The sequence below is a fragment of the Miniopterus schreibersii genome (assembly GCF_964146895.1).
Source record: "Miniopterus schreibersii genome assembly, chromosome: 1".
NCBI classification, from domain to species: domain Eukaryota; kingdom Metazoa; phylum Chordata; class Mammalia; order Chiroptera; family Miniopteridae; genus Miniopterus; species Miniopterus schreibersii.
Window position 1 is genome coordinate 191,029,331 of NC_138101.1, and position 144,179 is coordinate 191,173,509.

Below are 144,179 nucleotides of genomic sequence, written 5' to 3' on the forward strand. Positions count from 1 at the left end.
ATAAAGGAATTCTGCAACAATTAAACTAGATGTGTGTGAAATTAGATGTAAATTACGTGTCTGTTAAAGCCCCTAGCCTGGGACCCAGTACAGTCAAAAGGCTCAATGCATGTTGGTTTCTTTCTTCCTTTTATTTTCTATGTGAAAGAAGCCAGATCAACCTGCCCCTTTTCTTGCTGGCTGTTGCAATTTCACGAGCTTGTCATGCTAAACACCAAAGTGCCACCTGCTGAAGCTTCGTACACCCCAGGGAAAAGAATGGAGTCATAAGCAGTTTCCTTGATAAATTACCCTGGGTGTTGCCTTCAAAAGCTGTTTGCTGGTGATATAATCATGCCTAAGAACAGACTCGCTCTCAGCTACCATTCTCGGAGGCAACTTATTTCCTAGAGAAAATTGGAAAAGGGAAACATGTGTCTCGCCTTTACACAATTCCTCATGGAAAACAGTCTCCTTTCCTGTTGTTTTTAATTTTTAACAAAACATGGCTTTGAACACAACGATCAGAAGTTGTAACTCAGATGGGCTAGTCTCAGAGCATCGAGGCCGAAAGAATTTGTGCCGCCGCTAAAAGAGACTTCAAAGCAGCTCCCACTCTCTGCGTGAATTTCCACACCCCTCGTGAATCGCAGCAAACTTGTTTCGATCCCCCCTTTCCTTCCCCCTCCCCCTTCCTTCTCGGGTTGCAGCTGCTCCCACATCTGCACAGGTGAGATGGGAAATACCTGGGTTTTACTGGTTTTAAAGGCCACGGGAGATCCTGAACCATAGGTGGCTTAGCTTCCACTTCCCCGCCGGGAGACTCGGGAGGCTATGTACCGACCCTCAGCCTGCTCCCGCATCTGCAGAACGAGCCTGGCAGCGGCTGCGGGAACAGATGTACTAATAAGACGTCTCTGTGAAGCGCTTCCTCCCTTGCGCTCGCTAACCGGGGCTCATTACTGTCTGCACAGAGCGTCTGAGCGCTGTGACTGTAAGCAGCGCCGTGTCATCCACCGAGAGCTATCGGTGATTGAGAGCTCGTGCTGTTCCAAGCGCGCCTGAGTGTTCTCTCCATGTTTCCCTGTTATCCCTGCCACAGTTCTAAGAGAGGACGTTTTATAATCCCCGCCTTGCAGACGAGGGGACGGGCCCAACCTAACCCACTGACTCCACGGGTGAGCAGCAGGGCTGGGACTAGAGCACTTGACCACGAGTCTGGACTCTTCGCCTTTCCAATACTGCTGGGGTCTCATAGTCCCGAGAGACTCGCAGAGACACTAACAACCAACGGGGAAGGCAAAAGTGTTCTGACAGTAATAACAGGCTATCTTTTCCTTTATTTTTACAGTTTTTTGCTCTGATTTTCAGGGAAATTAGATCCTCTCCTTGGACAATTTGGCCACACTTCCATACATTTTCAATAAATATTCATTTTACATAAACAGAAAAAAGAAGAAACATACAAATTATTTTGTGTATTACAATGTAATACAACTATGTAAAACCCAAACACTAAGAAAGAGCATGCGGGGGGAGGGGGGGAAAACTGAAAGAAAATACTCCAAAACGTTGATAATAATCATTTTTAAAAGTGATGCCCACCCTACTTTCTATCTTTCTATATTTTCCAAATTGTATACATTTTCCTATGCATCAGTTTTATGAAGGAGAAAGTATTTCATAAAATGCATTTATACATTTTATCAGTTCATTGCACAGAAACCTGCATTTTTCTTCTTGTCTGAACTATACAGTGGAGGCCAATTGTGCTTGTTTAAATACTTCAAAGTTCCCTTAAACACAGAAAAAGTTAACATTTTTCCTATTTAAATTCAACAACCTATTCTCTTCCACTTTTCACATGTGCTAGTTTAAGCCTGACATTTAGAAAGTGCCTAAAGCCATTCCAGGGAGTGGAATCCTGCCAAAAAATAAAACTTTATTTTCCATCTAGTTGTGTGCCATTGAACGGTTTTGCCCCCTCTTGCCCAGGTGTTCTACAAAATTCTCGCATATGTTTACTAACCGTGACCATTGTGCTAAAAACTATACAAACATCAAACTGAAAAGAGGGACAAATAAACTTTATTAAGTGTCATTCTGTAGCAGACCTAAAAGCTGGCCAACTCATTGCAGTTAGAAAGCTTTAAACAATCATTTCCTAAAATGTGCCAAGCATGGTGTTGGATACTTTCTCAGACAGTTAATATTCTGAAAAGCCTATTGTATTAGGGTACTCCAGTGAAGCAGAAACAATAGGAGATAGATAGATGATTGATGATAGATTAGACAGATAGGCAGATAGACAGAGATGATAGAGATGATAGATAGATAGATGATAGATAGATAGATAGATAGATAGATAGATAGATAGATAGATAGATAGATAGATAGATAGATAATGATAGATAGATGAAAGATAGATAGATAGATAGATAGATAGATAGATAGATAGATAGATAGATAGATAGATAGATAGATGATAGATAGATAGAGATAGATAGATAGATAGATGATAGATAGATAGATAGATAGATAGATAGATAGATAGATAGATAGATAGATAGATAGATAGATAGATAGATGATAGACAGATAAATAGAGATGATAGATATTTTAAGGAATTGGCTCATGCAACCATGAAGGTACAAGTCCAAAATCTACAGGGTAGACCAGCAGGCTGGAGACCCAGGGAAGAGTTGCAGTCCATTTCAAAGGCCATTTACTGGCAGAATTCTGCCTCTTTCAGCACAGATTAGTCTTCTTTCTATTAATTTCAACTGATTGAATGAGGACCACCCACATTAGAGAAGGTAATCTGTTTTACTCAAAATCCACTGATTTGAATGTTAATCTCATCAAAAAATACCTTCCTATAAACATCCAGAGTAATGTATGACCAAATATCTAGGCATCATGGTCCAGCCAACTTGACTCATAAAATCCACCATCACCAACCTGTGATGCCAACAAAGGTTATGAAATGAGCCTAAACCATTTCCAACTCCCCTTACTAAATGCTCATATAGTTGCCATTTATTAATATTTTCAAAACCCTTGTGTAATATTTTTTTATTTCTAGGAATAAAAATTGTTGAATGTAAAAGTTAAACATGAAAAGAAAGCTGTCAACACTGAAATACAGAAAAATCTCATTAATTAGATGGATTCTGCCCAAGATCACTCAGGGAGAAAAAAAGTCCTGAATTATTGGATATTCAAAGATATGCAAGCTCATTAGGTACAGCTATATATTTTAGCCAAAACAGAATCACTACGAATTAGCAAGTCAGTTTCCTTCCAGATCTGCTTTAATAATCAGATTTAAATGATTAGCATACAGCACATTGATTATTGATATGGAAATAGGTACCAAATGAACCTGCAAATAATGTATTCTCAGGGGAGGCCAAGGGTATGTCAAGCAGCTTAGTTTTTGTTATTAATGAATGCAATTTTTCAAGCATGTGTGTGACTTAGAATAGATTCTACATTAGTGAGGTTCAAATTATTAATGTTCTTCTAAGAACAGGAAAGGCAGGTTTGTTTAACAATTTCACCAGGCTGTGGACTTCTTTTCTGTTTTAAGACACAATATCCCCATTAGTGCAATTCCAGAGACGACGCCAGAAAATGTCCCTCTGTCGTCCACAGTGAGGGATGCTCCTCTTAGTGTGGTCAATAGAATTCTTGAGGGCAGGAATATTTCAGAAGGACATATAAGCAAATGTCCAGTGAGGGACCCGAATAAATGCTCGCTCTCTCACAGTCTGTGGCTCGCGTAAGACCAAGCCGAGAAACAATTTGCAGGGCGATTCAAGTGCAAGACTTTCGTGATAGGCTTGGGATGAGCAGGACAAATTAAGGCGGTTTATCAAGTAGGGAGTAAAGAGTTATTCTAACAATAAAACCAGGTGGATGGAGTCTCCTTCCAAAGTTTTCTTTCTAAAGTTCCAAAGTTCTTGCACAAACATAACTTTGTACACGTGTACTATGAGGTACCCCCATTTTACTACCAGGGAGAGAGTTAAACAACAAAAACAAAATTGTTTAAATCTTCTAGTGTGTCTTTATACACGACATGTGCAGTCGTCCCTCTCTGCATCACTATGCTGAATGCTTGTCCATGATAGTTAATCATTGTCCATTCGAGACTTTTTAAAAATGCGTCAAGTACATAACATATAAAATAATCACTATAGTTAGCCACGCTGTTCTCAATTTCAGCTAATCCAGTCCTTTCTGCCCTGAGCTGCGTGGATTAATGATTCACCCAGAACATGCTGCAGAGGGGTTGGATTCCATTTGTTATGAAAAGTTGCTGGGTGAACGGGGGCTGTGGTTTGAAGCCTTTGCAACGATTCTGCTTCCGAGTGGAATGCAGAGCTAAACAGCTTTGAATATATTGCACAGACATTTATATGTGTTCAGAAAGACTCCCCGAATTCCAAAATGGGCATTTCCTGGGCACTGTCCCCCCCAGGGGATGAGCAGAAAGAGGGCTGGGGGCTCGAACACTTGCTTTGACACTGAGCAGATTCGGTCACTTAGGCAATTGGAGCCTCAGTTTCACTACTAGTAAAATGGGGATAATTCCACATGCCTTGCAGCCATTCTAGAGACAATGCACACACAGAGGGCCGAGCACAGCGCCTGTCACCCATGAGCACTCCATAAAGGGTGCCTTAGAGAAGGAAAAGACGGGGTGTAGAATTCAGGTAGTTTGGGAGAACAGCTATAGGAAGGGATATCAAAAGGAAGATAAATCATTTATTTCTCCTATTGATGCCGCATTTTTATAAGAAGTCTGACACGTGTACTTTGGTTGTCAATAAAGAGAAGAAATACAGATATTCAAACTGGCCGCCTGTGAAGTCAGCTCAGCTCAGCTCAGTCCCTGAAGACCATGCTGACAGTCAGGCCCAGGCTCCTCAGGGGTCTTTCTGTTCCAGGAGCAGAGAAGATGCACATGTCCTCGCAGGTGGGGGCCAGAGCGGCCTCGGAAAGCCCTCGCTCATACGGGCTCCCAATGCCAGTGCCCCTTCCACTGGTCTTCCAGGGCGCTGGCCTTCCCGCTTACCTCCCTCCTCCCCACTGTGGCCACTACAAACCCCGGGCAGCCTATTGCCACATAACATTAAAAGGCTTCCTCCAAAGGGCTGGGAACATCAAAGACCACCCAGCTGCGGGCTTTCGCCAATTGTTTGGACGCAGCTGCCCATCGACTTTTGACTTAGGAACTAAAAGAACCTTCTGGCAAAGCGAACCCCCGGGAGGGAAGCGCCTTGCCCGCCCTCCAGTGCTGGGCTGCTGTGGTGCAGAGGTGGATCTGAAATCCCTCTGAGGTATTCATGGCGCCTACGCTGTGTGATACCTTCAAAGAATGCAATGACCAAAGGCCACAAGGTTTCCTCAGAAACGCACCGTGGACGCGACAAATACATACGCAAACTTGACGTTTATTGGCTTCCCCAGAGGCTCATGGTATATGAAAGGCAGGCCCCTTGAATTTTAAACAGTATCCTACTGACATAGTTTGGGTTATTGTTTAAAGGTCCTTTTATCTCTACACTATCTCCACCCCCAATACAAGTGAAATAAAAGAAATGGGTGTTGAGGGACTACACACAGGGACACTGGCAGCTGCCTGAGGTTGGGGGAGGCGCACACCCATTTCCTCCCCAGGAGTCCGACCTCCCGTCTTGTAAGAAGGAGCCCATCGCACTAAAGGTTTAATGGCGCCCGGTTCGGCTGGGGGTGACCGTAAGAAACCGCATGAGCCAGCACACAAAGGCTCTCCCTTGTTACAGGTGAGGACTGCGATGTGAATGACTGACACCACTGCAGGGCACAGAGTCAGGTTTTCGCACCGGAACCTCCTGCTCCAACAGATAACATAAAATCCCCCAGGAGAAGCGCCAAGCTGATCATTGACATGTTTCTTGTGACATCTTGAACAAATACGCTGCGACCCACCAAGGGAGCCGTCTCTCATCTTCAAATGGCCGAGCTTTCCACGGCAGCACGTAAGAGACGCTATTTCTAATTATAACCAGATTGTCGCCCCCCCCACCACGACCTGGAATCTGGTAATAATGCTAATGTTCTTCTATAAAACAACGGTTTCATAAAATGATCAGAGGCTGGCCCAGTGTCCTAAACACTTACCTACCCCCTTACAGTGTTGGATTAGATTAAAGTGCCATGGGGACCTAACTGATGTAATGTTTCAAAATCATAATGTGGGGGGAGGGACTTTAGGGCTGGCTAATGGAGAGGGCCCAACAACGCAATAAAAGCTGGCTCGAGCGCCGGGTCTGTGATGCTTGATTTATTGCTTTAATATAATACGGTAAAGGCCATGCTTGAATATAGAGCAGTATTTTATTTATCTGATAGTCGTGAGCCTAACGATGGGTGTTTAACAACGGCTTTATACTGGAGACGGTGGCAGAGACGGATGAGGCCGGTTCCAAGATGCTCCCCAGAAAGGTAACGGAGCAGCAGGGAGAGGCTGAGAGGCTGTGTTTCACGGGTGCCTGAGGGCCCCTCTGAAAAATACGATTGCTCACCTCTCCAGCATGGCTCTGAGTCTTAAGAGCCTCCCCCAGCCCCGCAAAGCTCAGCAAATTGGACACAAGATGAAGACCCTGGTGAGCAATCACAGCCCACAGGCCTGACCCTGAACTTACGGTGCAGGGTCCTCCCTGAAAGCCAGCAGGGGAAGAGGGCCACAGGGAGGTGGGGAGAAAGCAGCACCCCGTGTTCCTCTTCTCCCTGCAAGCCCAGCTCGGCCCCATTGGAATCTGCTGCAGAAAATGCCGTGAGCCGTGGGGCCAACGTCTCATGTTCCAGGGAGCTTTCGAGGCGTCCACAACTGGAGAGGGAGAAGTGGGTTTGGTACGTTGGCTGATATCCTTCTGTCTTTCTTTTTTTAAATATATCTTTTATTGATTTCAGAGCGAGGAAAGGAGAGGGAGAGAGAGACAGAAACATCAATGATGAGAGAGTCACTGGGGATCAAGCCCGCAACCCAGGCATGTGCCCTGACCAGGAATCGAACCCTGATCTCCTGGATCCTAGGTCGATGCTCAACCTCTGAGCCGCGCCCGGCCGGGTGACATCCTTCTTTCTTAAAAAAATCCAAGCCCACCACCCATGAGCTATTTCCAGCAGTTGCCCATCCAACTGTCCAACGGCCAGTCCGTCTCGGCCGCGGGGCACAGTGGCCAAGAGGGGCTCCGGGCTCAAATCCTGTTCGACGCCTACTAGTCTCCTGACCTCACGCTGATGAGCAGAAACTCTTCGCCTTCACAATGGGGTAAGACCACCGGCCACACGGAGGGGTGAGTGAAATACCCTAGACAGCCAGCGATGCAGAGCAAGAGTGGTCTGGGGGGAAATCAAAACAACACTTCCCTTTAAAATGTATCCGTGGGGGGATTTTTTTCTTTGCCTTTGGCGGGAGAAAGTCTGGAGCGTGGCCCACAACATATAGGCCTTAAATAATGAAAAGTCCTCCAACTGCATCTCAGATAGTCTCGATTCAGAAAGTGGAAGGTCTAGCTTGAGACAATAATCACATTCGATTCATCTTTGAATTCCCCCCCCCCCCAAGCCAGTGTCCACTCCGCAGAGAGCCCCGTCTTCCATAGGGTCCTCCGGGCCGGTCTCCTTTTCAATGACCCCAACCCAATATTCTGACCCGGCCACACCTCTGGTCCACCATCCTGCACCTACTTCCTCCCCCCTCCCCTCGCCCTCTCCTCCCCCCTCTCCCCGCCCACTGTCCCACGTCAGCCCCAGTCTCACCGTGGCCCCCAACGCCAGCCAAACAACCCACTCTCCCAGGGGTCTTACGGAAGCCCCTCATTGCAGGGGAGAAGAGGGAGGAATTTGGTGTCAGTGTCAGTGTCTTCAAAGAAATCCTCTTCACAAATGCACTCTTTCTGCCCTTAATATCCTGCAGGTGGCTTTTCCTGCTCCTTTGAAAATCTGCATTTGCTCTGGCATCTCACTTTGGAATTTATACCTGTAGCATCCTTGTGCCTCTCCTGACATTTCCAGTTTACTTCCTATCACATGTGTGCAAAGTGGCTGGCACATGCCTGGCACACAGTAAGTACTTAATCAATGCATCTACCCATAAAAATAATGTGGATCATGGATTACAGCGCTTGGAAAGCACAGCACCATCAAGTTTGAAACACTGAGCAGGGCACGTCTCCACTCGACTGCGATCCTTTAGTGGCATCTCACTGCACATAGGATAAAAACCTCTCCTGTCTCTCACCCTCCAGCCCCTGCCTGTCTCCCAAAGGTCATCTCCTACCGTTTGCCTCTTCCTGAATTGCCTCCAGTCACACTGGGCTTTTTATGCCACTGTCTCCCCAACACCTGAAGCTCTTTCTCATCTCAGGGCATTGCCCTCCTGCTCCCACCTGCCTAAAAACTCCTCTCAGATCTCTGTTCTCACTCAGATCCCAGCCCAAAGAGGCCCACCCCGACCACCCAACTGGAGTAGATTTCTCTGTCTCACCCTAATCCCATTCTTACGAGAAACATTTTCTTCATGGCATTTACTACAATCTGAAACCATCTTCTTAACTTTGCTCTTTGCTAATATTGTGCACTGAATGTTAGTGTTCCCCCAAAATTTATATGTTTAAGCCCCAACCACCAATGTGATGGTATTTGAAATTGGGGTCTTTGGGAAGGAATTAGATTTAGATGAGCTCTTGAGGGTGGGGCCCCTATAATGAGATTAGTGCCCTTAAAAAAATAGGAAGCAACACCATATCCCTCTCTCTCTCCTTCTCTCGCTCTCTTGCTCTCGCTTTCTGCTATGTGAGAACACAGCGAGAAGGCAGCCATCTACAAGCCAGCAAGAGAGCCCTCACCAGAACCCAGCTACCAGACTGACACCCTGATCTCAGACCTGCAGCCTCCAGGACTGTGAGGAATGTCTCCTGTTCAGCCCACCCACCATGCTATTTAATTACAGCAGCCCCAGCCGATTAAGACAGATTAGCATCCGTCTCTTTTCCTCCCTCAAACAATGAGTGGCTCCCTTATAATTTCCATCTAAAGAAAAACATCGCCCTCTTCCCAAATGCACGGTGATCTCCCAAGCCCATTAGAGATGATAAGGTGATAACAACACAATTAACACGTACTGAACACTTATGTGAGAGGCAAGCGGCTTCATGGGCAATAACCGGTTTAACAAAACCGTTTACGGCAGGTATCATTACTATGCTCCTTATCTCCTGAGGAAGCTAAACCACAAAAAGTTTAAATAAACCTGATCAGGGTTACACAGCCAGTAAAGGGTGGAGTCAGAATTTGAACACAGACCATCTGGCCTCAGGAAACGGGCTGCTTCCCACCAGGCAGTTTACCATCTTGTATTTCCGTGAGCAGAGTGGAGGTCTGCCAAGGGGGAAACGGGCATGGTCACCTCTCACCACTCCACCCGCTCTCTGCCTTTCCAAACTCCGAGCACAGCTACAGATTTAAGACCAAATTTTTACACAAGTGCACGGAGTAGTCATAAATTTATAGGTTTAAGACCAAGTTTTTGCCATTCAAATTCTTTTTAGCTTAATCATCGTTTTATGATGTTTCTCTGAAACCGTTTCTATCCATATCTGCTTGGTACTAGCTTAAAACTAGTACAACAGACTACAAAACTATAAAATCTGTTAATTGCTTACTTGTAGTGTCACCTGCCTGCATGTTGCTCACTTATGGGACAGGTGTGACTTCTAGATCAAGTCAATAAGAACTTTTCTCACTCTCTTTTCTTTTTTCTTTCTCTTTTCTCTTTTTTTTCTTAATTTCTTTTTTTTTTTTTCTGAGAGAAAGCAGAGCAGAACTACAGGTGTCAGGCGCCAAAACACTTATTTCTGGACAAAATACCGCAGACTGGGTGCTTATAAAAAACAGAAATTTATTTCTCATGGATCTGGAGGCTGGAAAATTCAAGATCAAGGTGGCAGCATGGTCACCTTCTGGTGAGGGGCCCTTTTCTGGTTCACGGCTGGCTCCTCCTCACTGAATCCTCACAGGGTGGAGGAAAATAGGAACCTCTGTAGAGTCTCTTTTCTTAGGCCCTGATCCCATCCATAAGGGCTCTACCCTCACGACTTAAGCATCTCCCAAAGACCCCACCTACTAATAACACCCTGACTTTTGGGGGTTAGAATTTCAACATATGGACTTTGAGGGGACACATTCAAACCATAGCAACCATAAAGCTTTTCACTGTGTAATTTCAATAAATGTAATCCTCACAACAACTCCCTTTTTATGGATGAACAAATAGGTTTAAAGCGGTTAAGTAATTTGTCCAAAGTCATACGCTAATTAAGTAGCCAAATGGGAATTCAAACCCTGTTTGAGTCCAAAAATAAGCACATGGAATTTAACATATAAAAATGGGTAAAAGTTAAGTTTTTGCCTGGCTGGTGTGGCTCAGTTGGTTGGGCGTCATCCTGTGCACCGAAGGGTTGCCGGTTCAGTTCCCAGTCAGGGCACATGCCTGGTTACAGGGCATGTCCCCGGGCGGGGTGTGCGCGGAGGGAGCAGTGATGCTTGTCTCCATTTCTCCCTCCCTCTCTCTCTCTCTCTCTTCTCCTTCTAAGTATATCCTCGGGTCAGTTTTTTTTAAAAACTTACTTTTTTCTCTCAGTGGATTCCCTTATATTTAAGTGAGGTCTACCATAACGTGTCTGTTAGCAGGTGCTAAGAGAAGGCCACACAAAAGAGCCAGATAAAAGCCCAGAATCATCAATGCCTAAGACCAACTCGCTTGCCTGAAAACACTGGGTATTTGGAGTCGTAACTATAACGTAATCTTGTTTTATAGAATGTACCGTTTAGTTGTATTCAATATTTCTTAGCATTGCAAACTGAAAACAAATACAGAGTGACTTCTGAGTTTGCCATTTGCATATAAGTGCCTGTTATTATTATCAGGTGCCAGGCCAGGACAGCACTGAATTCTCACAACTGCACTACAAAGCCCGTGATTTTTATTTTTCCTATTTTACAAAGGGGACCCTGAGGCTCGGAGAATTTAAATAACTTGCCTGAAGCCACCCGACTCATGCACTGCAGAGCCACAAGTGGAACCAATGGTGATCTGACCCCCAAATTCCTGCTGTTTTCTGTAACTCCACTGAGAGGGAAGAAAACTTTCAAACTGCATTCACCTTGCCCCGAAATACTGCCACCAGAAGAACATTCCACCCCATCCTCAGTCCCCTATTACTCATTTCAGGGGCAGCGTAACACCAGCTCTGGGGAGAGATGGGGAGGAGAGGCCACAGCAAAGTGAGAGAGCTGCTTGATTCTCTGCTTGGGGGGCTCCGCAAAGAACATGGGCCCCTGGGTGTGAGACGCCCTGAGCCGGACATTTCACTTCATTGAGGCCACGTCTGCTTGCGGGCAACCCCGACCCCAACCCCTTTCCGGGGATCTCGCTCTGCGGTCACAGAGAGCAAGGCTGCTCTGTCTCCAGCCCGTGGACCTCGCAAGCCTCTCGAAGTCTTCGTTTGTTCCTGAGTCGAGCATCGTCTCCCTCAGTCGCCCTGGACGGGGCAGGTTTCTGTGTTAGGACCTGCGGGAGTCAGAGGCAGCTCCCTAGGTCATCTCAGCAGGGCGGAAGCCTCGAGACGTGGAGAGAGGCTGGGTAGAGACTTTCATTTCGTTTCTTTTTGCCTTCGTGGCTATTAAGACAGCGCAATGCAATATTTAGCTCTTCCAGGTACCGCTTCCAGCTCTGGGCCAAGGGAGCGACAACGTGAGTAACACAGGGCAGTGCCTGCACCCCTCAGCCAGCCCGTGGGCAGGGCCAGGAGGCTCCTTCAGCGGGGTGGGGGGTCCCTTTGTTTCCTCCCCTGGTAGAAATGTTCCTACCTCATCCGAGGCATTGCAGGGGGGTCCCCTCTGTACCTGGAGAGAAGTAAGCAAGCGTAATGTCTGGGCAAGGACCTCCTTGACCCAGGAATGCCATAGATATCCCACGGGAAAGGGCCCTGAGCACGCAGACAGTGGCCACGCTTAGCTAACCTAATCTGTGCTGCTGAGAAAGGAAAAGTTAACCCTTCAGGGTGAGCCCCAGCGAGGTCTGCAGACCCCAAAGAAAAATTGACCCGTGAACTTCTGTAGCGGTTTTTGTTTTTACCACCTTGGTTTTCCTCTAGAAAATTCCATTTAGGGTGGCCTAATTCACAAAGCAGTAAAACGGAGGTGTTTCAGAAAGCGAATGACTTAGGGTGCAGGCTCCTCTAAGGAAGATGACCCTGCAGAAAGACTCACCTCCTCCCCCCACCCAAATCCCCTGCGACACATTTGTGCTAAAAGAAAAGAGCATATGCTTCATCTGGAATTTACCAAGAGACGACCTCTTTAAACACATATTGACCCAGGGTGGAAAGCACCACATTGCAAGCTCTGCGGTTGGGTGAGTAGAGTCAGGAATCCCGGGTTCGAGTCCCGCCTCTGCTTATTTTCACAGGCCCCCACCGCCTGGGCCTCAGTTGCCTCGCCTGTGAAATGGTTCTTCCCCAGCACTGACTGCTGCCTGCCAGGAGGCGGCGGTGGTTCTCTCTCCCCGCCTTGCATGTCCATCCCCCCTCCTCAGACTTGCTCATCCTGGGCCCTGACCCTCTGGATCAGGGTGTGAGGAAGGGAGAGAAGAAAAGGGGCCTCGTCTCGGGTGACCTAGCATGGGACCCCAGCCTCCCCCTGGGGCTCTCCCCGAGCCTCTGAGACAGGCCCTGCCTCTCCCCATAGCTGAGGGCGTCTCTCCTGCCGTTCTGGCAACGGGAAAACGCCTGCTTCCAGCTGACGCTATGGGTCCTTCTTAGCCCCTGAAAATCCAGACCCTGTCCCTCTCCAGCGGGGGACACCTCGCCCCTGCTGGGGGCCACCTGGGCCAGGACCTCAGGCAGCCCCCCAAGCCCACTCAGGAGCATGGTCTCCATCTGCTCCCCAGGACCCACTGCCTTTGCCTAGAGAAACGCTTCGAGGGCAGCCGACCCGAGGCAGCAGCAACCCCTCCTGCCCTCCAGCCCCTCAGCAGCAGCCGGCGGGTCTCTCCCCCTCGGGATTTGGGGGGCGGGTCAAGCTCCAGCCCATGGTGTCCTCCAAATTGCCAGCGACTCACGGTACGCGCTCTGAACGGGCTCCTGACAGGCCTCTCTCGGGCCTGAGGCATCCCGCCCTCTCCTATGGAAGCAGCTCCCCCCACCACCGACTCTGCCCACAGTCCCCTCCCCGCCTCCCACCCTTCTGCCCATCTTTCCGCCACCCCGGCGGGTGAGTGGGCAGGAGCTGGGCAGAGCCCGGGCCTTTTCACCTTCTGCAAGTCGTGCTGTGGTTTCGCACCTCACCGTGGGCCGGAGCCTCCGTTAACCTAAAGCGCGGCTGAGACTGGGGCTGGTACACCTTCCTCTTGCTGCGCCTTCACGATAATAGTGCCCATGGTCACGGCGGCAGCCAGTCTGGACCCGTCGCTGAGATGTGCCGGGCACTGTGCTAAGTGCTCTGTGGGTGTCCTCTCACTGAATCCACACTGCAACCCCCGGGGAACCTGCGACGCTCGCCTCACCTGACAAACGAAGAAACTGAGGCTCAGAGAGAGCCTGTGGCCTGGCGGGGATCACAGTGTGCATAAGGGGCAAGGGTGGGATTAAAAAGCAGGTGGCTCTGGCCCTGGCTTGCGTGGCTCAGTAGGTTGGGCTTGTCCCATGCACAGAAAGGTCTCAGTTCAATTCCTGGTCAGGGCACATGCCCAGGTTGCGGGATCCATCCCTGGCAGGCAGCATGTAGGAGGCAGCCGATCAAGTGATATTTTGCTCTCACATCGATGTTTCTCTCTCTCCCTCTCCCTTCTTCTCTCTCGAAAAATCAATGAAAAAAATCTTTAGAACAAAATACCAAGCAGGTGGCTGTGATGCAGAGGCCAGGGCTCCCACCTCCGGCCTTCCCCCAGAATGCTCCTACAGCCATCACATCAGCCACGTACTTGACCGTCCGTGAGAAAGCCTTTTGTAAAACGATAAAGTATTCTTCAATTATTCATAGTGTTATTGTAGTAGTAAAAACATAATAATTTTATTATTCCATCCTATTGGTATGGCTTTAGGCTGCTTCTGTAAGATACATGAAACACTCCAGAATGATTTAAACTGAGGCTGGGGATTGGGAGGTGATAGAGTGTTACAGGGGCCATTAAAATGTCTTAAACATTAAGGTGCCTAAAAATGGAATATTTAACTGTGCTAAGATCGCCAAATTAAATTGGCTGTTTTCCCAAGCATGGTCTCCAGTAATTGCCACTTGATTGAACAGTGAACCAAAGGGACTGAGAGGCAGGCAACTCAAACGATGGTCAACTTCCGCCCCCCGGCCCCCCGTTAGGTACACGTAGCTTTACTGATCGCTCAGAAAGCAGAATACTAGGCTTTGCTTTGGGTTTATACAAACACCAGAAATATTTGCAAAGGTTTCCCCACCATTTAAAAGGAGTTAAAAAGAAGCCTTACCATTAAAACATTAAGGATGGAAAGGGTAATAATGTTAGCAGCTGGCAGGTGCTGAATGAGTCACTGCTCTGTGCCGGGCATGGGCCAGGGAGCTTCAGGAGAGTGGCTTCCTTCAACTTCTCAACAGGTCTCGGAAGTCAAACCACGAGGATTCCGCAGCTATAGCAGGGACTTAGGAGAGTCACTGTGATGGGCAGAATAACCCCGTCCCCCAAAGATGTCCACATCCTAACCCCTGGAACCTGCTAGTATGTTACTTACATGGCCAAAAAAAAAAAAAGACTTTGCAGATGAAATGGGGTTCAGGATCTTGACATGGGGAAATGATACTAAATCATCCAGGTGATAATCACAAGGATCCCTAAAAACCACAGTGGAAGCACTAGGGCATATGAAAGATCAAAGAGGGAGGCAGAAGGTCAAAGTCAAATTCAAAGAGACCTTTGAAGATACGACATTGCTGGCTTCGAAAATGGAAGAAGGGGCCGCCAGCAAAGGAATGCAGGCAGCTTCTACAAGCTGGAAAAGGCGAGAAACTGACTCCCCCGGAACCCCCGCCAGAATCCCAGCCCTGCCGACACACTGATTTCAGCCCAGCAGGATCCGAGGCTTCTCCCTAGTGAGGCGGCGCAATTTCCACAGCACCATCCCGCCTCTCTATTGCCTTTCATTTTATTATTCTTAGGGTTTCAATCCGTCTGAACCTTTTTGTCCTTCAAACACTTCTAAATTTAATTTCTCTTCCTGTGTCCACCCCACTCGGTCCATAAAGGTCACAGTTTCTATACACCACTAAGTCTTCTTGTCCAGATTCTCTTATGAGACCCTTTAGCCCAGGAAGTTAGGTCATCTGGTTGCCCAACAGCAAAGGGCATCTCTCAGGACAATGCCGTCAGCAGATAAAACACCAAAGACATAAAGAGATGGAAGACCCAGCCGCTCCCACCACCTCACCAAACTGCTGAGCCCCCGACCCTGCCATGTTTTGTTTCCGGGCCACTGTTGCTTGGAGAAGCAGTTCCCAGTAGCTTATGAGTTCTTGGGGTGTTTGCAAATAAACTCAGGGCCCCGCAGGCTAAGAACCTGCCTCGGGACCTCACTTCCACCTTACGGTATTTTCTGCATTTACCCAACCACCTCGGAAAGTGGTTCTCCTTAAAATCAGGGGATGCAGAATGAAAAACCCATCAGGACTTAAGGACCGTACGTCAGCATCTTACTGCTTAAAGGGACTTGGCTTTTTCAGCACTTCTGCAATTGTGCAAACTGGAAGCGGCTCAAAAAGGTAGAGGGAGAGTTTGATTTTTTTTTTTTTTCTTAACTGCCACAAACCATCCATTGCAGTTAAATTATTGATAGGGAGAAGGGAAAGGGAATGAAGAGCCATGAGTGAGGAGGGCTGGAGAATATTAAAAAAGACAACCTCTCAGTCCTATAAAACACAATTAACTGAATTTCACCGAGGCTTCTATAAAAAAGTACACAAAGAATCAATATTAGGCATAAAACCCAAAAGTGGGTTGTTACCTCTCAGCCAGAGAAAGCATCTCATTAGGCCGACGGAGTGTGCGCTCCGCCGGGAAGCTTCCTTCCCCCTACGCCCTCCTGTGCTTCCTAGAGTCTCAGCTGGAAAGGCAATCACCGAAGTCACCTAGCAGATGCCAAAAGGCGCCGCCCCGTTCTAAACATATTTGTGTCTTTATGGTTAAATCCAAGGCCCTAGGAACCCGGCACCTGCCCTCGGTCCTGACTCACCTTTTGCCTCATTTTGCTGTTCGCACTTTTTGCAGTTTTCCTTCCCTGTGCGTCTGCTCGTTTTTATTGTTGGAAACAGACAGCCCGTTCCAGGGGGTCAGGACAACAGCTTTCCCTTGGACACTGTAACACTCCACCAGCTGTGGCACCTGCAAGGTCCCCGTTGCCCGGGCGAGAATGAGCGTCCCTCTCAAGTCCCGGAAGCCTTTTCCGGGCCCACCCGAGTGCGGCGCGGTCTTTTCACATCGCGCTTTGGAAAGGCCTGCTGCTTGCTTTATACTCCGCCCAGTAACAAAGCTGGTGAGGGGCATGGTCCTGCCAATAACACACCGACAAGGCAGGCCCTCCCGGTCCACCGCTTCCTAAAACAGGGCAGGGCAGGGGCGCAGATACCCCAGGGGCAGAACGTGAAGGTCAGGGGCACACAGTTGAAGCACCATCTGAAAACCTCCAGCCATAAATTACTGAACTGGAAAGAGCCTCAGTACCAAAGTCAGGGCGCCTGGTAAATAGTAAAATAGCAATTCAGCGGGCACTCCATGTGCGCTAGACATGTGCTGTCACTCTCCTGAATTCTCGTCGTAGGCTTGGGGGCGGGGGCAGATGGCCGCATTTTCGGGCATAGGGTTGTTAAATGCACATGTGAAACATTTGAATGCGCTTTATCAACCATCAAGTGCTTTTAAAAGGAAAGAATTATTTTGCTTAGCACAGTGGCATTCTATTTGTTGACCAGCCTGTGTGTGTGTGCATTTATTTAGTAACCGAGTTAACCAGACCGTCGGCACACTTCTAGCTGACTTTGTCCTGGCCATGCGGATGCGTCTTAAAGATGACAGATGGTGACGACAGCGGACAGCTGCGGCATGGCCCTGGTCCCCGATGAGCACGTCTGGCACTGGTCTGCTCCTAGTAATCCTTCAGTTTGGAAAGTCACCTCTGGTACTCTGAGGTCCAAACCCTTTTCCTGATCACCACGCTATTTCCAAAAGAACTTTCCGTCATCAACGGAATAAAGATCTAAATCTTAAAAGGACTTACAAGCAAGCAGTTACTTCGTACTAAAGCCTGTGCTTTACATATGTGTCCCGGTATATTCCGCAAGCATGGGAGCCTCCCGGACAGTCTTGTTCTGCGTTGCCCACAGCTCACACACAGCCTGGCACGCAGTGCAAGCATAACGATTTAATGTATCATGTCCACGACATATCAAAAATCAGGTTTCAGCTCATATTAACTCACGGTGAACGACAGGCAAACGACTACCTCACACGGCTGCGTGAACATCACGCCAGGCCAGTAATTAGCAGGATCACAGCTGTGTGGCTAATGCTGCAGACTCAAGCCATTTAATAAACAAACATCCGAGTCCTTTGAAAAATGTAGTTTTAGCCAGGCATCGCTGAAATTAGCCAAGAAAGGTGGTGATATCCAGCCAAGGACTTTTAGCCATAACATTAAACCTGCTTAAATCTCACACACGGTATATAAGTAATGATAGTAAGAATCAGAGTAAGAATGCTCAGACGATACTTTACATAATAATAGTAAGAATTATATATATTATATAAATTAGAATGCTTTAACAGCATATTCATACCCATAAAACCTTTGGAGTTCCAACCTCCGTTCAGTATTTTTAAAAATCCCTTTTTACGCCAAAGCCAGCCAACAGGTACTTTCACCGTGGTCATGCTGCCATCTGGTGGACACCACGGGGAACTGAAGCTCTGTCTCCTGGAAATTGTCTAGAAAGGATCAGAAGTCCTACCATTCAAGGCAGCCACGTGTGTTTTTTGTTTGTTTGTTTTTTTAGGAGACCAATTTTTGGAATTCCTCTCTAGGTTTCTCTGTGTGCATAACGGAATATTTTTACACTATCCTTTTCTCCTTCCTTAGCCAAAAAATATTTTCAAATGTGTCAGGCACACTGCCCTCGGTGAGCCAGGACAGGACTTCTCTTTATCTCTTTGTCTAAAAATGAGAAGCTTCTAACAAGAGGAAACACGTCCTCCCGGAAAGGCTGCCGTCAGGCTGGCAGCTGCCTGCTTCTGTTTAGCTCCATGGTGTGTCTTCCAGAAGCCGGACCGCGAACAGAAACACTGACAGGTCCCGTCCCCTTGCGGCTGCTGTTGTCCTGAGACGTTTACGAACACTCTGTGTGACCAGCAGGCTATCGATTTGGAAGGGGGCCCTTCACTTTCACCCCCTGACATGCACGCTGCAGAACTGAGGTCACGCCAGGGAGTGAGCCGGTTCCTACCTCCGAGCCTCGCGCCCTCCACATGGGCCCTGGCGTTAGGTGATGTTGAAAACGCCTCCTCCCCGCAGCACATTCAGACGCAGCTCTTTCTGGGAGTTGAACCAGCCCATGGGCCAGGCCAGGACTATGCCTGGATTACAGACCTCAAGCAATCCCAGGATTTCCCCGCCTCTCGCTCCCCTCCCCGGGGATCGCCTGCCCTCACTGTGACCTGGAAAGATTTGGAGAGAAGCGATGCTGCTCTTGGCTCAGGGGATGGAGCCGACACGCGGGATTCGCGTTTGTATCCGAGCCACATTCCCTCCAGCGAGTGGATCCTAACGTCGCGTGCACATTGGAACATGTGGGGAGCCTTGGCCCAGGGTTAGTTAGTACGGGGTGCTTCTGGGACCTGGGGTGCTCTTCAAGCTCCCCTGGTGATTGTAACTCGCAAGCAAGCCACTGCTCTAAAGGAAATAAAACGCGGAGCCCTGGATAAAGAGCGTGAGCCTTTCCGGGCCAGGGCAGGAGGCCCAGGCACGTGTGGGGCCACCTCGCTCAGGCCCCTCCCCTCCCCTTACCTGGAGGACGCCTCGCCCCCTCTGGCCTCCCCAAAGCCCACCCTCAAACCCTGAGGCTGGCTCCTATGTACACGCCTGCGCCGCCCTAAGGCCTTCTGTGCCAACCGAGGGTGAGTAAAAGCTAAGGGAGCATTAAATTCGCCTTGCTCGGGGCTTTTTGAGACTATGGATGGTTTGAAGAGAAACCGGACGGTAGAGACGGTCTATTCCAATTGCTTGATTTGACGGGCAAAGATGGGAGCCAGGAAAGGGCAAGAGCCGGAGATGGGCTCTAAGCCCTCGGCCCAGCCCAGACCCCTTGCTCCCACTTTTAAGTGCATTATTCCGTGACCTTCACACAACCCAGCAAGGGAGTCCTTTGACACCTACGTCGAGATTTCATGAGATTAAGTGAACACAGGGAACTTTGGACCTGGCCTCGAACCTGGGCTCATCCAGTTCCTGTGCCGTGCGCAGCCCGGCCGAGCTCAGGGGTGGCCCAGGACCTGAGGCCACCGGTCCCCCTCCAGGCTGCCTCGCCGCCCCCTGCTGCCCACCCCACCCGCCTGCGTCATTTTTATAAAGCGACTCACCTGCCGGCTCTCCTTAGGAACCCATCTCACTTTGCTCATCTCCAGATTCCTGCAGCGGCTTATTTCCTGAGCCAAAATGAAATAATATAACCTGACAACAGGACAGGTTTTGGAGAATCGGGGTAAGTTGGGAAAATGTAGAAGGTATGGTTTTTCTCTAGGGGCTTCACATGCACAGTGGTTTCTATGTGTCTATGTCATGCTCATTGAAAAAAAGCGTAAACTTTAAAGTATAAAGAAGAAAATAAAACCCTCTATTCTGACCTCCCAAAAATAACCACCATTTTTATTTTGATATTTTTCATTCCTTTATTTTCAGCTGCTTTTATGAGTACTTTATTTTCTTTGCAAACCTGGAACATAATATAAATACTATTTTATATACTGCCTTTTAAAAACTTAATATGAGCAGTTTTCCCTGTCATTAAATATTCCTGCAAGCATGTTTTTTTAAGGCTTCAGTTCCACAGTATGGGTGTCTGTTTTTAGTTTCTTTATCCATTTTACTATCACTGATCAATAGTTTCCCATCTTTCACTGTTATAAAGAGCTATATGATAGACATCCTTACACACACACATTTGTACCTATAGCTATATGTTTAAACATATATAAATATGTGTAATATTTATAAACATATAACATACATGATATATTGTTTTATATGTTGCTTATTATAAAATAACATAATAATAAATATATACATATGTGTATTTGTGCATATACATATTTGTGTGTGTGTGTGTATATATGTGTATATAGGGTGACATTATAATATATATGTATTCACCAATGTGATAAGCCAAAAAATGCTGGTTTTATTATTTTAATTAATCTATACATTTTCGTAACACTGCATGTGAACTGAGGGGTGCGAGTCCGAAACAGTAACCATGAAAACCGTTTGGCTGGCCTGGTCGCCGCTTGGGAATGGGGCCGCGCCGGCCTCCCTTACCACCAAGTGCTGGCACGCCCGCTCCCCGTGGGCCTCCAGGGCTTCCAGGGGGCCACAGACGGAGAGCAGATTACCTGCACGCGTGCTGCTGTGTTCTTACGTGACACTTGAAGGGGCGCTCGGAGGACACAGGCCACTGTGGCTGAGCCCTGGCCACCACCTTACCTGTCTGCTCTGCGGTCCCCTAACGTACTCAGCGGCAAAGGCAAGCTGCTGCTTTCCCCCGGCCCGCAGAGCTGGCCGTTGCTGGCCTTGGGCTGTTAACACGACTCCCGGAGACGCCCACATGGGTGTGCCTTAGGGTTCCGCAGCTCTCAGGCCTGGGACCTGCGCAACTTGTGCCACCTCTCGAGGCCTCAGTTTCTCCATCTGTGCATCTGGGATATTACAGGGTTCATAGAGTAGATAGTACTTCATAGGATTAAATGAGCTCACAGTTAGGAAGCAGCGGAAGCACAGGTTGACTTCTAGCTCTTGCCTCCCAAGCTCCCTGCTGGAAGGTACTTCTGCGCCTGTCCCTGGTCCTTCCCTTCCCTGCTGAACTGGGTGGTCAATCCAGAGGCAGCCTCCAGGTTCCCTCTGCCTTTCTCCAAACAGCCTGAGTCCGTCTCTGCAGCTGGCCCGGTGATGTCCTCTCCCTTGTCCAGAAGCAAGGGGAGCCCTGACCCTCTGTCCCCAAATGCTCCAGCTACAAAGCCCCTTCCCAGCCCATGCACAACGACCCACCTCTTCCGATTGTCAAAACCTAGAATCCCCGAATCCTCCTGCAAGATAGCCATCTCTGCAACGAATGTAAAAATCAAGCAGTCAAAATGACTAAAAACAGGGACTGTTAACTCCACAACACAACCTCAACCAAATGTTATATGGCCGCTAAGAATTACAATCCCAGAGATCATGCAAAAATATCTACTGTTCGTGTTGTGATGATGCAGACTGTAGAGTCATGCGATAAACACTGATCGCAATGACATCAGAAGGCACCTGGACATGGGCGAGGGAACCCACAGAGATGGAAGTCATCGTTTCGTAGGATTTAAAGGTGATGAATGAATTATTTTTAAATTTTTAAAACTTCCTTTTCATTGTGATCATATGTACTTACAACAAATAAAATTCAGCCTAACAAGCAGGAGGAGCAGCACTTATTTAAAATTCCCATCGTAAGTGATTGAAATGAACAGAACTGCTGACTCTAGAAGTATTAGTGTTGCGTTAAATGCTACAGGAGTATCCTAATACTAGCAGTCATTTACGGAGTGCTTAGTCCATGCGGACTTCAGCTAAGTGCTTGTGCGTGCATTACTCATCTAACCTGAGTAACAGTACTCACGGGATTAGCTAACCTAGTTCTACAGGTACGAAGCCCGCAGCCCAAAGAGGGGAAGTGTCCTGCCCAGGATCGGAGAGCAAGGGGCAGAGGTCTGTTCGGCCCTCAGAACCCAACATGCGTGCTGTGCACTCGCATTGCATAACTCCCCTCTGACCCAGCCTCGCACCGAAGGAGCATTAGCAACATGAAAGTTTGGTGGCGTTTCCTGCCTCGTTCGGCAGTGCGGGCATGCCCAAACACTTCATTTGGGTCATTTATACGGGCGGAAAGCACTTAAACACAGATTACGCTTTTCACTTGGCCTATCTGTAGAATGCACTTAACGGGCTACAGGTAAACTATGTCATATTTATTAAAATGGACTTTTATAGCTTCCTGAAAAGCTGTGATGACTTCACTGTGAATTTTAAATTTGCACTGCCCTTACTTTCACTCTGAAGATACAATTTATGTGATGCCCTGCGAATCCATTTCTTGTCAGATTAGCACTTGATGACTGGAGCTCGGTGGCTGACGCGTAGGAATGGTGCTGTGTGCTCCACGGAAGGGGGACACCCAGGGAGCACTGGGGAGGCTGCGCAGAAACTCTGCAAAGCCACTGAGGACTTCAGGAAAACACCGCCCTCACGTTTTGCCATTTGGACATGAGTAGCTTACACAAAAGTCTAGTTCATCTTATGCAACTGGTGTCCTGAAGCCCTCCATAAACCAAGTTGCTTTTAAGCAATTATGCTTTTAAGGCCCTGAATAAAAGTGGACAGGGCCCTACATCTCAAGCCACTGTCGCAAATCACACCCTCACCCCAACAATGCTGTCTGCTAAAATTAAGTTAAAGTGCCTTTGATGAAAGAGGAGATGGAAAGTTGTCAGAAGATGATAACTAGAGAGGAAGAGAAAGGTAGAGGAACAATCTAGAACATTTGCTTTGTTGAGAATAGAGGGCAGTTATGGTCAGACTGTAAGGAATAAGCCTCGGGAGTTATTTTACTGAGAGTTAGTGGAACCCCACAGCACACTGAGAACATTCCCCTGACATCACCGAACCACCTATAATCTAGGCAAGATCGACTGTAACTCCCATTTCATTTCAGCCAACCGCAGGATTTTGGGGTATCCATGTCTTTCCATCACCTTTCATTCAGAGTCCTGCTTCTGCTGAATTTGCTGAATTTCTGGATTCTGGCCTTAACCAAACCCTGCTCTGCACAATGGTAACCCTTGCAGGGCAATGTCAATTCCCCCCATCTGCACAAATCACTGTGCCTATTTCCCTCTCCCACACGCGTTTACCTACACAATCCACCCATCCACACACGCCCAGGCACACGCACGCACACAAGCACACCCCTTAGAAAAGGCGTACACCTGCGTGCACAGCACACTTGACTAAAGGTTTCAGCACACTCGGGGAGACGGGAGAGTTACTTCACCCACATGCAGCCCTTCGTTCTGAGCACTCGTCATCTCGGGGTATGAGATTCCCCTGAGCCCCTTACCAACAGGGCGCTGTGATGGTTACCTTCCTGTGTCAACCTGACAGGGCCACAGATGCCCAGCTATCTAGTTAAACATCATTTTGAGGTGTATCTGTGAGTGGGTTTCCCAAAGAGGTTAGCATTTGAATTGGTGGACTGAGTCAAGCAGACGGCATCACCCGATCTGTTGAGGGCCCGAATTCACTCAGCCTGACTGGTTGAGCTGGGACGTTGGTCTTTCGTTTGCTGCTCCTGGTTCTCAGGCCTTCCAGCTTGCAGACAGCAGATCGTGAGATTCCTCTGCCTCCGTAATTATGTGAGCCAAAGCCTTAAAATCCATCTCTTTCTGCATATACACCCACGCCTATTGGTTCTGTCTCTCTGGAGAACCCTAACTAATAGAATAGAGGTGCTTCCCACGTGGCTGGTCTCTGGTGCCCTCTCCAGTCCCTTCCTCTCTTCTCCTCCCCACGTCTTACTATCAGTGCACGGCACTTGCGAAATTCCTTGAGTTGTCTTGACTCCCCGGTGACTCGTCAAGATACTGTCCTCAAATAGCTCCCTTCCTGGGAATATTCCTGGCAGCAGGTGTTAAAATAACACGATCCTCCACCTACATGCTTCTTTCCTCTCTGCCTTCTTTTTTTGTGACTTGCTACCTGGTGCCCAGGACACTACACAAACATGGTATTATGGATTTGATAAAGCCTAGTAACAAAAAGAATCTTTACGTAAGTCTAGGACCATTGCATCTTTCTGGGCACACCACTAACCTAAAGGACGCAGCTGGCCTGACCTGTTAAACACAGGGCGTACCTGTATAGTCCCTGGCTTGGGACCCAAACTATCCAGAGGTCCCCTCAAGTCCATGGCTGTCAGCTTTATTCAGGGACAGCTGGTCATCCATCAACCACAAGACTTGAAGCCTAGAAGACAGATGTTCAGTAATCCAAGAAGACCGTTGCAGGGAGGAACCCAGTGCATGAGTCGGTGTCAAAACAGAGGCCTGCCCAAGACTCTGCTTACTGGGAACTACAGAGAGCCAGGCCAAGCAGGAGGGACTTCAAGATCATTCAGGAGTGTGGGCGTGGAGGGGATGGCCGGAGAGTCGCTTCCAAACCTCAGTCGGTCCAGCCAAATACCCAAACTGAACAGAGTCGGGGGAAATGGAACAAAGGCACGACCAGATGTGAGCTCAGAGTGCCAGGTGTCATCTTTGCTGTGACAGAAAAAAAGAGAGAGGAAGCAGGGGACCAATTTCCTGGATCCATGACCTTAAACATGGGGCCAATTTTGGGTCAAAGACACTCAAAATGATGCACACAAAAAGCCTGCCTCCACACCCACCATTTCTGCGCTGGTCTTTGCCCCTCTGCTAGACCTCTCGAGCCTCAGGCTGTTCTCGCTCACCTCCCTGCCCACCCTCCTCCTCACCCCACGTCTGCCCTTACACACCCACTCACCCACTCGGGAAAGGCCATTCCTCTTGCTTCTGCCTCCCCGTGAAAGCCAGAAGCTTCCCAAGCCTGTCCGGGGCAGCTGCATTTCTACCCTGGGAGAGGAAAACTGCCTTGGCGAGGAGAGTGCACCCCCCCCCGGGGAACAGGGAAAGGGGTCTGGTGGTATGTGATGTGCCTGTAGTTTTGTCAGAAAATTTCCCCCTTTGTTCCAGAAATCATTCTCTGACTCTGCTGGCTTCCTTTTTAAGTACAAACGGAACTGTTTCACTGAGGATTATGAGCAATTTGGGAGGGACAACTTCCCTGCCAAGTCGCCAAGTCACAAAGAAAATGCGACTTGTCTGGTGGTAGAGGGATCAGGAGAGTGATGGCAGGGAGCCCCCAGGGGGATGAAGCACCGGGGCCAAGAGGAAGGACAGAGGGCTCTCCTGCTGGGCTCCAGCGGCCACCAAGGAAGCCCGACGCCGACATCCTCAGGCCGCGCTGGAGCCGCCCCGCCAACCGCATGCGGCCCGGCATCCCGCTCTCTGCCCCTGAGCCACTCTCCCTTGCCCCTCGGCTCCCACGCTGGTCACTCGTTCTGTTTATCCCACTGAATTCTCCTTCCCCCTAATCTCCGAACACCAGCAGAGCCCAGGGCCTACTCCTCGGGCCCGTTTCCTACATCAGTTCTCACCCCCAGCTGATCTCATCCCTACTGAAGGACCGTCCACATGCCGAGGGCTCGAACTTGTAACACCAGATATCGCCACTCAGGCTCAGACCCATATATCCGAGTGTCTGTTCAGTGTCTCTACCAGGATGTCTGAGAAGCAGCTCAAACATAGCACGTCCCAAACAGAACTTTCGGTCTCCTGCCCCAAACCCACTCCTCTCTCTCATTCATCTCAGCAGATGGGAAAGTCATTCCTCCAGCTGCTCAGAGTAAAATCATAGAGGCATCCTTGACCTTCCCTCTTTTATATGGACCATCACCAAAGCCCAGACAGGCCTTCTAGATCTATCTAGAACGCACAGATGGCACCACCATCCCCTAGCGTCTGGACCATAGCAGTACCCTCCCAACCGGTCTCCAGGTCTCCACCCCGAGTGCGCCCCTGGAGCTGGGAGTCGGATTAGACCATTTCCCTATTTGGACCGTCCAAGGGTTTCCAATCTCACTCATCGTAAGTTCCTACATGATTGGTCCCCTGCTGTTTCTCATGTCTTATTTTTATTCTTAGCACTTAGTCATACCTGCCTTTTTATATCTCTGTTTTATTGTCCAGAACAGGAGTCATCAAATGACAACACCCAGGCCAGCCATCTGTTTTGTAAATAAAGTTCTACTGGCGATAGCCACATCCATTCATTTCTATCTTGTCTGTGGCGGCTTTAGTGTGGAAATGGCAGAGTTGAGAAGCATCCAAGAGACCTGTGCACTGCAAAGCCTAAAATGTTTACTATCTGACCATTTATAGAAAAGAATTTTGCTGATTCCTGCTCTAAGAATGTAAATTCCATGGAAACGTGAACTTTGTAAATCTTTAATACCTATCTGTTAAATAAATAACAAACAGGGATAAGTACAAAGTAGTGACCTGGTTTCTAATAAAGATATCATCATATGACATCCAAATGACAATCCTGCAAAAGACAATAATTATAATAATTGGATCACTGATAATAGATCCAAAATTTGCTTTTTGCTGCTGCAAATGGTTTCTGCCTCCTAAGAGAAGAGTCTTAAATTGTTTTTCAGTGAAGACTATATTTTGGTTTAGGAAAATATTTATTTGGCAGATTCCCACCGGTCACCCTGCGGAAGACCTATGTGCTCTGGAGTCACCTGGATGTTGATATTCCAGAATGTTCCATTTAATAATGCAAACAAGGTGTGTCCTTCAGCAGATGTGTGGGCTTTACATTAAGGTAAGGCAAACAAACAACTCCTCTTCTATTCAGATGGCAAGATAAGTCTGCCCTGGACCGTGAGAGAGGGAAGTGCTTGGGGCCTTCCCAGGGCAGGGTGAGGAGCTGCCCCCTTGCACGGTGGCCGGCCAGGAGGTAGGCAGGGAAGCGGCCCTGAGAGAGACTGCCTAAGAACAGGTCCTGGCCCGGTTGTTTGCGGGTACTGACAAGTAGTAGTAGTTTTAAGTTATCCTCTGTGGTTTCTGGGTCTCTTGTATGCTCCCGGGAATGAGAGGAAGAGCTTGGCCAGGCTAACAAGGAAGAGCAAAGGGGAGAGGACAGTCCTTGCTCCTCTGAAGCCAAAATGAGATGCCAGAGAGGGACACCAGCACAGGCGGCCATGCCCCTGGGAGAGCCACCCTTTGAGGGTCACCAGAAGCCAGGGCAGCCGTGTGAGCACATCACTGGGGGCTGGAGGACAACAGAGAGAACTGGGTACATCCTCCTGAGCACCGCTGAGAAACGGACCCTCAGGCAACTCCCAGAATTCCCCTGGGGAGGGGACTCCTCCGCTCAAGACAGTGCAGAACATTACAATGTGGATTTTTAAAAGGGAAACGTGATCTTATTTTGAATCACAGCCTAGTGAGACCAGGACATTTAGCTTACAATAATATTAGCAATTTAAAGAACATTATTTCAATGACCACCATCGAGTATTCATGAAATCATTCCTTTAATAAATACTGACTGAGTGGCTACCATGTGCCCGTCACTGGGCTGGTAGTGGAAAGAGAATGGTGAGCCCTACAGACATGGCTCAGTTCTTGGAAGCTTATGGTCTAGTGGAGGAGGCAGACAATAAACAGAAATTAAACAAATGTTTATGCACTTGTTATAAATTCTACACAGGAGAAGCACAAGGAGGAGACGGATGGATGGATGGATGGATGGATGGATGGATGGATGGATGGATGGATGGATTTTCTGACATGCCCTCATTCCAATTTTCATCGAGTCCATTATGATTTCCTGGTCATAGGTCATGCTTCCTTCACAGCTAGTTGGCCGGGTAACTCAATCTTACACTTCTAACGGATCTCTCATCTTTAAAGGTCAAAGAAAAGGACCCTGCTCATTGCAGGGCCACAAGTCCTGTTCCACACACCCACTATGCCACATACCTACAGGAAGGAGAGAGCTTTCTCTTCACAACCTCACTTGCCAGACCAGGTGACTTCCTAAAAATGGGAAGCAAGCCTCCCAGCAGCCTCCACGGTGGCGCAGTGCTCTGGACCCATCAATTGTTTACAAATGTAGCCAAGGTAGCGGATTCACCGGTGGTCTTAGACATTGGTGCTGTAAATAAGGAACGGATTTACTCTCACCAGCAACTGCCCTGTCCCAAAGAACCTGCTCTGCAAACACTTCCCTGCTGGAGAGAAGGGGATTTTAGTAATATACCAACTCGGTTCCACTACTTTTTGGTTACTTGCAATAATTAGAGCAGTATAGTTCCAATTCTTAAAGACCCGTTCTTCATTTTAACTCTTCTAACTCGCCTGTCCTCAGTACCAGCCACACTGTACGTTCGACATTTATCGAGTCCCAGAGTAGGACGGGCACTTGGGAATCACACATGGACAGCACCTCTCCCCACCCCGTGGCCCAACCCTTGAGTGACAATCTCGGGAAGGAAGCAAATATAAAAACAAACCCCCTCACCACAGGGGAGGGAAGCAGCTACAGAAGCAGACGACCCCCAACCCCTCCCCCAGAGAACCAGAAACGTTCTCAGAGGAAGAACATTTGTCCTGATTTTTGAAGCATAACAAGATCCAAAGGAAAATGTTAGAGGAAAAACATCATCAGCTTTTCAAGGAAGATTATTATGCGGGGAGGGGGGGTGTCTGCTCTATTTTTACACCCCTAAGTACCCAAGAATTCATGAAACCCCCTATCACTGACAATAAATTAATACCGCTTCCCAAAATGGTCCATGACAGTACCCCTTATCTATCTGAAGGGCTTTGAATTGGGTAAGAGCTAAGACTTCCTCAAAGGTAATTCTGACCTAGAATTAGGATAAACTGGTGGAAGTCCTAGAAAGGCAGATCCGGAGCTCAAAGCAACTAATTTCTAATGATTATAACTCTCCTACAGTGAAGACCTCTCTGGAGAGGAGAGGGACAGCTGCCACTCGAGGGGTCAGGCAGGAGCTAAGAGCAGCAGGAGGGGGGCTCCCCTATCCTCCAGCCTCCGAAGCACTTTCCAGACAACTTCCAAATTGGCCAGTTCCATCTTGAAGAGGAGCCACTCATTTGGATGCCTCATTTCCCACATGTTTATTAAACAAGCCTCCTCAGAGGCCGCAGGTCATCTGAACAGGAAACATCTGCCGTTTATGAAAAGAGCTCGTCCGCCAACTCGTTCGTTCGCTCTGAGCCCGCGGTCAGAGGCCTGGAATCCTGCTCTGGGAATTTGGGGACGAGGGGAGAGGGCTGCTGTCGAAAACATGAAAATTATAAGCTTCTTATTTTTATGCTCCTAGTGATAAAGAGAGACACTTGCTTTCCTCAAAACCACTTTTTTTTTTAACTTTCCACTGCGGTTGCCATGGTGATCTGCGCTGGTGTCAGACTCCTGCTTGGAGACCCGGCTCCCTGCGGGGGCCCAGTGTTCCCAGGCAGGGCGGCCACTCCCAGCTTCTCTCTGGGGACCTTGGGGCCCTGTCTGCCAGCAGTGAGTTACGTCTTATTTTAGTCAAAATCATAAAGGGAAGTTTAAACTCTCCTTTTGTTTTTTTAATAACTTTTTAAGAATGCTACATGGCACATTATAAACACACACATACACGCAAATAAAAGACAGTGCCAATTACATAAAATGACCTGAAATCCCGTTCTAAGGGGACTCTTCTAATATCTTGAACACGCTCTGGAAAATTCTGTTGTTGCCTCTGTCATTTATGTGTGTGTGCTCCCATACACGCTGCTTTTAATACAAAATAGATCATAATGTACTTGATCTTTTAAACCTTCAGCACTGGAAATGTCATGCCACGGTCATTGATCTTGAGCAACAAACATAATAACATCCAATATTCACTGAGAGCTAAAAAGGAGGCGTCATATTAACTCATTTAATTCTCATAAAACCCTAGCCAAGAAGGTTATTATCTGTTATTATGCCAACTTTGCTGTTATTATCTCTATTCTACACATGGCAAAACAAATTACATTCCAAGGTCACAGGGCTAGGAAGTGGCACCATCAGGGTTCAAGCTCAGGCTCCGTGGTTCCAAAGCCTGTGCACGGCGTACCCCAGGGCGCCGTCCCTGAGCAGCGCTGCTCTTTCTCAAAGGCCCTGTGGTATCTTGTGGCGTAAACGTACCATCGTTTATTTCCTCGGTCTCCGTTTGGTGGGCATTTAGATGGTTTGCAGTACTTTGCCATGAAGAGCAGTACTCTGGTGCTTGGATATGCCTCAGGTTGACTTCCTGAGCTCATCTCATTTTGGGGCAGATGCTCCCAGCAGCGGGGTGGCTGAGTCAGGGCGTCTACTCTGCCCTCTACAAAGGCCTTCTGACTTTCATTTTAATGAAAGTTTTTCATTATAATAAGGTTGAACAGACTTTCATTTTTAATGACCTCTTGATTTTCTTTTGAGTGACCAGTCTTTTTCCATTGCCTGTTTTTAAAATTAGGACACTTATTTTTTCCTGGTTAGCATCTCTTTATGTACATTCCAGGGCGCATCACTGTGGGCAGTAGGTTGGCTCCTTCAGCACCTGCCCTAATCTCCTCCTGTTCCAGGAGAGCTAAGACCCACACTTGCCAGACTCCCATGCAGCTAAGATTTCTAATGTGATGTACTTCCTCCACTGGAGCACGCTGGCAGGGCCTTGGGTGAGAAACTGAGTCAGCACCCCAGGCACATGTGGCATTCGCATTTGCTGCTGTGGGGTCACTGGGCTCTGTGAGACTCACGGGCCATTGGTTCCGGCTGCAGCTTCCTGTCCTTGGCGCACAGCTGTGACCCTGGGACCCAACGGCCAGCAGAGGAGACAGCAGCTTCCTCAGCAGCTTCCTGGGTGAAGCCCAGCAGCAGGTGCCCTGGCAGACCAGCTCTGGGATCTCCCCCTTCAGCCCTTCCAAGGATTAAGTCACCACTTAATTCCTTGTATTAAATCCCTTCCTATTTAACGAGCCACAGCGGGTTCTGTAATCTGCAGCTGAACCCTGAACACTAAATGTTGAACAATGCTAAACACTTCTTAGAATATTTTTCCAAGTTAGCCATTTGACTTTCAATGTTGTTTCCGCTGTTCCCCTGCCATTAAAATTTTTAGAGTCATATTTTCATAGCATCCCTGGGATTCCAAACCCCAGGTCTGTCACTCGCTGGCAGTGTGACCTTGGGCAAGTCACTTCCCTGTGCTTTTTCTCATCTGTAAAATGGGAATAATAGTATCTCTCTTTCAGAGTTTTGGGAGGACTGAATTATTTACCTGGACTTCAGGAAGCGCTGTTCAGTTGGTGCTCTCAACCTCTTGTTCCATCTCTCAAATCCCAGTGGTTTTGCTGTGGGAATCCTGTCCATTTCTACCTTGAAAACCACCTGGTTCTAGTATTTCACCACGAAGCATAATGAAAACAACTCATGGAAATTTCCCTAATATGATCTATTACTATTTTACTGTTTCGTTTGCCCAGAACATATATTGTTTTATGAAATGCCTTTGCCACGTCCAGTGAAATCAGCCTACGCTGTCCCCTCCCTCCTTTACCCACCGACACGGAGAATTACATTAGATTTCCACCACTGACCCCTCTGGTTGGTTACAGTGAACCTCCCTTGGCCACGGTGCTATCCTTTTCTGCGTTGCTGGATTCTGTTTGCTTACACTTCACGTAGGATTTTCACATTGATGTTCTTAGGAAGGATTAGACTGCTTGGCTGTTTTTAAGTGCTGCCCTCACCTTTTTTATACCAATGTTGTTGGTGCTTCATAAGGATAGTTCAGAAGCTTTACCTCTTTTTTCTCTGTTCTAGACACTTTTCAACAGCCTAAGGACCATCCAATCCACAATAACTTAGAATTACCCAACTGGAAACTGTTTGTGCCTGATGTTTAATGACAAATGGCTCAATTCCTTCCATGATAACCGGTCACTGTCTTTGTCTTTTTTCAGTTCCTCTTGAATCCATTAAAGCCTTTTTCTTAGAAAAGCATTTATTTAGCCTAATGTTTCCATTTGCTAGAAGATAATCCGCACTCAGATTTACTGGTTATAGGAAAACCATAGAACTTTCCTAGTTCATACTTGTTTGCTTTTTATTATTTCTTTCATTAGGCTTATTTGGAATTTCTAATGAGAAGTAAAAGTAGTCCAGTGCTATACACATCTCATTCTGCTTCTCACGGAGGCCTTCCCCTCCCTCCCCGCACCTACCCCAATCAAACGAGTCCTAGAAATGCCATTCATTCCATACACGCACGGCCCCCTGCCCCCACCCTGCTGCCTGAGTCACACAGGAGGGGGAAAAGCAACGAAAATCAATGGTTGCTGGGGAGGAGCCTCGGGAGGCGGCAAGAATGACTCTCAACCCTGACTACACACCAAATCACCTGCGATGCTCTAAATTAAGTGCCAATGCCCAGACCACCCCCCCCCCCAAAAAAAACCCACAATTCAATCAGATCCTTTAGGGTAGAACCTGGGCGTCTGAATGTAGGTCTCCTCAGATGATTCTAATGAGCACCCACAGTTCAGAACAAGGCTCTAGAAACACGGAGGATGGGGGGAAGGAACCTTCAAAGGAACGTGGCCACGTGGCCTCTAACCCACAGCCAACACTCAGGCCTGAGCCCCAGGCCAGGTCAGCTTCAGGGATTCTGTTCCCCACACAACGGCTCAGATCTCTCTGCAGGGGGATGAGAGACAGGATCCCATGCTCACCATCTAAACAGGCTTCAGGCACCAGAAATTCCTCCAGGCAAAAAAAACCACACATACACAAAAATACAAAAATTCTCTCCCCTCGAGGCAGAGGAGCAATGCCTGGGGCGTAGAAACCAGCTGGTTCCTGTAGCTCAGTGCTCCCCTCAGCTCCCACAGCTCACCATCTCCTCTGAAAAAGACTTGGCATCACGGGAAGAAGTGCTGGAGTAAGATCCCAAGGTCTCTCATTCATGATCTCGATGCAGGAACTCCACAGGGTAGCATTTTCCAGCTGAACGTGTGGCTCAGCAGAAAGTCTCTGGACATCTTGAACGAGACAGGGTGGAAACTCTCTGGCGCCCTGCTCCCCAACGACCTCAGCCCACCCCCACGGCACCCAGTCATCCCTGGCCAGCCCAACAGGTTAGTTTTTCCAAGTCTTCCACTTTTTGTAAGGCTGAGAAACTCATCTTTCATGCTGGAGAGCATGCCAGCTAGTCAGGCTTTTAAAATTCACCTTCTTGCGCCTAAGGGCAGCTTTATACATTCCATATGATAACCAACAGCAACCCCCAAAGCTCCAGCCTCCCCAGCAGCTCAGGACGGAGTCAGACAGACTAGGCCATGTCCCGACACTCACTGTGTTTGTGTCCTTGGGCACGTTTTCAAGTTTGTTTCAAATACTACCTACCTCGTGGGCTTGTTAGGAAGACGGCATGAGATAACTCATGAACAGTGCCCAGCACAGGGCCTGCCACCTGGCAAACGCTCCGTCCACTCGCCCAGCAGCCATTCACTCCTTGGACTGTGTGATGCACCGAGAGCTCCACGAGGCCCGGGCGCGGGGGCCGCGTCGGCTCCATCCCGCTGCCACGAGCTTCCAGGCTAATTCGCAATAGAAGCCGCTGGTATTACTTCAAGATGCTGGGCGCGCGAATGATCCTTTCGCGGCTAAAAATAAACAGTGTGAGTGGCACAGCAAGAATCCGCAGCCTTTTACTTGGGCTCTCTGGCTCCCTAATGGCAGGTATCTGAACAGTTAGAGAAACACCGCAACCCTGAAGGGCTGGGTAACTCTGACTCTGATGAAAGTTGAAATGACAGAGATTAAGGGGGTGTGGACACAGGCTGCTCCCGAGTCTTCCCAGTGCATTCAGCGTCTGCTGAAGTCACCTCACCTCCGTGGGTTTTCGTTTCTTCCTTTGCAAAATGAAGACGCCCAGCCAGATTACATCTAGGAACATTTCCCAGTAATGTTCAGCATGGGGGGGGTTCCCCTAAACAAACCATGATGATCAGGTCTGTGGCTTTAATAGAGTACTGAAAGTAACTAAGCAAAGTGCCTCTCCATAGATTGAGATTTTAAATAATTTTAAAATGGGCACCCTGTGGCTGAAGCTGTCAGTTGTCAGCTCCAACATTCACTATCCCCTTTGACCTTAGTAACTTAACCCGTTTTATTTGAAGTGTCTGGGAGCCCAGCTAAAAGACCTTATTTCTCAGCTTCTCCGGTGACTCTGGAGAGGATTTTACTAAATTCCAGTCAATGACATATATGTTGGTATTTCCAGCGTACCTTCTTAAATGGGGAGGGTCAGGTACCTCTTCCCCCCATGAACAGAAATTTTAAAATTTGGATATGTGGGAGATAAAATGCTACTGAACCATGCAAAGGAGGGATTCTCAAAAGTCAGTTTTTTAAATAAACTGGTGACTTAAGCATCACCATGACCCAGCAAGTCATGTGCCCTCTCTTTAGAGGGTTAAATTAGTAGTCTTTATATCATTTACACTTCTCGGGGGAAAGTCATCCTAGTTAGACTAATTGTAAGTTTTTCACTCAACAGTCACTTACAATGTTTATGTCATTGAAGATTTCCCACGCACTCTTCTATCCTCTGTGAGAAACAGCTCAATTCCCATGTTCTAAGTTATGTTTTTATTAGAAAATGTAATGCAATACTCCAAAGAGCAGATTTTATCTGCTTTCATTTAGGAATTCCAAGATGCACTTCCAGGGTAAAGGCATCTATTAGTCAGGGTTCCCCAGAGAAACAGGACCACCAGGATGTACACACACACACAGAGATTTCAAGGAACTGGCTCGTGCAATTGTGGAAACTTAGCAAGTTCAAATCTGCAGGGCAGGCCGGCAGCTAGAGGCCCAGGCAAGAGGTGCAGTTTGAGTCCAGAGGCAGTCGGCCAGCAGAATCCTTGCTTCTTCCAGGAAAGTCAGTTTTGGGTGTTTTCTTGTTTTGCTTTGTTTTGTTTCATTTTAATTAAGTCCTTTAACTGACTGGATGAGGCCCACCCACATTATAGAGGGTAATCTGCTTTACACAAAGTTTCCTGATTTAAATACTAACCTTTTCTAAAATAAAATAGAATAAAACTTCACAGAAACATCTAGAATAATGTTTAACCACATATCAGAGTACCACGGCCTAGTCAACACATAAAATTAACCATCAGAGCATCTTAGTCTTATTTGCAAATCTTAATTGCTTACAAAAATAACCACAGTCTGTGTGAACTGGTCACAGAGGGTGTGCGGGAAGAGACCTCTGGAGGCTCTGTGGCTGGACCTACAGAGGAGAACTACACCTGAGAAACTGAACTTCAATTCGCCAGCCTTGCAGGAAATTCTCAAACTGTTTGGGATTGTTACCAGTTGCACCTAGGGAATAGCCAAGTACATATCTAGAGTCTCCAAAGCAACTGGAAAGAGGCAAGAGGGTAGAGACACCCTGAGTCCACCCCTCTGTAAACAGCCTGACTCTATTCCCACCCTCACCACACAGCATCACCAGGAGCTGAGAAACCCTGTGAACCTCCGGGGCCAGAGACCGTGCAAGCCCACCTGGGAGGACAACACTGCGTCCCCCATACTGAAGAGCCATCAGCACATAGGTTCCTATTATTCAGTACCGTTTACTTACAGGAGATCGTATCCTCTGCCTGTGTCTAGCAGGGTCTTCCAGGTGAGTGGCTGACAGCCTGTTGTTACCAAACAGAGCAGTAAATCCACTGCAGCAAAATCGCAGATGCCCAAGTGCACATGATTCCCAAAGCACATGGTACCTCTGTGCATATAAAATCTCTCATATGGGCTTAAAAACACTCCCCATGTTTTGCTAAATACATGCCACACAACTCAAAAACATTAATCAGAGCAATCTGTTGAACAGATGCAGAAAGTAGTAAACTGTCTTTTCAGTGTAATCTTCAGATCACTTCATTCTATAATGTCTCCATCTCCCCGTGAATGTAAAAACTATAAACATCCTGTTGGAACAAAATCACTTCAAATGTCTTGCTCAGCAGTCCCCCATAATCCCTCAAAGTGTCTGCTTTTTTCTTAGTTGAGTAATAATCATCAATTCTATGGAGCATCAAGTTCGGTTTTATTGGAGAAAGAAGGAGAGGGGGGGAGGAAGGAAGGAGGTGGAAATGGGGAGAGGGGGTGGGAAGGAGGGAAAGGGGAGAGGGAGGAGCAATGGGGGAGGAGGGGAGGGGCTAGAGGAAGAAGAGGAGGGGGGGAGGGGAGGGGAGGGAGAAAAGGCATCTTAGAACACCTTCAACTTATCCATGAGCTTTAATTACTCGAAAGAGCTATTTTCAGAGTAGAATATAACAAAATGATAACACTTCTGACATACAAGGAACACCAGGCTTTCTTTCAAGTCAAAGTAACATATTAACAAGACAAAAGAAAAACCAAGTGTTAGGAAGAACCCACTTACGAGTAAAAACTGCAGAACTCTAGTTTCTAAATCTTACCTTGAGTCCAGTCTAACTTATCCCAATGCCTTGGCCCCATGATAGGTGAAAATACTACCAGCGGCTCGGAGAGTGATAAAGAGGGTCTTTTTCAAGCAGGTCACATGCAGAAGAATGGGATCTAGGCTCATCTACATCACTTAAGATGCAGTAAAATATCAGTTGCAAAATGACCGCCCTTGATGAGGCCATTTAGCCAGAGTAAAAATGTCCAAGGCATTGCACGGTGGTTTTCCAGGGTGGGAGACAATGAGGACGACCAACCGCGCTGATTTAGAAAAAATTACCCCTCACGTAAGCAAGATTTGAGTTAAATGAAGCAGAATTTCACAGCGCGAGCTGGGAGGAGCCTCGGTGAGCAGCCTCACTACTTGTCTTTAGAGGCAGCAGCTTCATGAAGTGCAGGGGCCCTTGTGATCCAGCCACAGTCAGATGAGGAAGCAGCGGAGCTGGCGTCCAACCCAGGCGTGAGGGCCCAGGCTCAGTACTCCTACCACGGGGCCCCTCCAGGCGTCACTTTTAGGTGTGTGCTGTGGTCTGAATGTTTGTGTCCCTCGTGTTGAAATCCTAACGCTCGGGGTGAGGCATTAGGACGTGGGACCTCTGGAAGGGTGGACCCCCGCGAATGGTGAAGGGGGTTGGTGCTTTCATAAAAGAGGAACCAGAGAGCTGCCTAGCACCTCCCACCCCGTGGGGTCTCGGCGAGGACGCTCGCTGTTTATGAGCGGCCCAGTCTGTGGCATGCTGTAATGGGCAGCGTGTGAAGGAACTCTGGCGGTTTAGAGTGTTTTCATCCGGAGGCTTGGCTTGGTCGGCTTCAAGAAATACAATTCATGATCACCAGTAGCCATATACCTCTAGAGCAAACGTCACACTTAATGATACTTAATAGTGAAAGATATTTTGCTGCTAAGATCAGGAACAGGGCGAAGACATCTGCTCTGACCACTTCTTACATCGTACTGGAAATCCCAACTAGTGCAACAAAGCAACATCGGAAATAAAGCAGACACAAGGAAAGGAAGAACTAAAACTATCTGTACCCACAGATGGCATTATTTTGTATGTAGAAATCCTAAAGAATTTACAAAAAAAAAAAAGGCTAGTAAAACTAATGTGAGTTTAGCAATATCATAAAATAATAGGTCAGCATAAGAAAAGCAACTGTATTTTGATGTATACACAACAAATAATTGAAAAATGAAATAAGAAAATACCATTTACAATAGTATTAAACTGTACACTAAAAGCTACATAAGTTGCTGAAATTATGGAAAGCCAAAAAATGTGGAAATGCAACAGACTCATAGATTGAAGGTTCAATATTATTAAGATAACCATTCTCCCTAAAATGATCTGTGATTTCATTATAATCCAATCAAAATTCCAGAAAGCCCTTTGCAGAAATATATAAGGTGAGTCTAAAATTTATATGAAAAATGTGAAAAGACCTAGGTTAGCCAAAACAGTTTTGAAGAACAGAGTTGGAGGATTTAAATGGAGTTCAAAATTTACTACAGAGCTACAGTAATGAAGGCAGGGTGGTGTTTGTCTACAGATCTATAGATCAATAGAACAAAATATAGAGTTTATTTCTGGACATACACATTTATAGTCAATTGACTTTTGACAAAGGATGGTCTTTTCAATAAACAATGCTAGAAAATCTGAATATCCAAAAAGGGAAAAAAATGAACCTCAGCCCTCTCATTATATACAAAAAAATAATGCACAATGGATCACAGACATGGATGTAAAAGCTAAGGAACATAACACTTCTAGAAGAACTAAAAGGAAAAAAACCCTTGTAAACGTGGGATAGACAAAAGCTTCTTAGGACACAAAAAAGACACCTACCATAAAAGAAAAAAGTCCTAAATTAGACTCCCAAATTAAAATCGTGACTTCAAAAGATATGGACTTAGAACAATTCATAAAATATACACCTGATATATTTTTTTTTAAAAGAAAAGAAACTTGCATCTGGAATATATAAACAGCTCTTACAACTCAATAAGATAGACAACCCAATTTTTAAAATGAGAAAAAGACTTGAACAGAGATTTCACAAAAGAAAATATATGAATGACAATTAAGCCCATGAAAAGATGCTCAACATCTAATGCACCTACCACACACCCACAAGAGAGGGTTAAAATTATAAACACCAACAATATGAAGCACTGACAAAAATGTGGAGCAACTGACACTCTCACACATTGCCGATGGGAGTGTAAAACCCTGCAATCATTTCGGAAGACAGATGGCCAACTTCTCATAAAGTTAAACCTACACTTCCCATAAGACTCAGCAATTAAGAAATGAAAACTCAGTCCATACGGAGACTTGTCCACGAATGTTCACAGAAGATCATTAGTAAAACCAAAAACTGGGAGCACTGCCTGTGGTCTAGCCAGACAAGGGAACGCTCTCTGAAATAAGGGGCAAACCACTGAGACACACAGCAACGTCATCAAATCTCAAGAGCATTACGCTGAATGAGATAAGCCATTCACAAGGGAGTGCACAGCGCATGGTGCCGCTTTACAGTGTCTGGGAACAAAGCAAGCGCATCAGGGGTGACGGAAATCAGATGGACGCTGCCCGAGGTGGGGAGGAGAGGGAAGAGCTGCACAGGCGCAGGAGAGCCTCCCGGAGTGAGGGAAATGTCTGGAATTTTGTTTAGGGTGCTGGTTACATGGATGCGTCCTTTTATCAAGACCCACTGAACGGTATACTTACAATGAGAACAGTTTATTATATGTAAATTATACCTCGGGTAAAGTTAATTTTTAAAAAATATGTGGGGACCGAAATGGAAATCACTTAGACTTGGTTTTAATTTAAAATTTATATATAACTTTTTCTCTGTAATGTGATTTATTCTAATATTGTTTCTTGTGTTTTACAGTTAATACAAAATTTCATGTCAGTTTAGCCTATATGACACCATTACAAATTCCAAAATTGAAAAATCAGTTCATTGAAGCTTTACACTTTCATTATAAAGAATTCCAGAATTTACTTTACCCACATGAATAACTGAGTTGTTTCTAGGAGGTACACTAATTCTTAAATATAAATCATACTGCATGGCAAATATGCTCACCCCATACTTAAACATAGTGCATTGGTAGTTTAATGAAATAAATGCATCCAACCACACAAAATATTAGAGGATGATCCAATGCTATGAACTAGCAAACAGCTAAGTGTTCCCCTTCTTCTGCATGCAAGCAGGTAAAAGAATTCATTAGCTCCTTTAGTCTGTTACCAGTGACACATGAGAAGACAAACCAGGAAAAGCACAATGAAAGGAGACAAGAAAATCTCCTTCAGTTTCATCTTAGACCCACTTACAGCATTGGCTATAGGGTGTTTTCTCCCTCCTTCCAACCACCTGGGAAAACTTGTAAACAGAGTTATAAGGGTTATACGACTAAAAGTTGGATCCGAAAGAATAAAAAACACAGATAACCCAATTAATCTATTATTTATTATTGCAGAAATAGCTTTAGAGGTAGTTTGTTAATGATACATTTTTCAAATCATCCCACTCATCACATCTATAATTCAAAAGCATCATCATAAAACAGGAAAGAAAAAATACTGTTTTAGAGTAACACGTTGAAGTGGTCTTCACAGAGCAGCCTCTCCAGTGTTCTTCAGCTTCCCAGTGCGACAGCTTTATCTTGAGACAAGGGCATCAGCTCACTTAGACACACATGAGCGTCAATAAATACATCTCTGTGGCAATCAAGTTACTGCCACCTGCATGATCACTTGCAAATAAGAAGACAGGAGTGACCTCAGCATCTACACCAAGGCCTCTAGGTCTGGACCACCCAAAGCACTCCTAAGGGTGGGACCAAGGTACTGTTTCAAGTGTAGGGTACACACCAGGTGATGCGAAAGAGTCATCTGTTTCTCCCCTTGGAATTAGTTCTAAAAAAAATCTTCCACATGATCAAGTAAAAAATATCTTTCCTCTTCATTTACTCTTATTTTCAGCCTCCAAAGGCTCATATACCAATCCATCGAAACAAGAACTGGCTCTGAACCAAAACCAAAAAGAAAGAAATAAAGAATCCAAAGAGTGTTGTGCGGTGCTCTGTGAATTTTAGGGTGTAGAATTGACGTAAAAGTTGTCAAACTGCGCAAAATCAAAGGAGTAAGTTCCAATGGCAGCCCAGCCATTCTTGGGGAAGTTGACCGGGATCTCTGACCAGACAGGCTTGCCATTCAACAAGCCAAAGGAGAGCTGACCCTGGGGAGAGAAAGGCATCCCTTGGAGACACATGGAAACAACTCTCTGGAGTCTGTTTCTTAATAACATGCGGCCCAAATATCTGCTTAGTGGAGCAAATAGCCTCCTCACCTAAGACTTACTCAGGAAAGCAATTCCACAGGTTAGAACAAAAGTTTGAAATACAGGAACAATGTCCCCAGTTTCTGAGGCACAAGGAATATCTCAGTATCTCCTTGGACTTCACTAAAGTGTTGTAAAACCAACAGAAATGTGAAACTTTTCAAAACATTACTATAGCATTTTAGACAAGAGCCCACTAAAATAAAAAATGCTTATTTACAAGTGGCTCACGTGCACAGGCCGGGGCTCACAACCACCAGTTCTTCAGACGTGGCTGCTGGAGCCAGAATGTCCACGTATTTCAGCCCTTTCTGCCCCATGTACAGAATATCACTTTGAAGCCATATAAAGATCCCAGCCTTACGTCAGAAAAATAGTAACCACAGGCGATGATGGGGGGGGGGGGGTAAGGAGGGACGTGTCCATAGAAATGACTTAGTGGTCACTGACAGAGAAAGACAAAGCAATGTCCTCTCCATATGGCTGCCATTCCTCCTTAGCTAAGCACCTGGCACACAGTGAGGAGACACTAGCTTGCTCTTATTATCACTATCATAGCACATTCATGAGCATACATTCACAGCATGCAATTACAGCTAAACATTTCTAATGAGCTCATTTCAAAGAACTTGAAGATCCCAAGCATGAGGCAAGAACTAAAATTAAATCTGTTTTTAAGTTGTATAATGCAATGGACTTCAATTTAGTTCTTTCATTTTACATATGGAGATACTCAGACTTGAGATTAAAAATCAAAGTCAAGATTTACCAGCAGAGCTAGGAATTGAATCCTAGCTGTCAGCATCCACCCCTATTACTACTGCACACGCACAGCTACCTCAGCTCCAAAAGTGCCCAATGAACATCTTCTGCCACTTAGGGACAGTGAATATTAACGCTGAGCCCAGGGACTCACATACACAAAAAATATTAAGCACAACGCCTGTCTAGCAGTCCCTCATCTCCTCCCCTCCGCCGGCCCCTCACTCCCCAGGCATTAGCCAACCCAGCCTGGCTGCTCCTCCACAAGGCCAGTCCCGGGGCACCCTCCGCTCAAACAGCACCCACTCCAAGGTCTTGCCTGGCCTCTCTATCTAGGAAATCTCAGCAAGGGAGCTACTTTATATCATTATCCCTATTTTTCCTTCATAATTTTATTTATTGATTTATCTAAAAGTTCACTGTCTGAAGAACAGGAGTCAGCCAGCTATGGCCCACAGGCTAGCCACCTATTTTTACAAATGAAATTTTACTAGAGCTCAGCTACACCCATTCATTGACCTACTGTGCGGCTCACTGCAAAAGCAGAGTTGAGCTGTTGCAGCGCAGACCACACGGCTCACAAAGGAGAAAACATTTGCTATCTGGCCCTTTGCAGAGAAGTTCGCCAGCCCCTGTCCTAGAAGAATAGAGGCTCTACGAGAGCAGGAACTGGTCTGTCTCGTTCCTTGCTGTATCCCTAGAAAAGTGCATATAGTGAATGCTTAGTAAAAATGTGTCAAGTGAAAGAATAAAAAACATTTAACCCTAAAGCAACCTTACAGAAGTTATCTCCATTTTACAGATTTAAAAAAGCAGCTCAGAAAGGCGAGATAGCTTGCTGGAAGTCTCGGTGTGCATCAGCAAGGTAATAGGAGTGCTGGCCTGTCTGGTTCCACACACGCCTGCTCCTAAGAATGTTAACTGGGCTCATTCAGTGCTTCCCACATGTCAGGTAATGCACCAAGGTTTCATGTATATCGTCCCACTCCATCTTCATAGGAAGGCGGTGCGCTCACGATATGGATGGGGAGACAGAAGACAAGCAACATAAAGTACTTGCAAATGAACATAACAGACCTCGAAGTCCCTTGTTCTAAACACGACACACAGTGCTGAGGGTAAAGCACCCAGCAGTGCTGAGAAGAAATCGAAAGTGGCCAAATTAAAATGAGGAAAATCCTCATATGGGCCATAATCTGGAAACAGACGTCAGAGAAGACGTGGTTCTATTTTGTTACACAGCAAACATCTATGCACCAAATGCTGTTTAATGCACTTGGAATTTGGATGCACAAGAAAGACACAGTCCCTGATCTTCTGGAGCTTACATTCCGGTGGAAAGACAAGGAAGGACACACACACACACACACACACACACACACACACAAGCTAAGCGTGAGTGGCAGGTGCAGAGGTGAGACAGGTTGATGTGGTGTGCATGCCAGAGAAACTCCTCTCGTCTGCAGAGTAGGAGAACTTTCAGAGCTGAGACTCGAGGAAGGAGCAGAATGCCCAGAGCAGATGGAACCAAAAAAAAATGGGGCTGGTGGAGGTGGGTGGGGGATAAGTCAGCAAAATCCCCATCCATCCAGCAGCAAGACCAGAGCTAATTTCTAAAAGCAATAAATCACACCATATTAAAGAGATGCCAGAAGCAACAATGACAATCGTCACAGTGGCTGCATCAGAGGAACGGGACACAGATGGGGTGAGGAGGAAGGAACAAGGGAGGGAGGCAGGAGGCAGCTGTTTTCAGAAGCCCTTCTGATTTTTGAATCCTGTGATGCAAAGTACCTAAAAAAGGTCAAAGAAATTAATTTTTTAAAGCCCCTCATGAATTCAAAAAATGTATAAAATTATGAAAAATAAGCCTAACAAGAAATGTGTAAGAGCTACAAAAATAAAACTGACGGACAGGGTGGGAGATCTTAATAAATGCTGAGACGCAGCATGTTCTTGTTCCCACGGTCCCAACAGGGGAACACATTATTCTTAATTTAAAAAAAAAAAAGCCACTTTTGCCCAAATCGATATCTAAATTCAGTGTAATACTGGCAGTGTTCTTCATGGTATTGCAAAAATGATTTAAAAATTCAAGTAGAGCCCAGCCAGTGTGACTCAGCAGTTGAGCATCGACCTATGATCCAGGAGATCTCTGTTCGATTCCTGATCAGGGCACATGCCCAGGTTGCCGGCTCCATCCCCAGCAGGGGGCATGCAGGAGGCAGCCGATCAGTGACTCGCTCATCATTGATATTTCTTTCTCTCTCTCTGCCCCCCCATTCCTCTCTCTGAAATCAATAAATTTTTTTTTTAATTCAAATAGAGTAGTATATATACTAGAATAGCAAAGATAATCTTGCAAAAGAACGTGGGACATGCCCACTGGATGTCCACTCATCCACTCTCTGAGTGTGTGTGCCAGGTGCTCTCCTAGGTGCTGAGAGCCAGCAGTGACAGAAACAGGAAGGAAGAGGCCTGTTTGCAGGAGCTATGTTCCAGTGCAGGGAATGGGACTAACACATAAACTATCAACAGAATATGCACGATGTCAGGAGGTAATAAGAGCTCTGAAGAAAAACAGAGCAAGGGAAGAGGGAACGCTATTTTATATAAGGTGGTTGGGAAGGAGCTCTGATGGCAGTAAAAGAGTAAACCACATGATCAAAGACTTAGAAAGTAAACACAATTTAAAGTGTGACACTGGATAAAGGACAAACAAAGCGATATAGAGAACAGAGAAACAAGCCCATGCATGTGTGATGATTTATAACATCAAAAAAGTGGCCTTTAAATCATGAGCCAAAGGACAATCTGTGTAATAAATGATGATAGCTATCCATTTGTTTTTAAAAAAATTATATTGGGCTCTTCACCTTACAATTCACAAATAAATTCCAGGTGGGTTAAAGACTTAAACATAAAACACATCCTAAACTTTGTTTGGGGGAAAAAAATGTTCCTAACCCAAAGAAAGGGAAGGCCTCCTTAAGCAAAACATAGAACAAATGAAGAAAAAGTGAAATACTTGACAATACCAAAATTTTACATTTCTAGTCATGAAACATACCATAAGCAAAACTAAAATACAAATCATAAGAAAACAGAAGAAAATATATGTAATACATATAACAAACAATGGGGCACTACCCAGAATATATAATAAATTCATACGGCCAATACACATAAAATGTACACCCTCCCTAAATATCAAGGAAATATAAAATCGTGTCTATCTGTTTGGAAAAAAATCTTTAAAACTCAATAACATCAAATATTATTATAACTGCTACAAAAGTTGATGTCGTTCAGCTAGTAATAGGGCAGGATCTGTTAAAATTTTAAATGCCATTCTCCTTCCAATATCCACTTAAACAAGTAATAGAATGTGTGCACCCAAGAGGCACATAAAGATCTTCTCCCTCATCTGCAGTAAAGGCATCCCCTTTCCATAAAAGGAAAGAACTGGGAACAAAGCTATGTCCATCAAGTGTGGTATAGTTAAATATGCTATGATGGTCAATACATACGGATACTGCCTGAAAAATCAGTCCTGTCATTTTTGGTGGTTGAGTCAGGGGGTAGAACAAATTCAAAAAGTTATCTGAATTCCAGAAGAATGTCTCCTTAGGAGCATGTCAATCAACAACGCATGGTCAATCAATGAATCTGACAAATATTCTTAGACACTCGTGGTACTATGATTAACCTGGTATCTGCTCTGACACACACATTCATGGAAACCGACCTCTAAAGTAGGGTGCTTACAGCCGAAAACCAAATTATATTCAACCATCAAAAATAAATTTAGTGACTTTGCTTACACCTATAAGCTCCAATTATAATCTTCATTCAAGCAAACTTGGAAAAGCAGTTCAATTATTGGGCTGATAAAGTCAACAGCTAATGGAGGACCCTGACACACACTATCATTCTAGGGAGTGGTGGTTTGCTGGTATGATGGCAGATTTTCTGCCTACTTCCATTATTTATCACACTCCCCAGCCTCCATCTGTTAAGAGAAATGGTAAAAAGGGACAGGGAAAGAACGTCTTACCTCCAGACATTCTGATCAGCAATACTTACCTTAATAGTTAAAGTGAGTGTATACCATTCTTGTGCCTTAACTTCAATTTGTCCTAAAGCATATATGAGCCATCCAGCTGCAACAGAGAAAGATTATCTGAATCACAAAATCACATACCCCACTGGGGTCTCTCAGGTGGCATCTGCATGTAGTAAAATCGACCTTAATAAAGATCCACATTTCCAGATCTACAACTGACTTAAAACAAAACATCCTTCATTCATGCACGCGTTCAACAAGCACATATTGAGATCCCACTCTGGACCACACACTATATGTGAGCTCACAAGAGAATCAGAGACATGAACTTACAAACCAACCACAGTATAATGCATTAGCTTCTATAGTTCCGGAGTGTAATTTTACCTGACTGGACTGAATGTGGGGGATAAACAGGGGAATTTAAAAAACTACCGTAAGATTTCTAGCTGGTGTAATTGATTACATGGCACCAGCAATCACTGAAAATCAGAGCGAGAAAATAATGAGTTCATCTGGGGATGTATTATGCTTGAGTGCCTGAGAAACATGCAGGATGAGGTGCCAAGGGGGCAATTTAAAATACAGCAGTGCAGCCTGAAGACGCAGATTTAAATTCTTAGTTCCAGTTCTGCCACTAACTCATTTTGAGACCTTGGGCGAATCAGTTAACCTATCTGGCTCTGATTTGGATTGGAAAATGTGAGGTACCTTCTAGATCAGTCATGCTTATGACTATGCAATTTCTACTCTAGTGTCCTTACTACCCACTTCCTCTTTCATTTTTATTTTACTTATGGAGCCCTTTTCACCTTAGGAAGAGACAAAGAGCAGCAGACTATAGGCGAGAAGATTTTTGTTAACACAGGAGGAAAGTCAGGAGACAGAACCAAGAAGAGTCACCACCATAAGGTCTAGTTTCAAGAGAGCAGTGTATGTCCAAAAACCAAAGGGGATTGCATGGAATTCAACTTGAACTTAGCCTAAGCACCCATTCTAGATAAGACACTATCCTACATAAAACAGGGGCTGTTAAGACAAATGAAGGGAGTCAAGCTGTTTTCAAGTTATTAACTAAATTAGGAAATAGGATTACTCCATTTTAAGCACAGCAACCCCTCTCCTTGCATTCCCACGAGCATAGCGGCCACAGTCTTATAGTCTTGCTCTTATTTACAATGTCTCCTGAGCACTCTCTCCCTACTACCACCCTCACCCCAGTCCATGCAAATCCCACCCTGACAGCCAGCTCTCCTCTGTAATACCCGAAAAAGCTTCATGCAATGTTCTCTTTTACTGAGTTGCCTCTCTCGCGTGTGCCATAGAGTAAATCACTTACCTAGATCACCTGTAACTCTGTAGGTTCCATTTGCAAAAATCCAGAAGAAAATTCCTCTGGCACTTCTAATCAAGATGCCACCTTTATTTACTCTTCCGGCAATGAACACGCCTCCCTTCCCAGGGGTCTCCATGTAGACATCACACGAGATAGTCATGTTGGTCCTGCAGAATGAAACGGCTGGTTAGACTTTTAATCATGCCATTCCCAGAGGTCTCCATGTAGACATCACACGTGATAATCCTGTTGGCCCTGCAGAATGAAACGGCTGGTTAGACTTTTAATGATGCCATTCCCAGGGGCCTCCATGTAGACATCACACGTGATAGTCCTATTGGGCCTGCAGAATGAAACGGCTGGTTAGGTTTTAATCATGCCCTTCCCTGTGTAGCATGAGGCGTCCTTTCACAGCCACATCCTTCCAAACTCCTAACTGAGGTGACTGTGTGATCTGCTAAGTCTATGCTTGTAGCAGGAATGGGCTTCGAGGGTCTTCATTGATGACGGTTTTAAGTTTACATGAATAAGTCATTTCATTGCCTCTTTTAATGAGTTACTAGAAAAGAATACTTACTGTTACTAAGTTTCTTAAGAATATATTTCTTGTCTCTCTGTAATAAAACAACTTCTCATCCTAAGAATATATAATATTAAAAGAAGCCATTTTTTCTAGGAATGCATAAAAGGTAAGTTTCCACACAATTCTGAACAAAAAAAAGGTTAATTACATTTCCACCAGCAAAAATAAGCAGCAAGGGCAATGGTAGGAGTCTCTGGGAAAGCGTAAACGACTTGAGGGTGAAGTTTTACATTAAACCCTGATAAGACCTAAAAAACTCCAGAAAAAAATCTAAAAGAAAACCATTTCTCTGCAAAGACAGAGCCAACTCCATGATTCTACAGCAGGGATTTTCAAACTTGAGCAGCACCTGGAGGGCTTGTTCAATCCAGCAGGTCAAGGGCAGGCCCTTGAATCTGCTGTCTAACAGATTCCCAGGTAATGCTGAGGCTGCTAGCCTGGGAATTCCAGCTTGACAACCTCTGTTTACGCACAGGCAGTAAAACCCTGGTCCTGGGATCACTGATGGACAGAAGTTTATCACAGGAGGGGACAGATCCAGCCAACCAGGAGCCACCAGGGGTCAGACACGAGCTCCCCTCCAGGCCTTTTATAAATGTTACTAGATGCCCATGCAGTGAGAGGACCACCTCAAAACAACAGGATCTCTAAAAACAATCTCCCTGCCACCCAAAATCTAACTGCGAATGAGAATGAAAGCCTTGACACAGCCAAGTCATAAAGTGAGCAATTTATCTAGAATAAAAACTAAGGGTGCCCAAAAATACACTGGAAATAGGGGAAAACTGGATCTAGAATTATGTGGCTTTTACATTTCTCAGAGTTTCTTCTTATCAGTAAAATCTTCACAGCGGAATTTAACTATGGAAATGAAAATATTAAAAAATGAAGCACCTACAACAGGTATAGACAGTAAGGGAAACCCACAGGTAATCTAATCAGAGCTGGGCTACTCTCAGGAAAATCGAACGCTAAGGAACGAAGGCTGGGTCTCTCTCGTATGCCCCCCACCACAGTGAGTATCACCAGCACGAAGCCACTGAGGACCACACGTTCCTACAGCCCCACCCCTTGCCTGGTTAGCAGAGTTTGAAAATGCTAGACACTGTCAGCACCATAAATCACTCTGTTTAGAGTTAGAGTGAGAGAAGATCGAACGTTTTCCTTTCTTTTACATCCCATTCCTCAATAAGTGAGTCCTGCCCCAGGACTTCCAGGCAATTTCACAGATAATGAACGAAGCAGAATAACTGTGGTTTAGTTCCATAGCCACAATCTCTCAGTGGTGCTGAGAGAACTGAAACCAGCCCACAAAGGAAGCAAATTTAATCAAAGGGATGAAGAGTTCGGATGTGTGCAGCAAAAGGCAACTGTGACGGTCTTCAGATCCCAACCAAAGCTAACAAAGTGGGAAATCTTAAGTACCTTTGTGGTCTACTCCAGGACTGCGCTGGTCCTTCACTACGCGTAAGCATGAGAGAGGAAGCTCTACTGCAAACAGTTCTATGAGCCGAGGGCCCTGTGCACACATTGAGAGCCGAGTCGCTAACACTGAACTACAGTGGAAGCTCACTAATGTTCCCTTTCCCACTCTTAGGAACAGTGATGAAAACGAGGCTGTGAGGTGTGGTCCAAAGAGCACGGGCTACAGAACCAGAGAGATGTGGCCTCTCAGCCTGGTCCTAGAATTTACAAGTGTGGGATCATGGGTAAATCTTACCCCAAAGCCTCAGTTTCCCAATCTGTAAGCTGGGAGGATGATACCTCTGCCATAAGGTGGGTGTGGGAAACTCATACCAGTGTTTAATATCCCCTGCTGTCAGGGTCCCAGAAACTCTGGAGAGCTAACAGTTTCTCAAGACACATGGAGCTTGGGTCTAGAATTGTGATTTACAACAGAAAAGAGGCCATACAGAGGGGTAAAGGCTTTCTGCAGCATTCCAGATACACAATTTAGGTTCTTTTCAGAATTATATTCCTGGCCCTGTCCAATTCTGAACTACAGTCATGACTATTTGGTGGCTTGGCATTAATAGCTAGTATCACTAAACCTGGAAGGCTTGTGTTTATGTTTCACCGTGAAATTATACTAGCTAAAAGAAAAAACAGAAGGAAAAACCCCACCTACAACAGGCATAATCGCCAATACACTGGAATTCCATAGCTGACTTAAAGAGGGAAGGGGAAGTTTTGGTTTGGTCGTTATATTTTACGTAAAGAGTAAGTACAACTTGTCTCTTTACCAGATGCCTAAAGAAAAGAGTTGAATTCACTATACAACTAAAAGCTAATGTTGCTCTTTACCATTGCCACCTACTGTCACCTGGTAAACAGATGCTCCGCAAAGGCTAAAATGGTGTAATTCTAGTGTAAATCCAGCAGGTGGCAACACCAGATCAACAAACCAAAAAAAACACAACACTCAAATTATCAGGAAGTCTGTAAATATTAAATTGTTACTGGGTCCGAAAGTCCTCAATTTTAGTTAAAATCGTCGGCTGCTGCAATAATCACTATTAAACAGCAAATCTGAGGGAAGGAAGCTGACGCAGCAAAGCAATCTTCTTAGTGGCCGCCCTGATATTCATTCAGCTCCTGTCACGCACTATTAGGTTCTTGCACAAGGAGGACTGCAGAAAAGGCTTTGTTTCAGAATGTACCCCACAACATGACAAGGTTATTTCAGTTGGATTCACACTAAGAAATACGTACCAGTTGTAATCTCCGATAATGCTGATGGTGTTGGACGCATCCGCAGCCCACGTAATGGGCCGCTGATTGAGAACCTGGCGTAGCGTGAAGCGATGCTCCCCATGGTCTTCAGTATTCATGTAGTATTCAAACACGCCAGTCTGATCAGCAAAATTCGGAGCTTCACTAAACAGTGGGTAGTCTGTTCAGAATATAATGAATTCTATTTAATATCAAATCCTTACAGAAGATTTTCTGAGATTTTACGGCACATTTTAAAACACTGTTGAAAAGTGTCAAACAAGCAAATGAGACTTTATAACCAAAGTTTAGGGTTTAGGTTAATAAAGAGATACTGATTTTTACATCTTCATTATTTAATGCCAATATGATCAGTTTGACATACACACTTTACATATTTAATCCTCGCAACTGCTTAAGAGGGAAGATCATGAATTCTGGAGTAAGGCAGACCTGGGTTCAAATTCTAGCTTGTTCTGGCCCCCTGGGCAAGTTGCTTAACTTCCCTGTTTCCCAAGTGTCCTCATTTCCAAGTGGGGAGGGGACAAGAGAACAAATGGAAGACTGTGTATAAAGTGTGCACCTAAGCCAGCCCCAGCAAGGGCTCAACAAGAGAGAGATACTTTTGTTATTTCTAATACCTGTCAGGCAAGGTTCTAAGTCTCTGCTCACAGTCATCAGCTGACAGAACATTAGAAAAGGTTCCCTATGCCAAATACAGAATTTAGAAATTACAAATTTTCTTCGATTTCTAAAATGGAACAAAAATCAGTTTTGAGCCCTAATATCGGTCTCCTCTTAGTCTTGTTAAATTATAGGTCAATCCCTTCCTAGTTTGATTACATTATAGTCTTACAGTGGCACTAGACAAGCAATTTTAGTCATAATATCTTACAGCAATTTCTCACTTCATGATTTTCCAAGTGTTTTCACAGTCTCCACATCATTTGAGATATTAAGAACCCTATAAAGTAGTTCTAAAGGCTGGCCCATCATTTTTAATTTCAGCTTTTAGTTTATTTTATGGTTTATTGTTACATTTTAGATCTGAAGCTTTAGAATTGTCTTTTGTCTTCAGGTCACAGAATAAATTAGTTGTGGGGTCAACACAGGTTCCCGTCTCCCACACAGACTCCCCCTGGCTGAAGGCAAGAAGAGTTACTGTTGCCAACAGAGGGATGAGCCACAGACTGCTAAGATACTTGAGGCCATTTCAGAGACTTGCAAGAAAATAGCACCAAGCTCCTGTCAGGGAGGGTCACTGTTGTTTTTCACACAGATGATTGAGAGGACTCAGTACACAGTCCAAAGGGCCTTGGATTCCAGTCAACCAGGGGTCATTTCCTGGGTAAGGGGCTGAGACCCTGCGGCAGGGACTCCCTGGCAGGGGTGGTAGGAGTCTCTGTCCACAGTGGCACCAGCAGCCCTACAGCAACAGGAGGTTCGAGCCTCTCTCCCACAGCCAGTCTCGCTCCTGCTTCTCCCCAACAGCTACAGACTGCAGGAGCAGAGAACAGAGCCACCTGACCTGTCTGTGAGGTGCATAATGCTAGACCAAGTTCTGTCGATTACTGAGTGATCTAGGAATACACTGACAATGACCATGCCTTCTAACTTTGCGGTTTCCCTCGGTTACCCATAATCAAAAGCTTTCCTAACAGCGTTAGGACAGATCTTCCCAGAAAACCAGGAGAGCACACATATAAAACTCCCAGGCACACAAGAGGGCGGCTAATGAGTTGGATTAACTAAGGAAAGCACAACTGCCCATAAGCACTCAGTCCACTAGCACTACGGGAAGACAAATCCTACACAAATGGACAACGGCTTTCATGAGATATGGATAAAGGGGCAGTAGCACTGCTATAAATCTTACATTTCACCAAAACCCGTGAGAACTCTAACCTTCGTCCTGCCAATGACCTCAATGTTTTTGCTGGCACTGAAAAATACAGGGTCCTCAAGTTGAGGTTCACCTTGAAGTAACATAAAAATTAGGTCTCGTTTACCAGGTAGAGCTTTACAGCTAAATGAATGTACTTTCCACAGCCGCTCCGCCAGGCACTGGTTTCACAGGTGGACTCTCTCCGCGGCTGCCAAAAATAGAAACCAAGTGGGGCGGCAGTGAAGGCCGCTTACCGACATCGAAGTCATCCGTATAGACGGCTGGGAAGGGCTGGGACTTGGGGGACGGCGGGTAGCTGCCTTTGCGGCCGGTGGTGAGGGTGGTGATGGTGAACAGCTCATCCTCCTGCAGCTCCACAGCGAAGCTGCCGCTGCTTTCGGGGAGCTGAAAGGGAAACGCCATGGTCGAGGCCAGGGGCTCTGGCTCGTCTCATTAGGGCAAAACAGCTTTGTTAAAAATAAGCTTAGATAAGCCAAACTCATTTCTGTTAGAACTTCCTAACCACTTGTAAAGGCCCTCAGGAAATTGTTTAAGTTATTTTGAAGACTTTATGAGATTATACTTTATAGAAAGCATTTTTAAAAGAATTTCACTACATGGAGGGAAGGGAGACTAGATGATCCCCAAATCTACCTCTACTAGTCTATTCTTGTCCATTAGACTATAAGCTCCTTAACGCGTGTATATATTCAATACACATAACTAGGAGACCTGCTGATTCACTTTTTAGGACTTTACTAATTTTTTACTAAGGTAGGAAAATCCATAAAATCTCACTGTTGACTCAGGTAGTAGTCACAGAAAACCTTTTACTGTTAAGAAAAAGAAGTCCAGCTCATTCTATGGTCAATGTATAGTCCCATTAGCCAGTTAGGTTTATAATACATTTATGATCTTAGCAACTTAATCTCTTTAAGCCACAGTTTCCTCATCTACAAACTGAGGAAAAAATACACATGCTTCATAGCGCTGCTGTGAGGATTAAGAGAGAGAATATTTCTGAAGTGCTCCTAGCCCAGTGTGGGACCTACAAGAAACACCTCCTGTCATACCTGTTCTGTACTAAACGAAGACCTCAGAAGACACTGGAGTCCGGTGCGTAATGAATGCAGGCATTCGATCTATGCCTATTTTATGAAACTTAACCAGCTTTCTTTCTACTTTGGATTAAAGGGGTTTGTATTCTATCTTTGCTTTAAAAATAAATTGTTGGTCAGATCTATGAAATATCTAACACCATATTCTGGCTTGGAAATAACCCTAAATGGTATTATTTTTCCTATGGGGAAAATCAATTTTATTATGCAATTTCTAGCAATTCAATGCACAAAAAATACAGACTGTTCTTTTTCCCCGTTATTAATATTAATGAATGTTCTACCATTGAGAATGACTAGTGGGTTCACAGGGTATGACTAATTGGCAGAAAAAGGAGCAGATTCGTGTCAATTAGTGTGCTTGCTTAGTCCAACCCATTCTCTGAAATGTTTCCTGAGAAATCACCATGTACTCAGCACTATGGTAGGCACCTGGGATAAAAAGCTAAATAAGGCAGGGCCCCATCCTCAAGGGATCCAGTACACGGGGAAAGTGTTTAACTGACAAGCACATGTCCTAGGGGGCAATGAGCTAAGGCTGGTGGGAAAGCCCCTGAAGAAGTGACCTTGAGCTGAGTCTTGAAGGACAACAAGACATGTGGGAGGCATTCTAGAAGGAATAAAAAGCATGTGCAAAGTCACAAAAGGAATTAAACTGGCAGACCATGCTCTGAAAAATGCACAAAGTTTACACTGTGGGGCCAGTTTCACAGGACATGTGTCGAGAAAAGAAAGCAGTCTTTTTGCTCTTGTGGGGCATCAAGGGCCACGGGCTGCACAAAGGGACATAAACTTGTAGGAAAATTAACTGAGGCACTCTGAGCGAGAGATTTAAAAAATCAGATCTGCGTTTTAGACATATCACTGTAAATGCAGTGTGATGGGGCCTGGAGAGAGTCAGATTGGTGGCTGGAGAAACTGGAGGTGGTTTACGTAGGGGAGAGAGAGACTGAGGAACTGAAAGAGATGGAGCAGCAGGCACGGGGAATGAGGACTGGGTACGAGAAAGGTGTGGATGATAGACTCGGCTCTTCTTGATCACAGGTGGCACAGGAAGCATGAGCAGGAAAGACAATTTCAAATGAGACTCAGATTTCTGACTCGAGCAGCCAAGTGACGGTGGCACCATTCCCCAAGACAAACCAAATACCTATTATGCTTCAGCCATAACATCAGTGATAAAATTAAAAATTCTTAATTCATTAATCCAATTTCTGTTCCCTTTTACTGTTGAAATGCTCAAAATACGTATAGGGATTTATTTTAAAACTACCCATAGAGAATCCAGTTGTCTAAAGAGAAATTTGTCCGATGATGTGCCAAGCTTGGTGTGCCACACCTGGAGCTCTGTTATTTCACTCTGAGGAGAAAACACACAGAAAAGCACAGCTGAGTGGTGCATCATACCCTGTTGAGGATTTCCAAAATCAGCGCCAGCAAGAACGAGCCAGTGCCCACGCGCACTCTTGCTCCACCAAAAGGCCCGCCTCAAATTTTAAACAGTAACATTTTGAAAGTAGAAAGGCATTATTCAAGCAAATATTTTATTTCCTACAAATCTACAGATTGTTTTTGCAAATGTTTAACTATGTTAGGGCCTTGGATTCAAATATATTCATTATTATACTTATGTGGAAAAGTTTTTAAGAATGTTCTGGTATTAAAAAACTATTCTTATGAGATTAGTAGTCAGAAAGGGCATTCCCAGCATTTTCTGTATTCAAATCTAGCAATAGGTAGAAATTGCTAGAGTCTGATGTGTTTTGTTCTTGGTTTTTTTGTACAGAGTTCTGTAAAGAGCAATGCCTGAAGCTTCCCTAGACTTATGCTTCTACTAGTAAGAACGACTTTCCTGCAACTCACTTTTGTTAAGTGTCATTCAAAGCCAGAGTTTTACCTCCTGGTGGCTCCTATCAGTGTTTCACTGAAACCAGTCAACAGATAGAAGACACCAGGGCATTTTATCCATTCACATGCAAACTCTTTCTTTTTGTTTAACTTTTAGTAAACTTTATTGTAAAGAACAAAAAACCCACCTTATTTTATAATGATTTTTCTCACCCACAAGAACACGGGTGGCAACCAGTGAAGTTTTTATAAAAATATTTTCTTTAGGGCTCTAATGACTGTAATATACGAATTCGCTTGAGAACTGCTAGCCTGTGATAAAATATATAAATTCTCAAAATCAAAATCAAAACCAAAATAAAAGTCCCACACATTTACTTACAAAAGAACCTTCAAGGACAAAGGTAGCAACTTGGTGTGACACGTTGAAATAAGGAAGCAACGGCCGAATACACTTAGAATGTTTATGGCTCTGAGGAGAAAAAAAAATCACATAAATTATCCGAATGATATACAAGCCATCTTAGGAAAAAAATTAAACATTTAATGCCCCAAGATTAAGAGAAATTGTACACATTAGGAGACAGCTATGAGTTTATTTTAAATTTTTAAAGACTTTTTTTTAATATGACCTTTACTGAATGTCCAGTGCATATAACTAGTCAAAGTAAAGTTCACTGGCATTTTGACTGAATCAAACTTTGAATTCATAGCTCAATTCCAGTCCTTTGACAGCACGCACATTAGTTTTTATGTTGTAACTATTTTCCAAGTAAAATATATCAAAAAAGCAAATGCTTGGAATGTTTTTACTGAAAAGGTATCACATCTAAATATAACCTTCAAATAAGAGCCAAATGGGCTCGACCCCATTAGGATTTTACCGAGTGTCCTGATCAACCTGAAGCACCTTAGATGGACACTGTAGCCTTGTCCCCTGCAGACTACCATGTTTGCCATCAAGTAGCATTGCCCTTCCAGCTCCTTCTTGCCAATCCTGTTGCTCTATAGTATAAACAGCAGAGCAGGAGTCAAGCCCATGCACAGAGAGGGCTGCATGTCACTCCTCTGGCTGCCTTGTTCTCTGAGGGGGTTTCAGGGGTAACACGTGGGTGCCTGAGCTGTTTGTACCTTTTCTGAACAAAGTATAGGTAGGAAGCTGCCTGGCACAGGATCAGAGACTGTCTGCCCCCTGACTGAGCAGCCACACAGAGGTGAGGAAAGCCCCTCACAGTGGGAAACCCTTCACCCCTCTCCCCTAGCCCGCCTCAGTGCCTGAGATGCCACTGTCTGCATCCCCCTCTGGGTAAGACAGAGAGTCCTTATTGCACTGCAGATATGTCTGTGTGTCTCATGAAGCCATTGTCTGTATCTTTCCCTAAAGTCATTTATTTCCCCAAATGTTCCCTTTCTCCCTCCCCCATTACTTATTAAGCTAGGTATAAATCCAAATTCTAACCACCCCTTTAAGTTATTCACCACAGAGTCTCTCCCACACGTACGTGCATTAATAAATTCCGTTTTCCTTTCTCAGGCTATTGTCTTTTGTCAGCTTAATTTGTGAAGCCCCAGCTCCTGAACCTAAAAGGGTATAGGAAAAAGTTTCTTCCTCCCCTATGTACTGCTCATTATATGTATAATCTTCAAAAACTGGTTTAAAAAAACAAAGTGAGTTAATCACCCCCCACCACCACCCCCTGCCCCACAAAACAACAACAAAGAATTACCATAGTTTCAATGATGATGGTGAGGTTACCTAAGCCATCAGTCAGAGCTACGTAGCTTCCTCCTTTCTCTAAATGGCCAACTGTCTTCAGGTAGTACCAACCTGGCCGGGTAAACTGAGTAGTATGAGCTACAGAAAAGCAGAGAACGACCCAACTAAGATAAAAATGGTAACGACAGGGTTTCTTCTAAAATAAAAAATAAAAAAATCTGTATACTGACTTGAGTCTGATTAACTCTAACAAGCTATTTTGTGTTTTGGAAGAAAATACTTGCCAACCCCATGTTCCAACTTTGGAATAATTAATCCAGTTAAACGGTATAACTGTGGGAAGATTCTTAAAATCACTAGTAAAAATAAATGAACCCCATTCTGTCAGGTCAAGAATAATAATTGTCTTTTTCCAAGAGTAAGATAAAGTTATTCCCTCCCAAACCTGATTCATCTCTATTTAACCCATCCTAATACAACTACAAAAATAAGGTTTAAAAAGTCAATAATACATGTCAAAAACTAAGCTTTATGGTTTCAAATAAGTTTATTTCCACAATATATATTTATTGGGCACCTCCAATGCTGGCCCTGAAAATGTACTGAGCAATACTCTACATGCCAACCCCACATCCAAAAAACCCAATTTCAACATTTAAGGAGTTAACCAACTAGGACATAACGATTACTTTTAATTAAAGTTACTCGAGAACCAGCAGTACAAAAAGGACCTCTGACTCTCTATGCCCCGGAAAGCAGGAAATAAATCTCCCAGGTGAAAGGTACCCTCCCTCCCTGCACCAGGAGGCAGGGAGACAGCCTGCTGGCCAGAGACAGGAAACTCAGAGCAAAGTAAGCTGTGGATACAAACTGCTCCTTTCTTCACTAAATAGTGCCCAAGCCTATTTTATTGTCTTGTCAGTTCCTCACAAATTTATTGTTTCTTGTCTAAAGGTTTATCAACAGCCTGCTCTGATGACGTCTTAGGTCCCATATCTCTGAGACCTCCACATGTACAAACTTGAATTTGGTTTTCTTTCCTCCTGATAATCCGTCTTGAGTCTATTTAATTATTAGGCAGCCAAAAGAACCAAGAGAATTAGGGGGAAATTTCCACCCACCCTGACAATCCCCTCTAAGTATTTTCTGCTTTGGCCTTAGAAAGGAATTTGGGGAGTGAGAGATGGTATGGGAACCACACCTGTTACCCAGATAGGAGATTCTACCACATAGTGCCCACTCCATGGCTCCTGGGCAGTCATCAGTCCACTCCGCCCATACGGCAGCTGTTCATAGTAACTGGCCACCACATTCCAAGCGATTGTTCTGAAAGATTTGTTTGAAAAAGAGAAATACCAAAACAGCTTGTGATAAAAATGTAAATGTCTAGAAGCCTACAGAGTAAAAAGACCTACACATAATTTACATAAATATATGTAAATAATGGAAAAATGACCACTCAAAACAAGAAAATGTAAGTTGACTAAATAAAGTTCATCCACATTTTGAAAAATCCAGTGTTGGATGCATCTAAATATTGTGAATGGTGAGTTGCATAATAAAAAATTCAAATGAATATAAGGTGCACAATTTTTGCTGAGCCATATGTAACCAGAACTTGGATCGTGACCCACCAGTGCCAGAAATAGAGGCTTTATCGATACCTGCTTTATCCATGTCCACGATAGTCAGCCTTCCTAATGCCCCAGCTTCATGATGTAATTTTATGAACTTGACTCTGAGCAACTGCAACGTTTTAAAACTGAGAACTTTGACAGTCTGACTGCCTGGGTGCAAGTCATGGTTCCACCACTGACCCTCTCTGACCTCAGTTCCTTGTCTGCAAAATGGGGCTAAGAAGTGCACCTGGCCCGAGGCCAGTGTGAGAATTCCGTGTGTGAAGTGGACAGAACGGGCCTGGGCTGTTGCACTGCTACGATTCTGCTTCATCTACAAGTACTAACGGGGGCAGCCTGCTGGTCTGCATTTTTGGTCCATTCTCTCAGATGTCCACAGAGGGTGCTGACCCCTAAGATTACGACTCTGTGGTTCTCAGGAAAATCCAAGGGCAAAAGGGAAGCTCTGGATCCTAGTACTGCTGGGTTCCTCGCAGCTAAAAACAAAAACAAAACCCATAATAAAATGATAGACTGACGTTCTTAGAAAGTCAGTCTTCTAATTCTGTCTAATTCTGCCAAAGTACAAACAATAGTCCCAATTTTCAAAAATCCTTACTGCCAGTGAGAATGTTAAGAGCTCTCATGATTTACCCGTGGATTACAAAATGCATGGTGTCTTCTCCAGCTAGTGCTAGAAATATGAATTAAACCACCTGGAGAGCACTTTGTAACATACACAAATGCCTTGAAAACCTATATGCCTCTGACCCAGACATTGACTCCATTTCCAAGAATACACCCCGAGGAAATAATCACAGGTGTCTATAGAGATATCTGTACAGGACTGATCAGTTCAGTGTGTATAGTATATTTTCTGCATCAGTGTTTCCCAAAGCTGTGTGGCATCAGAACCACCTGGGGCACTGACCAGACCACCAGAGTCCCAGGAGCCTTCCCTGGAGATGGGGGTTCAGCAGGCCTGGCAGCTGCCAAGGAATCGACATAACCAAGTGTCTCAGGTGCTTCCTGAGACAAGGTGAGGGTGGGAAGTTCTGCTTTATGTAAAAGAACATACATAAACCTTAAAAACGAGGAAGTCAAAGTATACTTAAATAGGAGGAAAAGTTCCTAAGGCCTTGTTAAGTGAAAAGCAGCTTATTTCCTGAACATTATACAGTATAGTCTCAATTCTGTATTAAAATTTTACAGATATAATGTAAATGGAAAGACATATGCCACATTTTTTAAGAAGAGTTACCTCTGGATGGTAAAAATATGAGTGATGTTGTTTCCTACTTGGTGTTTATGTGCAGTTACTAATTCTCTGCCATGAGCATCCTTGACTCCTAATACCCAATTAAGTCATTAGAACAAACATCTCCAAGAGAAGCATCTTTTCTTTCAAAAAGAGAAGAAAAAGAACAAAGGCGGCTGTCAGAACAACGTGCTGGCTCACATTAGCATCATAAAAGCACGTATTGGCTGGCTTTTATTCTGTTTGTTTTTTTAGAAAGCTAATTTGAATCTAATTACAATTAAAGCTTCTCAAAGCATTTAAGAAATGCCTCCCTGATAAATAAAAAAGAGTTGTGTTCTCTCTTCGGAACCTCTGTTTTGGAAACAGCCAGTTACTCAAATTAAGTGACTCGGATCAGGCAGATTGGGAGGTGGATGGTCCACAAGACAACTTGCCTAGTCTTGTGGTAAGAAATGGGGAAGGAAGGAAACTGTTCCGGATTAAAAGAGACTTTAGGGTCATGACATCTAAATGCCACGCATGGTGCTTGACAGGCTCTCCTTTTTTTTTTTTAAAAAAAAAAAAAAAAGGCTATAAATGACAGTTTTGAAGACAATTAGGAAAATCTGAATATGGACTGGGCATGAGAAATACTTTTTTAAATGTTCTTATGCTCATATATATCAAAATGATATTGTGATCATGTAGGAAAATATCCTTAATTTTGGAGCCACATGCTAAAATATTTAGGGTAAAGTGTCATGACATCTGCAATTTTACATATATATGGGTGTGGGTGTGTATATATGTGTGTATATATATATACAGCTTGTTCAAAATCAAAGAAGTGCATGAATTTTACTGTATATAAATCATATCTCAATAAGCCTGACTCTTTATTCAGTAAAGACAATGTTCAAATACAAAAAAATAAATGGATGTGGCTCAGGTATACTTATAGGTGTAGATGAAGCTAATAAGGCAAAATGTTTACAGTCACTGAATCTAGGTTGTGAGAATATGGGAGTCCATTGTACATTTTTCTTCTTGCTGTGTTTTAGAAAATTTTCAAGGTAAAAGCATTTAAAAGTTTTTAATAACTTACGCAGTCATGTAGCCATTGATATAGTTCTGATTCAGTATGCGACCCCAGCAGCCAGCACCCACGTCATCATTTAAAGTGCTAAAATCCTCGGAAGACCAAAGCTGCTTCTTAGTCAGCTTTGCATCATTGACTGTACGGGTCCCAGGATAGTGAGCTCTAGGAAAGAAAGGGGGGAGGAAAAGGGAAAGGTCAAACTGGGGCACTTATATCCATTTGTTAAGTTCATAAAAATACAGGTCTCCTTCAACATGTTCTGTTTTAAGACAACAGGCAGCTTCCAGGTAGACATCTGACTGACTGTCAGCATCTGCTTCCCATCCTTGTGTCTCAGGATGCCCTTCAGGTGAGATAAACCTACAACCACACACAGAATGGAAAGGAAGACCATGGATGAGTGAGGCATTTCTGTTCCTGGAAACCGTAAAATTACGGAAGGATGTTGGTAGATGGGGGGGGCAGAGGAGGCCACAGCCTAGGACACTCCAAGAGATGAATGGAGAGGACACAGGATTCACTTCCCAGGGAAGTGCAGAATTTGGGACACTGAGAAAGGAAGAGTTAAGAAGGAAGCAAAAAATAAGAATAATGAGCTATTGTATAAGGCAGTGTTTCCTCCCCTGCTCCCACCCCCAGCAGGCAGAGAAAGACAGCTTGGCACTTACTCCCAGACAAAAATAAAAACAAAATAAAAAATAAAAACCCACACAGAGAGTTCCTTCTTGAATAAACTACCTTGGGAAAACTACAAATTATAATCCCAGAGCAGAGGTGGCTCTCAACCCGGGTGATTTTTGCCTGGCAGAGAAGGCAGGGTTCCTACTGGCATCTAGGGAGCAGCAGAGATGCTGCTAAACACCCTACAAGGCACAGGGCAGGTGCCCACCACAAAGAACTATCCAGTGAACAGATCCAACCTGCAGAGGCTGGGAAACCCTGCCCCAGAGTAACGAGTCCTTCCCGGAGTGTAGCACTGACAGGAGTCGTCAGCTGAAGCACAAATGTATATTTATTATTCTAAGAGTAAACTTTAAGTAAAAACAATTAAGAAATTTCAAATTTAAAATAGAAAACAGACTGACGGTTAATACAATAAGGGACCACATTAGCTAAACAACTTTAGGGACATGAGTGTATACTTTTTAGGCCAACAATTACCTATAAAAAATTTAATAACACAAGTAGATAATAAAGACTACATTATCTCTTTGCAGTTTGGTGTGGTAGTACTAATTACATTAAAAGAATGACTGTAAAGTCCTGTTTTAGTTTGCAGTTAAATTCCATTTAGGTAATGAATCTGTGAAGAGGAAGTCCTATTAGGGAACCATTACACTAGTAAAGATGGATTAGGACACAATATCAGTTTAGCATTTCATAACTTCATGTGGAAAAAGTATATATATAATAGAGAATACAAAAAGAAATATTTGAGAAAAATAAGGTTCCAGCAAGAGTCTGCTGTCACTGGCCTGAGTTGAGAACAGGCATCCAATCGGTACTGTAAATACATGCTACAGAGATCACAAGAACAAACCAGCACCTAACAGAGTTAAGTTGTTGTTGTCTCGGCCCCATAATGGCCAACTCGGAAAAATGTGACTACTAATATGTGTAATAATGTTTCATTTTAACACTTTTTATTATTTTGGATTCATTCTTATATCCCCAAACTTCATTCTACGATCATGACATTCAGCCTCAATGCCTCAGACAAAAGCCAAATGTATGTTTGGTGTATCTCTGGTTAAATGTACTTGTATAAGAAAATAAAGCCTGGGAAGGAACATGCTCTTATGTTACCAATGACCTGTAGATGTTACACTGAGTAAATTCTAACTCTATACTAGTTTTCTCATTTTCCAAATTTTCCATAATGAACATGCACTATTTTTACAATCTGAAAAGTATCTCCTTTAAAATAATAGAAACAGGTGTGCTATCCCTCATTGGGAAAACAACAGAACTGTTACATTACATTTAAAACCTGAGTGGTTAAATGATCTGAGCAAAGAAAGAACTAATACTAAAATCTGGGTCTCTTCCAATATCCAGATCCACCACCAATTCAACAAAATGTACAGGTTCTTTAAGAATGGAATTGTTTAAATGTATGTAATTAGGCAAAACATCTCTCATTTCACAGCATGGTATGACCACGGGTTCGTCTTTCTGGAGGCTGAGTGATGGGAACACGGATATTCATTATATATATGCTCTGCCTAGGTTTGTGTACGTTCATTAAAAAAGCCATTAGATCAAGCAGAGTCTTCACACCAAATAAAGATCAAATTCCACACACACGTGTATTCTATTTTTCAAATGTTTACATACACTGTCATGAGAGATAAAATTAAAATTCATTTTTTTAAAAATTGCTGAGTGGAGGGTGGGAGTGGAATTGGAGGAAGGTGGTCAAAGGTATAAAATTTCAGGTATAACATAAATAAGTACTAGGAGTATAATGTATAACGTGATGACTGGTTAATAGCTGGGTACGATATACAGGAAAGCTGTTAGGAGAGCAAGATCCCAAGAGCTCTCATAACAAGAATTATTTTTTTTTTTAATTGTGTCTATATGAGGTGACAGATGGTAACTAAACGTACTGTGATAAGCATCTCACAACACATGTAAATCAAACTACCATGCTGTATAGCTTAAACTTATGTGGTGATGTATGACAATTATTTCTCAATCAAAGTGGAAAATAAAATAAATAAGACAGGGAAAAAATACTGCTGGGATGTAGTGAAACCAAGGCCCAGAAGGTTGAAAGGTAGCCTGGACTAAGGAGCAGGGCCAAAGCCAAAATGCGAAGGAGGCCCGACGGAAGTCACAGTCAGTGATCACACCATACCATGTACACAAGTTCATGAGAGAACTTCCACCTACAGGAAGCCTGAGGGTTAGGATCTAATTCCACGACATTGTCTTTTATAACTTCTAAAATTTAAATACTATTCTGCCCCTCAATCTAAACAAAGCCATGTTTTATTCCTGCAAACATCAACACAATTTTTTAAAATTACCAATACTTTTCATTGTCATAGAAAACCCCCAAAATCCATACATTTCAAAGAAAAAGGAATGAAATATGGGCTATACAGGCTTTTATTAAGTTAATACAAGAAAGCTACTTTCTGAAAATGTAACCAAATGGGGAGGAAAACACAAAAAGAAAGGCACAGTCAATATATTCAGAGAAAGCAACGGGAAATTTAGTTTTCAAAGTAAGACATTGCTTCTTACCCTATAACATCAACCGCCTTCAAGAGCTCAGAGTCAAGCAGCATAAAGGCAGAAATGGGCTCCCAGAGGTTATCGCTCGCTATGATTTTCACTCGATGGAGACCTTGATAGTTCAACATTCTTCTTAACACCTTTTGGAGGAGACACAGGACAGAGGAAAGGTTACAAGTGAGTTTTTGGCTGTTGAATTACGACCAGGGTAGCTAAAGCATCTTCAAAAATCAGCATCCTGGACACTAGTGTCAATATTATTTCTCAGTAGAAATGTGGCTCCTGTGGAAAATAAAACCATTATTATCAAGATAACCCACTTCATGGAAAAGTATAAAGAAAACAGACAAACCTGTGAGGTTAAAATGTTTTAGAGGCATTTTCCCTCTGCCTTCAAAATTATGTTTAACCATAAAAAATTTGGGTGGGAGGGTGGAATTTTTTTTTTTTAATCATAATAGTACCACCCAGAAATAACCACTATTACTTTGGTATGCATTCTTAGGAAATTTCTTAGGAAGACACAAAATAAAATTGGAATCATATTACGCATACCATTTGGTAAAATGCTTTAAACTATGATTTTATTTTTAGGATTTTTAGGATTTTAAATATTCTATCATTACTGAAAATATTAGAGTTCTCGATATTTTGTACCATACTAGAAATAATAAGAAAAAATATTCCATTGCTACCCTCAAGTCTTTCCCATGCATAGATAGGACAGGCAATAAAAACTTACCTCTAGGCCTATCCACCCAGGAAAATTAAAAGTAACAAGTTAAATTCTAACAGGAAGCAAATCAACAAAGCCCAAAGCGCCTGCTCCAGTGCTCAGTACTGTCCAGAGACTCATATATTCCTTTCCATCCAGCACACTCAGACCCCAGATGGGAGTTTCCGGACACAACTTGAATACCACATCACTGAAAACCCAAAGTAAATCTTAAATACAACATAAATAGCAAAAACAAAAACAATTGCCCTGCCATTGTTATATAAATCACTTGTTCATATTATATTAGTCTCTACTCTTAAAAACAAAAAAGCCCATACGATTTCCAGGAGCCATCTTTACTACACTACATGGAGTACATATTTGTAAACCTGAACACCTACATTCATCTGCCATTACTGACCTCTTCAAATAGGCATTTTAACAAACATGACACAGATTCCAATAAAATCTTGCTACAAAATGGCAATTACAGACTAAAAGTTTTTATATCCTGAGATATTTTACTGCAGGTAAACTGTTGAGAGAAAAGGAAATGGTCTAAACTGTTTAAAATAGTCATTTTTGCCCGGCCGGGCGTGGCTCAGTGGTTGAGCGTCGACCTAGGATCCAAGCGATCGGGGTTCGATTCCCGGTCAGGGCACATGCCCGGGTTGCGGGCTCAATCAATGACTCTCTCATCATTGATGTTTCTATCTCTCTCTTTCTCCCTCTCCTTTCCTCTCTCTGAAATCAATAAAGATATATTTTAAAAAATAAATAAATAAATAAATAAATAAATAAATAAATAAATAAATAAATAAATAAATAAAAATAAAATAGTCATTTTGAAAACCAGGCAAGTTGAATTAGAACACAATGGAATAGGAACAGACTTGCAACAGGAAAAAATATATACAAAATAAAATTTGCGGCTTACAGGGAATTACGTATACTTTAACCAGGAATATAAATATTATTAAGATTTTGCTTAAATTTTGTGTCCCAACTAGCAAAACAAATAACTATGCTGTAAAATATATATATACAGTTTTTACTAATTTCCATGAAACCATAAAGGAATTATTCACTAATGACTTAAAGATTAAAAGATTTTTATGCTCTACAGACCTTGATATAATTGACGTCAAATGCCCTTTCATTCCAAATCTGCAAAACAAAAAGTCAAAAAGTCTGAATTAAAAGTTTTTAAGTGTCAGAAAATAGACATGATCACTGAATGTCACTTCTCCCGTCAACTTTCATATCACTTGAAAAGCCATTTTTCTTACTTTATAAGATGGCCTGTTATAGAATGTACCAATATTTATAAGACAACATAACTTTTAAAATTAAAATTATTTTTAAAAGCTTAAAATATTTGTGCATATTTTCAAAATTTGTGTTTATTCTAGAGATTTCCAAAAATGAAATATTCATTCAATCTTTCAACAAATATTGACAATGCAATGTGAGCCAGGAACTACACTGGGCGTGGAGACCTGACAGAGGGATTGCTGTAACAATTCGTGTAAGATTCCCTCAGGCACAGCGGAAAGCCAAGTATTCACAAGTAGGCCATACAGGAGGAATTCCTTAGCACACAGAGAGTCTCAATGATGTGCTGCTTCCCAAAAGCAAACTCTCAATATGTATAAAAGGAACCTGCTCACATCCCTTAGGTTTGGGATCGGGAAGCCTGGGAACTTAGAGTTGAAAGAGAACCTCTTTGACTTTCACTCTGCAGCTAAGAAAACCATTAATAACAGAGATGGGCCTAGAGTCCAGGTGCTATAATTCTTTTTACTCCAGTGATACAGGAAAGAGTTTCTAATCAAAGAAGCTCCTCACCATAGTATGTGATTTATCAAGAGTCTAAAAAAGATGTGAATGACCCTTTATTTGCCAGATAGAGTTTCTAAGTGTGACTTTACCACAACAGAATAGTATTAGACCCAAACGTACACTTAGTCTCACTATAGGTTAAAAAGACCTTTAAAATTTAACAAACTTTTCAAATACAAACTAATTTTCAGTTATAATTTAGAGAAGGATTACAAACACAAGTGTACTCTTGCTTCTGGCTGACAGCCCTTGGCTCCTCCTCACGTCCTCCATCACCCTGTGATACTGCATTTTATCTGTGCGAGTGTCCACCCCTCTCACTGAACTCCTCAAGAGCTTATTAATCCTGGTATCCCTGGAACATAACAGTCAGGGCACCTGCAGCACAGTAAGAGTGCAATAACTGCTGCTTATTGCATGAAAACTTTTAAAGTCAGTTTGACAGATGGCATATTAATAAAAGTGTGGAGACCCACTGAATGTGTGAGTGAGGCTCTGTAGGTACATGGCAGTCTGGGGCATGCCTCCAGCCTGCCAACAGACCAGCTGGAAAGACAAGATATCACGTGCTACATTTTTTAAATCATTAACAGTTTAGGACAATGGTAGGCAGATTTTGGCCAGCCTGCCTAATCTGGCACACCACTTGTATTTTTAAAGCCAGTTTTAAATGGTTGCATTTTAAATGGTTATATAATTACCTACATAATATCCTTTTAACCCACAAAACATAATATATTTACTCTGGTCCTTCAAGGAAGTTTGCTACCCCTGGTTTAAAACAACAGAAGACTCACAGAGCAAAACAAGATTAATCATTAAACAGTGTAGTATGCATAGTATGGTTATAAGAACTAGAGAAAGTAGGGAAAGTTTTGAAGGAGAATTTTACCTGGGGTGGTACCAAAAACAAACATTAAAAAAATATATAGTTTGGAAAAGGTAAACAGTTCCTTTTTCAGAAGTGGAAGAACATAGATGGGCAAAGAGGAAGGATTCAAGGGTTACATGTGGTTAACTTACGTTATCATCAGACACCAGCAGAACAAATTTGCCTCATGACACAGCATGGTTAGTCAACAGAATGCCACTTTAAAAAATTACATATAAATGTCCAAAATGTAAGCATGTTTTAAATATATTACTAACCCCAATGTAATCAATGTCCAGATCATGATAACGCTTGGCACCCATAATCCAGGTCATAACATAGTAGGCAGTCAGGTGAAGGTTTACGTAAGGCCAGTCGAAATTTTTCCCCAGCCATCCGGGGAATGACCATGGCAACCCTGCAGAGGGGGAGAGTGGGTATAACAATGCTGGTGCTGTTAAAAACAAAGCAAAAGAAACCCAAAGGAACACAGGCAAAGTGAAAAGCCAAGACAGATCTGGTGAAAGGAAAGATTATATTTCATGCACAAATTCTCAAAATCCCTTCCAGTCTATGGACACTCTAATGTGTTACTGATCCCTAGAGTCAGATTCAGTAACTCCAAATGCTCTTTCAAGATAAAGAAATAAAAACAAACAGCAACAAAAACAAACCCCTCTCTCAAAGATAATTACCAACAGAAAGAAATATAACGTGCAATTTAACTTAACATCCCTACCACCTACTATAGGGGATGTTCAATAACCAATTGCTGTTCTCTGAGGTAAAATCAGAGTTCTGAAAGGCTTATGCTTCACTACTCCTAAGAGGTAACTACAATACAAAGTCCTCATTCACTACTAAGACGACTTAAAATATAAATTAGGTAATCAAATTTAGCAAAACTAGTTTGTCCTAATATCAGTATAAATGCACATGACTCAACAGGAAAAATATACCTTTTTTAAATGATGTAGACTAATCCACATTATTCCAATATGCTAATTATTACTTTAAGTAAAACATGAGAAGAGTAGAAAAGCACTAATTACAATTCTAAATCCTAATTCTGTTACCAATATATTTAAATAAACTCAACAGCTAAGTTCTCTAACTGTTTATATGTAACCAATCTAGTTCACCACTGAAAAATTCACATTCCGAATGATAAAATGTGTATTTTTCTGAACTCAGGAGGAATGCCTAAGTGTATTTACGTAAGAAATGTGACATTAAAATAATGGAGCATTTTAAAACAATGAAATGCCAAGCACATTCTGCAGGCCCACCCTGTGTAAGTCTCTGTTAGGACAAGGTTCAGCAGGCCAGATTTCCTACATGCAAATGAGCACTGACCTTGAGAGCAGCCCAAAGGGCAAGTAGCACCAAAGTCAATGGTGCTTTTTACTACGCCAAACATTTCTGGAATCTCTTACAAAGTCCATTTACAAAGAGCACACTGACTCCTCTTTTTTTTAATATAGAAAAACTTATACTTATCCTTTGTTTAAAGCGATTTTTAAAATCTCTTAAAATCAAGTCTATAAAATAAATCTCATTAATCTCCCTGAACTTAGTCTGAATGTGCGAGCCTGTTTCGAAAAATCAAATTCATTTCAAATGATGAAAGTATGCTACCACTGTACATGCCTGAAATAGTTTACAGGCATGTGCACTGCTACAGGGCTGTGGAATGAATACAGTCCCATGTGAGAATCATCCAGTGATCCTGATCCTGCCACCAGAACCTAAGCTCACAAGGGCAGGAGCTGGAGGCTAGATTGTTTGGTGTCCCCAGTGCCTGGAACAGTGACCACCACATCACAGAGATTCAAAACAAACAAACAGAAAGCCTTTTGTATGTACCACTTCTAGAAATGGAGTCTACTGCTACATGTAATGCACAATTTTGCAAATAGTTGGAACATATTACTGCATGTAATATACAACTTTATAAACAGCACTGCCTTTTGACATATTTGGATGAGAAATTTTGTTGAGAAAAGTAGGTTAGCATAAAACAACAAAAAACCGCCAGAATAGAATAGTTTCTAAATATAATTTTGCCATTTACTAATTATCTGATCTTAAATCAGTGGCATAACCTCCCTAAGCCTCTACTGCTGCTTCTGTAAAATGGGAAGAATACCTTACTGCAGAATTCTTATAAAGATCAGAGATAATATATAAGGCAAAGAAAGGATTGTGCCTGGCACATGCTTTGCTCCTGGTAGCACACTGGTAGTATTAATTACATTATTAGTACTTCAGTATTAATAGAGCCTATGTTCAGAATTTGAAAGTTGAAGAAGAGACCGCAAAAGTAAGGCAAACTTCACTTCTTACCCATGAGTGTGATATTCGGGTTCCGCTTCTTGGCTTCCTTCATCAACCACCACTCGTACCCTCGGAAATAATTCTCATCCAGCGCGTAGTGCATGTGGGAGGGCTCCGTGCCATCTGAGCGGAGAGAGCAAAGGGACAGGAAGCGACTCCGTGACCGGTGCATCGCAGGGCCCCTCGCCCAGACACGCACACCTTGCACAGAAGCAGTACTCCAGTCCCAACCCTGGAGCGGGCAGGTAAGAATAACCTTACATGACCCAGTGGACGACCAATGCATATTATTTAACCTTTTGCCATTATCCCAAACGCTGTAGCGTCTTCGGTAATAAAACCACAACTTTCTATTATAAGCAGTGTTAAGAGAAATGTTACCACCTCATGTAACCGCAAATTCCTAGAACTACATTCCGCTGGGTGTTTGGTCTCCCGGGGTTTTCAAATCCCCATATCCAACTTTAAGTTCGTATCCCCTCAGCTTCCAGCTTCTCAATCCTGGATGTAGTGTCCGGGCCCCTAAGACCCAATTCTCACTCCATTCCTTTCAACATAAACTAAGCACTAATACCACCACACAGATACATCCGTTTGACAGAAATTACTTCCAAACCACTAACAAGAGCTTGAGTGTACAGACAAGAGTCCAGAGTTCACCACCATGGAATATGACCTAAAAATAATAAGCTACATACAATAGAGAGAATTAAATTCCTTTTTCTTTCCTTTTTCCTCTTCTTGGAAACTACTGGCCCATAAACTTTTAACTGACTACATGTGCTACACAAAGCCAATCAAAAGGTCACAATGAAGACTGAAGATTTGGTGGTTAAAAATAATTTTGTTTCGAAAAGAAAAAAAGAGCTATGTATCTGAAATACTGATGACTTATATTTTTACCACCTATTTTATTTAAAGCTAATAATACCTTACATGTTTCATACAATATTGAAAGTTGTTTTTTTTAACTTTTCAATACAATTCCAAACCATCCCTATGCTCTGTCTAGGGAATATAGCTCTTAGAAAACTGTGGGTTTTTATTACTAATTACTTCAACTAAATAAAAAATCTATAATCCAAGTGCTGTTTTTTATGAGGAAAATGTGTACTTTGATACAATTTTAAAAAAATATTTAGAGAGGGAAAGGAACAGTAAGGAACAATCTCCTAGGCAATAATCAATGTCAAGCCCAGCCGGTGTGGCTCAGTGGGTTAGAGCATCGTCCCATGCACCAGTAGGGCACGGGTTCTATTCTTTGTCAGAGCACATACCTGGGTTGCAGCTTCCAGCCCTGGCCCGGGTCCTGGATGCCTGTGGGAGGCAACCAATCGATGTTTCTCTCACACTGATGTTTCTCTCTCTCTCCCTCTCTCCTCTTCCTCCCTCCCTCCCTCTCTCTCTAAAAAAATTAATGGAAAAAATATCCTCAGGTGAGGAATTAAAAAATATAATCAATATAAAAAATGTCGGTATTATTTATCATCTGAAATCACAGTCCATAAATTTAAGTATAGGTTCAAATGTTGGGGAGGGGTAAGAATCCCATTTCCCAAATACTCCTACCTGTTGTCTGCCCATCGCCACCTATTTCGACTTTTAGAATATGCAACGAGGCACCGAAGTTTGGCTGGAGAAAGAAGTAACAGTATTAACCTATAATCCATTGTATGAAGGACAAGACATTTTAAGAAAATTACTAATTGCTGCCTTTGATTTTACAGATGAGAAAACCAAAGCAAAACTTCAAATAAATAGCAACTTATCCCAAAAGTAATTTGCCATTTTTTAAAAAACTAGAATTGTGAAGGTGATAAAATCTATGGGTGAATTTCACCATAGTTTCTAAAATATCACAACTACCATTAAATAATTATTTTTCCATTACCTTAAAGAGATAATCCAATATTTCAGAACGATAGGGCTCTGGGTAATTTACTAGCAGCCGGGAGGTTGCCTAAAAAAAAAAAAGTTTCAAAAGAAAGAGTAAAACAAACCTACTCACGAATACTTTTTCATAGTGCTTTATGCCCTCCACCTAGCAAGCCCATATTTAGCCAGCTCTCAGGCAAAGTCGAGCTGTGCAAAGTCATTTCCCAGGTTACTGTTTTGCCTGCATCTGTTTTACCCGTCACCAGACAAATGGGGCGACTGTTTGTCCAAAAGCTAAAACACAGGTTCCAAGCAAGCAACAAGCAAGTTTCTCTTCTACTGAGATGACAGTTGGGTGGGAGGTAAGCTTGCTAAGTCTACTGATGAACCTCATGATTACAAATGTATCTTGAAGGCCTGGACTCAGGGAGTGGTTATTAAAAGAAACGAAACTTTGGTTCTCTAAGACCATTTGTCACCTACTGTATCTGAGGGCCAGGAAGGGAAGGATGAATTTAGGTAATTTTACCCTCAACATCTTGCAGGAAAATATGACAAGCAGCAACGCTGAAAGGAACCACCACTTCCCTCTTCTTTGTTAGAGATCTGTAAGTGCTGTCTGTTACTGTTAAGAATGACCACACAATGATCCCCCCAGCCAAGCTGTACTAAGAAGACCTCACATAAGACCGGTATCAGAATGCATGGAAAGACTGGGGTGGAAGGTGCAGGGACCAACACTTGACCACACCCAAACCATGGCTGATGACTGCTTGAACAAAGAAATCACAAAACCAGTGATTGGGCAATGACGCATCCTTCGGGGAGCAATATAAACAAGGGGAAGAAAGGAAATAGGTTTTATCATGAAACACTGGCACATCACTTGGCTTGGAAGCCAGATAAACCCTCGGTTCAAGCCACTGGCACCTTGCCAGGTATATGACAAGGGCAAGATACTTGACTCCTATGGGACCCAGCGTCCTGTTTTATACTTTCATGTAGGCTTCCTCTGACATTTTGGTGGTGCCCATATCTCCCTCACACCCAGAACCTCCCCAGCCTCTGCCACTGAGCCACAGACCCTTTAGCCACCTTAAGCTCAACATATCCTCAGCCAAACATAGCACTTTTTCCTAGATCTGTTCCTTCTCCTGCATTTTCTACCTTAGTAAATAACAACCATCTGCCTAAACCATAAACTTAGGGGGTGACCCTTTCACCAAACTTCCCATCCATCTTCAGTCCCAAGACCTCCTTTACCTCAAAAAATCCAACCCTGCTCTTCAGCCCAACTGCCTTCATGGAGGCTCCCCAATGACTAGAGTAGCCTAAATGGTCTGCGTCTCCCGTCTGCCTCCCTGTATTCTATTCTCCACACTACTTGCCAGATTAATTTTCCCAAACACAAACCTAACCTTGAAACTACTCAGTTGTAAACCTACCAAGACCTCCCCTCCCACAAGAGCTTTCAAAATAAAGTTCAAATTGCTCAGTTTTATACCCAAATCCCTTAACTATTTGGATCCTAACTCTGACACTTTAGCCCTTGTCGCTCTCACACCTTCTGTCTAGATACATCAAACTGCCTTCTCTTTCCTCTTTCTGGAATGCATTCCACATCTTCATTTGGCCAATTCCAATTCACCCTTCAGTCTTTGGCTCAAACTCCACCTCCTCAAGAAAGGGTACCACTGCTCCTCCCCACTGGTTTGGCGCAGGTGCCTCTCCTGGGGACTCCCTCGCTACCATAACTCATTTAGCCCTGCACCCTGAGCACTGCTTTACTCTTCTCACTTCTAAATTCCTTGAGGACAAGGATTATGTCTTATTTAAGCTCATGTCCCATTTATCCTCTTATTTGGTAGACACTTATTTAGTGTCGTATATTATTGTTTGCTGCACTGCTACAGGCAACCTAACTGCATCCTGATGACATCATTTACAAGCTGTGACCAAGGGCAAATTATTGTAAAGCAGGTTACCTTGCTCATCCAGCTGTTCTAAGACTAAAACGAGATGTATGCAAAGGACTCAGCATAGTAGTTGGTGCATAGCAAGCTCTCAATTAATGGCAGGCATCATGTACACAAACTGTTTTTAACACTACAGTCACTGTACTGAAATAGCTTACAGAGGAACAGAGGCTCAAACATTTAAGGAGGCACTCTGTGAGTGAATGAGCACCACATGTGCATACTAACCTATCTCTGACCCAGTGTGAACAAGGCTTCCTGCCCTGCGTTGTGCCTTAGAATGGTGTGTTGCTGTTTGGGGGGGGTATTTTGCCCCCTCTGCACTCCCAAGGAGTCCTTGGGATAACCCCCTCCTCCCTAATCTATGAAACAGGGTATTAGCCAATATTAGGCATGACGCCATCCTAAGTATTCACATATATCCTCACAATGCTCCCACCAGGCACGTATCACTGGGTCCCCAGGAAAAAACTGAGACACAGAGAGGTTAAATGACCTTCCCAAGGCTATACACTGTGTGGCAGGTCCCGGAGCAGATCCCTGGCAATCTGCTCTTAAGTCCACATTCTTAACTACTACACCACACTGCCTTCCTATCGCATGTGAAGAACAAATGAGAACATTCCAAACACTTATTGCCACAAACCGTGCTAGGGACCAGGGGCTCCACAAAGAAGTTTAAAATGGGGTGCAAATATTATGTTGCAATCATTTCATCTAATCAGTATTTGAGCTTATGAGTAATGCACTATACACAGGGACACTATCAAAATAAAGTAGATTAAGATCCACCTACACTGAGTTATGAAACAATTCTCATTTTAATAAGTTTAAATTGAGTTCAACATAGTCAAAGACTTCCATTTTCAGCAAGTTTAAACACTGGATTTCACATCACAGGTACAGATATCAGGACAGATGGGTACTCATTTTATGATATACTAGCTATTCCAAATTTAAACCACAAAAATAAGAAAAAGGGTAGGAGTAAAAACAAATACATTAGCCCATTAGTCCACAGGTTACCGTGAAATATGTGCCAGTACCTATGAGTGAGACTGCAACATAAGGAAATAAAAATGTAAAAATCAAGAAGAATCAGTTGGGTTAGGGGAAAACAACTTTTTTCCAGAGGAGAAGGTCAGATCTGTGATCAGGCTGCAGACCAAGACTTATTTTGCAAACAAATTAGTCTTACTTTATCTCTGATAAAAGTAGAGGTGATTGTAGAGAGAAAAATTGTGTTCCAGTGGAAAACTATAATACATCCTTGTGGATATCAGATTCTAGTCTTTGCACACTGAAGTCTTCTCATTTCCTCCAAAATCTGGCTACAACTCTTCAAACTAATGTTTCCGATTTCTCTCCCATGCTTCTGACCTGGAATCATTGAGAACTAAAACTGCCCTTTTCCTGATGCCATGCAAGCTGAAGTGGGACAACGTGATATAGACTTCAGAGAAATCACCACTACAGCATTTGGTGGCTGTTATTTTGTGGGCCATTAAGAACCACGTGTCAGTCTGCCACTGCCTGCCCTCACTCCATGTGAAAACGCTTCGAGCCTGACATGTAGAAATCATCTCTACTGGCCATCCTCAGGACTCTGACTGGGTTTACAGTCTGCTCCAACCATTAACCACTGTTTTCCTTTTGCTTCCATAGAAATGCCTCTTATTAAATAATACTTACACCATGTAGTCCTAACTTTGGGGGCCCACCTGTATCAAATGAGACACAACCCTTAAACTGAGACCTATTCTCGGGACTCAGAGACTGGTCCGATGAGATATGGAGCAATCTGCCAACTAAAGACAGGTCCAAACCCACTCACACCAGATGGCCCAAGATGTTAAAATATTTCACAATATTACCAAAACCAATGAACAGATTCCTAAGGCCCCTAGGTCACTGACCTGGTTTCATGGAAGGACCCTTCAAGCTTAAGCAATGGCTATGGACTGCACTTCAGGCTATTACCTGTATAATTAGGATAGGAGTGCTACTATAATCCTATTTAGATGTTTACCTTCTGGGTTAAACTTAAAAGCCACCCCTGACTTTTGGCATATCAGCTACCCAGGCAGTCAATGTCCTCAACACTGACTGAGGCCTCGGCATCAGGATGGATTGTATAGCAAGCCCTGAGAGTTGGTTTCTTCTTTTTTGTAATGTGAGTGCCTGACTTAAGCTCTGATTACTGAGGCATCCATTTCAAAGATGGCTATCTCCAATAAACACATTGCCAGCCACACAAATAGATAAAGAGCCAGGCTGGGGTGGGGCTTTTAAGTTTAAATTCACCAGTAGAGTAAGTCTGAAAAACACTAGGCCCCCACCCTCCACCCCAATAAAAGCAGACACCCCAGGCCCATACCCCACTCCCTCTCTTCCTCACCTGCCAACTCTGTGTGGTTCCAGTTGTTCAATGAGATATGGAGCAATCAACCTTGTGCTTTCCAGGACGTGTGACTTACCAAACCTTTTTTCTTTCCTAAGTTTCCTGAAGGTATTGCTGAGTGTATTGCAATCATAAGAACCAGTCCAGCCACAACCCTGGTTATCGATGGGCTGAAACCAGCACAAGACATCCACCCAGCAAGCAAGCATTCAAGGCTAGTCCTGAATTGCATTTGAGGATACAAGTTCCATCTGATTCAACCCAACCAATAACCCATTCAGGAGTTCAGCCTTAACGTTTCCAAACAAAATTAGCTTTAGCTGTGATCTGGGATAGCAAAAGAAAATCCCTCTCACCCTAAGGTCCACCACCTTAAACCCTATGGACCCAAAGGTTGCCAAGGATCAAACAAAGACAAGACAAAGATTACAAAGAGCGTGGGACAAGTTCAAATAAATCTGGTCTGGAGCCAAGAACAATCATGCTGTTGATGCAAATTCCCACACCTGGAGGTCACCTGACAGCATGACCAGGGAGGTAAGAAAATTATCAGCTGGATCCACGCAATTCCCTCATGTCTCCCTCATATACATTTTATGGAATGCCCAGATAGCACCGACTCATCCCAACTGTAATAGCCAAAAGAGGACTACGGAGGGGCCAATTAAACGTAACTGGTATCCTGATTAGGATCCCTGAATGAGAAAAAAATGTCTCTCGATACTCAGTATGAGAATCAACCAGAGTTTTGCTAAAATACAGATTCCTGAGCCTCACCCCAGACTACAGTCAGAATGGGGGGTGGCAGTGGCCTGCAACAAGCACACCAGGTGTTTCTTATGCACCCCAAGGGCCCTTAGCCACTCTTGTCTGTTGACCCAACGTTTCCCCCCCCACACACACACACACACAAATGAGGCACAGAGACACTGCCTTTCTAGGGGCAACTCACACCAAGGGCCTTGAGCGCCCTGAGGCAACACAGCCCTCCAACAATAAGCAATCCTAGACTCTCCGTTGATACTACTATAGCCTGTCTTCTGAAAAAAGAAAAAATCAGTCAGATAGTTTGAGGCCTCTTACCTTACTAAGGAGGCCTTGAGGCACTAGTCCTGCCTCCAACAATAACCTATTGGGGCTTAAAGGTACAGAGAACAGACTGATGGATGCTGTAGAGGAGAGGTGCTGGGGGGGGGGGGGGGAATGAGTGATGGGGTTAAGTACTAATGGGGGGGAATAGGAGAGTGATGGGATTAAGTGCTAATGGTGGGAACAGAATAGGAGAGTAATGGGATTAAGTACTAATGGTGGGAACTGAATAGGAGAGTGATGGGATTAAGTACTAATGGTGGGAACAGAATAGGAGTGTGATGGGATTAAGTACTAATGGTGGGAACTGAATAGGAGAGTGATGGGATTAAGTACTAATGGTGGGAACTGAATAGGAGAGTGATGGGATTAAGTACTAATGGTGGGAACTGAATAGGAGAGTGATGGGATTAAGTACTAATGGTGGGAACTGAATAGGAGAGTGATGGGATTAAGTACTAATGGTGGGAGGAGAATAGGAGAGTGATGGGACTAAGTAGTAGTGGAGGGAACAGAATAGGAGAGTGATGGGACTAAGTACTAACGGTGGGAACAGAATCGGCGGGGGCCGGGAGGCGGAGCGCAGGGCACTCCCCGGACCTGCAGGAGCCACCCGGGTGCCGGTGGCCGGAGCTGCGGGGCGAGCCCTTTGTAACCCACATGAACGTCTGTCCGCGGTGCTGGACACCGGGAGCGAACGCAAAACAGTGTTGAATGCAAACCGTAAAAGAAAACTAATTCTTTAAAAAGCCTGCTGGGCAACGGCCCCTCCGGGAGAGCCGGCCCCGGCCCCCCCGCCCGCGCCCCGCTTCCCGCAGCAGCGCCCCCCGCGCGCCCGCCCCCGCCGCGGAGCCGGCCCCGGGCCCGGGCGAGGGTTCCAGTCCCGCCGAGTCACTCGCGCACCTGCCGCCGCTCCCTCGGGGGACGGCGGGAGCCCACCTGCTAAACCTAACCCTGCGGTGCACCCCAGACTCCAGAGCCCGGGTCCAGGCGCGCGGCGGCCGCCGGCACCGCCGAGCCAGGGGCGCCCGCCCGCAGCGCGTCCCAACGCGGGGCCGCGCCGCCGGGCCGAGGGGCGGGGCGGGGAGGAACCCCCTCCCCCGCCCCACTTACCCCGCCGCCGCTGATGGCGCCGATGCCGTCGAACTCCCGGCCCAGCCCGTCGGAGTCGTCGAGCACGTAGGCGCCGCCGGGCGCCAGCAGCGCGCACAGCAGCAGGGGCAGGGCGGCCCGGCCCGCCGAACCCGCGGCGGCCGTCATGGCTCTCCCGCCGCGTTGCCGTGAGGCCCCGAGCCGGCCCTCAGCCATTGTGTGGGTCACAAGACTCCGGCGCCCACGGAGGCGGGCCCGGCCACCGCCATAATGGGAAAGGGCAGGAGGCCGCTGACGCCCCCGCCGCCATCTTGGGTGCGGGCCGAGGCCGCCGCCCGCCGCCGTGGGAGGGCAGCGGCGCCCGTTCGCGTCGCGCCCTCGCCAGGGTCCGGCCCCCGCCCTCCCGTGCGCTCGCCTCGCGGCTTCTCAGCCCGCTGCTAGATCACTGCGGCAAAGGGAGGGCCGAGGCCCGCGGGCAGGGAAGTCCCCCCGCGCCTCAGGGCGCGTCTACCACGTGCCGGCCGGCGGCCCTGCCCGGAGCGGCCTGGCCGAGGGGCTCGCGGCCCCTGCGCCAGGCCCGGCCCAGCCGTGGCCTTGCTTAGCTTTCCGAGCCTGTCTCCTCCGGGGAAAGAAGGAAGAACGAGGAAGGCCAGGATTCAACGCGACGCGAGGAAGGCGACGGCGCGCAGTGCGCTCTGGTGACCGGTACGCGCCTGCCCGGCGTTAGTGCCCGGGCTCCATGCCGGCGCCCACCTGTCTCCTCGGCCTCCCGCCTCACAGGCCACCCCGCTGCCGTCGGAGCGGCTCGGGCGGTACCCCTGCCTCGGGGGGCAGCCGCGAGTGGCGCGGGGCTCGTGCCGCGGCGGGCGGGCGGCGAGTGTGTCTCTCCCGGCGCGGGGCGCACGGCAGGGCCCCGGAGCCGCGGAGCGAACGGCCCCGCGCGCGCTCCCTGAAGGACCACAGGCCTGACCTGCCTCCCCAAGGGCGGCCCAGCCGCGCCTGCCGACCAGGCCTCGTCACAGCGGCGCCCTCGGCCCTCGGAATGCTGGGGCTTGGACGGTCGTTCAGGGGCCGCTCGTTTCCGTCTGTCCTGTTCCCGAGTGCGCACGTCCCGCGTCCCCTGCTGCCGCGTCCTGCGCCTCTCCAGCCCCCGCGGAGGTGCCCGCCCAGGGCGCGCTGCGATCCGCCGGCCCCAGCACCGCCGATGGGGGGCCACGCGTCCTGGCGACCCCGGGCTCTGACCTACGGTAGGCAGGTGACGTGCCGCAGCAATGCCACCAGGAAGGGAAGTGCAAGGTGATTAGAGGGAAGTGCCCTGCCCTGAAATTAGGAAGCTGGACCCCTCCGGCCTGAGTCATCCTGCAGCGCGTCCTCGCACCTCGTTTGGGGAGGCACCGCCGCAGACGTTTGTGCGATGTGTGAAATCTGCAGAAGAGGAAACAGAAACTGTCGAACAGAAAAGTAGCCGCCTTGCCTCCAGGACGAACCACTAGCTCCTATCACAGTCCTCACGAGAGAAAAGATCTGTTGTTTCACTTCTGTTCTGTGCGCAGGAGACCGTTGGACAAGGAAGTGTCTGATGAAAGAGCAGGACTCCAAGCGAGAAAGGGAAATCCGTGGCCGCTGGGCACAGCGCTGAGTGCGCTCCAGTCGTGAGAAAAGGGGAAATGGCCCTTGGACAAGGGATCACATGTGGGCCTTTTCTCATGATGGGGTGGCTGGCTTCCCTCAGACAGAGCGATGAAAGAGAGAGGGGGAAGTCACGGCATTCTTCTGACCTCTCTCCAAAATAGCACAGCATTGCTTCTGCTTTATTCTGTTCCCTGGGAGCGAGGCACTGAGTCTCGCCCACATGCAAGGAGAGGGAAAGCAGGCTTCGCCTTTTGAGAGGAGGCGTGTCAGAGAATTTGTCAACGTATTTTAAAATCGCCACACATACCCCTGATGCATTTTAGCAAACCGCTCACGTGATGTAGCATTAAATATCGCAGTAACTAATGTTGAACTTATTGAAAGAAATGGGTATGGTGAAACCCCATAAAGAGTTTGCTCAATTACTGCTCATTTGCAAAGATATTTTAGTGTCCTCTTACAAGCACGGGGAAGAATAGAAACTAGTGTTCTATTCCTATAACATTGCAGTTATTCCTATCACTCCTGGATTTTCAAGATAATCTCTGCTGTGCTCATTCTGTGGATGTCGATGTCACCCGTAGCTCTGGGTAACAGAACCTTTACCCAGCCTGATGGCACAGAACCCACACCAATCACGCTGGCTCCAGATCTTCCCTCCTGTCTGTCCCTAGTCACGCTGCCCCAGCTGACTCAGTTTTTGCCAATCATCTGTATTTCCTCTCTGCCCTATCCTTCAGCTTTAACCTCCTTAAAGATTAATGCATGCCTTGGTTAAACCTGAATTCGTGAAACACTTTTTGGATCTTGAATCTTAAACTATCAGCTGGATCTTCCCACCATAAGCAAACTTGACAGAACAAACAAGAACTTATTATCTATCCTGACTTCAAAATTTAAGCTAATCAGAGGTCTGCACACCCACAACACATCAGGGGAAACTTTCAGGAGTTAATATAGTCTTCTTAACATTTGGTTGTTATTTTAATAAGTGGATATAATAAAGGCATTAAAGTTATTTATATAATTTACAGACATCAAGAAATATATATTTTCTAAAAAGGGGTTTAGGATATTAACAACTCTAGTCTTTAGTTTGATAACACATCTCCACTTTAACTATCACTGTATTTAAGCATGTTCTAACTTAACCTTGAAGTCAAAAACATTTACAAATCTGAAATGAGATGCTGTATTAGCTCAAATTTTTTAAAAAGTGGAGACAAGTGAACTAATGGTTCATAATGCGTAAGGGAATTTAATTACTGATTAAAGTACCCAAAACAGACGAGAATTTGAACACAAAGGGTTTGCACCCTCCTCCTTTGGCAGGGGTTCTGTTTTCCCCCCGCACCTCACAGTCCCTTACCCAGGCGCCCATCCTGTACTCCAGTGGTTCTCAAACTTTGGAGCCTCGGAATCACTTGGAGGGCTTGTTATAACACCCATGGCTAGACTCCCACCCGAGCTTCTGACTCCCTGGGCCTGAGGTGAGACCCAGAACTGCCTTTCTCACACTTTCCCAGGTGACATTGATGCTACTGCTCCAAGAACCAGACTTGGAGAACTGATTCAAATGGATCCTGGGGAACTTTCCCACCCTGTAGCTGCCAATCAAGATTTTACCTGACAACTTGGTGTTTTACCCCTCCCAGGAATATTTGTATCTTTAGAAAGGAAGCCTGAAGGCAAAACTTTTCAAGACCCAAAAGAAAGATTTTTCTAATAGTTAAATTTTAGGCGCTTGACTAGGAATGAGAAAAATATTCTTGCTCAGTGGTCCCATCAAACGGCTCAGCAAATGTCTGTTGAATAACACACCTTTGGTCAAATGTGTGACCCTAATCCTGTGGGTTCCAATCTCAGGACATAAGCAAGGGTACAAGCAATAGAACATTCTTTATCTCTCTGTAACTCAACTAAAACTCTGCTTCAACCCCCCAGTCTGCCAACGTGATGGAAACTTAATCACAGTCAATTCAGGGTCCAGCCTTTCGTTCCTCTGAGTTCCACATGTTTAGTGGTCATGGGCTGTCATAAAAAATACCACAGACTGGGTGATTTAAACAACAGAAATGTATTTTCTCACAGTTCTGGAGGTTGGGATGTTCAAGATCAAGATGTCGGTAAGTGTGCTTTCTTCCAAGGCCTCTCTCCTTGGGTTGCAGATGGCTGCCTTCTCTCTGTGTCCTCATTTGACCTTTCCTATGTGCTGTCCATATCGCTGTTTCTTTGTGAGTCCAAATCTCTTCTTCTTTTTTTTAAATTTATCTTTATTGTTGAAAGAATTACAGGTGTCCCCTTTTCCCCCCCATTGACCCCTTCTACCCCGCACCCACCCCCCTCCCCAGTCCTTTACCACACTATTATCTCCAGATCTCTTCTTATAAGGACACCAGTCATATTGGATTACGGCCCACGCTAACAGCTTCATTTTAACTTAATCACCTCTTTAAGTACCCTATCTTCAAATACAGTTACATTATGAGGTATTGGAGGTTAGGATTTAAACATATGAATTCTGGCAGAGGGGCAGGGGTACACAATTTAGCCCATAACACCATCAAAGATCTAGGGAATCTGCATGTTGCCAAGGCTGGAAGGCAGTAGCTCAAGCCTTGGTTCCAAGTGCTGTCTGTCAATGCTGGTCTGAGATGCCCTCATTCTGGCTTTCAGTAGTTAGTCCATGCAGGACTCACCTGAGTTGTCCATCATCAGTAGCTGCAAAGACGCTCCTATGACCCACAGGGCCACTGGAAGTACCATTAAGTGTGCCGAGGCCTTCCACCACTTCTGTGTGCCCCTGAAGGTCCTTCCAGAAATCACTCTACCCCACCTATGCTGTGCTGGGCACAAGGAACTTGGTGAGGCTGTCTCAGGCCTCTCACACCAATATTCTTGAGTCTCACCACCTATCTGGACTTCACCCTGGATGTGAGACAGGTCTGCTCTCCTCCCCAGATTATGCAACTCATCTGGGGTAACTGTCACCCGAACCCCACCTCAGGACTTACTGGGGTGGGATGTAGGTATACCATTATAATTAGCTAGTTATTAATAATAGGAAAGGAGCAGAGGGGAGGCCAGACATTATAAGCATGGCCATTTGGGCAGCTTCACCAGGAAGCTGCAATTTCACACTCCCCAGGGAAGCACCAGCCCATTCCCTGCGGATCACAGGAGGAAGGGACTGGACAAGGGCAGGGATGGACGCATGTGCAATGAGTCAGTGTGACACAGGAAAAGTGCCTGTCAGTCAAGCCTGGGGAACCATGGATTGGCTGGAGTAGGCAGAGCCATTGCAGGCCCTCAAAAATTTGGGAACACATAATCCCACAGACAAAAGTGTTTGCCCTTTCTTGGTTCTTGGCTCTCTTATATTCGCCCATGTGGCTCACAGCTATGTGGACCTCACACACAATGGACTGATGAACTACAGCAGGGAACGCTAAGCTAACCTGATGCTGGACTGGACATTGCTCCAACAGGGAGTGAAAATTCTGGACACTGGCTTTGATTCTAGCCCTATTGAATACACAGCTACACTTCTCCCTTGGTCCAACAAAAGGAACCAGGACCTTGGAAACTCAGGGGTTTGATTCCACAGAAATAAAGCTTTCTACAATAACTCATCCTCCTGCGCAAGTCTCAGAAAATTCCTTTTCTCTGGATATCACAAGAAGCCCACTTCCACAAACAGCAGGTGGGGACGAGGCCCTCTCCCCACCTATAACATAAGGAGTCAGGATGCAGGGTCCCTGTCTCAGACCACTACCTCTGAGCTCTCAGGACTACCTCTCTCCCAACCTTAAGCCCCACTTCCTTCAGGCAGAAGAAAACCTTTCTTTCTGTTCTCGAGAATAGGAAGCTTTGCTTTATCTCAAGAGATGTTCTCACAAGCATGTTGTCTCTGCCCCAGTCCTTTGCATTCTCCTGAGCTGCCTAAATCTTTTGAAACTCAAAACCTAGGAATGTCTTCACCCACACTTCACTGCCTGCTTTTCTCCCAACAAGTCCTTCTGAGAAGCAACAAATGCTTCTTTGACTAGTGAAGTTGCACCGAATGGACAGTGGGCCTCACAAAGCACCCTCCTCAGCAATCCGGCTCTTGCACTGTCAGCGCCACAGAGAAGCTGGAGCTGGGCAGAGTCACATTCGCTTCCCCTTTTCCACGTGGGTGGCGCAAGTGCCCCGCCACTGGCCAGTGTTTTTTGTCCATTTTGTGGCCTCAGAAGACCAGATCGATGGCATGCCAAAAATGCAATCCCCCTAAGGGAAGTATTTTGAATGATTGCCAATTGGCTTTTTCTCACCTTGGCATTTAAAATGTCACAGAGACTCAACAGCTCTCGAATTGCCAAGTCTTCATTAGGTCACCCCGTGGCCGAAAATGCAGTATTGCCAAATAACCTGGATTTAATAAAAAAGTAAATTTATTAAAAATTATTTAATGTCTTACTGTGAAGAACTGGCAATGTTCCGGCACAGGTCAGCCACAGTTTTTCTCTTATTTAATTAAAAGTGAAAGCTTGTGTTTCTTGTGTTTTTTAACTACATCCCCTTTTTTTTTTGAAGAGCAAAATACATATTTTATATGAAAAATGCCCTTTTCCCAAAAACAGAAGTATAGTCTATTTAGGTAAAATAGGAGATGCCGAGAGTCATAAAATGCCCATGAGTAAATCCAACAGATGTGCAAAATCAAGCAAAAATGAGAACTGGAGCAAACTAAAATCATTACTTTCCTATTGTAAAGGCTTAAGGGTTTTGTTATTTATTTTCCACATACTTTAATTTTTCATTATTTTGCTAAAAATATGAAGTATTCTGAATTTTTACATTATTGTGTGCTCAATTACTTTGTGAATTCTCATGCACTTTATAAATTATGTTATTTTATTATTCTCAATGAAAGATCCTCAGAGGAAGCATAGAAAATGTTTACATTCCCGTTATATCCCGAATAACCTCAAGATTAAAAGTTATGTTTATATTACAATATTTTATATTACATCTTTTCTATCTCTGGGGAGAATTTTTTAAAAAGTACCAACAACAACCTCTAACATTGTTTTACAAAAATTGACTCAAGTTGTCCTGATTACAGTTTTTCAAATTAAATATTTCCATCTTAAATTAATTTCTGTCCATATAAAGTAACATGCTTCCCTTCATTTGTGATAAAAGTTTAAGATGCAAGGTTCAAAAGTGATGTCTCACTTTTTTATATCTGAAAAGTTCCGGGAGCTCTCATTTCACTTCATGTTAAACCACTTATAGATTAGGCGGCCACTGTCAACGTGTTCAAGCACTTACATGAGTTTTCATGATAACAATCCATGTCCTTCTCAAACAAATTTTCAAGTGTTATGAAATTGTTGACTTTTCTAAACCAGTTAGGTCTACTAGCTTTAGCCTGGTTTTATCGATCATTGCCTTCTATTCCAAGAATCAAAGGAGAAAACTGTTCTACAATACAATACGATACTACATGGCTAATCTACTCGGTCCCTTTAAGGAACAGAAGACTTGGCAAAGTCGTCCACCTCAGTTAGCCCTGCTGTCACTCCTATTAAGCAGTGAGACACGCTCGGTTCACACCCAGCCCCCACCCTCCCTCTGCTGCTTTTCTCCCCAAAATGTTGACCACATCCATCTACAACACCCTATCCTGTGTCAAACCCCATGACTCACCCTAGCTTTCCGTACCTCTCTCGGGGTGATTACCTACTTTTGGTCATCGTATCACGGGGATTGCCGCGTACCTTCCTCCTTCCTAGGCGACCAGCTCCTGTGGGCTGTAATCGGGTCCTAAATCTCTCCCATCGCATCCCCCCTGTTAAGGTGCGGCCTCCTCCTCGGCTTGTGATGAAATATGAGTGCAACTTCCTGTGCCCTCAGCAGTGTGGGTTTCTCTTCTTGATGCAAGCAGATTTTTCTGGCTCCTCAGCTGACAAAATCGTCACCCCAAGAAACACGGGTAAGTGTAAAATTTTTAAATGAAATAAGGTTTTTAAGTAGATAACCTACTTTTGCATGATTGTTGGTGATGTTTGTCGAGGCTAAACTGTATAAATGCGGCGATGCTGAGCGTTATGAGAGACTAATCGGGACGACCCAGGGTTTCCTGTACTTTGAGCAGTGGTAAAAGGATGTCAAAATCAGCATTTACAAATAGGTAAAACTATCCATATACGAAAGAGGAATGTTTATACTCTGTTTCCTCTTCAGGAAGCGGTATATTGGCAAACTGAATTAAGTGGTTAGGAAGATAGCTCTATGCCAAGAAAACCCCCGGCTGTAGAGCTAGTAAGCACCGTTTCCTCATCAGGACAATGGTCTAGTGATACTTTTTATACCATCAGAACTAATGTGAAACTTGCAAATATTTCCATTATTAATAAGTACCGTTAATAATTCTTAAGAAGTGAGTATTACAGTGCCTGGCACATAGTAGAGTCTTCATAAGATTCTAGCTATTAAAATGAGAAATGAAAGCAAATGTTTCCTTCAACATCATAGGGAAACGTTTTATCTTTTGATCATTGCCATCAATGATTTGTACTATTTTAGGAGCTGGTTAAGAACAGATACATTTTAATATGCTATGGATTATGTTCTTTTGGCAATTGGTTAACAATCAAAACAAAAATAAAAAGTTTACATTTCTCAGAACTGATTCTAAAAACAATTTTTCTCAAAGTTTGATTAATCAAAATAATATCTGAAAAGATGTTTGAATAATACTGATTATGTATTCATTAAAATCTCAGATTCACACAGATTAATTTAACAACTATTATCTGCAGAGCCCGTATCATACATATGTGAAATGTTACTGTACAAATTACGTTCTGAGGGCCTCTGGCTTCTCTGCTGTGTTCCGAGTAGATGGCCAAAGATGACCTCCTTTTAGGAAATGTAAGGGACAGAACAAAGGACACCTACGGATGACTGGCGTTGTCATTAAAACACTAACATTAGCCAATGTTTAGTAAACGCTTACCATGTGCTAGGTACTTTGCTTCATGTGTTATGTCATTTAATCCCCACAACAACTCTACGAAGTAGGTGCTGTCTCACGGTCGTACACCTGTGAAAACTGGAATTAAGGACCTGAAGAAACACACGCAGGCACCAGTTCCCCGAGGGCTGCTGGGGGCATTTCCATCTCAGGGCCCACCCACTGCCTCTGTTGCGCCACAGAGAAGATACCCAGTGTCTGCCTCATCAAACCATTCCATCTTGCGGTTGTTTCAATCAAGACAGGAAATGTTTTTACACAGAAAGACATTTTTTTCTTTAAGAACTTTATAAGTCATCCTAAGGTCATTCTTTCCATTTTACTCATCTATTTATTGATTAACACGGATAAAGGAAGAAGGGTCCCCCACTGACCATCACCCAGCTCTCAGATCTGGTCCCGAGGAAGGATGTTTTACAGTTCAGGGCTTCTCCCAGACACACAAGCCTGGTGATGGACACACAGCTCAGGGCTTCTCCCACACACAAGCCTGGTGATGGACACACAGCTCAGGGCTTCTCCCACACACACAAGCCTGGTGATGGACACACAGCTCAGGGCTTCTCCCCCCCACACAAGCCTGGTGATGGACACACAGCTCAGGGCTTCTCCCCCCCACACAAGCCTGGTGATGGACACACAGCTCAGGGCTTCTCCCCCCCACACAAGCCTGGTGATGGACACACAGCTCAGGGCTTCTCCCACACACAAGCCTGGTGATGGACACACAGCTCAGGGCTTCTCCCCCACACACAAGCCTGGTGATGGACATGATGTCATGGACCCATCAGAGTTCTCTCCTCAGTAGCTTCTTCAGTCCTTCATGCATCTTGGACATTTTTCTAGTGTCATTTCCTTTTTCACTTACATTCTTTCTTTAATAAGGATTTTGGGAGCAAGTTTTCTCAGTGGTAGTTTATCTGAAAATGTCTTTATTTTTGCTTTTGAAATTTAGTTCTGTGGGTACAGAATTATAGGATGACATATTTTTTTTTTTAGCAATTTGGAACTATCAGTCGGCTGTCTTCTGGTTTCTGTTATTACTGTTGTTGAGAAGTCCTTTGTCAGTCTAAATTTCACCCTTTGCAGCTAGTCCATCTTTTCTTTCTGGCTCTTTTTTTTTTCTTAGCTTTAGCTGACCTGCAGCTTGATGGCAATGTGTCCAAATGCAGATTTCCATCTTCGTTTGTTTTTTAATCCCAGTTGGGATTCACAGGGCTTCATGAACTTGAGGATCCATGCCCTTCAGCAGTTCTAGACAGCTGTCTGTCACACTTGCTTTGTGTTAGGTGCCTATTTGTCTATTAATTTTATCTCTAAAGCTTTTGTGGGTCTAGTACTCTTTCCCATTTTTGCTGAATTTCACACATAGTGGCTAATTTCTCTCTCTCTGTGGGTGTGGGCATGGGTGTATGTGTGTGTTAATGAGTTCATATTTGTTGGAAGTCTATCTGTGAGTTTTCTTCGAGGGAGGATTTGTATTTGCTCCTTCCCAGTACCTGGAATACTTATTTTTGGTGTATTGATTTTCATATTATTTAAATTACTTATTGTTTTGTTTTGTTTCTGTGAATTGCTTTTTATATGTGAGGAAAGAAGTTAAGCCACATCCTTAAGGCACGAGCCTGTATGCTCCACTCGCAGGTGAAACAGATACTGGTCATCAAGCATCTTTACATCCATCTCACACAGCCTTTTGATTCCACTTTTTAGCTTTTTTAATTGCAATTAACATACATACAGAAGAATTCACATATCCTAAGTGTACAGCTTGTGAATTTTTACAAGCAGAATTTGGTCATGGAGTAAGTGGTCTTATCAAGAAACAGAACCTTACAATTTCTCAGAAATCCCAAAGTGCCCTCTTCCAGTCATTACCCAGCCCCTTCCAAAGGTAACCACATAACCACTACCTGACTTCTCTCTCTCAGCTTTGTTGAAAAGAAAGAGAAATGTACAATAGATAGGGAGATGGGTAGGTAGAAAGATGATAGATCTCACAATAAGTCTTTACATTTTCTTCATTATCATATTATGAAAAGTGAAAGATAATTTCAACTTTAAAACAATTCACAGGGGATTTCTAAACGAAACAATAGACTTTAAAATTCAGCCTCATGACCCTGAGAACTGGGAGATTGTTTTTTCTTGGTGTGGCAGCAGGATATTTGCTCCTTTCAGCCGTCTATTTCTAAAATCGAGCGCAGGATAAAAACAAAATCTCATTTAAGTAAAATTCTGGCATTATCCATTATAACTTGTTGAAAAGAAACACTTTTAATTTTAACCTTTCAAAGAAAACATGGTGACAGATATATGAAAACACAGCAACACATTTTTCACTGAGTTTGAGGACATGATGTGAGATGATTTTTACAAGTTTATTTGAAGGCCATGTAGTCTCATAGAGAACACAAAAGTGATGTCTTCTGGAAAACGTGGGGTTATTTTATATCTAATTTGCAGAAATGATTATTTATGGCATGTTCTTTAATTAGAACTGATACAGCTACAAGACTTGTGCTAATCTATTGGTGCTATTTAGATGGAAAATAGAAAGTTTTCTCTTCCTTCTCAACAAAGCCAGTCTGCATTGTTGCAAAAGTCCCTCAGATTGCTAAGATATTTTTGTACAAAAAGCAAAAGACGAAATAGCTAAGAGTCTCTAGCATTACAATCTAGGATTGTGGCTGAGTTCTACCAAAGATTAGATATGTCGTTTGGGGTTAACTGCATAATATGTGGCTCAAGTCTTTATCCGTAACGTAAGGTTATAGTAAATAGCTCAGGGTTGTAGTGAAACATAAAGTACAAGTATGCATGCCATTTAGTACAGTGCCCAGAACATCAGCCCTCATACACTGACTTCTGGCAGCTTAGAATAACTTTATTGTTTTTTTTTAATCAGATAGTGTCCACTGTTTTGAGCCTGCCTTTCTCTATCAAGTCTGCATTATGCTTCTGAACTTCAACCATGTTACTGCATGCTTGTAACAATCATTTGTTCATTTTCATTGATGTATGGATTTCAATAAGCAACTTACTTACCTATTGTACTGCTAATGAGTATTCCAGTTGGGGGAGATTACAGATGGTACTACTGTGAACATGGTCATCCCACCACGTCTTTTGGTAATCATATGCATGTATTTCTGTTGAGCATGCACCTAGAAGTGGAGTTGCTGGGCCATATGGTATCCACAAGTGCCAGTTTTCCAACCAAGGTACACCCGTTGATGTAAAGGACTGTTTTTCACTCTAGTCATATTTTTAGGTGTGGTAAAACTGGGAGGTTTCAGTTCTCCATTTTGTTTTAAGAGTGACATGTTTAGACTATGTACTCTGGATATTGATTACTCCACTGTCAGAATCCTTGTGCCTTGCAGTGACAGGTCTCTTTTGGGCTAGGGCTCAATGACACTTAGAAGGGGGTGGTTTGAATGTTATCTAGGCCTCACTGCACACAGGAAAAAGGCGAATCTTCTTTCTCTTGCCTATTGACTCTGCAAAGCTTTCTGTGAATGTCCCAATCAGATAAATCATTGAGAGCACCAAGGGGCCTCACTAGAAAGGAAGGTAGACAGAAGCATTTCTCTACCCCACCCACTGTGGAGAGATTGGATTCTCTATTCCTATGTGAACTGTAACGTCAAACCTTTACATATAACGTCAAACCTTTACATATAAAAAAACCCACTAACCTGATAAACACTAAACTGATGATCACACGATTTTAACCAGAACTGAGAACATTCTGCCCCTATTTCACAAAGCTAGATAGATCTGAAAGATAAAATGAGTTGACCCACAAAGGAAGCAAAGGAAAAACAGGAGAGATAGTGTTATCTAATTCTAGATGGAGGTTCAGTAAGCTGCCATAGTTTAAAATACTTTACCAAGTTTCTGATGACAGTATTTTATTGGCTAATAAGCTGATTTTGAAAATGCCTTATACTTAGAATGCATATGAAATTGAAAATTTGAAATCATATAACTGTATAGGTTAGCATACACTCAAATGCCTTTCCTGACTACAAACGAATCTATGAATTTGCCTTTTTTTTAATTAGCTCTTAAAATGACTCTTCAACTTGAATTTTGTGTTCTTAGATCATGTCCAGTGAGAAATGTAATTTCCCCTGAATCTAGCATTCCTTGGATAATTCTTATTTGCAGTAGGTAAAATATGTCAGCTTGATTTCATTTATTGAAGTCAATTAGATCTTTTTCCCTTTATAAATAGCTTTATTATAGTTTAATGCATTTTTATATCTCTAATAAATGAAATAAAAGAAGATTGTTTCAAAATCATGATATATCTTTTAAACATCTAAATTATTCTCCATCTTTTATTACAGAAACAAAGGCATTTTAAAAAGAGATGGCAATCTCTGTGAAGATAGAGTTGTGTGTATCTGTGTCTGCACCAATCTCTTGAGTTTCACGGCAGAAAACAAACTGGGGACCACACCCTCTGAAGGACTGATCCTTGAAGGTTCTTCCTCAGCATCCTGTGATGATAAACACACGGACGTCTGCTCATCGGAATCGACTGGCCACGCGAGCTAATGGCCAGGGGCCTGGATTCTGACCTCCTTCCGTCGCCATCTGTGTGAAAAGTGATCCACGTCCATTCTTTAAAGGCATTAATGGGTTAATCAGAACTTTTGGCAGGAAAATTGAAGAACCTTCATAAAAGAGAGTTAGCTGTTGAGGACAAACGGAACGAGGCGAGACTCGCTCTGCTGTTGAGCCCCTAAGATCCGATGCACCGGCCGGGTTAGTGAGAAGACAATGAACAACACGTGTATCGATGAGCAGCACGACCTGGACCACTATTTGTTCCCGATTGTTTACATCTTCGTGGTGCTGGTCAGCATTCCCGCCAACATCGGGTCTCTCTGTGTGTCTTTCCTGCAAGCAAAGAGAGAGAACGAGCTGGGGATTTATCTCTTCAGCCTGTCGCTGTCGGACCTGCTGTACGCGCTCACCCTCCCCCTGTGGATCGATTACACTTGGAACCGCGACAACTGGACCTTCTCGGCCGCCTTGTGCAAGGGCTGTGCTTTCTTCATGCACGTGAACTTCTACAGCAGCACGGCCTTCCTCACCTGCATCGCCGTGGACCGGTACCTGGCCGTGGTCTACCCGCTCAAGTTTTTTTTCCTCAGGACAAGAAGGTTCGCCTTCGTGGTCAGCCTGTCCATCTGGGTGGCGGAATCCATCTTCAACGCTATCATTCTGTTTGAAGACGAGACGTCCACGGAATATTGCAACGCCAAGAAGTCCAATTTCACCCTGTGCTACGACAAGTACCCTCTGGAGACGTGGCAAATTAAGTTCAACCTGTTTCGGACGTGCACGGGCTACGCCATACCTCTGGCGGTCATGCTGATCTGCAACCAGAAAGTGTACCAGGCGGTGCGGCGTAACCAGGCCACGGAGAGCGGCGAGAAGAAAAGGATCGTGAAGCTGCTCGCGGGCATCACGCTGACCTTCGTCCTGTGCTTCACCCCCTTCCACCTGATGCTGCTGCTCCGCAGCATTTTAGACCCGATCCTCGACCACAGGTACGGGAAACACACTTACAAAATGTACAGAATCACGGTTGCGCTGACGAGTTTAAACTGCGTGGCCGATCCCATTCTGTACTGCTTTGTAACCGAAGCAGGAAGATCTGACATGTGGACTCTATTCAAAATCTGCACTGGCAAGCTTCATAGGTCACAGAGACAAAGAAAAAGCATCCTTTCTATGTCTACAAAAGATACCGTGGAGTTAGACACCCTGGAATAGAACCAAGGAATTTTTTTTTAAGTACATAATATTATAGCGTCGAGGTTACAGTTTTGAAAAGGAAACCTAGCATGGGAGGGAATTAAGTTATCCAGTTCAACGAATATTTTAATGTCCTCTCCAATGAAAATATTTTATAAGTGCACTGTACAGCTCCCTGACTTTTCTTAAATGAATATTAAACAAAATTTAATATTTTCCTAATGACTCGGGATCATTATTGTCGATGGTAATTGTTTTTGTATCTGTGCTATATGAACAGGTTAGTAAGACATGCAGGACTGTGTGTCTTTAATTTGGTGACCTTTATGTCTGGTTTTTATGATTTTTCTCACTTTCTGTAGATTTCAGGCCGCCAGCTATAACTTCTCCCAACTGTACATACTTGTCTCCAACAACCCCTACTACAAAATACTGCTCCTAATCGTCTCCCTTACTACTGAGTATTTATTGAACCCACTCTGTGTACTCATGTTCCAGGAAAGTGTCCCATGACTGTGTGTACATAAGAGTACTCCTTGCTTGGAGGCCATGTGTGCATTCTCTGTTCTTTGCATTTTCCTGGTCATAAAGTTTTTAGAGAATTAATAAATTGTGTCAGGGCACTCAGAGAAACACAGATGCTGAAAAACTGAAGATATTCCACTAAAATGAAGAGTAACTAAAATGGGCCCTGGCCGGGTAGCTCAGTTGTTTAGAGCATCATCTGATGCTCCGAGGTTTCGGGTTCAATCCCCATTAGGGCGCATGCAAGAATCAACCAATGAATGCATAAATAAGTGGAACAACAAATCAGCGTTTCTCTCACACACAAATCAATTAAAAAAAAGAGTAGCTAAAATAATTTAGGCTGTTTGATTAATTATTGATAAATTATTGTTAGCTTGTGAGTTGAATACGTGTAAAAGTGTTGTCTTGTCCAAGGTCACAAGACTTCCCAAGAATCCTGACTTCCCTCCAGGGTTGCTTTGCCCCTTTTCTTTATTTATTTACTTTTAAATATTTCTACTATTTCTTTTTTAGGCATGCTATAGACATATGCATAAAGAGCATTCAGGATAGTCACTGAAGTTTTGGTCATGAAGAGAGTAAAAGGAGAGTTGGTTCATTAATACCTCTGGGAATATGACATATCATATAGACCTTAATTAAACTGTTACAGAGAACTGATTAAGATTTTCTCTCAGCCCTGGGTGGGTGCCTCAGTTGGTTGGAGCATAGTCCCATTTACCAAAAGGTTGTGGGTTCAATTACCGGTCAGGGCACACGCCTAGGTTACAGGTTCAATCCCTGGTCGGGGCACATATGGGAGGCGGCCGATTGATGTTTCTCTTGCGCATCGATCTCTCTTTCTCTCTCTTTTCCTCTCTCTAAATCAATGGGAACATATCCTTGGGTGAAGATTTTTTTTTAAAAAGATTTTATCTCAGTTATATGAAGAGACATAGCAAATACATGTGTGGCACCTTTAATAAGAATGTTCTACCTAATGTTTAACAGTAAAACTAGTGACTTAGGATGTTGTGAGATGAGTTTCAAAGTTTACCAGGCTGCTGAAGCCTCTGAGCACCCTGTCCCTCCTATCAGAGCAGGGCCAATCCCAGGAAATCCATGCTGGGAGGGTGCTCAGATGGCTTAGAGCACAGCCTCTAGGCCTGATCCAAAATCATCTACACTCCCAAAATTGGGAAGTGAATCCTTTAGTTCTGAAAGGCTTTTTAGGCTCTTGATTAAAATTCTCTATTAAACTGCAAGAGTTCTGGAAGGAATGAGACCTTGCAGCTTTCATCACCTGGCACCTTGTTGTCAGAAGACCTATGTTGGAACACTACCGATCCACTTGCTTTTCACAAGTAGATGTAAAAACGCTTTGTAAATTTTGATGAGATTTCTTAATGTTCATTATTATTCTTCTCATCTTGATCAGGATCAGTGGATGGCTACCCAAGAGATAGGGAAGTCCCTGGAGGAATTGTGGGCAGGAGGGAGCTGGCTCTAGCACGCACTGCTCTCGTTACTTCCTCCAGGTGGTTAAATACATCCACTAAGGTGCCTTACGGGCCTTATCGTTCCTGGGCCTGTGGGACAGCCTCAATATGCCTGCTCGTAGGAGTTCACAGTTCCAAGGAGACAGGCTCAGGGCACTATCATAAAGGCACAGGTAAATATCTGTTTTTAACTTGTTTAATTTTTTTTTTTTTTTTCCTTATTAAGAATGTTTTCTTTAACTGAACGAACTCAATTAGACCTCTGGGTAGGAGAAGGGACTGAGTACAGATATTTAAAACCTCCATGTTCCCTACCTAGTCTGGGGAAGCTTCGTGGGTGAAGAACTTGAAACCCATCCAAGGCAACCACCTCCTCCGGCTCATCTCACACGGCATCACCTCCCCAGGAGCATCCCCAACAAATCTGCCTCCCCAACCTCACTTATTCTTTTTTCTCTTTTCAATTTAAGCTAGAAGCTCCTATCCAAGACCTTATATTTCTATTCTTTTATGCCATGATCAAATAAACAATTATTCACCCATTGCCTCTGTTGACCTTGTGAACTTAATTTATTTTTAAACAGCCATACCAGTTCTAAAATAGAATGTGTGATGCATAGCATAGAAGCATCTCTTTCTGCAACACTTTTATCTTGCCCAGGTTTCTGTTTGCCAATCATCACTGTCATTGTTCTGCCACTTAATGCATAAGGTCCCTGATCTTTTCTGGCTAAACCCATCCACAGGTTGCTATGGAAACATAACAGCTACTATAACACCCGGCCCCAGGAAGGCCTTTGTGATAAGACTTCTTTGTCTAGGTCCATCAGGTGACTCTGCGGTGGATCAGAAGGCTGTTCTTCCAACAGGCACCCCCCACGCAAATACATATTCATAGACACACACACAAGCAACCTGCCCCATCTCACAAAAACAAACCAAAAATCCCTAGTCTCTCTGAGCACGTGCTCATACTGCTTTGTAGGAGACCTAATGCCAGCTAGTAGCACACACATCACCCCTGAACTACTGAAAGGGTTCGCTTTCCTTGTTTACTGCCTCAGTGCTAAGGTTCTCCCTCCCCAGCTTCCCTCCCTCTTTTCTGCCCCAGCCAAAACTGGCTGCCAAAGGAGCTGTGGTAAGAAAACGTCTAATTTTATTTTTTTTTTAATTCCTCTACTAATCCTGGAAAAATCCAGTTCTGACAGATATTTTATTTACATCTCCTGGGTAGACGCCTTTGGGGGAAACAACAGAAGGTTAATTTAACAGAAAGCAACAATGTCTTGTTGGGTTTTTTTCATAGTGTAAACCCCTGATTCAATTCAAGTAAAAACATTTTTTTTACCGCTATTTTTTTTCTTGGGCATTTCATACAGGTTAAAGATGGAGCGCAAAGTGATCAAGTTCGTGTTATTAGCTGCACTCGCTGAATGCCCCTCGTTTGCAGAAATAAGCAGACAATGGCAAAATCGAGTAATTGGGTGAAGGGGAAGTGATGGGGGGGTTAAGATTCCTCTTCTCCAGAGATCCTTTTCTTACTGTATTATTTGTTGCTGGCCAAGAAAAATCACACAGGGACCCTGTCTGTGGCCACTAGGTGTCGATCAAGTTCTATTTGGAACTTGGAAGTTCATGGCCAAATGCCACCCTCCAAGAGCAAAGAGGAGCTTAGGGTGAGATTCTTCTACCCAAGAAACAATTTAGAAATTACCTCCTATGAACTGGAAATGAAAGGGGAGAGATGCTGGAATTCAGTTTGCATTATTCATTTCTCTGCTCTCTGGAAAGCTCAGTAACAATCATCAGATAATTTCACTTGCTTTAAACTCCATATGTCATTTCAGTACCTTTTTATTCAGCCTGTTAAAATCAATCAGTCCACATGTAAGGGAACATAGGCTAAATTGTGCAACTTCTAAACGATTGTAGCTATCACATTGGTGACCTATCCTTTATTTAGCTATTTTACTCACATAAGAAAATACTAGCTACCTTTCCCATAAATAGAAACATAAAACACTTGAGCTACTAGCTGCTTGCAATTTTGTCAACTATGATGAGATTACGATCTATGAATGTCAAGATAAAATTCAATATATGTATGGCTTTCAATTTCTAATTTATTATTGTTAAATCTCAGCACTAAAAAATTACGTTATTTTGAATTGTTTAAATCTGTTCTCCAAAGAACAGTAATGCAATCATGTTCTAATTTAACAGCATTTGCATATTATCAAATGTATAATGGCCCGTAATCTATTTTTTTCTCTCTGGTTTTTATTAAGCCCTTTATTAAGCATCAGTGGATTTTTTTTTTTAAATAGGTTATGATTCCTCAAATAATGCTGCAATTAGGTGCTCAAAAGCAAACCATATAAAGGAATGGGCTATGGAAGTCTTCACATCACTGTTCAGTGCAAGCTTTAGGAGAAAAATATAAATTTCTTTATCTAGGAAATGTGTATTCAATTAATTTCAAATTAAATATAATCAAGAAATCTTGCCCTGCGATGATTTGATTTGCCAATGCTGTGAAAAATATTAACTTCAGTTCTCAGCATTTATTGATCATTCTTGGATATTTGATTGAACTTGTGAACATTCTTCTGAAAGAATCCTGTTCAAGTTTCTGGCCTCGGCTCCAGGACTATTGACACTAACGCATGGATGAACTTGGAAACCCTGATTCTTTTGACAGGTAAACGGAGCCCATGAAAGGGCTGCAATAGTAGACTAAGACGGGCCTCCGTAGAAATGCCACGGAGAGGTGCACTGCGGGCCTTTAGAAGTGTGCACTTTATTCGTTTTTCTAAAAATATATAACATGAGAGATATTCTCTTTTATGACACTCGCCCACTCATGGAAATGACACGTTGTTTTGAATCTTCAGGACGATGCCTCCAGTGCAGTTCACCCAAGAAAAGAGAGTGTGACACCTGCGTCAATAGGGCTGTGGGACAGGAAGAGCGAATGCACGGTCAGCACCTGTCCAGCCCTCCGGGGTGAAAGGACTGTAGACACAGCAGGGTCTGGATTAAGCAGAGATTCTCTTCCTCGCTCCACAAATCTTATTCTGACCCCTAAAAGGACTATTGTTAAGGTTGTTTTCACTGGTAATCAGAATTGTTTATCGAGTGAATAAATAATAAGTTAATTACTGGAATGAACTAAGAATGGTACAATTTTACACTTTGTCCTAAGCCCAAAGTTCAGTTTTTGAAACCCTTAGAAATATTTGTCTTTTCAGTTGAAAAATTTTTAGATTATCTGAGAAAATACGGTTGAGAAAGAGTTTCCTTTTAAGAAAGCTTTATTAATTTTTTTTTACATTTATCAGAATTGAACAGAAACATATTCCCAATGACCTTTCATTCATTTTAAGTTGGTAAAAAGAGAAACTGTCATATTGATTTCCATCTTGCTCATGGGAAATTTTGAGGATGTTCTTTCCTTAAATCTTCAGTACGGTGTTCACAAACTGACTTAATTCTGTTGCAGACTACACAATGGGATGAATCTCTTCACTGATTCAGTGCTACAAAAAATATTGCTGCCTTTCTCTTTAAATCAACTTAATCGTAACTCCCAGCCCACATACCACCAAGCTACAGGAAATTCCATCTCAGGTGTTGCTGGGCGGTTGCCCTGTGGGGTTCACAACAAAACCAGAGAGGTTTTACATATGCTAAGGAAGTGGAGGAGGGGGCTTTGATGGCCAGTCTCCAAAGATCGCCAGTAACAGTGACATTATCTAAGCTTTCCGCGGTCCTCTGAACCTCAGTGGTGCTTGGCTGCCTCCCTGACCGTCTTGGGGACACAGGGCTCATTGACAAGACTGAGCAGAAGCCAGTGAATGACCCAGGCTCCTGGCATCAGGTAGACACTGCCTTCAGAATCCATGTGGTTCTTGGCTTCAGGACCAAGCGCTCACCTAAGTTAAGCCAGTGAAAGCAGCCCAGTGTCCTGGTGGGTTCAGTGGTGGGCACGGTGCCCACCCTGCTTACAATGTAGAGACAAAGGCGCTTTCCTTTGCTCCGGATGACGCGCTCTGCAGATGAGATGCCTGGAACCTCTGTGCCGTTTCTGTGATGCTGAAAGAGCCACCCCATAGAAGGAAGGAGCACTCGGGGAAGCAAAGGGCACTGCAGCTGGGTTCTATGGCGTGATCAGTCTCCACACGTCGCAGCTACACGAACCAAATAAACCTCCTTGTTTTTTAAGTCGGAGCCAGGTTTTTTCTTTCTTGAACCCCAAGGGGTCCTAGTGGAATGTGGAGCATGGAGTTGAGGGTGATGTAAGTGGCAGAGCCTAGGCTGTTGAATAGGCTGAAGAGGGCTGATGGAGAGGTGATGTTAGCAGCCCTTGTTATTAAGTGATGGGAGCAAAATAACTGCTTGAACTGCTCCCTGCTCCAGCCCGGGCTGCAGGAAATGCCTACCAAGGCGCTCACACCAGGGAGCTGTTAGGAAAAATTCACATCCTTGGCGTCTTTGGACTTCTTTTTATAGCTTTCAATCAGGTCCTGCAAGGGAAAGGTAAAATAATGCGATTTTTTGTGAGAGCTTTCCTGATATGTTTTGAAATCTAGAAAATACCGCTGCCCCCCGAGGGGCCCATCTACTGAAGCAATGTGTTTCCATGCTTCAGGAAAAGAAAGTCAATGTTATTTGTGAGTCATAGTGAGCAGCATCTCAAATGCCAGGCAATATGGAAAAAGGAAAAAATTCTTAAAATCCCTTAGGCTCCCATTTCATATCGAGCACGAGGCCTGGCCCTGGTTGGGTGGTTCAGTTGGTTGAAGAGTCGTCCCCTACACCAAAAGGTTTCAGGTTTGATTCCCGGTCAGGTAGCCGGCATCTACCTAGGTTGCGGGTTTGATTCCTGGTTGGGGTGCATGTAGGAGACAACCAATCATTGTTTCTCTCACATCAACATTTTTCTCTCTCTCTCTCTCTCCCTCTCTTCCTCTCTAAAATCTCTCTAAAATCAATAAAAACATATCCTCCAGTGAGAATTTAAAAAAAAGAACCAGGCCTGGGTGCTTTAAATTTAGAGTTTTCTGTAATTCAAGGGAAGTGAGAAAACAGTTGTGATGTAAACAAAGTTCCTGTTGTGCAAAAACCATGAAAAGTTGGACCTCCTGACCCCAGTGGCCTGTGGAGAGAAGGCAAGGAAGAATTAGAAGGAAAACATCAGAGACAAATGGTGAACCTCCTGGACTGAGCAACAGTAGAAACTTCCAGCGTGGGTGGGGGAGAATAGTCAGTGCTTGTCGTTTGCTTTCCCTGTAGGCAGCCGCCAGCCTCCGGGAGAAACCCCATGTTCATCCTGACGCACATCAATATGGTACAAAAACTGAGATTAGAACACAACTGTGCAGGTCGAGCACTGCACAAGAAACCCATGTCTACGGGGCACCATTCACTTCACACATTTGTACATTATTAGGGCAGTTTTAGAGCATATGGCAGCCAAGTGTTCTAACAAAACCAGCATGACCATTTTCCAACCCTGGAAGCACAGCGTCTTAACACTTCGTTTTCTGATTTGCCCAGGATGCCGTGTGAGTAGCTTAACCCTGCCTCTCTCCTGCAACCGCAAGGCCAGGTGAGCCTCTCCCGCCACAGAGCCATCCTGGGAGGAGCCAGGCCAGGTGGAGCATGTCTGAAAGAGCGAGCATTGAACACCCCAAAGTAGCTGAGGTAACTCAATGAGGCCATTTAAGCAGGGAGAGGTGCAGCTATTTTTAACTCATGAGTGAAATCATATTTGTAAACCTTGCTATCCAGCATGTTTGGTGCCTCAGGAGGAAGAATAGACCAGTAACAGAAAATAAAGCTACATTTTTGTGTGCCCAGGACGACAATTGAGTCGTGCTGAGATCATTGCCTCTCAGATGTCCAAGCTTTGACTGGAGGTGACCTGCTAGAACAGAGAGAGAAAAAAACATTCTCCGCTTTAAAATGATTCTGTCTACCTGTGACCTACAAGCAGGGTTGACTATAGATCCAACAGCTAGGGCAATGGGTCTCAAAATTTAATGCTTATAAGAATCACCTGGGAATCTTAGTTTAAAAGATTCATAGTCAACAGATCGATGTGGACCGAGATACCACATTTCTAACAAATTCCAGGTAATGCCAAGGCTGCCAGGCCCAGTGGAGGGATTGAGTTTCACAGTTTTAGAGTCTAGAGCAGTGATTCTCAGACTTTCACATGCGGCAGAATCACCTGGAAGCCTTGTTAAAACAGAGTGCTGGGCCCCAGTGATATTGTGCATTATAATAAGACATATATATGTGGTCTTCCATATATATATGGAAATGTACCCATTTCTAACACAGGGCTCCTAAAACCCTTGTAGCTTCCCAAGTGATAAGAGCACTAGGAGCGCCTCTTGTTCTAATACTTGGTCTTTTATTTTGTCCCTGACACACAATTCCTGAAATTTGTAATTTCCTGGGTGACAGGAGTGTCTTTGTTTGAATGAGGCGACTGGCTGGGTTGCTGGGTGGCTTCTAGATGAGAACTACAATGATCGATCCATGATTAGATTAGAATTTTCAGCCCCACCGCCACCCTCCAAAGATGGGAGAGGGGCTAATAACTGAGCAAGCCTACGGGAGGGAGCCTTCAGAAAATGCCACGAGTACGGGTTCGGAGAGCTCCCAGGTTGGCGAATGCATCCACCCCGGGAGGGTGACATCCCCCAGCTCCACAGGGACACAAGCTGCAGCAGACGGACATCCTTCTCAGAGGACTGAGCCAGGACCAGCACAAAGACACCGAGAACGAATGTTTGCTTTCCGGGAGCCGTCCTTCTATGGACATCTAAGAAGGTATCTATCCTAAGAGAAAACGTGACTCTTGAATTTGAGTATCCAAAAGATGCTGAGTCTTTATAAGAAAAAAAAAAAGACTGTTTAAGCCAGCAGAGACTGACAGACCTTCCACGTACAGATGTAAGGGTTTCCCCCTCACCATCAGTGGGAATGGGGTTTTCAGGGCAAGATGATAATAGTTTCTTTCTCACATCCAAAAGGAGCAGGCAAAAATGGGGCCTCGCAACTCAACAGACACTTGGCAAATTGTACAGGGTGATGCGGTCACATTCATTTTACATACGCCTAGTTTATTTAAGCTGAAGTTTCATCTACTACAAAACAAAAGCAGAAAACAGAGGGGCTATGAACGCCCCCGAAACCCTGGCTGCTGGAAGGAGGGTGGATGAGCTGCAGGAGACCGAGAACTCTTCAAGGTCGTCCTTCCTCTGTATTTCAAAACCCATTTGTTTCTCTGGCATTTGTTTGCTAAAATGAATTCAGCCCCTTTCAAGGAGGACACCCATCGAGATAGAATGCTAATAATCATAAGACCTAGCACCGCATCTTACTTAGAGTAGGCATTCAATATTTATTTGGTCATCTGATGTGCTGATTGGAATGGAAGAGAGATATCATGAAAATTATCTTGTATACTTGGGGGGCTGAATTGAAATGGGAAAGATTAGGTGAGATCCAGGAATATCAATGGGGTGAAAAAGGCTGGGGATGGCTTTCTTTGCAGTAGCCTTTATTGGATGCAGAGCAGGGCCCCTGGCCTGCTCTCCTAAGTGTGCTGGGGACAGACAGTGAGCTCGCTCTGCTGCATAACTGTCCTCTTAGTTCCAGCTGAGTAGGAAAATGGGCCACTGTTCCTGCTTCTCTGTATTCAGCTCCAGAAAGACATTTGAAGAACACCTAGTAAAACATCCTCCTGTTATAGATCAGGAATCTGAGCCCAGAGAGGGGAAAATAATTTACTGAAGGTCACGCAACGTCTAAATGGCAGAGGCTGGAATAAGTTTCAAGTCTCCCCGATCAGGAGTCTTCCCTTCGCTGCAGACTCCTCCGGACGCAAGCAATTAATCAAAGTGTCAGAGGGAGGGGAAAAAAGATTATTGGCCCAGAGAAGAAAAGTCCAGGTGCAATTTCAGGTCCAGGCTGAATTTAAATGCTCTACTCTCGTTGCCAGGAAGACAGTTTCGTCATCTTCCTGGTCGACCTTTCGCTATTTTTGGTTTCGCGATTTTTTTATTTGGTTGGTTGATTGAGTCACAACTCTGGTTCCCCTGCCCTGGTTTCTGGCTTTAGGCTAGCAGCTGTGGTTAGAAGGGCAGTGTCTCACAGTCTCAGTTCTCGCACAGGCCACACCTGCTCGTGGAGTGGGGTGCAGTCACACCCCAACCGTGAGACTGAAAGGGGAAAGTGGCTTCTCACACACCAAGCAAAGTGTTGTTACCAAAGGAGGGAAAGAGTCTGTTTCTCTCACCACAACCTTCTGGGCCTGTGGCACCAGACATGCACCTTGTGTTGTTCTTAATTGAAACGGATGTTCGTTTATTTAATTGTATAAAAGGGGAGAAATCAGACTTCTTTGCATAGAGAAGAGACACCTTCCATAGCGTTCATTCTGAAGGTAATATCATGAACAATGGTGGCAGGCGACAGAAAGCTCACTCGAATTCAGACAAAACGAGGAGAGTTTAATAAAGAGAGAGTTACAAAGGCAAGGGCAGGGTGCAGGGGTGCCACGGGGATGATGCATATACAGGGGGGCAGTGACATCTGGGCGCCCTGACACCACAGCCCCGAAGAGCAAGAGGAGGGAGTGGTTCCCAAACCCCGAGGCCCAGAGAACTCCCTGGAGAGGGCAGCTGGGCTGAAGCTGGGACCTTTAGCAGCGATAGAGCCTCCAAATAGGAGCTGGGGGAAGAAAAAATACTCAAAACTCTCTCTGCAGCCTCCCTCCCATTTTCTGCAGGGGCTCCGACTGGATGAACCAGGATGAAGCCAGGGGCGAGGATCTTTTGTTGCGGTCAAAAGGTCCGCCTCCCGGGACACGGAGCTGAACGGGAAGGTCCAATGTGCACTCGGAGGAGAGCAGGCAAGTGTTCGGTTTCTCGGTTGTATTTACACTCCAGTCACAGGTCGAATCGGGGAAACATCCACGAGATGCCTGAACGCGCGTCCTTGCCTAGACGCCTATCCCGCGGCATTGCCTGCTAACCGTTTATAATAAATCCACAGAAACACACAGGGTTGTGGGCGTCCACGACAGCGCCAGCGAGGTCCCCTAGGGCCTCTTCTTGGCTTCGGGTCGGAAGGTTTTAGTTTTTGTTACTTGTTTACTAGCTGTGTGACCTTGAGCAAATCAGATAACCTCTCAGAGGCCGAGTTTTCTCATCTTTAATATGAAGGTGTTTCCCCTGCCCTTCTAATGCTATCTCTTACTCACTACAAAGGAAATATTGGCTATAAATGTGATTCGAGAGTGATAAAGCACTAATTTTATGTTGATCGCTTTAACCTCCATATGTGAGCATAAGAAATATATTAAGATGTTTTACTTATGGGTATAAATTTTAATAATTTTTCATCAGAAGAAGTCCTAAAGCTCATTTGACTTATCCCATATGTGGCAGTATTTTTTTGCTATGTTAAAGTAGAAATGAATTAATGATAAATTAACCTCCAGTTTACTCTGGGCTTGCATTACATTAAGGAAATGATTTCCTATGATTCTGCTTATTGCTAAAAATAAAAAAAAATCAATCCAGTTTTTGCCTGACAAGTGAGTCGCTGTGCTTTTCATCTGTTTCTGAGTAGGCGAAACGCAAAGCATCCGTGTGTCCCACTGAGTTATGGGCCCTTTACAAGCAGTGCACCGGCCATGCATCTTCCCGCTATCTCTCCCCTACAGTTTGCCCAGAATGTTTTCCATAATATAACTAGGCTTGTCACAATTTATTTCTGCACTGCTGATTCCTAGGCCGATTGCCTAGATTTCTAAACCCCAGATTGGGAGCTGTGGCCTGATAAAAACTACTATACAGAAGTCCCCTCACACTCCTTCCCTTTCTCCCCACCCAAAGGCCTCTCTGAATATTCTGGTTCCTAAGACTGTTTTGATCAGATTCCTTTATTGTCCCAGTTATTTGGAAACTTATCAGTGACAGCTTGCTCTGAGTCCATTGAGAGTGGACTCTGTATTGAGAACTCTACATCCAACATTTTACTAATTTCCCCAACAATCTTATGAAGCAGATGTGATTGTCTCTGTTGTACGTGAAAGGACCGAAGCTTAGAGAGGCTAAAAGCAGAACAAGAATTTGAACCCAAATGTCTGAGTCCATAGCCTGTAACCCTAACAACCATACTATATAGCCCATTGTTTCCCTGTTGTTCTAGCGGGGGTTTTCCTTCCTCCCTTACAGTAAAATCTGATTGATTGCCACTGGGAAATGGGTCTCACTTGGATCAAGACGCAAAGGGAGTTTTGCTCTTATTTCAGGAGATATCTGTGTACACATTGCAGATATATTCTAAATACTTCACTGGCAAAACTGTCACTGTCCCCTGAGGACCCCATGTTAACAGCTGAGAAGGGACAAGCAGCATCCAGTTGCTGTTCTCTCTCAGTCACTATGAAGTCTAAATTCTAACTATTATGGCATCACATAAAACTCAAAGCCACCAGGGAGATAAATGGTCAAGAGGCAGTGTGTTCAGCTTTGCAATACGCTAATGTGATAAAGATATAACACAGGGTTTTTTAAATATAAAAATGTAGGAGAAAGCTAAGTGGTTGGGAATTTATGTATAGAATTTAATCCATTTTTCCTAAATGATGACTATAAAAGGTTAATCCCAATAATAAAAATCTTTACCCCGGTAAATTTCCCAGTCAGTTTCATGCTGTTCATATTCCATTTCATTTTACTTCTTAAGTACATAGGAGGAGTGTATGAGAAAGAAAAAAGTGCCCTTATCTTTTTAAATGATATTATAAGGGATAGTGAACAATTTAATAGAAAGAAAAGAGAAGCGCTTTATTTATTTATTCTTTAAATAAATCTTTGTCAAGTGCCTAATTTTTGCAGGTCCTAGGAGTATTGGGAAGCTTATAGTCTAATAGGGGATCCAGGGACAAGCAATAATGAATGTTACAGTACAGTGAGTGTTATAGTAAGAGGTAAGTGAGGAGGATGGGTGGGCATGACCACTACTAGTTCAATTGTGGAGGGTCTAGGGAAATGCCCAAGAGGACTCACTGTCTCCTCTGAGGTGGACAGGCTGAGTAGGTGTCAAGCAGGGGAGGGTGTTTAGGTTGAGAGGCAACACATACAAAGGCCTGGCTCCATTTTAAGGAAGTGAAAGCAAAGATATTATCCAGGATGTTGCCTTGCCATCCAGTCTGTTATTTGACATGTCAGTGTAGATTCCATGAGGGCAAGGTGGGTGGGCTGAGCAAGAAAAGCTGGCTTAGGACAGGTCTAGAGAAGAGTTGGGGGCTTATTTAGCACTACATGAAACCAGACGGAAACAAGTAGGTCAGAAGCCTATCAAGTTTCTGAGCAAACTGTATTGCTCAGAAGCCACACAGCTTTAAGAATTTTTATTGTGGTTATCCTGTACATGATTTATATTGTGTGGGCAGATGGAGCACAGGGAACTTGTCTTTTAGTTCAAAGGGAGCTGGACCTTCCAGAACTACATCCAGACCTGAAGGAGAAGTCTGAGCATCTCTGGGAGATCCTAGACTTTGAAATAGATGCTGTAACTGAGTGGTATTTTGGGTTTTCTCCCTTAAGGAGTATGTAAGTGTGTTTCATGTAAGGAATGATAATCCTGGCCAACGGGAGCAATCATGATAGAGACTGTCAGCTGCCTACCAAAAGCCATTCTCTCCTTCTTTCTGGGCACACAGCTGGACTTCATTTCTCAGCTGCCCCTGCAGAGAAATGACTAAGTTCTCTTTAGTGGAATAGAATTGAAGCTGTACATGCCACTTCCAAGCATGGCCCACAAAAACCTCTCACACTGTCCCTCTATACCCTTTGTCACTACAGGCTGACTAATGTGACAAGGTTTGGATGACCCCCAGATGTCACATGTTGAAGTTGGCGAAGCCACCATCAACATGGGTCCTTAAATGACTGTGTGGAAGAGAAATGTTATCAACTTAAATCCTATTATTATGGCTTTTGTGTTTTAAACCACTGAATTTTGGATTTTATTTTAACTGTTCCTTAGCATACTCTAATGCATCATGTTAAAAAGTAGCAATATCTATTTTGCACAGCTTGCTAACTTCTCCAAGAAAGGCTATCGTTGATCCATTGAATCCAATACACAGTCTTTCACCACCATCCCATCCCTTTATGACCAAATCAGATTGCATGGTCTCATTTCTTATGACTCCCTTGAATAAATGCACTCTTAATCTCTTCTCTCCTCCCCCACCTCCCTCTCTCCCTCTCTTCCTCCATCCCCAACTCTGCTGACATCCAACTCTCAACCTACTTTCACACTCACAAACTTTAAATTCACGACTGCTGACACAAAATAGGTCCAAAGTGCTATCCAGAAGTCTCATCACATGTCCATAGTTCATTCACTCATCCAATTTCTTACAGTTATTTCATAATTTCTTTTCTCTCCACAAATATCTCTTTCCTTCTCCCTCCTCCTCGATCTCAGCTGATGAGCTTGAATTGCATTTCAATAAGAAAACAGAAGCAATAAGGGGAGAATTTCCATTAGCTCCCACTACCACCTCTACTGCCTACCTGCATCTGTTCCCATGTAATTTGCCTTCCCTCCTGGGTGAATTGTCTGTGCTCCTTTCTAAAGCCAAAATGTCCATATGTGCACTGGGCACCATCTCCTCTCATCCTCTGCAAGATCTTACTCCAATTCTCTTCTTTCTCTCCTGCATCATCAAATTTTCTCTCCACACTGGATCTTTTCCATCAACACACAGAATATACATCTCATCCTAAAAAACAAAAAACTTGACTCCAAACCCTTATTCAACTACTACCTCATTTCTTTGCTAGCTTTTATAGGTCTATTCCTGGAAAAAACAAAAACAAAAAACCTGTCTGCATTCAGCCTCTTCCTTTCTCTAATTATATTCTCTCTTATGTAAGAGAGGGCTCTCTCCCTCACCATTTCATTGAAACAGCTCATATCAAGGTCACCAATGAGCTTCATGTTGCCAAACCCAATGGCCAATTATTAATCTTCATCTTACTCAACAAGAATTTGATATCTGAATTTGAATAAATATTTATTCTCTTGGTTTCCAGGGATGCCTCCCCTCCCTCGGTTATTTGACTTCCTTACTGGTCACTCCTCCATCTACCCATCCTCTAAATGTTGAAGTGCACCAGGATCTTATGTCTACTCTTTTTTATCTATACTCATTCTCTAGGGGATTTTGTTGTTTCGTAACTTCTAACACCACAGCTTTGCAGACAAATCCCAAAGCTCTATTTCTAAGCCACACACCTCTCTATAACCCCGGGCTTGTGTATCCACGGACATCTGCACCTGGGTGTCAAAATTAACTTTCTCCAAAATTAAACTTATAATTATTCTTAAGCCTTCTCAATCAAAGTAGCTCCATTTTTCAGTTGCTTAAGCTCAAGCCTCCATCATCTTTGACTGCTCTCTTTCCCTCACACCCTACGATCAGTGCATCAAACTCTACCCAGGCTCCAGCCGCTTCTCGCCACCTCTGTCACCATCATCTCTCATCTGGGTTACTACAAAATCATCCTGTACTCAAAACTTCTCATTACCTCCCAGTATCTATGTCCCCTCCTCCTATACTAATAGAATTGCACTATTGAGCTGGCAAATGCTATATTTAGAAGTTACTAAAGCCCGGCCAGGCATGACTCAGTGGTTGAGCATAGACCTAGGATCCAGGCGATCAGGGTTCGATTCCTGATCAGGGCACATGCCCGGGTTGTGGGCTGCAGCCGATCAATGACTCTCTCATCATTGATGTTTCTATCTCCTTCTCTCCCTCTCCTTTCCTCTCCCTGAAATCAATTAAGATATATTTAAAAAAAAAAAAAAAAAGAAGTTACTAAAGACAATTGCTAGTTCAAGTGACACTCGGATTCCTCAACGTGAACAACTTGCAAGAGGTTTATGTAGAGCATAGTGGTGCCCTGTTATATATTTATATCAAGTTTTTTGGTTTTGTTTTGTTTTTTAATCCTCACTTGAGGATATTTTTTCCATTCCTTTTTCAGAGAGAGCAGAAGGGAGAGAGAGAGAGAAATATCGATGTGAGAGAGACGCATCGATTGGCAGCCTCCCGCGCACACCCTGACTGGAGTGAACCTGCAACCGAGGTACGTGCCCTGGGCCGGAATCGAACCTGGGACCCTGCTGTCCACAGGCCAACGCTCTAACCACTGAGCCAAGCCTGCTAGGGCTATATCAAGTTTTCATTAAAAGCAAGTGTTGGTGTTTCCATGTTAATTTTACCATGTTTTTAAAAATGCTTTCAAACACCAAATTCTTAGGAAATAGTAATAAAAACTGCTTTGAATGGATCTCATGGATTTTTTTATTTTAGCAGTTTGTTCAGGATTAAGAATAATTATAAAATAATTTCATTCATTCATTCAGCAAAGTCATGCAACAAATATCTGTCTGGCAATGTCATTCACTGTTCTAGACACTAAGTTCAGAGCAGCGAACAAAAGACCAAAGTCCCGCTCTCACGGAGATGACAATCTTACTGGGGCGGGGGACAGCAAACAAGTGAATGTGTAAGACATCATGCTGTGAAGAAAAGTGTCAGCAAAGCAGGCAGGGATGGCCGTTCATTCACATTTACATCAGCGGCATCTGGAGCTTCAGAGGAACTTAGGAGGACTTTATGAATGGATTAATCACTTAACGTGATAAACTCCACCTGCAGAATCTCTGATCGGATAGAACATTTGCTCTATAGAGTGGGGTGGGGGCACCCATGCTTCTGGTTTCATTTCCCAGAAACTGGGGCCTGGTTGCATGCTGGCTGCAGGTGGTTTCCAAAAGGAGAACCCTTGGGACACAAAGTCCTTGTTTTGACCTCTGCCTGCAACTCCTATTGCCACCCCCTCTATCCCGAGGACTTCAGAGAAACTTCACCTCCTCTGACATGTTGAGATTCTTGTGAAGTTGGGAAATTCCCCGGCTTGATGTTCTGGAGTATCTAAAGCAAATAGGACCTCTACTTAGAACAAGGGCTGCATTGTTGGAAAGGAGTCTGCAAGTTCAGATGTTTGCTGATAAACTTTCTTTGTTCCTCTTAGCGTCCTTGGGAGGGAAGGAATCTTTACCCAGGGCCCCCTTCTATTTTCCCAGTTACTCATCCATCTAGTCATTTATGGTAGTTGCTAATTGCTTCACTAAACAGTCAGCACATATTTCCAGATACTGTGCTGCTTTGGCAGAGTTTGGCTGGGTCTTCTCTCAACAGCTCTAGGAAGATGGTATCGTTACTTACAGACTTTGCTTACCCTGAGCAGAACCAGAAACAAACAGACATACTCAAATGCTGACTCAATATGTTTGTGAAAATCATGAAAAACAGCATTTTGGGGGGAGGGGCCTTTTCAGGAGTCTCTGATAAGACCTTTCTGGACCACAGTCCCCTAAATATCAGAGGATATGGTTGCCTCCCACCAGGTCAACCCAGGAAGTGTAGCAGAGCCAGAGCCCGGGGAGGAGCCAGAGGCTGAGAAAAGAAAGGGGGTGACCTAATTCACAGCGAATGTCAGAGGCAGGACTAGGTTGTCAAGTCTGCAGAGTTGCTCAGGGTTGCATTATGACTTCCGTGGGCCCCCCTGGGGCCCCCTTTAAAGAATATTAAAAATTAAACTTTACAACAGTGTTGGTATAAAGATGGATATAATCCAGAATGAATTTCTTATTATAGATTTATTACGATGATAACCATTTTTGTTCTTATTTCAAAGGAAAGTCAAATGGTTTTGTGGACCCCTAAATGTGTCGGGTACCCTAGACACTGCTTCCTGTGCTAACAGAGAATTCAGCCTGAAGCTGGTACTTGAGCACCTCTGCCCTTCTTGGGGACGTCACTCTTTTCACACGAATATCTCAGGCACCTGACCTCCCCGCCTCCAGTGCCCGTCGGGCCCGGCAGAACACTGTGGCCAGCTCCGGGTGAGGAAGGATGTGGTAAGTCTCCCCTTGTGCTCTGCAGCTAGTCCTGTGATCACTGCTTCTGTGCGTCACTGTGGCACAGTGTTCCCTCAACGGCCTCACCAGACTGCAGTAGTCAGGGGCATAACTATAATCCCAAGATTATGCTGAGTCTGCGTTATAAACTGGGGAGGCTTCTGAGGGCCTCACATGTACATAGTGATGTGGTATCTCCCCATTTTTCAAGTGAAGAAATAGGTTCAGAGAGAGGAAGGGACTCTGAGCAAGGTCAGAAGCAGGCCTGGCTGGCCCCGGAGAGCGCGCTCTGTCCGCTTCCCACCAGGCCGGTCTTCTCGTCTCTGCGGTCTCTCTGGATGACTCTGCACAGCTGCGGGACTTACACTTTTCAGGCTAAGAATACTCAGTTCTTCACAGGAGCTGAGAGAAGATGACTGCTCAGCCCGAACAAGGCAAGTTTGCAGGAAATCTAACCCTGAGACGCTGATTTTAAGGAACAAGAAGACATGAGTCACAATTCAAAATTGCAAAACCAAGGCAGGGGCTCAGTTTCAACCAGCGAACATGGGAGGGAGGCATTCATTCAGCTGTAAGCTGAAATGTCTGCAGGAAAATGGACACTGAGATACATAAAAATCACTGTTTCTTAATGAGCGCCTCAAAGACAAAAAAACATGTGTTTAACGAATTCCTGTCATATTCTGCCCTTAGAAAAGTTATACATAATCAGGAATTTATGCCAGTATTGGAATCATTCTTAAAAAATTAAAATTTGACCTTTTCTGATATTCTACAAAATAATCCACTGAAGTCTTCCAAGTTAAAGATATACACTATCCCAAAACATTTTCACTATCAACAATTATAGTAAGAAAACAGCTTTCGAGCTAAGAAACTGAATTTGATAGAGTCTCCCTCCCACATTATTATTGTGATCATTATAATAGCTAATATTTTCCAAGGGTTCATTGTTGCCAAAAACTAAGCTAAGAGCCTCACATTATTTTATTTAATTCATATAACAACCTTAAAAAGAAACTATCAGTATCCTCATTTTATAGAAAAAGGAATTGGAGATTGGAGAGGTTAAAGCCTTGCACAATATCACTCAACTACTGTGTGGGAGTATTGATGTTCAAACCCATGGTTAATCAGGGTGTTTTGGTTTGGAAGAATTATTCACCCAGCCAGTGCCCTTTCCATGTGGACCCAAACCTCTAAGTTCCAACATGGTTGAGATAGGACTGAATAAAAATAACCCAATGTATTACTGAGCTCTTAACATGAAGAATTAAGAATTGGCTTCTCCAGGGAGCACACAGAGACCCCACTTTTTATCACTGTGCTTTACAGATAAGTTGCCTCCCTGCCCAACTGTGAAAGCCACAGGAAAGAGTCAAAACAACATATTGAGTGAGAATATCTTTTCAAAAACAGAGTCAGGATTCACTCTCAGAACATGAACATAGAAATCCCTCAGTGACTCTGGGCTGACGTGTGATCCACGGTGACTGTGGATTTGGTAGGAACCAAGAAGTTGACTCTTTCAAATACCATGATCTCAGCCCATCGTAGTCCACATGACATACATATAGTAAAAGTTGTTTCCACCTCAATTGTTGGAACCTGAAGTGAAATCTTGAAGAAGTAGAGGCACAAGGTACATTTTGGATGTGTTTTCATAAAAACGATCCTCGATTCCATTGGATCCAATGACAGTGACCCTGCACGTCATATTTGGCAAAACACCTTCCTGACCTGCCTCTCATCCATAGTCAGTGTGCCAGTAGCCCTGGGTCCTTCCACTCAAGGGCCTCTGACGATACTCTGGAGTTATCAGGCAGATAAATAAACATCCTGCCACGTCCTGAAGAGAATGGGTCTTATGAAAACAAACACCCATTAAAATCGGAGGTGTCTGTTTACTTTATAAACAATAACATGAGCATTCTCAAGAAAGCAGTGTATTGCCACCCACAAGAAGTGACAAGACTGTATAGTCTACCCACCTGAAGAATAAATTTGTCAGCCTCTCAGCTCAGTGACTGGCAACAACATTCCTCATCCCTAATTACAATCATCACAATATACTCATGGGGTGCTCAAGTTCTCTTCCTATTCAGCAAACTAGAGAAATAAAGAGACACTCAAGTTACTCATCGTGGTTTACCTTACAAGGCAGAGGTTGGAATCCAGCAAAGGCTTTCTAGCCTTGAAACTAAGAGGCTAAGATTCCTGCATGCCAGATCGAAGACTGATATTCAAGCATGACCCAAAAGTAATACCACGTGTTCCCACAGATCCCACTCTGGTTGTTCTTAGCCAGAGAGAGGTGGGGTAGCTCTGAGCTGGGGCTGCCTGGTGGTCTAGGATCTTAAGTAAATGGATTCCTGGCCTAACACCCTAGAATCTGTCCACTTTGCAGTTCTGTTAAAAGCAATGTGGTCCTATAGTTTAAAAAAATGGTTCAAGGGGCATTCTAACTACTTCTTTTTCTAGAGCAAACAGAATCTTCTACCACAATCTAAATTTACACCCCTTACCTTGAGGACAAAACCACTTTGAAAAAAAATAGAAGACTTTTAGGGTCTCTGTTGACCTATCGTTGGCTGTTAGGAATGCTGATAAAGATCCTGCACCATAATCCCAAATGCAAGAGTCAAAGTCTTTGGATGGAACCCTCGAGCATGTAAGATAGTCATAAAAATCCAGCGAGGGTTTTGTCCTCCCACCCCCATTTCCTTCTAAAACTGTTGATTAATAACTTGATTGCGTTCATGGATTTACCACCTCCCAAGAAACAAAAAAGGGAAAACAAACATTGTTTCATAAATGTATGATATGGTTTAATTTAAGAACTATGGTTCTTAAAAACAGGAAGGGCTTAAACTAGCAGATGACCTCATGAGATATTTCTTGCCAGAAGCAGGCCTGCTGATCAGCTGGCCACCGTCCAGGTGACAGTCCTCGGTTGATCGCTTCCCCTAAATGCTTCCTGGTTTCCTGCTAAGTCATCAGAACACCTGGGCCACATCAGCATTCTGACAGAAGTACCTGCGGGGAGGCCTTGACCATGGCGAGAACTTCTCTGCAACTTTTATAAAATTAAAACAGTGTTGAGAACATTTTTAGTGTCTTTCATTAAAGAATCCTAAATTCCTCTTAGGATTTAGGGACACAAAATCACGTAACACTCACAAATTAGTTTATAATAAAACTCCGATGTGTGTCTCTGTTTTAAGAAAGACAGGAATAAAATGGAATTGGCAACCATTTTCTTCTTCCTAAAACAATTACTTGCTAGTTCTCCTGAATGATTTCCAATTTTTATTTTTATTTAAGTGTCGTGTGTATGTTTGATATTATAAAGCATATGTTCCCATAGAATATGTGTATGTTTTTATTATTTCTCTAATATGTGCGTTTTATTATTGTTTTTTATTATGCATAGGATCATTTAGCTATAAATTATAGACAAATACATATCTGGATCCCATAGGTAGCCCAGCACAGAAATTCCAAGGGCGGTGGAAGCAGACTATTCGTCAGCTCTCTGAGAGAGCAGCCCTTCGGCCACATCAGGGAAGCTTGTGAACGAGATGACGAGGTTCAGCATCCTAGCCTCCCCACACTCCTCTGACCATCTGCTGCCATATAACAAATCACCCCCAAACATTGGTTTCAAAACAATGGCAATCATTTATTTTGCTCTTGACTCTAGGGGTTGACTGGGATCAGCTAACCAACTAGAGGTGATCCCTCCCCCCCCCCCCCCGACCCCGGGGACTTGTGCAAATGTCTGGAGACATTTTTAGTTCTCACGACTGGGAAGGTGCTGCTAAATACGCTGTCACACACGAGACAGCGCCCGCCTCAAGGAAGCATCCATCCAAAGCTGAGAAACCCCCAGCTGGGCAGTTCTCATAGGAGGCCTCTCACGCAGTTTTAATTAGGTGGCGTGTGGGCTGGGGGTCCCCCTGAGGGCTTCTTTATCCACATGTGTGGTGCTGGGCTGGGAAGACTCAAACAACTGAGGACTGGAAGAGCTGGGGCCCCTCAGGCATCCCCCTATGTAGCTATTCCACATGGCTTCTCCATGGGGCAGCCCTAGGGTTTCAGAGCTTCTTACCTGGTGGCTGAAGGCTCCCATGGTGAAGGCCCTCAGAGATTGGCAGAAGCCGGGTGGCCTTCCTGACACAGACTTGGAAGTCCCTCAGAGTGACTTCTACAGTAACAAAGTAACAAAGGTGGCCTCCCACTTGGTGTCCACAAAGAAAAGGGGAAGAACTGAAACGTTCACCCCCTCCTGGTAGTAATGAGGCCGCATCACCAGAACTTTAGAGGCCAGCTAAAACACAAATTTAAAGAAGATTCTGATTCTTTTGACATAATACCCCAAATAACCAGGTTTTAATCAAAAATAACTTACACCAAGAACTAGGAAGCTCTCAAGCTAAATGAGAGATGGGTAACAGATGCCAACCAATATCAGGGTGACACAGATGTTAGAATTATCTGACAAGGATTACGAATCAGCCATTGCAAAAATTCTAAAACAAACAATTATCTTCCTAGGACCTAATTCTTGTCCAAAACTTAGAGTAAGAGTTTTAAAGCACTGGGCTAACAGCAATCAAATAACTTGGGTCCTGGTCCTGACTTTGCTACTAACTCACTCTGTGACCTTGAGCAAGTCTCTTAATTTCTGAGAAATTATGTGGTTCTTTGCAGCTCTAGAGCCCACAGTTGTACTGCCTCTAAGTGTCAAGACTGGAACATAGGCGCTGTCTCCAAAACTAGTGCTGTGGATGAAGACGCATCCCATGTCTGAGCACAGTAGGGTGTCTTTCCTCTAGTCTTTTGCCTTCTTGCCTTAGCCTCTTTTAAGGGACTTTGAAGAGTTGAGTGAAAGCTTCCAATAACTCGGGGTCTGTCTACTTTGGAAAATGTCAACTCCAAGGTTATTGTCCAATGAGAGATGCTACTTTAGGATTGACTGGGCACCTCAGTGACTGCCTGGCTTCAACAGGAAATGTCTCTGCATTTAGGATGTTTCCTTCAGATCCTTTCACATGACCTTTTCTGAATCTGATATACATAATATCTTTTTAAATTTTTTGTGAATTTTTCTGAATGTGATATATGCAACAGTATTACTGGCAGTGCAGTTATGGAGAATTGAGACAGTCTTTGATGACATATTTCAATGAATTATGATGATAGATAATAATAGTGCTCACATTTTATGCTGTTGGCTGAAGATATAATAAGTATGATGAGAAATTAATAATCTGACATAAATGTATTGAAAAGTCAGTAAAGAAAAATGAAGTCCACAGGTACCAGCCCCACTCTAGATGTTATTTTAAAATGTTTTTCTTAGAAGAAGGTGCTCAGTTAAAAGACTTGTCATCTTCACTTCTTTCAGACACATATAAAATATAATCCAAACGTATGTTTTTCAATCCTAAATAAATGAGTAGCTTATTGGAAGAAGAGATGCAATGTCTCAAAGCCTTAGAGCAAGATCAAAAAGGAATCCTCAGGATAAATAAAGTCAATTCTTTAATTTTGCAAATGAGAAGACAAATGTCCATATAGATAATAGACGATAATAGTGGCTGTTGGGTCAAAACATGGCGCTCTCCATACACTGTGTCTCTATATCTATGTAGATCCAGACCTGAACATCTACCCAATATCCACTATTAAGTAGGTATATTTATTCATTGCACCGTTATTTCCCGAACTTCATTAGCTCATGATTCCAAATCTGTGCCATATGCATCGACCATCTTACCATAATTTTTTTCTTTAAATCAGCTCATGTTTTCATTTAAATGTATTTAAAAGCACATTTATATTACCAAAGTAAATAGAAAACCAGTGTCACTTGCAATAAATTGATGGCAAAAATAATTATATTGTGTCCAAGTGCCACAAAATTTCTTCCAAATTTTGTAGAATTCTGTCTTCTCCCAGGCTGCCTTGCCTATGCAATAATAACATACCCAAATCCTTCGAATATGAGCAATCACTGACCTAAGATAAAAATAATCATCAAGATAAACATGCAGCCTTAAAAAAAGTTGCAATATATTGAAATACTAGGGAAAAGTGCTTTCTATTTTATTGTAATACCTTCCTTTACCGGCTTAAGCAATTGGATGTTGGCTTATAGACGTGTTAACCTTGGAAACCCCTCATTACGTTCGACAAGGTAAACCAGTCTTGGGGAGACGTTGTAGCTGTTACACAAATAGATCCTGAAGTCAGGAAAGCAATTCTGGTTGGAACAATTCTGGCTCCACCACTTGCCTGCTGTATGGTAGTAGACTAGCTCTAACATCTCAGAGCCTCAGACATTCCTCATTTGAAAAAAAATGGAGACAGTCAGTGCCTTTTAGAGTTACTGTGAGGATTAATGAGAAAACATGCAAATAATAATTACTCTGGTATAAAGAACAGAAGGGACTCTCAACACATTTAACTATATGGCAAGTTGGTTTTCTTCCCTGGTCTCCCTTTTTCGGAGTTGTAATGTAATTCAAAAATAGAAAGCAGAGAGATATTCTTTTAGCATTGAAAGATATAGCCCATTTTTATCCCTTTTTTTTCAGCCAAGGAAAATGAACTGTAAGATTTGTGTAAGTAATATTCTGCTATGCAGGCAGTAAGTGGTGAAACCAAAAGACGAGCTTAAGCTCCTAATAATTATGCAACCGATGCTACATGTGGTGGCCGATTAAGATGACTGCAAATTCTATGACACTCCTTCCACCAAGAGGCGGACCCTGTGCTTCCTCCCCTTAAATCTGGGCTGGCTCTGATTTATTATATCTAATGAAATACGGACGAAGTGATGTTGTGCCAGTTCCCTGGTCCAGGTGTTAAGAGACTGGTAGCTTCCTTTCCTATTTCCATAATTACTCGTTCTCAGAGCTCGGAGTCCGCAGGTAAGGAATCAGACTCCCCTGATGGAGAGAGCCCGGCGAGAAGCTCATGATTACACAGAAAGGGTCGTGGCCCAGCCACAGTCCTTGGCCCTGCCACCTGGAGATCTGAGAGGCACATTCTCATGGCTACTGCCAACAGAAACATTTCATCCACCTAAAAAAGGAGAGAGGAGGTTGTGGTGCGAACAGGAGGAGAGGACTGTAGCCCAACCTGCTCCTACGCATCCCCCAGAAGCCACTCTGGTGAGCCAGCGAAAGCCCGGACACTCTCACCAATACTCCCAAACCTGGGGACATGCAAACAGAAGAAGAGAATTTTTTTTAAGTTTATTCAACCAGGTTGTTGATATAGTCTTGGCTGGTTTGTACTCTCCCACTCTCATTTACTAGATATCAGAGAAGAGAAATTCTGTGAGTCGGTTTCCATTCACCACCTTAACCCATTTGATTTTAAGATCCCATCTGCTACTGTGTGGAGAATGGATGAAAGGAAGGCAAATTAGAAAAAAGAGACCCCTTAGATGTCCAAACTAAAGCGGTGACAGTGGAGACAAAGAGAAGAGAGTGGGCTGAAATTAACTTTTGGAGATATAATAACAGGATCACCAGTGGATTAAAATCCCTGCCTTCAAAGATTGCACACACGGACACGCTGTGGGAGCAGAAGCTGTCAAAGGCTGTCACAAAGGCTGTCATTACTTAGCCTCTACCACAAGCCTACCATGGGGAGATCATATCAAAGGATGCTTTTAACTCCATCCAATAATGAACTATCCTGTTGTGATTTCCACAGAAGGTCCCATCACTGTCATTTTTGTCGGTGAATATTGGTTTTTTAATTTTCTTCTCCAAATGATCTCATCTACTAAAAGCAAATGAGAACTCAAAATCACTTCATGGAACCATCTGGAAAATAATGTTAGAGCTCAGCAATTTTCAATTAAGCAGAGACAATGTCCCAAAATAGGAAATTCGCCAGAAGGTTGGAAAGAGGGTGTAAAAAGCATATACCAAATGTCAACTGTGAGCCTGTCACATCTAAAACCAAGATACCCCACTGAATTTGTCAATGGGGATCCAGGGTTACCTCAAGAAATCGTCTTTGACTTCCTTCCTGAGCACTATACCTGTTTACTTGGACCTAAATGAAAGTGTATTCTTTTAGATTGAGGTAAACCTATAAACCTAGCTACAGTCTTTACTTTTGGAAAAAGAAAGTCTAGAGTGAGAGTACAAGAATGCCTGCTGCCTGCCATGCTCACCACCTCGATGCCATGCCCTTCACACGGGGGATAATGGAAGCGCCTTGGGAAGGGGCATGCAAGTTGCATCCAGAGGGAAGAGAATGAGAACCATGAGGGGAGCAGGGCCACTAGCTCTGCAGCTGGGGGCGATTTGGAAAGGAGAAGACACCTAATGAGGATGCTTGGGGAAGCAGTCTGCTTTGGGTAGGGCAAGTCTGTCCTCCGTCTCACCTATGAATCCTTCAGTAATGTCTACATTACACATGGGAGCAGTTTAATGAGTAGTTGGAACTCAGCAATGATACAAACAGAAACATTTTCATTCTTCCTCTCTCACTACTTCCAGGATGCTCTGATGGGTCTACTTTTCTGTACCTTTTGATGGCATCCCAAGCAGATCCTGTGACCTTCCAGTCTTTTTGGTCTCATGAACAATCTCCTTACAGTTGTAAAGACTCATTTTCAGATACTGTAAAATCCTGTCCAACAAAACAAAATTTGAACTTCATATCTAATTCTAAGCTCCTTCCCTCCCCTTTTCCCCACTACCTGCCTCCACTGCCCACACCTTCCCCAATCAGGCCTGACCTTGGCTTGGGGACTTGCAGCAGGGATTGAACGTGACATTTTCCTCAGCCTTATTTCATCTCTTCCCGCTCTTTCAGGGACAATGCACGGAAAAGATAGATTAGAGAAAGGGGCAAAGTCTTTTTATTTTCTTAAATGGTCACCAGTATGTTTCTTCCTTGGCTGACACCAGGCAGCCACTTCTGCGTTGCCTTCATTCAAATGCTGGCTTTTGTGGGACACACATGTGTGTCCTAGTCTGCTCAGTTGCTGGAGGGAGTAAACTGCGCTCCAGTTGCTCTCTTTGAACCATCTCTGAGCTCCTGCCTCCCGTGAGACCTCCTCTGAGTCCCCCTCACCATGCATGCTGCCTTCTTGAGGAGGTTCCTCTGAATGGCCCTGGCCCACTGCTTGTGTCCCACAAAAATTCATAGGTTGAAGCCCTAATCGTCAATGTGATGGTATTTGTAGACGGGGCCTATGAGAAGTGATTGGGTCATGAGGGTAGACCCCCCCCATGATGGGATTATAAGAAAAGACAGGAGAGAGCTTGCTTCCTCTCTCTGGTCTCTGCCATGGGAGGGCACAGTAAGGAGATGGCCATTTGCAAGCCTGAAAGAGAGACCTCACCAAAACCTGGGCATGGTGGCACCCTGATCTTAGCCTCCAGACTACGGGAAATACATTTCTGTGGTTTAGACCAGCCAGTCTGCGGCACAGCAGCCCAAGCTGACTAAGACAATGGCTTAAGCCTGACCACCTTCTGTGTGGAGGAAAATGCAGGCTAAGTGTTGCCCCCTCCCCCTTTTCCTCCCCCCAGCTGTTGCAGGCTGTACCATCCACCCTCATGCCTCCAGAATTCTCCAGGTTGTAATTAAGATCCACTCTCTAGATTCCTTCAGAAAACCTCCTGAACTCCAGCATCTCGGAGTCAAGCCCTGCAAGGGCTCTCCCCTGCCCCCTGGTGGCAGAGCTGGAACGGCTGCTGTGCATCTGAGCTCAGCCAGCCTCCATCCAGGGAGTGAGATGCCAGCTGCCCTTTTTGAAGCGCCCATCCCTTAAGCGCTATGAGAGTTTTCTTAGAACCTGGAGTTGAGAATGCCACCACATTCCCCATGAGGCCTAATTCCCCACATGGATCAGCTATTGGGTGAGCTCCCTTCAAAAGCTGCATCTTCACTTTACACAAGATTGTTGGAGAGTGTGAGGGGGTGAGTGGTGAGAGTAACAGGATTAATAGATTATCTTAGAAAGAAATAAAGGGCCTGTCGGCTAGCTCTCTGCCACACTCAAGAACGTGGAGGAACCTGTCTGCTCTCCTCAGTTTTGGGCATTACAGAAAAATCTGAAAAGCAGAGAAAGTCCCATGGACGAGCAGGTTATGCACACTAGTCATTGGTGTGAATGGGTCATTCATTGAAAACATAAAGAGGTATGGAGGCTGCGTGTCAAGGCTGGCACTAGTTGAAAACCAAAGCGCTGAGGTTGGGGCACGCAGAGTGGATGCACACATAGGGTCACTTTATAACCAGTTTCTGAGTGTTCCTCTGTTGAGTGGGCAAAAGCACACCAGAGACACATAACAAGGGCATTTACAATTAATTAGCAATTATTAGCAAGAATCATCAATGTGCAGGCACTGTGCCAGGCACTATATATATATATATATATATATATATATATATATATATATATATATATATGAATGAATAGGACCCAAAAGTAGTGGAAGGGAGGCAGGTCTCATTTACAAAACATCATTCAGGACTTGAAGGGTAAATGAAAGCAAAAGAAATCCCCGATCACACTCCTTCCTAAATGGATTTCTAATTGCATTCATTTGGGAGCAGATTGCAATATCAATAACTACAATATAATGAACTGACTTGCTATTCAATTTGTATGGGGAACTTTGCAGTTTGCCACTAAACTATGAATCATGATTATTTGAAGACCAATTACCCCACCCCCACACCTGCTATTCGCAGGAAGACGCCCACTCATCAGAGGGGCTCAGTTACTCCCTCTAGCTTCCCAGCACCAATCTGGAGAAAGCTCGGAACATCATACATCATTGCCTCTGAGCTGTCGCTAATTTCTCAGTGTTTTCAGAACGCATGTAATGGTTATCTTTAAAGATGCATCATTAGAGGGGGAAATGAATACCGTCCTGGAGTCAGGACTCCATTGATTCAATCAGTGAGCACTTCCTTTTGCCCATTCACTCTTTAATCACTGTGACTCATAAAACCTAATTCCCACACATAAGGACTAGGCTCCATTTACTTGCACAAGAAAATGTTTTTTGTGTGTTTCTGAATATGGTTCCTATGTATCAAAATCCTACAAGGTGCTGAGAACTTAGTACAGATTATCTCTTATAATGGCCGTAGAAAATAGGAAATGTTATCCTGATTTAACAGATGAATAAATGAGGCTCAGAGACATTAAATATTTTGCCTACACTCATGCAATTAGCAAGTGTGGACTGAGAATTTCAAGCTAGGTTTCTCTAACCCAGAGCCTAGACTCTTCCCCTACACCATCTCTCTAAAGATCAGAGAAAAATATTCTGAGAAACGTAGCCTGGAAGTGGGAAGAAAAACTCACGCGCCTCTACTCGATGGGTCAGCAGCAGCTACACCCCACCTGGGATATGCCATGTACCAGATACTTAGTTCTCTAAAAAGCCCCAAGATTAGCATCACAATTATGAATTTTCTCTATTGTAGTAGTGTTACATGAAAGTGAGAATATCCATAGGTCTCAATCTTGCTACATCTGTGAGTTTCCAAAATCAGTGCATTTCAGAGTGGGGTCTGCATCACCTGGCCCCACGGTCCCTCCCTAGACTCCCCATGTCTCCTCCCATAGGTCCTCCAGCCCCTGCTCCCCACAGTCCAGGATGAGAAATCACTGACTCCCCAGGCGGCCCCTTCATCTTTGCAAGACTCTGAGAGAAAATGCTCCCTTGTCCTGAGCACACATCGCGTGCCCTGTGGTTTCCATCCATGGATCGGCCTTTTGAGACTCAGAATCATTTTAATCCGTCTTCTACATGACAGCCAGCCTCATATTTGAAGGCATCTCTCGTATTCCCAGTTGAAACATCTAAGCCTTCCCTGGCTTTTTGAAGTACAACTATGACATGGTTTTAAATCCCTTCATTTGCTGGTCACTCACCTCTAGTCTCTGACCTTCCCCCTGGCTCTGAGCCAGGCCAACTGTAGAAGCTTCTTGGCTGGTCTTCTCGCTATATTCTTAAACTCCCATAGTCTAAGCAAACGCCACTCAGAGCTGGAGTATTTTTTAATGTAAACATGATCACATATCTCTCCAACTCAAAACCCCCCAATCACCTCATGTTTAGAACAAAGTCCATGCTTCTTACCCCGCTGTATTAGAAATTCACTCTCATTCTCAGAGGGTGATGGGCAGCTGACCTGAAACAATGGAACTGCAGCATTGCTGGCCAGTTTTGAAACTGCTCTGCATGTTGTTCATATTTAAATGAAAACATATGTGGGACATGTCCAGAGCAGATTCCAGGGTGAGGTTGGCTTCCAAGCTCTGAAATGCAAACGGGTCCAAGAGTGAAGAACCTTAACCACTGGCTCTGATTTTGGGAATGTTTTATGAGCTTTTCAGCTCCTTGTAGGTCCTAGCTCTTCTGACACAAACCCTAACTTTTCCATTATTACAAACATCTAAAATGTAGCAAGTTTATTTCTAGTCTTCTCATCAAAGAAGGACATTTCCCAGTCATTAAAAAAAATCCAAAATATTATAACTGAAAATATGAGTCCAAGATGTTTTATGCTATAGCATCGAAACCAGGAGTTCTCAAGCCCCAGTTTACAGGATTCTGAAATTACATACAAAATTGGGGGGGGGGGGTGGAGAAGGAGGGAAAGAGGAAGGAAGGGAGGCACGTGGAAGAGCACCGAGGCACCAGACCGGAGAGTGAAGAGACACCCTGGACGTCCAGCACAGTCTGATGACTCCAGCCCCAGCAGCTCTCTAACTGCAACTGCGTGAGAGATCCCAGCAAAAGCTGCCAAACTGAGACTCATCAACCCACAGAACCATGACAGATAATAATAAATTGTTTTAAGGCATTAAGTTTTGGAGTAGTCAGTTACACCACCATAGATAACTAGAATACCTTGCAATGACCACATTAAAATTCACTTGGGGGCTTACCCTAATCGAACTAGGTGTACATCAGCTGATAGGACCCCTTGAGAACATTTATTTGGGTGTTCTTACTTGAAGGACAGGAAAGAAGAGTTTGGCCCTCCCAATGGAGTCAGCCCTCATCTGCCCACATGTCAGGTCTTCCCTTCTTCTGCACTGGAGAGAAGTGACCTAGAATGTCTCTGACAAGGCCCTACCCTGACCTTTGACCTGAGTCTCTGTGGGAAATCCCACCAGTTCCTTCCAGTTAACTACACTTCTATGATTTCCAAATTCTTCCTAAAAGTCCACCTCCAAGGCAGACAAACATGGTATTTCTCTTTCTCACAACAGGTAGTTTCATTGTCAATTTCACCTCTTGTTTTTCAGGTTCCGGTGTCTGCTGGAAGAGACCCACTTTCTGCTACTGGCCTGTCCTTCAGGCGCATTGGGGGTGGGGAGCAAGAGAGAGGGGAAGAGAGAACAGAGGAATCGCGCCTTGAAATTGGTAAGAGTGTTTTTGTTTGTACATCTTGCATTATTAATATTCCTGCTTAGCATAATGAGCTCCCTTCTCCAGCTTACACACAACCAGCAGTGTTTATGCCTCCATTTGATAGCTGAACCATCAGCAAAGCGGTCCATTCCCTGAAGGCTGAATGCAGGTGGTTCTGGATGCTGCAGGATGCCAGTCGCTCAGAAAGGCAGGAGACAGGAGCTTTAATTGTAGCTAAAAATATATTCACTTCAAGAATCAGACTCTTTCAGTCTGTCTGGAGCGAATAAAAGCATCTGTGGATTTAGCAAGAAGAAAGGGCCTGCAGGACAAAGGAGGGGTGGACAAATGGGAACAAATGAACTTTATTAATGGGAGGGGGGAGATAGCTAATACAGGACAGTATGACTTCTCTTCATTTAAATAATTGGCAGCCCATGTTACTTGGACAATGGCTATTGCCCCAGAATGTGATTTCAGACTCAACAAAGCAGTGCAATTTAAGTTCCATCATGCCTTGTTGTCAAGCTTCAGGCAGTCTGGAATAAGTTATTCAGCATCCCTTACGGAATCATAGGCTATTAAAGCTGGAAGAAAGACTAGAGTCAGAAATGTGCGTTGTATGATATATTATTATTTTATGGCGTATTGTATGTATTATTTGTATTATATTATTATGTGTATAGCTCAGTGACCCGAGTTTGTATTTTTCCATCAGCCACTAACTCACTACTCAAGAAAAGTTATTCATGAAGGAAAAAATTAATTCATTTTAACTTGTTAGATATGAGCCAAGATAAAAAGAATATACACATATGGGGATGTGTAAAAGCAACTCTCCACAGTTTAGTTAGCAGAACACTGCCATCCAGCATCCAGCAGGACCTGGAAATCCAGGTCAAATATTAATATAGTGCTTGTTATGTGTTGGACACTGTTCTCAGTGTTGTCTGTATTTAATTAATTTAATTCTTTAAAAATCCCTATTAGGTAGACACTATTACTATTTCCATTTGATTTATAAGGAAATTGAGGCATAGAGGTTAAATAAATCACCTGTGGCCACAGTGTTATTAAAGAGTCAAGGTTTGGACCCAGGCAACTTGGAACAAAAGTCGGTGTGTTCCATCACCACACTATACTGCCTTTCAGTTCAAAGTTGAATGTTTCCATATTTACCAGTTATCAAGCCTATTTTACCCTAAAACAAGCTATTGTCTCATTTTAATGTTCATTTAGTGTGCAAATATAAAGAATGCCTACAAATAAATATTTAAGTAATACAAACCATTTGATAGAAAAATGGGCAAAATATGAACAGATATTTCACAGAAGAGGAAACACATGGCTAGTAAACATATAAAGAAAGGTTGAATATTATTAGTGAGCAGGGAAATTAAGTCCAAAGTGGGGTACCAATTTCTGTGCCCTTGATGGGCAAAAATATAAAGAAGATCTATCTGTGACAAATAGTGGCAATGATGAGAACCATAGGATCTCTTATACACTGCTGATGGAAATGTGAATTTGGAAAAGTTTGACATTATCTACTAAAGTTGAACATTCATATGTCCACTCCTATATATATTCTCAAAATATAATCTTATCCATCTGCAACTGAAGACAAGTATAAAAATGTTTATATCCACACTCTTCACAACTGCAAAAAGTCTAAAAACAACTAAACACCCATCAACATGAGAGTGAAGAAATATTCTGTATTTAAAAATTCGTTTAATGGAATATGATATAGCAGTCTAAAATGAACAGATTAGAAAAACACGTTCGAATATGTATGAATCCTAACAATATACTACAGAGACAAAAAAAGCAAGTCTCAAAAGGTAAATAACCTATAGAAAAAGGAAAGCAAAGGAATGACCAACTAGATTTGGGAGGGAGAGAGCCAAGTACATGGGTTTTCAGAAAGATTCCATATAGGTTGTGTGGTAGACAGAATTCTAAAATGACCCCCAATGTGTCATACCCATGTATAATTCCCCTCCTTTAAGTGTTGATGGGACCTGTAACTTGCTTCTAATCAATACAACACAGCAAAGGTGATGGGATATCACAACTGTGATCAAGTTATGTTATATGGAAAAGATGAAGGGATTCTAAAGGTGTAATTAAAGTCTAACAGTTGATTTTAAGTAATCAAAAGGGATATTATCCTGGGTGGGACTGGCCTAATCAGGTGAACACTTCAAAGAAGATTTAGCAGTCAGAGACTCAAAACAGAAAAGATCCTTTCTCTCCATTGCTGACTTTGAAGAAGCAGCTTTCACGAAATCTATAGCCTCAAAGCAACTGATTCAGCCAACAACCTGAGGGAGCTTCCCCAGTCAAGCTTGCAGATGAGATCACAGCTTTCCTGTCACCTTATAAGACTCACAGAGGAGACCCAGCTACACTATACCTAGACTCCTGACCCACAGAATCTGTGAGAAAACATGGGTGTTGTTTTAAACTCCTAAGTTTGTGGTGATTTTTTTTAATGCAGCAATAGAAAACTAAGGTAGATAAAGATTATTGTCAAAATCTCAGCCTTTGTTTGAAAATGTACTCCAACAGGACTAAGTTACAAATAAGTAACTAAATAAATAAAAGCAAGCCATTTGCAAATCAATAAGAGTATGTAATGCATGAGAGATTATGATTAATTTATTTCTAGATTAGAATGTAATAAAAATGAAGAAGGAAAACAAAAGAAAGAATAGTTAGCTTGGGACCCGCTCTTTTCTTTGGGCAGGTAACTCAGATTGGAACTCCCAGTCCAGTGCTCATTCTCACTCTCAGTTCAAATCCAAACACCTACAGTCCCTACGAAGAGTTCAGGAGTCAGTGGTTATATGGAATTCTAGTCAAGCTATGAAAACTTGAGAGTCTCCCCACCTGTCTTCATGCCAAACCTTACTAGTTATGCCATCTCTCCTACCGCCATTCTTAGTGCCCGGAGAGACAGCCAGCACCATAGTCCCCCTAATCCTTTATAACTAACTACTCTCATATCAACAGATCGAGCCAGGGAGGTCATTGATCCAAAGACCACCATTGATCGGATGACCTAAACCCTATGAAGAAGGCCGGGACAACAGTTGGACTAGACGTAGTAGGTGTGAGAGTTGGAAGATATCTTTGGGTGCATATCCAAAGCTCATTCCATTTTCTTTTGAATGAGATACAGGAAAAGAAAGAGCGAAAGTTGAACATTCCATTTATGTCTCCGACTTCATGTAGAGGATAGAAAAAGAAAGAATAGAGAAGAAAAAATAACAAGGGCAGCTTGCCCAGGCTCTCTGCTGGACACGTGTTTGGCTTGAAGACGCAATGAGAAACCATATGGCCGAGAGTCCTTGAAGGGCGGGCGTGGCAGAGCCGGCAGCACTCTTGGTGACCTTGTGGGGGTGGGGACTGAACAGATCATCCAAAGAAGTAACTGGTACAAAAACCTTACCTACGTGGGCATTCAGGACTGGAAGACAACTGGCTGACCCCATCAACCCTCTGTATGGAGAGGACAACATTGTTACTGGACAGCAGGGTAGGAGAAATGTGGACACATAGAAAAGGCAAAATACAGAAACCACAGGTGGTAGAGAATGGTTATAAGCCGTCATGTGGTAGAAAGAAACAGTAAAAGCAGCCGGTGATGGAGTGCAATAGGAGGGCGGAAGCGTGAGAAGTAGTGGCAGAGAGTAACCGAGTCACCATAATGCTGGTACAATAGTCTAGGGAGCGGTGAACCCATCCTACTAATGGGTAACCAGACATCAGGGCATCTCAGGTGACCACTCATACACGCTTTATTTTTCTGACCTCTCCATCTATCCGAAATGCAAACTTTCCCTACTTGAGATAACATAAGTGTGTCTTTGCTCCTGTCCCTCATAAGAAACCTCCTAGTGTAGCCATGAAGGGCGTGCGCTCTAGAGCTCCGCTGCCCAGGTTTGCATCCCAGGCCATCACTCCCAAGCAGTGTGACCGGCAGCAAGTGCTCCAGCCTCTCTGTGCTTCCATTTCCTCATCTGTGAAATGGGGATATTATTAATATGCACTTTGTAGGACTATTATGAACATTAAATAAATAGTTGTGAAGTGCGTAGAGCAGTACCTGGCACATAACAGGCGATAGATAATGTTTTGTTGAATAAGTACACATTTCAGGAGGGGAGCTGTTTTTCCCTGTGCCCTCATGCTTCCTTTCATGTGGAGGGACATCAATTAGGATAACACTCGGGGCTGGTGAGGAAGGAGATGGGATGGTCCATCTGACGAGAGAGGATGTCAGTTAGATTCGCACTCAGCCTTAGGCGACAGGAAACTCTAAATCATAGTGGCCTAAGCAAGATAAAGGTCATGTCTCTCCCGTAAATAATGGGACTAGCATGATGTCTCCAGGGCCTCGGGCTCATTCTGGTTTGCCATCTTCAAAATTCAGTTTCCATTTCATGGTCCAAATGGACACTGCAGCTCCTTTTCTTAGCAGAAGGGATGGGGAAAGCTAGCGTGAGGCCTGCAGATCCTCAGTCCAGAAACTGAGCACAATACCGGTTCCTCTGAGTCACATGGCTACACCCAGAAGCGAGGGAGACTGGGGAATGTAGCCTTTATGGTGGGAGCCACTGCGCCCCACTAAAAAGTGGGGGGTGTATTACAGTAGAAAAAGGGAAGAACAGATTTAGGGGATAACCAGCAGTCTGCCATAGTGACTTTGTAGGGAGAAACCGGGCACGCTCGCTTCATACAGTTGCTGGGGGAGGGACTCATCCTAGTCTAGCGGACCTGGGGAGATGTCTGTCTGATTCCAGGGTCCAGCATTAGGAGGTTGCGTTGGCCACGAATGGAAGCCCCATTCTCCGGTATCATCTTTAACACCACGCGGGTGATATAGACTTATCTCCACCTGCTGAACAACTTTGCCTTGAATTGTTTCAGTACCCAGGTGGGGAAGAGGGCTTATAATATTGTATATCTTCAATATTTCCAGTATGTGTTTTCTTTAGTCAAATCAAAAATGAGCTGCACGGAATTTGTCAACACACAGAGGGGTTGTATAGAATCCCCCACATTGTGGACTCATGTCACAGAGAGAATCCAGGGTGCATCGGTGGCTACATTCAGTTGCAATACTCCCAGCTCCAGAATGTATTTGGTGGCTAAGTATATCTGATGTAATGTTTATAAAGCTCCAGCAAGAGCGATGCCATTTCACATCCTCTGTTCTGGGAAGATTTTATACTGAGTGGGATCCAGGACTTTAGTGTTAATCTTTAGCAGAGTGGGGGATTTTTTGGATCTAAACTGACTATTTTCTACCATGTACTGTTTTAACATTTAGAAAGTGTCCATTTTTAGCAAAATCACAGCTGTGTGAATGTAGCATATTGGTGTGGAGGAGTGTTACATTTCAGCACGCTGCGTTAGAAAAGAAGAGAAGCACTCACTCTTAGGTCTGGAAGGAAACTTGGAGATCATGGAGTCAACCCCTCCTATTATGGATGAAAAAACTAAAGCCCAGATAGGGAAAGTGACACGTCCCTGGTCACTTAGGCTGATCAGTTATAGAATTAGACAAGAGCCCAGTAATTGCCATTCTAATATGCAATACTTCCAGCACGCCATACCATGCAAAACTCTACTCTCTTCCAGCCTCCACCTACCCTACAGTCAGTAAAATTAAGAAAGAAACGAGGCGTGTTACTTAAATGCTCTATGCCTCGCTTTTCCATCTGTAGAATGCGACTAATAATGCCTACCTCACAGAGCTGTTTATAAAGATTAAATTAGATCATTTTGTTCACACGCTAACACAAACAAAATAAATGTAATAAAAAAGGGTAAAGTCTCAATAGCAGTTTTATTAAAAAGAAAACCTCATATGAAATATTAAAGTGCTGAGAAAGGACCGCTGTGAGGTAATCATTCTATCACTTGTTCATTCATTCATTTAATCAACAGTAAACAAGCAGTTATTGAACTGCCCTGCGGCAAGCAGTGTGCTGAACTCTGGGGTTGTAAAGGTGACCTGATAATGCTCACAGTGTAGAAGAGGAGCTAAATGATTACATGATATATGAAGGTGAAAATTGGAACAGGTAAGTACAGGTATGAGGTTTACGGAATGACCGAGAAATTCTCTTGATTAAGGGTGGGAGAGGGGAGGTTAATAAAGATTTCCTGATGGAAGTGACTTCTGAGCTTGGTTCTCAAAGTCAAGTCGAAATTTGCCGGGTGGAAAAACATCTCTAAAGGATGAAACGGCATGTGCAAAGGCACTGGGGTATGAAACACCAGGTTAGTCATGGGAAAATAACAGAGTTCATTGCTGCTAAGGTGCAAAGAGGACAGAAACAGGAGGTGAGGTTGATAGGAACAAGAGCACGAAGACCGTTCGGTCCATGTGGGGAACTAGGAGTTTATCTGCAGGCAGCGAGGAGCTTGTCGAATGCCTTTTGAGCAGAGAGAGGCCTGCCCAGATTGCCTTTGACGTGAGTTGAAGAAAAGGGGCAATTTGTTCAGGCAGGAAGCAGGGGAGCCAGTTAGGAGAGGATGCCGAGACTGCAGGCTGTCCACCAATATCCCTCCTCTCTTCTTACACAGGGATAGAATTTTTACCTGGACGTCAGGCTGCCCAGCATGATTGCTTTTCCCAACCATCTTCCTGCAGTGAGGTGAGGCCATGTGACTAATCCTGCCCCATGGGATGTAAGTTTAAATTAGGTGGGAAACTTCTGGGTTCTGCCTTAAAGGAAGGGATATGCGCTCTCATTTCCCGTCTCTCACTTCTTTGTTCCTGGAATGCAGGCAGGATGGTGAGCCATCCCGGACCATGCAGATGAGACCAGCACCTAAAGATGCTGGAGCAACAAGATAGAAGGAACCTGAGCCCCTGCAGAGGAAGGGCAGGCAGCCCCAGGTCAGCCTGGATCACTATGTGACAGAGAAAAATGCTTCTACTTTGCGTTTTAAGCCACTGTGACTTTGGTTCTCTGTTACATGCAGTCAAACCTATATCATAACAAATCCATGAGATGCTGTGCCCCAACGAAAGGAGATAGTCTGAGATGGGAGCAGGGGGAATGGACCAGAGACAACAGAGGTGAGAGAAGCCATTGGACTTGGTCATAGGATGTAGGAGAAAAGAGGAACAGGGCTGTCAATTGCCAGAGCAGACTGACACAGAACGGAGCAGACCGAAGCACAGCTGAGCTGGGCAGACCGGGCGGCACAAGGCAGACCAGCCCAGAGCTGTCCGCTCGGGGACGGGCCTGGCCCCAGAGCTGCCTCACAGCTGTGCTGTTTTCACAGCCGTGCTCCATCACGGTGGAGCTGTTTTACACTGAATAAAGTTTTCTTTTCCACCTCACCCCAAATTGGGGATTCCTATTGGCACTGAATTGGTGCCAACGACCATCAGTTGATAGTATGTACATCCTAAAACATAGCCCTGTTTAAATAATCTCTGCACAGTTTCACAGCAGACCTTCTTTTTGCACCATTTCTCCTCCTACACAAGCAGTTTAAATAATCACCCTACATGATATCCTGGACTTCCTGAGTAGAATAGCTTTTCTCATATTGATTAAAAATTCAAAGTATATCTATAAATCCGGAAAGCCGCTTAACATTCATGTTAACACCCATAAATGTTAGGCTGCCTCCAGTATGTCCTAAAATAGGTTCCTTAGACATAAAATACATCGGAAGGAGTATAAATAATCTTATTTACTTTAAGTGTCTTCCTGGATCATCAGGGTCATGTTCATTCCACCTGGTCTGTGCTCCCCTCAGAGTTCTCTGCTTCGGGTCAAATGAAGATATTTTCAGCTAAGGCAAACAAAAGTTAGTTTAATTAAAAATTAACTGGCATTCAATGCAGTTCATTGGGTTATTTCTTGAACACCTACTCTGCGCAGATTCTGGCCTAGGTTTTGGGGATGCAGAAGTCAATAATCTAAGGTGCTCCTCTGGCACAGGCGCAGCAAAGAAGCCAGAGGCCTGGAGGAGGGATGAACTCCTCGTGACTGGGATCAAAATACACTTTCTAAAGATTCATGCAGTGTGCTAGACTTTGGAAAGGAAGAAAGGCTGGACCTGCCAAGGAGGCCAACTGGCCATTCCGGGGAGGGGGAACTAGCTCCTGAGGGTGTTGGAAGAAGTTACAAAGCCAGCGGAGTGGTTTGTGGGCTGTGCAGGATGTGTGTAGGGCTAAATTGTGTCTCCCAAAATTATATGTTGAAGTCCTAACATCCAGCATCTCAGAAGGTGGCTGTATTTGGAGACAGACACTTGAAAGAGGTAATTAAGTTATGTGAGGTCATTAGGGTGGGCCCTAATCCAATATGACTGGTGTCCTCAGAAGAATAGGAGGTTAGGACAGAGATGGGCACAGAGGGAAGGCAACAGAAAGAAGTAGAGAGGAGAAGGCAGCTGTCTACAAGCCAAGGAGAGATACAGCCCTTAGAGGATACAGCCCTACTGACATCTTGATCTTGAACTTCCAGCCTCCAGAACTGTGAGGAAGCAAATTTCTATTGGTTAAGCCTCCCAGTCCGTGGTCTTTGTTATGGCAGTGCCAGCAAAGTAATACAAGGTGTAACCATCAAAATTCATAAAAGAGTGTCAAATGCATCCCTCCTGATGTTCACGTTAACCCTGCTAGGTACACACTATTGTGCAAACTGAGGCTCACAGAGGGTAAGTCACTTGCCCAAAGTCACACATGTTACAAGCAGCAGAAAGAAAAATAGAAAACTGGGATACGCTACACCTGTTCTTATCTGCTTAGTTTTGCTCAGTGGTAATTTCCTGCACATTCCCCGTATCACTAAAAATCTCAACATGTTGATTTAGGTTTTCTATCTCTGCCCAGGAGATCTATAGAAAACAAAAACATCTTGAAAACTAATATTGGAGAAAATTCAAAGCAACCATAACATGTTAAAACTGATCCACCAAGAAAGCCAAACATCGTACATGTTTCACGGATCCTGAAAAGGCAACCCTAGCCTATGTGCATGCCCTGGGGACAACTGCCTCTTCCTCCCAGACCCCACCAACAATGGGGAGCTGGATGGGGGAGCTGATCCCTCCTACCCTGAGCCTCCTAGAACAAAGAGATGATGGTGTTCATGCTCAGCTCACAGACTATTTAAAGGAGGAAAGAAATTAAAATGGTTCACAGCAGCACTCGGGAAACAGTAGCAATGATTTCCACAAATGGGAAGATAAAAAATTAAGAGTTCTATTCTTGCTTTTTATGTAGAGATATCTAATTTATTCTTTACAATTATTTTCAGAATTATATGAGTGATGGTTTCAAGACCATAAGTCTATTCATTACCTTATTACCTGGTTGGGGAAAACATGAAAAAAATCTTTTAAAAAAGAAAAATTAGGAAGAAAAAAGAGAGGACTTTACTTAAAGCAGCCTTCAAGTTATTTTTAAAACAATCTAGTAAGAACTGATGTGAACATACTTTCTACATTTTGAAGCACTGTGACAGGTTAAGGAGTTTTTATTGCTGTTCATTGAACAAATACTGAGCTTTTTCTGTGTTGGGGGCACTGTTTTGAGATTATGCATAATAAATGTATGCAAGGTAGCAAGGTAGAGTTCTAACTGAGTCGGTGGTTGCCCAGGAGACCTAGAATCAAGGGGTGACCCACAGTGTTTGCAGGTTATGCCCCTCACACTGCCACAGTGGACAGTGTTAAATTCAGGACTGTGTCTGGAATCCCAGCTCCACCCTTCATTAGTTATTTGACTTAGGTAAGTCACTCAGAGGTCATTGTTAATAATATACCTTGAAGGGTCCCTAAGTGTTTCATAACAGTCTGTGTAAAGTCCCTGGCCACAGTCAGGGCACTATAACTGGAAACTTTTATCATTCTTAGGAGCCCTAGTGGTGTCTTAGGGCTGCTGTAACAAAGTGCCACCAATTGGGTGCCTTCAAACAACAGAAATTTATTTCTCATGGCTCTGGAGGCTTGAAAGTCCAAGCAGTTGGTTCTTTCTGAGGCTGGGAGAGAGAATCTGCCCCATGCCTCCCTCCTGCCTCCTGGTGATGTCTGGCAACTCTTGGCAGTCCTGGGCTTGGAGACGCATCCCTAGAATCTCTGCCTCTGTCTTCACGTGGCATTCTCCCTGTACCTCTGCATCTTCCCATGGCATCCTCCCTCTGTGTCTCACTCTTCTTATAAAGACATCAGTCCTATTGGATTAAGGGGACACTCTAATATGACTTCATCTTAGCTAATTGCATCAGTAAAGACCCTATTTCCAAATAAGGTCACATTCTGAGGTCCTGAGAGTTAGGGCTTGAACATATCTTATTTGGGGGAGCGGGGGGAGGGTAAAGGGTGGTGGACACAATTCAACCCATAATGGGAACTTAAGTTCAGTTTCTCATCCCAGTCTATCACAAACCAGCCGCTTGACCTTGAACGAGGTACTGCTTCTGATCCTCAGTATCTTCATTTATAAATGGAGATAATGCCTGCCTTATAGAACTGCCCTAAGAATCAAGAGAGACTGTGAGAGTGCTTTGAGAACTGTAGAGCATTACATAAGTTAAATTAACCATAAACACTTCTCTGGAACCTTCTCTGGTGTATTTCTCTGGTATCTCCTCTGGTATATTTCTCTGGATACCTGTTCTAATTCTGGCAGTCAGCTCCCACAGCTCCTGCGAACCGTAGGATGCACCACAACTCTTAGCTTGCCTTCACCCATCCCAAATAGGACATTTTATTAACCATTCATTCTCTTAACTCTAAGTGAACTAAATTCTGCCTGCAAATGATTGGGCCCGGCAATCGAGTTAGCTGACAATTTCCATGTGAGCCCCAGCACTAACCTAATGCAATGTGACAGCTCTTTCCTGTAACACATTCTCGAAATGAGATTATTCTGAGTAAGAAAACATTCATCGGGAGGCTCACGTGGATTGCACAGGCCTGTTCAGTATCCATATGGAAAGATGAGGCCTCAGGGGCGAGACCCCGGAGAGCAGCCAGCCTGCCTGTCAATCATCTTTCTCGGGTTGCAAATGGAGCAGAATTGATATGTCCCTGGTTCTATCACCTTCTTCAGATTAGGGACTCAGCTAGCCCTTGAATAATGAAATCCACTATTAGCCATAAATTGGAGGAGATGGTCTGTGTTTTGTCTCCAAGAAAACAATTTAAAAATAAATAGGCTCTGACACTTTCCTCGACCAGGCACATTAGAGCATCCAAAGTAGCCTTCACTCAGGTTCTTCATTCCATTGGGATTCACTGCATATCGCCAGCATCCTTTCAGTGAATGTTTTAAAACAAAACATAGGCACTTGGTTCATTCGTGTACTGAAAAATGTAACTTCTTCTTTTTATCCTATTTCCACAGGATGCTTCCTTCACAAGTTATTACTCAGCCTCCTTCGGTGCTCCCCAAGTTACCATTTGACTCAGCAGTTCCACCCCAGGTATACATCCAAGAGAAATGAAAACCTATGTCTGCAGAAACCTGTGCGCAAATATTAATAGCAGCCGAGGAGTGAAACAGCTGAGCCAAATGGGGTGTTTCTTTCCCTGGCTCAGGGCAGTTTCCTCTCATTTGTGGCCAACCTAATCTGGCACTCCAATTCTCTGCCATCTCTGGAGCTTTCTGTTTACTTTCCTCCTTTCCAGATTCCAACCACATCAGCAGCCCCAAATTCTCATCTCTGCCCTTCACTCAGAAAGACCGGCTGGCTGTGTTTTGGCTCCTCTTTCCTGTACTGCAGTCTGCAAACTGCACCTAGGCAGTAAACTGCATGTTCCCGGGCTCACCTCACTTCTAGGCAGTAAACTGCATGTTCCCGGGCTCACCTCACTTCTAGGCAGTAAACTGCATGTTCCCGGGCTCACCTCACTTCTAGGTGGTAAACTGCATGTTCCCGGGCTCACTTCACTTCTAGGTGGTAAACTACATGTTCCCGGGCTCACCTCACTTCTAGGTGGTAAACTGCATGTTCCCGGGCTCACTTCACTTCTAGGTGGTAAACTGCATGTTCCCGGGCTCACCTCACTTCTAGGCAGTAAACTGCATGTTCCCAGGCCTCGCCTCACTTCTAGGCGGTAAACTGCATATTCCCGGGCCTTGCCTCATTCACTTCCTTTCTTTCAGAGATCACAGGCCAGAGCTGCTTGGTGCTTGGTATCGCAAATCATTAAGTGGAATCTAGCACTATATGTCTTTTGTGGCTGATAATATTCTTTACTGTGAATTCCACATGATCATTGATTCTCACAGAATGCTTTCCTTGACTTTCGCTGAACTCTTCTATCCATAGACAAGCAATGATTGCTACTGATGATCAAATGCAGTTCCCCCATGGTGATGATATTTTCATTTATATTCAGGAGTGAAAGTGAAACGATGAAGACGCTTTGTCAGAATTTCAGTCACGCATTGGTGGTATGAGCCACTTCTTTGCTGACTAGCATGATAGTTTTTGAATACTGAAAGAATACTTTCTCAGTATTTTATGCCATTCACAATGTAACAGCCATAAACACAACACACTTTTAAGTTTAATCTTTTTAACATTTTCTTCATTGATTTTAAATCTAGACCAAGAATTAGCAAACTTTTTCTTAAAGGGACACATAGTAAATATTTAGATTCCTGGGCCATAGAGTTTCTGTTGCATCTGCTCAGCTCTCCCATTGTAGCTTGAAAGCAGCCATAAACATTATGTAAATAAATGGATGGGGCTGTATTCCAGTGAGACTTAATTTACAAAAACAGATTGCAGGCCCACAGGCTATAGTTTGCCAACCCCTGGTCTAGACAATCAACAAAATAAATAAAGGACCTGACTTCTAGTGTTTATCAATTTCTAGAATGTAAAAACTCCCCCCTACTCCCACCAGGATTCAAGCTGCCAATATGACCTCAGTGAATGCAAAATTAGAAAGGGATGCACAGTGGGAGGGTGGCGTGGTGTTCTATTAGTAAGAGGAGGTAAAATGATAAAGTATTGGAAGCATAGTACTTAAGACACGAGATCCATAGAATATATAAGGCATCTTCTGTCTTCCTGTGTAATTACTGATGGTCTTTGTTCTGGCCATTTTCTCTAAAGATAAGTTATAGAGGAAAAGAAAATTTCATATATCTTTATCAGGCTAATAAATGTTTTGGTTGTAGAATACAAATTAATATTTTAAGTGGCTGAAGATACTGTATTTTCTTACAAAATGGTGAATATTGACTAGAGTTGTCTAAATAGATTCCCAGGAAGGAAATAAGTTTCTAATAAGCACATGAACAAACCTTCCAGCAACTCATTTCTTCTGTGATCTAGTGAGAACTATTGCTCATAACAATAAAGCACATAGATTTCTCTAACTTACCTGGAGTTATATTAAAATTCAGTGACAACTAAAATATCCAGACCAAGTGCCCTCAATAATTCAGCAATATTGTTTATTTTAAAATGGTAATCTGTAAGACTAAAATATTATAACAGTTTACATTACCTCTTTCTACCTCCCATTGGCCAGAGCTCAGTCATAAGACCCTCAAATCTAGCAAGGGGGATTGGGACATGCAGTTCCCCTTTATGCCAGGAAAAAGACATGGTGTGGGAACATCTAGCAGTGTGTTTGCCAGGTCTGCCCATCTAAACACCAAACCACTTTATTTTTCTTCTAATGTGTGGACGGAAGACAACCCAAAGCAATATCTCCACTGGCTCTGACCCTTTTGGCCTAGAAATTTATAAACTAAAAACAAAAATTCATCAGTTGCATAAATACCAAAATAAAAGGGTAGCTTAGAGACCAAAAGGACTTCTACCAAAAAAATTGAACAGCAAACCTCAGACAATCACTGACCCATAGCAATTCTGAAATCTTGGGTACTGGGAGGGCCCCAACCGTGGGGGCTGGGGAAGTTCCTGGATTGGGCCCTGATTCTGCCTATTCTGGCTATTATTCTCTATGGCCCTTTTCTCTGTAAGAACTCTGATCTTCATTCTCCTGGTCACAACTGACCTGAGCATTGGCAAGCATGTCCCTATGGGAGGAAGATTTAGAGAGCCATTGAGAACTCTTTTCCCATTGTGAAGGTTGGGATGCAGGAGCTGTTTTAGTTCACAAACTGGTTGAGGTTTTTTAAAATCAAATTTGTGATTTCTTTGTCAATACAATTCCTTCAGAAAGCTGAGTTTCTGATGTATTTGCTTTTGATCAACTGACAGAGGTATTGGTGTTGGTGAGCTGAGCTTCATCCACATTTAAGGATCTGTCTTACTCTTTGAATATGACTTCGTGGTTACCTGGGCATCCAGCTGGCAGATGAGGGGAGAGAGAGGAGGTTTACCCATGGAAATGTTTATGGACCAGGCCCGGAAGTGGCCCATCTCACTTCAGCTCACATCCCATTAGCTCTGTTCTAAAAGGAAGTTGAGAAATAGAGTCTAGCTCCAAGCACAGGAAGAGGATGTTATGGGTTTGGTTGTGGACATGCATATTGATGCCCAAATATGAAATCATCTGTAGGGACAGGTTGGACACTCTGCACTCTAGAAATCATAGCAACAGCTACTAAAAATAGAGCTCCTCTTCCGCCTTAGTCAGAGAGAATCTCTCACTCCTTTGCTGTTGATGTGTCATCTCCGCTTTGCCCTCTGTATGAGTGGTTACTGACAAGTGCAGTACAAATGGACATCAATGAGAACAAAGCCAGCCTTGCTCCAATAAACCTCAGCGGCCTGGACGCATCTCTAATACCTCAAGTTCTGATCCCAATGTTTCTTGGAAGTGACCTCTTTAAACCAAATCAAGCCACAGGCACTGAGCATTCATCATCTCCTGCTTTTCTGCTGCTCTGTAGTATGAGCTCTGAGGCTTCTTGTTGGACCCTTTGTTATTGTTGAATAAAAACACATTTGTTTGTGGGGGGAGAAAGATGGCAGATTAGAAAAGAGAGCATAAGCCCATTGCAGCAAATAAATAGGCCCACTCTTCTTCCTGGGGATGGGCTATCATTATAACCCAAATGTCCTCACCCATGGCCATTCTCTCTCCTATAGAGAGGCTAATCTTACAGTGAGGTAGTAGGGCACAATGGAGGACTCGTCATATTCAAGGTGCTGGAAAAACCACAGGCATTGATCAAAACCAATATTCTTAGCCAAAGAACATACATGCATAACCCACAGACACAGACAATAGTGTGGTGATGGCCAGAGGGAACGGAGGGTGAGAGCAGGGGCAGGTAGGCAAAGGGGAAGGGGGGGATATGAACATCTGTAACACTGTCAACAATAAAAATGAAGTAAAAAATGAAAACTAAAACAAACAAAAAAACATTTCCTCAGCTTAACCAAAGCACAGGGAACAATTAGTCATTGCATAGAAATGTGGCCCGGCTTTGTCCACTAGAGGAGGTTTACGTGACATCTACAATGTAAGTGTGCATGTCTTTCCAGCTGTTTTTTAGGATAGTTCATCTGCAGAACACAATGAATTGCATCTTGTCATATATTTATGCAAACCAAATGAAAATGCTATTTTGTAATATGTGAAATATAAAATGCACATATGTGATTTCTTTGCAAGAGTGGTTACGTAGAGTCTAGACCCTTCCCCACTGTGAATGTACATCAGCCCTAACGTTGGACATGTTGACCACAAGTGACAATAACAATTTGGAATTCAGCACCTTTGGGGGCCTGAGCTATTGCTCACACTGTATGTTGATTAGTAGCTGAGATGTGCCGTTTTAAACCAACGTTAACCATAGAAAATGGAAGATACAGAGGAGAGGAAACAAGATGGCGCATAGGTAACAGCTGCACCCGTCGCCTCCGCAACCACATAAAAATTACAACCAAAATACAGAACCACCCTCACTCAGAGCCTCCTGAGATCTGGCTGAACAGAAGCCCTCCAACCAGGGAACTGAAGAAGCATCGAAACCAGTGGGAGGGGCGGAGACGCGGGCAGATTGGGGCTGAATCAGGGGACACGGCTGGGGGCCCACCCCCAGGGCCGAGGGTTAAACCCGGGAGGGCATCTCGGCGGTGGGGGCTTCCCAGAGGAGGGAGGGGTCCCAGCCCCACAGCAGGCCCCCAGCCCAGGGCTCCAGGTCCGGGAAGAGACGGCCCCAAAGCTTCGGGCTGTGAAACCAGCGGGGACTGTCCCTGAGGGTCCCGGAGGCCGCGGGAGCCCCAGCAGCTCCTCTTAAAGGGCCCGGCACGGACTCACTCGGACGCTCCCTCTGAGCCCAGCGCCGGGAGCAGCCTGAAAGGACCCGGGACACTCGAGGGGAACTAACCTGCCTGAGATCCGGGCGAGAGGCGGAGGGCGGCTTCCTCCTGGGCAGAAGGGCTGGCGGAGGCCGTGGCTCCTGTGGCGAGTCCTCCCCGCACACAGCCGGCAGGCGGGCGCCATGTTTGAGTCGCCAGCACCTGACTCACCTTTGGCCCCGCCCCGTGATTCCCGGAGGCCCCGCCCTCCCCACCTGCAGCTCATCCGGGCCATTTCCAGGGGCTTTTCTGTGCAAGTGGCCTCTCCAGCCTCATGCTTAGGACTTTCCTAAAATCTCTCAAACAAGCAGCAGCGGGCACCATGTGGCTTGCTAAGCGGCCCCAGGCCTGGCACTAGCGGCAGCTGCATTGGCCCATAGCTTGGCCTCTCCTGGGCACCTCCAAGCCCAGCAAAAGGAGCAGCCAACTACGGTTTACTGTGTAGCTCATGCTGGGTGGCCCTGGGCAAGGCACTGGCACAGGCTGACTTTGCACCTCCCGGGAGGCCCCAGAGACAGTGCACCTGGTGGGGAAACTCCACCACACTGGATTACAACCCTACCACATCCACAAGGGACACAATCAAGGGGTGCACTTGGTGAACACCAAAGCTCCCCTGAAGTAAATCCTGCTGCATAGGGGTGTCTCCAGCACAGAAGCTCTTTGGCTGTAGTTGCAGCTGGTCCTCACAGCCGATTGGCCTGGGGGTCAGTTCCTCCCAGTGACGCCAACAGCAACCAAAGCTCAACTACAACAGGACAGTGCACACAGCCCACACAGGGAGCACCTAGAAGGCCCAGCTCAGAGGACTGGGGACGCTGAGCCACTGGTCCCCACAGGACACCTACTACACAAAGCCACTCTACAAATTCCAGGAGTCATAGCAGCTCTACCTAATACATAGAAACAAACGCCTGAAAGCAGCCAAAACGTGGAGGCAAAGAAACATGTCACAAAGCAAAGAACAGAAGAAATCTCTAGAAGAGGAACTAAATGAAGTAGCTCCAAGCAAGCTAACAGATATAGAGTTCAGAATTTTGCTTATAAGGATCCTCAAGCATATTATTATGAAAACAACTGAGACCATAGATGACATAATAAAGTACCAATTTGAAATGAAGGCTAAACGAACTGAAATGAAGAATAATTTACAGGGAAACAACAGTAGAGTAGAGGACGCTGAGAATCAAATGAGCAATTTGGAACATGAGGGGAAAAAAACACCCAACCAGAACAGCATAAAGAAAAAAGAATCCAGAAATATGAAGATAGTATAAGGAGCCTCTGGGACAACTTCAAGAGGCCCAACATCTGTATTATTGGGGTGCCATAAGGGGAAGAAAGAGACCAAGGAATTGAAAACCTATTTGAAAAATAATTACAGAAAACTTCCCCTACCTGGGGAAAGAAATAGACTTACAAGTCCAGGAAGCACAGAGGGTCCCAAACAAGAGGAACCCAAAGAGGCCCACAGCAAGACACATGATAATTAAAATGCCAAAGGTTAAAGACAAAGAGAGAATCTTAAAAGCAGCAAGAGAAAAGCAATTAGTTACCTACAAGGGAGCACCCATACGACTGTCAGTTGATTCCTCAACAGGAACCTTGCAGGCCAGAAGGGAGTGGCAAGAAATATTCAAAGTGATGAAAAACAAGGAACTACAACCAAGATTGCTCTACCCAGCAAAGCTATCATTTAGAACTGAAGGTCAGATAAAGAGCTTCTCACACAAGGAAAAGCTAAAGGAGTTCATCACCACCAGACCAGCACTACAGGAAAAGCTGAAGGGTCTTCTTTAAGAAGAAGCTAATGAACAGAAGAATCTGACGAACTAAATAGATTCAGAGACATTGACGCATGCAACAGACGATCATATTTCAGAGGAAAGAGGGAAGGGGGGTGGAGGGTGGGAAGAGATTAACCAAAGAAGTTATATGCATATATGCATAGCCCATGGACACAGTCAATAACAGGGTGAAAGCCTGGGGAGGGAATGGGAGTGAGGTGGAGGGGGTCAATTGGGGGGGGATGGGACACCTGTAATACTTTCAATAATAAAGATAAATTAAAAAAAGAAAAAGAAAATGGAAGTTACCCATGCTTCGTGATGGATAAAAATAATTATAACTATTATAGTAATTGATAAAGTCTAAAGACACTCTAGAAGTGTCAAGGGACTAGAGAGAAAATGTCAAAGGTATAAGATATAATAATAATTTGATCAGGTAAAAGCAGAAATTTGAGAGTACAAGTGGCTTACTTGTGCCCTGGAACTGAGTGTCTCTCTAACTATGGACCTCACTCTGTTCCTCTGGGCTCCTGGCTCCAAGCCTGGTCAGGTTGGGGAGGGGAGGGGGCTTACTAGTTAGGTGGTACAACCAGTCCTAGGCTCGTTGCTTTCTAGCTGCCAGAACAGTATTGTATGGTAACAGTGAGTAGAACCATCTCATCCAAAATGAGATAATTTTCCCTTTCCAGCCAGGTCGTCAGGCAGATAGGGAGGAGCATGGACAATACTTATTGAGCATTTACCATACACGAAACACCACATTGAATGCCGAGAAAATAGCACCAAGTGGCATGTTGGTAGGGGTAGGTGGGGGAAGACAAAGGCCTGGCCTTAGGAATCAGCAGATGTGACTTGAATTACTTTATGTGAGTACGGTCACCCCTGCAACTCCCCCCCTTGCTCAGTAGACAGTGTATTCCTGAAGGACAGGAACCCCAAAGAGATACTTCATGGCATGAAGAAAGAACTCAGGGCATGGGGAAAACAATTCAGCTTTCTAGTCAGGTTGGTCTGCTCTGATTCTGCTGTACTTAACCCCTTCTGAGCCCCATATTTTCCCTCTAATAATAAGCATAAAAGCAATTACCTCAAAGGGTTGTTTTCACACATGTTACATGCTCAAGGTCAGCTTCTCTTTCTCGGGGATCTTGTTTATAATAGACACTTGGTAGAGAAATGAATTAAGGACATTTTGTAGAACTGTAGAATGTTAAAACTGGAAAAGCCTTTCAAAATCATCGGGTTCAATTGTCTCATTGAATTTAATTATATTTCTCCTTTTCTTTGAGTTATGAGTTGATGGGAGAGGAGCTGCTACCATCAAAATATAATGATGTCTTGTCTACTAGATGCGAAAAGATAAAAAATAATGAGCTGCCCGATATTCGTGAGGGTGCAGAGAAACTTCATTCACGTGTCTAACAAGCCTATACATAGATTGGCTCAACTTTGGTTCTTAAATTTTTAAGAACCAAAAATTTAAATATATGCATCCTTTGACTTTGCAATCTCACATCAAGGAATTTATCTTGTAGAGATAATTGACCAATTGCACACAGATATGTATGCAAAAAGAATCTTCATTGTAGTGCTGTTCATAATAGCAAAATGCCAGGAACACTCTTAATATTCTCAAGTAGGGGATTTTTACAATAAATTATTGATACATCTATGTAGTAGAGTGTATGACAAATCTATATTAATTGGAATGGAAAGGTCTTCCCAATGAATAGAGTGGGAAAAGCCGATCACCAAACATGATGCTGAGCAGTACTTCATGGCTACGATTTCCCAGGGCCTGCGTGTGCCTGCAACGGAGGGAGCTGGGAGGCTGGGCACCACAATTTTAACACCGGCCTCGGATAATTTGGGCTGAGGTTTGC

At 44.0% G+C, this 144,179-nt stretch overlaps 2 protein-coding genes across 4 annotated transcripts; one reads left to right on the forward strand and one right to left on the reverse strand.

The window, feature by feature from the left end:
• Positions 1 to 39,396: 39,396 nt before the first annotated feature.
• Positions 39,397 to 78,643, reverse strand: GALC (galactosylceramidase). 3 transcript variants are annotated; one of them, XM_081140342.1, is made up of 17 exons: positions 78,346 to 78,643; positions 71,783 to 71,851; positions 71,461 to 71,524; positions 69,901 to 70,014; positions 67,833 to 67,972; positions 65,970 to 66,008; positions 64,133 to 64,263; positions 60,884 to 61,039; positions 58,124 to 58,248; positions 56,933 to 57,060; positions 55,588 to 55,677; positions 54,631 to 54,717; positions 52,494 to 52,644; positions 50,355 to 50,535; positions 47,063 to 47,226; positions 45,744 to 45,820; positions 39,397 to 40,793 (listed from the first exon to the last, which is right to left on the reverse strand). In XM_081140342.1, exons 1-17 carry the CDS (start codon positions 78,538 to 78,540, stop codon positions 40,647 to 40,649), a joined length of 2,058 nt encoding a protein of 685 aa, XP_080996468.1. In that variant the 5' UTR covers positions 78,541 to 78,643; the 3' UTR covers positions 39,397 to 40,646. The 3 variants fall into 3 exon arrangements, with proteins under 3 accessions (XP_080996468.1, XP_080996466.1, XP_080996467.1); XM_081140340.1 differs by lacking the exon at positions 78,346 to 78,643 and adding an exon at positions 78,172 to 78,294; XM_081140341.1 differs by lacking the exon at positions 78,346 to 78,643 and adding an exon at positions 78,136 to 78,294.
• A 7,228-nt stretch (positions 78,644 to 85,871) lies between these two features.
• Positions 85,872 to 92,972, forward strand: GPR65 (G protein-coupled receptor 65). Its single transcript, XM_081137398.1, has 2 exons — positions 85,872 to 85,936; positions 91,339 to 92,972. Exon 2 carries the CDS (start codon positions 91,775 to 91,777, stop codon positions 92,774 to 92,776), a length of 1,002 nt encoding a protein of 333 aa, XP_080993524.1. The 5' UTR covers positions 85,872 to 85,936; positions 91,339 to 91,774; the 3' UTR covers positions 92,777 to 92,972.
• The last annotated feature ends 51,207 nt before the right edge of the window (positions 92,973 to 144,179 follow it).

Bases quoted from the DNA above. Each gene is read 5' to 3' on its own strand.
- GALC (XM_081140342.1), bottom strand. From the start codon at position 78,540: ATGGCTGAGGGCCGGCTCGGGGCCTCACGGCAACGCGGCGGGAGAGCC. The intron at 54,718-55,587 runs GTAAGTAAATGT...TTTTCTCCTCAG, and splicing joins TTGTCCTTGAAGGTTCTTTT to AGTGAAATAACAGAGCTCCA. The intron at 47,227-50,354 runs GTACGTATTTCT...TTCATTCTGCAG, and splicing joins ATTATCGGAGATTACAACTG to GACCAACATGACTATCTCGT.
- GPR65 (XM_081137398.1), top strand. From the start codon at position 91,775: ATGAACAACACGTGTATCGATGAGCAGCACGACCTGGACCACTATTTG.